General features: G+C 50.3%; 4 protein-coding genes, 1 long non-coding RNA gene, 3 other non-coding genes and 1 pseudogene across 11 annotated transcripts; 4 read left to right on the top strand and 5 right to left on the bottom strand.

Annotated features, from left to right (window-relative positions):
• Nucleotides 1-1,520: 1,520 nt before the first annotated feature.
• On the top strand, nucleotides 1,521-3,971 carry LOC128903495 (uncharacterized). The gene is made up of 5 exons (XR_008464101.1): nucleotides 1,521-1,649; nucleotides 2,667-2,702; nucleotides 2,828-2,866; nucleotides 3,277-3,345; nucleotides 3,839-3,971. It is a non-coding gene; the product is annotated as an uncharacterized LOC128903495 (long non-coding RNA).
• Nucleotides 3,972-33,284: 29,313 nt separating this feature from the next.
• LOC128903491 (major vault protein-like) lies at nucleotides 33,285-39,678 on the top strand. The gene is given in 10 exon segments (XM_054187505.1): nucleotides 33,285-33,467; nucleotides 34,102-34,297; nucleotides 34,998-35,121; nucleotides 35,196-35,327; nucleotides 36,250-36,345; nucleotides 37,028-37,174; nucleotides 37,177-37,259; nucleotides 37,992-38,117; nucleotides 38,576-38,753; nucleotides 39,599-39,678. Coding segments are annotated over 10 exon segments (1,269 nt in total). The 5' UTR covers nucleotides 33,285-33,348; the 3' UTR covers nucleotides 39,667-39,678.
• A 17-nt stretch (nucleotides 39,679-39,695) lies between these two features.
• On the top strand, nucleotides 39,696-40,029 carry LOC128903490 (major vault protein-like). The gene has a single exon (XM_054187503.1). It carries the CDS (start codon nucleotides 39,696-39,698, stop codon nucleotides 39,936-39,938), a length of 243 nt encoding a protein of 80 aa, XP_054043478.1. The 3' UTR covers nucleotides 39,939-40,029.
• A 14,648-nt stretch (nucleotides 40,030-54,677) lies between these two features.
• Nucleotides 54,678-54,762, bottom strand: LOC128903497 (small nucleolar RNA SNORD45). Its single transcript, XR_008464103.1, has one exon. It is a non-coding gene; the product is annotated as a small nucleolar RNA SNORD45 (small nucleolar RNA).
• Nucleotides 54,763-56,900: 2,138 nt separating this feature from the next.
• On the bottom strand, nucleotides 56,901-56,982 carry LOC128903498 (small nucleolar RNA SNORD45). The gene has a single exon (XR_008464104.1). It is a non-coding gene; the product is annotated as a small nucleolar RNA SNORD45 (small nucleolar RNA).
• Nucleotides 56,983-59,803: 2,821 nt separating this feature from the next.
• On the bottom strand, nucleotides 59,804-59,888 carry LOC128903496 (small nucleolar RNA SNORD45). The gene has a single exon (XR_008464102.1). It is a non-coding gene; the product is annotated as a small nucleolar RNA SNORD45 (small nucleolar RNA).
• Nucleotides 59,889-73,083: 13,195 nt separating this feature from the next.
• Nucleotides 73,084-89,242, bottom strand: LOC128903489 (medium-chain specific acyl-CoA dehydrogenase, mitochondrial-like). Of its 4 annotated transcripts, none has more exons than XR_008464098.1 (13): nucleotides 89,113-89,242; nucleotides 84,886-84,985; nucleotides 83,984-84,081; nucleotides 83,806-83,875; nucleotides 81,163-81,263; nucleotides 81,000-81,080; nucleotides 80,070-80,200; nucleotides 78,729-78,837; nucleotides 77,568-77,708; nucleotides 77,396-77,491; nucleotides 76,459-76,707; nucleotides 76,067-76,136; nucleotides 73,084-74,423 (listed from the first exon to the last, which is right to left on the bottom strand). XR_008464098.1 is itself a non-coding variant. In XM_054187501.1 (12 exons), the coding sequence occupies exons 1-12, from the start codon at nucleotides 89,134-89,136 to the stop codon at nucleotides 74,352-74,354; spliced, it is 1,272 nt and encodes a 423-aa protein (XP_054043476.1). In that variant the 5' UTR covers nucleotides 89,137-89,242; the 3' UTR covers nucleotides 73,084-74,351. The 4 variants fall into 4 exon arrangements, 2 of the variants coding, with proteins under 2 accessions (XP_054043476.1, XP_054043477.1); XR_008464099.1 differs by lacking the exon at nucleotides 73,084-74,423 and adding an exon at nucleotides 75,373-75,450; XM_054187501.1 differs by lacking the exon at nucleotides 76,067-76,136.
• A 9,777-nt stretch (nucleotides 89,243-99,019) lies between these two features.
• LOC128903455 (NACHT, LRR and PYD domains-containing protein 3-like) lies at nucleotides 99,020-106,626 on the bottom strand (annotated as a pseudogene).
• Nucleotides 106,627-121,212: 14,586 nt separating this feature from the next.
• On the top strand, nucleotides 121,213-122,286 carry LOC128903493 (olfactory receptor 5B21-like). The gene has a single exon (XM_054187507.1). It carries the CDS (start codon nucleotides 121,213-121,215, stop codon nucleotides 122,284-122,286), a length of 1,074 nt encoding a protein of 357 aa, XP_054043482.1.
• Nucleotides 122,287-124,098: the final 1,812 nt, after the last annotated feature.

The following is a 124,098-nucleotide window of genomic DNA, read 5'->3' as shown; positions in this document are numbered from 1 at the left end:
AGGGATGCAGTGCCCCTGGGGAGACAGCTCCATCACCCCGGCTGCTCTAAGGCTCACTCCTTCAGGACTCCCCTGCCACCAGGCTTTCCTGAAGGACGGCGACACTCCAGGTGTCAGGCTGCTCCCTCAGGACTGTCCCTGCCTCCGGGCTTCAGCCTGTCCCCAGGGGAGCCAGGGAACCCCAGGCGTGCGGGGTACCCCAGGACTGCTCCTCCCTACTCTCCCTCCTCTTTGGATCTCCTCGCTGCCAGGGCTGGAGGGAGCCCAGCCATCCAGGCTGCTTGAACCCACACCAGACTCCCCCAACTTGGGCACTCTTGTGAAGCATCAATCTTACTCAACAGGCCCATTGTGCCACGGGCCCTGGGCAAACAGGGCTTATCAGAGATGCTGCGGGAACAAACATCCCTCCTCCTGACAGCAGAGCTCTTTCCCCACAATTACTTCTGGGTGGCTGCCTGCGGACAAGCAACCATTTCATTGTGTCCCTCTGAATGGCCACATCCTGCGCAGGGGCAGCACTGGCCTCGGCCAAGGATGAAGGCATTGGAGGGACGCTCCGTGGGGACAAGGGCCTTTGGTGGGTTGTGGCCAAGTGCTCCCAGTGGCCAAGTAGCCAGGAACTCCCAGAATGAGCCAGAGCCTTCTTGGGGACGGTGTCACTGGGACCCACCATCCAGGGGAAGCTCTGCAGAGTAGGACCCCTGTTGTCTGGAGGGCACGGTGGACACAGGGAGGGGCATGGTGAGGGCCAGGACAAGGGATATTCCCCTCTGTTTTCTGCTCTGGGGAGGACGTGGCTGGGAACTGGACCAGATTATAATGTGCAGTGCAAGGGAAATGGGGTGGGCTGGAGCAGGGAACTGCGACAACTGCAGCACTTCCCCAAAGCCCAGCCCACATCTCCCGGTGCCCAACATGCAGCAGTGCTCCCCATTGCCTTCAGTGACTGAAGATCCCAGTCATCTGGCTGTCCTCATTGCCCATGCCGTGAGTTTCCCTCCTACCTCCCAGTGTTCCCCAATCCTGCAGTCCAGGGTGCCCCAAGAAGAGGGATCTGTCCCAGCCCCCCGTTTACTCAAGGGGAGAGACCCCTAGCTTGAGGCTGGCGCCATCTCTGGGGGAGTCCCGGAGGGAAAAACGGGCCTGGGAGCTGAGTGGCACTGGGGGATGGCAGTGCTGGGAGGCGAGGGGCACTGGGAGATGGGGGGATGTGGCTTTGGGGGGCTGTTGGAGGATGGCTTTTCCTTGGAGCAGTGGGTCATCATCGCAGCGTGTCCAGCTGTCAGGGGTGCACTGCCCGCCCCCTCGCCACCTGCAGATGCCTGGGCACTTCCCCATGCAGCTGCCCCATGCAGGAAGCTGGACTGATGCCAGGGAAGGTGGCTGGGCCAGTGCCAGAGGCGGGGGGTGACTCTGTGCCAGGGCTGGGCTTGTTGCCAGGGCTGGTGTCTCTGCCAGACCTGGCTTTGCTCTGGGGGCTCTCGGGGTGGGGAGGGACAAGGAGGAGTCCTGGGAGGAATAAATTGGCGCCTCACCTTCTCACGCTTCACCCAGCACTTACCACACCGCAGAGGAAGATGAAGGTCGCAGTCCTCAGCGTGGCCCTGCTCTTCACCATCCTGCTGTGCACCCCGGAGGATGCTCAGGTGAGTCCCCAGCGCCATGGGGAGGGCCTCAAGGCTGAGGATGGGGCTTAGCAACAGGGCACCCGCTCTCCTGCAGATTGAAATCGTAGTGGTGAGCACAAAATCCCTTGAATTGGCCTCTCCCTTTCCCAAGCAAGGAGCTCCTCCAGGCTCCCAGGCACCTCCAGCCCTGGGCAATGCAGCTTTCTCCCTCCCACAACTCTGTCTCTTCCCTCCACTTCCCCCACCATTAAGCTTCTGCTGCCCAGAGCCCGAGTTCCTCAGTGAGCGGTCAGACCTGTCGCCTCCCTGGGAGGGTCCACCACAAACTCCTCTGAGGGCGCCCACCCATTTCTTGTCTTGGTGCCCCCACAGCTCTCCCTTTCTGGCCTCCCCAGCCCATCCTTTTGGTCCCCTCAGACTTCACCTCCCCGGGATCTCCTCCGTGTCCTTTCTAGCGTCCCCAAATGACCTTCCATTGATTGTTCCCAACGCCTGCCTTTCACTCTTTCCCTTCAGTCCTTTGCCTTTCACCCTCTCCACTGCAGTACTGTCCCCAGATCACCTTCCTTGAACCCCCACTCCCAAACACTCTCCCAGTCCCCTTGGTTTGGTCCTCTGCAGTCCTCTTCCTTCTGCACCCACCAACCACCTCGCTTGAAGTCCCTCTATCCCCTCCACTTGAATTCCTTTACCTCAACTTGCATCCCGCACAGTGCTGTCCATTCAACACCCCCTGCCCACTCCCTTGGGGTCCCCTCATTCACCCCAGTGCCCCGTCTTTGGGTTCTCCCCACCCCCATCCTCTCTGGAGGCCCTGAATTCCCCACGCTACCCTCGTCTCCATCCCCACCCCTGCTCCCTGCATGAACAGGTATCCCAGGTGAAACTTTGAGGCATGGAGCGGCGAGGGGCAGGAAGGATTTTCCCCCTCACACCAGGGGGAAGCCATGGGCCTGGGGGGACTGGGGACACCTGTGTCACACCCACAGCCCCAGCAAGCCCAATCCAGACCACCCCTTTGCTCTCCTTTCCTAGGCACTCCTAGAAGGAAGTGGACTTAGTGACGTGGATGTAAGTACTTGGGTGGAGTTGGAGGGCCTCCAGACTGGGGAACAGGTGGGCACTTTGGTCCTCCCGTCCCTTGCTGGGACCGGGAACACCCCAGCCACCAGTGAGGTCTCATGTTCTCTTTGCAGGAGGCACTAGTCAGAGGTCTGCTATCAAAGAGGGCTGCGGTGGGTACCACGAGTTCTGCTGTCCCCAGTCCCTCCCCTCCATGGCCACCACACTCCAGCGCATCCCAGACTGCCCCAGTACACCCCAATGCACCCCACTGCAACCCCAGAGAACACCCCCGCACCCCACTCTTTTCCCAGGCAGGCTCCCCTCCCCGGGGCCCCCATGCCATTCCCATCCAGCCCGTTACAACCCAGTACACCCCACGATGCCCCACTACACAGCCATGCACCCAGCTGGGCCCCTTCCCCAGGACCCCCGCTGCTTCCTGTGCACCACCACACAAGCTCGTGTACCCCATTTCTCCCCAGAGGCACCTTCCCCAAGGACCCCCTTGCTTTCCCCTCTACTGCTTCCCAGTACAGCCCACTGCAGCCACACCTTTCTCTAACCCTTGATTTCTCCCCAGCCCCCTCTGCCTGACGTAGATGCGGACCTTTTGCGCAAGAGACGTGTGGCCGCATCCCTTCATGCCTAGGTGAGCGGCATCAGGGAGTCTCCAGCCCCACAAAGGATGCTGGGCCCTGGGGGATCCCTGAGCCCACTGGGATGGCCAGACTTTGGGTGTGGGAGAGGGAAAGAGAGGGCACTGTACATGATCCATGGCCCAGGGGGAGCTGGATGCAGCTCCCCCCATGCCTTTCCCTGCACCCAGTGGGGCTCTATGGACCCAGAGGGTCACCATGCAGGCCAGGCAGAGCCTCTGGTGCCCTACAGACCCCAAGGGACCACAGTGAGGGCTGGGCAGGCATCTGGGAGATTTAGGGGCTTCTCAGGCTTATGGCACACTGGGCAAGGCCCTCTGGGTGCCATATGGATCTTGGGAGAGCCAAATCCAGTCCTTCCTATATATGGATGGCTCCAGTTCCCTGCTCCTTCCCCATGCCTCTGCAAAGAGTCACCGTTGCAGACAAGGCCACTCTCATGTCTTGGCCAACACTGGGGGGCTTATTGTGGGCTTTGTCTTTCAGACCTGGAACTGATGGTGACACCCATGTCCTGTCCCCCTCCAGCAGCATGAGGAGATGATCATCGCTGGATGACCCCACCTGATCCCCTGGAAGCCCTGGCCCATTTCCCTCTAATCATCAATAAACCTCATCAGCAAAGCTACGCTCTGTGTGTGTGTCTCTGTCCGTGTCCCCTCTGGTCTGCCAGTGCCCAGGCACCTGGGTCCTCTCTGGCTGTAGCTCAAGGATGAGCAGAGGGAGGGAGGGAGCACGGACACCTGGGGTGTCTCTGTAAAGGCGATCCCCTTCCCACCCACCATGTGCTCCCAGATAAGGGGTGCCATTTGGATAAGGAGGTGAAGTCTCTGTGCTCAAAGAGAAATTAAGGCTGGCTTTGCTCTCTCTTGGGCCAGCCAGGGGGTTGAAGACTTGTCTGGCTATCACAAGATAATGGAGCTGTCTTGTGGAGACAGGACAGCCCTGCTTTTCTTCAGCAAAGACAGTAAATTCAAGATAACAGAGACTCTGTGTAGTTCTTCCTTTACTCGAGAGGCTACCGTGCCGGACAATTGAGCTTTGCCTCATTACCTGTGAAATGCATATTAAACTTGCCACCCTTGTATATGCTAACAAAGATTTTAGAGATCATGCTAAACCTATAGGACTGCAGCACTGTTCTCTCCACCCAAATCCTACTACATGTCACCTAGGGGAGGGAGACCTTGTAATTTTGGGGATAAAAAGACAGACAAAATGGCTGTTAAACTGCGATAGAAGAAACTCGATACCTGACAGACCAGTTGAGGGGTGTTGTATGAAAAGGGGCAAAGTGGTTTTGGCAGAAGATAAACCTCCTTGCGTTCTAACACCTCATCTTCTTCCTCATCCTCAGTATTAGACCAAAAATCTCCAGTCTGGGTTCCAGAATTTGGACAACACATTAACTTACGTATTTGTTGGACCTGGGTCGAGGGCTGCATTTTATCTAAGAGCCCAGTCACCCTTTCTTATAACATTTTAACTTGGAGATTTTCACCTTTAAGTTGGAGATTTTCACTCCCAAGCTTATCAACTTGAGTTCTTAATTTTTCTCCTGTCTCCTTTTGAAAAGCTAATGGTGACTTTAGCACCTCATTCTCTGATTTCAGTGTTGCACATTCAACAGCTGAAATCAGATTAGGAGCAGGGGTTTCCCTAGGTTCTTGTTGTGCACAGGATAAACAGATGCCTAACACAGCACAAATCACACCCGTGCCTTTTTCCACTCTGAGCTTTTGTGAAGCCCGACACTCTTCAATACGTTCCACCACTTTTTCTTCATCCTTCCAAAATTTTTGGGCCCACTCCTTCCCAGGCTGGGAAGGGGCACAATCATATTTTTGCAGCAGTTTATCCATGGCAATCCTGCCAACTACGCCAAATTCTGTTGCGTGAAAAGGGGCAATCGTAACAGAAATCGTAACAGAAAAAGGGCAAATCATAACAGAATTATGATTTGGATACACTAATTGTGGACTGCACCTTCAGTCTAGTCGTGCTCATGAACTTAAACGCCAACACTGCACTCCTGACTGCCACGGTTCCGAGTATCGCTGAAATTGTGACAATGATACAAGGAGCTGCCCATCCTTGAATGGCTGCCTTGGATGTTAAAGACATGTTTTTTTATGATTCCCCTCTTTGAGTGGGACAAAGAACGGTTTGCATTCACATGGAAAGGAGTCCAATATACCTTTAACCGACTTCCACAAGGACACAAACATTCCCCCACTATTGCTCATACTGCTTTAGCTAAAGTGCTACCAGAGGTTCCTGTTTCACAGGGATGAACGGTATACCAATACCCTAATAGGAGGAGAGAACCAAGAAAGTATAAAAGACATGATGGAAAACATCCGAAAAACATTACTGGATTTGGGATTGGAAATTCCAGACTCAAAGTGTCAGGCACCTGAACAGGAAGTTAAATTCCTGGGGGTCTGGTGGATTAAGGGAGCTGCTTCTGTCCCTCAGGATACCCTGGAAAAAACAGAGCATGGACAGAATCCATCCAGCGTGAAAGAGTTACAGCAAGTTCTGGGAACTTCAAGTTATTGGCGTAAACACATCCCTGTCTTTTCCATCATTGCTTGCCCCCTTTATTGTTTGCTCAAAAAGGGTAAATCCTGGGAGTGGACTAAACAACATACTAATGCTCTGGAATTGCTAATAAAGGAGCTAAGGTTATTCCAACAGCTTGATCCTATACATCCAACTGACCCTGTCCATGTAGAATGGGTGTTCAGTGAACATGGTTCTCATTGTAACTTATGTCAGAAGAGACCAGCAGGACCAGAGAGACCATCAGAATTTAGCCCTCGCTCCTTTATTGACACTGAGAGCAGATATTCAGACCTTGAGAAGGGTTTACTGTCCCTGGTGCGAGCGTTGCAATGAGCAGAGCAGATAAGGAGAGAACAGAGTGTGATCATTCGGGGACCTTTCTGCCTCCTAGATGTGGTCCATAAAGGGACAGCACCACCAGCTGGCATTGCCCAGAGACCTACAGTTTGAAAGTGGTATGCTTATTTAGAAGGCATTAATGAAATCATGCCAATCTCTGAAGGCAGTGTTAAAGTATCCAAGCTCCAGAAGGATATAGATGGTGCCCTATTGTTCCAATCCCCCCCAAACAGGCCATCTCCGATCCAAGAAGCACCTCCTCTGAAGGAAGGCAGTGGTCTTACAGGAGTGTGGTTTACTAATGCATCATCTCACTGTGAGAATAATAAGTGGAAATACAAGGCCGTAGCACTGGAAGTAGCAACGGGAGAAAGAGCAATTGAAACGGGAGAAGGTAGTGCACAAGTAGGGGAACTCAGAGCTGTCCTAATAGCGGCACAACTGGGTTCTGCTTACATTTACACTGACTCATATGCTGTTTTTAAAGGAGCTACTGAATGGATAGGTCAGCCAATGATTGGCAGGTGAACAGAGTCCCAATTTGGGAGACAGACATTTGGAAGCAACTGTTAGAAATAGGAGGACAGAGAGCATTGCACATTGGTTGGGTAAAAGGCCATGATCGGTCAAACTCGATCACTGCTCAGTTCAACCAACCGGTAGATAGCCTCACGCGGCTGCAGCAAATTGACATTGTAGATGATGGTCGGGAATGGGAACGCTTACTCGAATGGTTACATGTCAAGCGTGGCCAGACAGGCCGTGCTGACCTATATCAGGAAGGACTAGCGCGGGGGTGGCCTGTATCAGCTAAGCTGTGCAAACAAGTAGTGACTGCCTGTTCACAATATCGCCTACGACTCAATAAAGATCATTCAAGTAAGGCGCCTCCCTTACACATGCGGGACAAGAAAACATTGTGGCATTCATGGCAAATTGATTATATTGGGCCCTTGAGATCATCAGATGAGAAAAGACACGTCCTAGTAGGAGTAGAGATTATCTCCAGTCTCACTATGGCCACCAGCTTCAAATCAGCTACCGGGGACAACACAGTGAAAGGCCTAAAAGGGTGGTTCAGCACGCTTCCCCTTCCTGAGGAAATCCAAAGTGATAACGGTTCACACTTTACTGCTACGGTGGTACAAGATTGGGCCAAAGAAGAAGGGATTTGGTGGGTATTTCACATTCCCTACTATCCCCAGACTAATGGCATTGTTGAATGCACCAATGGATTGGTTAAGCGTTTTGCAAAAACTCATGAACCTGGTTGGCATTTGTGATTGGATGATGCCATCTATCAATTAAATAACAGATGGAGTGGAGATGGCTGTCCTAAAATGAAAGCTTTCTGTGTATCTGCCAATATCCTGCTCCTGGCAGGATATCCTGCTCCTATTAATCCTGCTCTAGCAGGGGAGTTGGACTAGATGATCTCTAGAGGTGCCTTCCAACTCTGAAGATTCCGTGATTCCGTGATTCCGTAATATCATCACTCCAAAAGTTCCCAATGAACCGGGAAAATACCCAGGAAGATTTCACCCTGGGCAACCTGTGCTGGTGAAAATCCCTCAAATGGGGACGGTACCAATGGTGCTAGCTACTCCCAAAAATCCCCATGCATGGGAAGCCAAAGGCTGTTCAGGGAAGATACACCGGATCAGTACCCGGTGGATCTCGCCCTCTTTCTAACCCTGTCGGTCAAATAAGACCAAGCAGATTTTCTTTTCCTTTGTGTCTTACAGGAACCTTGGATGAAGTGTACATGGACAGACAGATTTGCCTACGCTAACATTGAGTGTCTCCAGGGTATCCTGACATTGATCCTGGCAATAATATTACCCTTATTATGTATGGCTATATGGAGGTCTAAATTATGAAATGATGAATTGGCAGATGGAATTGATGCTGTTCAGTTTTACCTTTTTATTCCCTGTTGTTTGTAGTCAAAGAGACCCACAGTGGCCATGGTCTCAAGCTTTTGTTAAACACAGTGCGATGGCAGGAACAAGAAACACCTTCAACATTGGCCCTTATGTTATTAAACACACAGGTCAACAACAGATACTGTTTAACCCAACATATTCTCTCAAACGAGTAGAATTGTCAATGCAGATTAATATCTCTGCGATCAAGCCCACCTGCCCACCATTCCTGAGTACATCTTATGCAGGACGGTCAGCATGGTTACGCAGACGAATTTTTGCTACCTCACAACGACTGAAGAGAGATGTGACTGGTATCTTAGCAACAGGCCTGGGAGTCTTAAATAGTATAGATGCTGAGATACTTGCCAACAAAGTAGTCACCACCACTAGTGATCCAGACAAATTAAGACATCCCCTACAGTCCTCTCTATCAGCATTGGGAAACCACCAATGGCTTTTATCGAATATATTGCCTCAGTGGGAAGAAACGGGTGAAAAGGACCATCAGCTGATCATAGATGCATTTGGTACAACCCAAAACAATGTTTCCTTGGCTCTTAGTTGTATCCAAGTGCAATTGTCGATGCAATCTATGACAGCCACAATCAGGGAAGGTGAAGAAGGCAACTTGCCCACCGAAATTCGAAAAGTAATATGGGATAACGCAATTGAGTTTGAGAGAAAATTTCAGTCCTGGTGGTATCTGGTTAATTTCACCTATGATCCCATCGAGAGCAAGGCCACAGCTTTTGTCTTAACAATACACAATGCTTTGGTATACACCATATACCCAATCATCGTGCTGGGGTTGAATCACCATGGAGCTATACTCTATCCAATAGAGCATAGAGTGTGGGCACAACAAAATGAGACTAAATGGCAAACTGTTGATGTTGAAGCATGCATTTCATGAGACCAACAAGGATTCATTTGTGAGAGTAACGCCCTCAACGCGCAAGACATTTGTCTTGATACCAACCAGAATGTTTGTCACTTTGAGATACATCCCAATGAAACCCCAGAAACTGCGCTTGTATAGATTGGGAAAGGGTGCGTTTGCATGAGGTCTCCCTGTACTTTTGTATTCGTAGATGACATAGTAGTAGATGTAAGTAATCACTCAAATCTTTGTGTTTGTAACTTTACTAACATCATTGGATGTGACTTCAAATATTCAGCTCCTGTTACGTCTTTACAATTGCTACAATCTAATTACACATTGATCCGAGATTTGTTGCCTACTCCTGTCGGAATGAATCTCTCACTGGTGAAGAAGCTGCTACAACACGATGAATTGAAGCGACTGTTGAAAGAGGCCCAAGAAAATGGACAAAGAACTCTGATTACTGTCCATCATGATGTTGAAGAAATACACCGAGTACTGGAAAGAGTCAAGAGAGACACGGGGGACACGAATGGTGGGACACCCTCTTTGGATGGTCGCCAACAGCTACAGGACTTTTTAACAAGATGCTCCATCCTGTGGTTGTTTTACTAGTACTCACTGTGTTGTGCTTTGCTTTGACAGCTGTTTTCTATGTTAGACTTTGGATTATGATGAAAAGCTTAACTCGCTTGATCACCCCACAAAATGTATTTGCACTTGATATCCCTCACCATAAGAGGACATGTGATATTCCCTATTCAGTATTGAGTATCGTGGAGCTTCAGTGACTGTAGTCATGGGGTGGATTATGTGGAATAATTACTAAATTGGCCAAGAATACAAAAGTACAGCATTGTTCACACATTAAGGAAAGTCATAAAATCAAGAGGTTTCTGAGGTAGAATACAGCTGCAGCTGGCATGAAGAATGCAACATCTGCAATTCTCTGTAGAGGGTTGTTTGCGAAACTACACAAGGGATGGAACGGAATGCGATTGTTCCGTGGCCTTCCCTTGTGACAAATAGCATATATGGGAATGTGATGGTACCACGGAACAGATAAGCTGCCTACTTGCTTACTACAAAACAGAAAAGCGGCCCTACTCGCTGCCCGAGCCAACATTTTGTCAAATGTTGATTAAATGCTGTCCTTTGTGCGAACTTTGCTCATTACAATGTACCAAAACACACCTCTGTCCCAGAGGCTACCACCCCCAAGGCACGACCACTCCTCCTTGAGCACACCAATCATAATAAAAGTATTTATGACTAAAGTCACTCAAACTCCACTTTGAAGATAAAAAAATAATATAAAAATAGCCTGAGAGAGGGAGGACATCAGGGAAGACACCATCGCAAACAAGTCAGGAGAACTCCATCACTGACTTCTGGGATCAGTCGACGGGCTGAGCCTCTCTTCCCCCCCATAGGGACGCCTTTGGGTAAGACTTAGATCATACCGAGTGTTTCCTCGGGGAACTTAGAAATCTCTCTAGAGACTCTCTTTCCTACATTTATAGCCAGGCTGTATCTTTATAACCTTGTGCGTGTTTTGTATATGTAACAATACTTTCATTTGCATGTGCTTTGCAGACGATGTATTTATCACCGTCAATCCTAAGAACCTATATATCTGTTGTTTAAGTAAACTGCACTGTTTAAGCAGCTAGTCATTTTGGTTTCTCACTGAACGCAACCAAAGGCTCGAGAGTGGCCATGATACTTCATGAGCATGACTTCATGAGCATGAAGGTGCAGTCCACTATTAGTGTGTCCAAATCGTAATAGTTTAATACATATTAAACACGATTGGACTGATAGTGCTGAATTGGGCATCGCTCAGAATTTAAACCTAGTCGCACCTAGCCTCTCACCTCGGTGAGGAGTGTTAGAACGCAAGGGGGTTTATTTTCTGCCAAAACCGCTTTGCCCCTTTTCACGCAACAGAGGCTGCGTTCTCTCCCTCCACCCAGGCAGGGGCACCTTTCTGGGTAAGTGCTTCACCTTTCATCCTCTGGTGAATGCTACTCCCAGGCTGTTGTTTTATCATTATTTTTGCCAGCAATATTAACCTCAATTAATTAGCGCTATTGTACTTAGTGAATTTCTCAATGGCAATCTCAAATCTGTTTCTCTCACTCTCAATAAACTAACTAATTTTGATGATTTGTGAATCTGACTTAGTTAAAATCCTTTGCTGGCACTCTGATAGAAAATCAGTGAAAGTCCTGGGACTCTGACAGATGAATATCGAAACTACAGTCCTTTTAAAGCAACATAAGGGCAGATCAGGGCAAACTGGATTGTCCCACCATGAGGCTGGGAGAGGCGAAGGGCAGATGGTGCCACCTCTTGGGACACCCGGTTCTTTGGAGGCACAGTGGCAAATAGGTTCTTACGGAGGCTCTAGTGAGCAGCATCCCTCAAATAGTACCATTTCGTGTCGGGGCAGGAGAGGAGCACGGGCAAACAGCCCGCACCCCTGTGGTCTTCTCCCTGCTCTGGCACAGGGGAGTGTGGTTCCCTGCCCCACAGACACAGCACTCCTGGGTTCACAGGCGATCTCAGAGCCCCATGCTGGGCCCGTGTGCCTCCCTGGACCCCCTGGCCCATACATTTCTCTGGGGCACCCAACACAGGCCAGGAAAGCAGGCTGGGGCCACTGCAGAGAATTCCCCCAGGGGAAGTGTGGCCCAGCTCCATCAGCAAGGGAGAGGGAGAATGTGATTCCCTGGTGCTAAGCCTCTCTGGGTCTTCTCTGGTGTCTAAGAGTGAAGTTCAGCACCAGCTGCAGTTGGCACCTCCACAGAAAGCCAAAGGCGGCGCTGGTCCTTCTAGCCCAGAGGCCTGCTCTGAGGAGTGCTGGGGCTTTGGGTGGCTGGAAGTGGCCAACAGGGCCAGACCTTCTTAGGGCAGAAGGAGGACTGGGGAAAGACAGGGGCACATGATGGAAATGCTGTCATGGAATTGTTACGTCCTCCCCCTGGGATAGGGCTCCGTGGGAGCTGGGCTGTACCTCAGACCTTGTCTCTGGGCTGTGCTTCTCCTGCCTCTCCAAAGTCCTGACGCTGCTCATGGCTGAGCTCACAACATCTCGTGGGAAGTCCACACCAGTCTGCAAAGCTGATTGTTGTCCACAGGGAAGGGAAGGGAAGATTCCACAGGGCTTGTTCAGGCCCTATGCTCTTGGAGGTGCTGCTGCTGGAGATTCAGAGCCGTCGGTGCTGGGACTCTTGCCCTTGTGCCCAAGCCGGTGGCATGTCCCCAGTGCTGCTGATCAGCCATGCCTGGCTCAGCAATCGGACCGCGGCCCCAGCAAGCATGCACCTTGGGGAAAAGTGTCTTGGTGTCGACACGCTGTGAGAGGCAGGAGAGTCTCTTGCATTTGAAGAGAGAGACAAACATTGGAGGAGGCCTTTCTTCTTCAGCCAGTCACATCCCATCTTGAAACAGTTTCGCAGGGGCCAGTCCTATTCTTGGGTGGGAGGAGAGCACGGCAGGGCCATGACTCCAGACACTGCTGCTCTCCATCCCACGAGGGTGGCCAGGAAAACCCTGCTTGCCGGGTGCTGGTGGGAACAGGAGGATGGGAAATGCTGCGGAGGGGAGCCTCCCTCCTGCCTTGCCAGCAGCCACTGTAGAAACAGCTTCTTGTGCCTCTTCCTCCTCCTTCCCACATGGACCCTTTGCCACACTCTCAGCCTGACCCTTCCTTCTTTGGGGCACAGAGTATAGTTGGAGGTCAGTGAGGGGTGGTATTCCCCAGAGGTCAGCACTGGGTCCAGTCCTCTTCAATATCTTCATCAAAGACCCGGATGAAGGGACAGAGGGCACCCTCAGCAAGTTTGCTGATGACACAAAGCTGGGGGGGGGTGGCTGACACACCAGAAGGCTTTGCCGCCATCCAGAGAGATCTGGACAGGCTGGAGAGTTGGGCAAAGAGAAACCTTATGAAATTCAACCAGGGCAAGTGTAGGGTGCTGCACCTGGGAAGGAATAACCCCATGCACCAGGACAGGTTGGGGGCTGACCTGCTGGAGAGCAGCTCTGTGGAAAGAGACCTGGGACTCCCAGTAGACAACAGGATGACCATGAGCCAGCAACGTGCCCTTGTGGTCAAGAAGGCCAATGGCATCCTGGGGTGCATCAAGAAGAGTGTGGCCAGCAGGTGGAGGGAGGTCATCCTCCCTCTCTACTCTGCCCTGGGGAGGCCGCATCTGGAGCACTGTGTCCAGTTCTGGGCTCCCCAGCTCAAGAAGGACAGGGAACTGCTGGAGAGGGGACAGCAAAGGGCTACCAAGATGCTGAGGGGACTGGAACATCTCTCTCATGAAGAAAGGCTGAGGGATTTGGGTCTCTTCAGTCTGGAAAAAAGACGGCTGAGGGGGGATCTTATCAACGCTTATAAATACTGAAAGGGTGGGTGTTAGGAGGATGGGGCCAGGCTCCTTTCAGTGGTGCCCAGCAACAGGACAAGAGGTAATGGACACAAACTTGAGCATAGGAAATTGCGTCTCAACATGAGGAGGAACTTCTTGACTTTGAGGGTGGCAGAGCCCTGGCACAGGCTGCCCAGGGAGGTGGTGGAGTGTCTGTCTCTGGAGACATTCCAAACCCGCCTGGACGCGTTCCTGTGCAACCTGCTCTAGGTGACCCTGCTCTGGCAGGGGGGTAGGACTAGTTGATCTCCAGAGGTCCCTTCCAAGCCCTACAATTCTCTGATTCTGTGATCTACCAACTCCCTCAGAACTCAGGGGCGCATCTCATCAGGGCTCGTGGATTTGTGTGTGTCAGGTTTGCCTAAATGATCTCTAACCTGATCCTCCTTGACCAAGGGAAAGTTTTCCTTTCTCTAGAGTTCTTCTCTTACCTCCAGGGTCTGGGGTTCCTGAGGGCCGGCCTTAGCAGTATAGACTGAAGCAAAGAAGGCTTTCAGTGACTCCGCCTTCTCTGCATCCTCCATCACCAGAGCACCCAGCTCATTCAGCAGCTGGCCCACGTTTTCCCTGGTCTTCCTTTTACTACTGATGTACTTGAAGAAGCCCTTCTTATTGTCCTTGACATCTCTTGCCAGCTTTAATTCCAAATGGACCTTAACCTTCCTCATTGCATCCCTGTATACGGACAATGTTCCTATATTTCTCCCAAGCGTCCAGTCCCTTTTTCCACATTCTGTAAACTTCCTTCTTCCATCTGCATTTTTCCAGAAGATCCTTGCTTATCTGTGCAGGTTTCCTGCCTCCTTTGCCATATTTCTTGCTGCCAGGGATGCACTAATCTTGAGCTTGGACGAAGTGATGCTTAAATATTAACCGCTTCCTTCTAGAGCCTTAGCCCATGGGATTCCCCAAGTCGTTCTTTGAAGAGGCCAAAGTCAGCCCTCCTGAAGCTCAGGGCTGTAATTCAACTTTTTGTCCTGCTTCTTCCACACGGGATCCTGAACTCCACCGTCTCATGGTCACTGCAGCCGAGGCTACTCCCAACCTTCACGCCCCCAACCAGACCTTCTTTGTTTGCCAGCACAAGCTCCAGCAGCACACTTTTCCTCATTGGTTCCTCCACCACCTGTGGCAAAAAGTTATCACCAGTGCTCTGCAGAAACCTCCTGGACTCTGTGTGCTGGGCTGTGTTGCCTTTCCAGAAAATGTCAGGGTAGTTGAAGTCCCCCATGAAAACCAGGGCCTGTGATCATGAGGCTATTTCCAGCTGTCTGTAGAAGGCCTTGTTGACTTCCTCTTCTTGGTCTGGTAAACACCCAAAACAGTGTTTCCCATATTAGCCTGCCCCTTAATTCTTACCCATAAGCTCTCACCTTGTTCTTCATCCACCCCTAAGCAGAGCTCGATACATTCCAGTTGCTCTCTCACATAGATATAGCAACTCCACCACCTCACCCTGCTGGCCTTTCTTTCCTAAAACGTACATAGCCTTTCATGACAGCATTCCAGTCATGTGAGCTATCCCACCATGTCTCTAATTGCAGTAAGATCATGGCCCTGCGACCGCACACAGATCTCTGGATCTTCCTGCTTATTCCCCATGCTGCAAGCGTGGGTGTACAGGCATTTCGGAGAGGTAATCGAGCATGTGTGTTTCCCTGGAGGGGAGCAAGAGGATCCATCACAGCCATACACACCCTTGAGGTGGCTGGCTTTCTGGATCTCATCTTGGGAGCCAACTAAGGAATACTTGTCACTGCTCTGGTTGGTCTGGACTATTGCCCAGTTGGATAAGTTGGCATGAGCATTGCCACCCCCCCCAAGTCATAGAATCATAGAACCATAGAATCATAGAATTGTTTGGGTTGGAAGGGACTTTAAAGATCATCTTGTTCCAAGAGTCCTTCAGTTTAAAGCCTGCCTCATCAAGTTGGCCAGCCTGCTGCCAAAGATTCCCTTGCCACAGGTGTATCCCATCCCTCTCTAACAGGTCATATTCATCAAAGAATGTCCCATTGTCATGAAAGCCAAAACTCTCACAACAGCACCAGCCACGTAGCCAGGAGTTGATATGCATTATCCATCCGTTTCTGGCTGCTCCCTTTCCTCTAACTGGTAAAATGGAGGAAAAGATAACTTGGGCACCATTTTTTTTTCACTTGCATGCCCAGGGCTTTATAGTCTTCTTTAGTTCTGCCCTAGTTTTCTTAAACCTGGGACCCAACCCGGTAGAAGAAGCCCATTCTATGACCAGTAGGGTAGCCTGTGGTGCTGGGGGAATAAATGCATTGGATTACGGTGACCCTTCTATGATTCCCTTCCATTCCCTAAGCGAACTCTCCACTGTCATCACTAAAGCTGCCTGCGTACAAGCTATGCACAAACATGGAGAGTCGGGTGATAACCCGATATCCGGTACTGTAGTTCATACTGTGTTAAAGCCACTAATTATGAGAGCCCCAGCAGTTCTCCAACCCTATTTAATTGCAAAACAGGATGAGATTAAAAGAGACACAGAGCACAAAGAGGAATTAGGTTGTGATGGTCCCCAGAGACAACACCCTACCTTGGCAGAATTAATGCACACTATTGTAAACCATGGCCATGAAATGGGGTGAGACGATCTGTCGACCGAGAAATCAGACCCACGACCCTGAGCGGAAAACCACTGAGCGTGACCCCTAACACAAACGCTTCCACAAGGATTGGCTGTCAGGCTGTCAGGAATATAAAAACAAAGACCCTCAAGTAGTCTCAAGAAAGAAGAAATGATTTAGGGAGAAAAGCATTAGCACTAGGTATTCCAAAGGTGCCAATACAGGGACAACTGACAGGTATAATACAAAGCTTAATGCAAGCACTTCAAAAATTGAGTGGAAATGAGAAAACTAAATGGACCTCTAATGTCCCACCACTGACACAGACTCCACAGGGAAGCCAAAACCCTTTTATGCCTTTTAGGAGGGAATTGCAGACCTTGAGGTAAAAGAACTAATAGCACCAGTACAGCAATTGGGCCTGTCCATCCAGCAAATGGAAGCAACAATGGCTAAATGAAGGAGGCCCTTCCATTTTAATTCCAGTTGGCCCTCAAGAACAACAGATAAAATTTCTAATGGATACAGGAGCACAAATTTCAGTACTAACACACCAGGATACCAAGAAGCTGGGTGTGCGACCTGGGCAGCAGAGAGTTAAAGTCATAGAAGTAAACGGAGCAAGTGTTATTTGCTAAACCACAAGTGTTAATGTACAGCTCCCAGGCAAGAAGTGCATGTGGTCTACTCGGTTTGCAATTAAAAAGCACAATGAAAATACTTGGGTTTTCATGTTTTGTCAGGATGAAACTGTCACTTTCCAGATGGCAGCCTGTGGTTCTTTGGTACAAGTACCAACCCCAACCTTGGTAGAAATTGGGAGGCTATGGTGTGTGTGTTCCGTGCAGCCCGTGCATTCCCTGGTCCAAAAATTAACAATGTACCACAGTAATTAATTTCTGCTGTGGCACAAAGCAGAATTTCTGAAGGAATAACAGATTTGGAAAAAAGGCACACTGTTTCCAGAACCCACTCCCCGTACAATTCACCTATCTAGCCAGCCTGAAAGCCGGACGGGAGATGGAATATGATAATTGATTATCAACCCCTAAATGCCAACACAGCTCCGCTAATGGCTGCAGCACTTAATATTGCAACTTAAACCGCTATACTACAAGCAGCTGCACATTCAGGGATGGCAATGCTAGATGTCAGAAATATGGTCTTCGTGGTCCTCTTGTAGCAGAAGGATAAAGAGAAACTTGCTTTTACTTGGGAAGGTATGCAATGTACACAGAATCAGAGAATCACAGAATGATAGGGGGTGGAAGGGACCTCTGGAGATCACCCCGTCCAACCCCCTGCCAGAGCAGGGTCACCCAGAGCAGGCTGCACAGGAACGCGTCCAGGCGGGGTTGGAATGTCTCCAGAGACAGACACTCCACCACCTCCCTGGGCAGCCTGTGCCAGGGCTCTGCCACCCTCAAAGTCAAGAAGTTCCTCCTCATGTTGAGACGCAATTTCCTATGCTCAAGTTTGTGCCCATTGCCTCTTGTCCTGTTACTGGGCACCACTGAAAGGAGCCTGGCCCCATCCTCCTAACACCCACCCTTTCAGTATTTATAAGCGTTGATAAGATCCCCCCTCAGCCGTCTTTTTTCCAGACTGAAGAGACCCAAATCCTTCAGTCTTTCTGCATAAGAGAGATGTTCCAGTCCCCTCAGCATCTTGGTAGCCCTTTGCTGTCCCCTCTCCAGCAGTTCCCTGTCCTTCTTGAGCTGGGGAGCCCAGAACTGGACACAGTGCTCCAGATGCAGCCTCCCCAGGGCAGAGTAGAGGGGGAAGATGACCTCCCTCCACCTGCTGGCCACACTCTTCTTGATGCACCCCAGGATGCCATTGGCCTTCTTGGCCACAAGGTCCCATTGCTGGCTCATGGTCATCCTGTTGTCTACTGGGAGTCCCAGGTCTCTTTCCACAGAGCTGCTCTCCAGCAGGTCAGCCCCCAACCTGTCCTGGTGCATGGGGTTATTCCTTCCCAGGTGCAGCACCCTACACTTGCCCTGGTTGAATTTCATAAGGTTCCTCTCTGCCCAACTCTCCAGCCTGTCCAGGTCTCTCTGGATGGTGGCACAGCCTTCCGGGGTGTCAGCCACCCCTCCCAGCTTTGTGTCATCTGCAAACTTGCTGAGGGTGTACCCTATCCCTTCATCCAGGTCATTGATGGGTATGTTGAACAGGACTGGACCCAGTCCAGACTGGGACTCTAACAGACTCCCACAGGGGTATAAATATTCACACACAATTGCTCATGATGCACTTGATGAACTTTTACAGACAGTCTCACTTCCTCAGGATGTGAACTGTACCAATATATAGAAGATATTCTAATTGGAGGCACTTCCCTTGAAAAGGTGTGGGGAGTGGCAGCAGCAGTGCAGCAAGCACTATATAAAGCAGAAGTTGAGATTCCACCTGAAAAATGTCAGGGACCAAGTAGAGAAGTAAAATCTTTAGGTACTTAGTGGATTGCAGGTAGTGCAGCAATTCCACTGGACACCCTAAGCAAAATAAAACAATGGCAGTGGGGTTGGAACTAGATGATCTTTATGGTCTCTTCCAACCCGAACCATTCTATGATTCTATGATAATGGCAGATGCCCCATTCTGGGAAAGAATTACAGCAGCTTATGGGTACTTTAAGTACTGGAGGAAACATGTACCTGGATTTTTTATCATTACTCGCCCACTGTACTCACTCTTACGAAAGGGAAAACCATGGAAATGGAAACCAGAACACGAAGAGGTGGGCAAAATTCTAATACAGGAATTAAAGACACATCAGTCACTGGGGCCGGCACACCTCTGTGGCTCTATTATAGCAGAATGGGGTTTTGCAGAACATGGTACTTGTTGCAGTCTATTCCAAACCAGACCAAAAAGGCTAAAAAGTCCTTTAACCTTTAACTCAACCACATTTAAACAGACAGGACAGATATATTGTGAGTGGCAAAAGGACTTTTTTCTTCAGTCCGAGCAGTTGGACCACTAAGGGGTCACCCCTCCAGAAAAACCCTGCTGAGACTTGTGTTGCTTTTCCTTTCCAGGAACAATAGCAGCACACCTCCCTGGAGGCTGGGTTAACCAACGGAGGATCACTTATCCTCCTCACAGGAGTAATTACAGAATCATAAGATCATAGAATGGTTCGGGTTCGAAGGGACCTTAAAGATCATCCAGTGCCACCCCCTGCCCTGGGCAGGGACACTTCCCACCAGCCCAGGCTGCTCCAAGCCCCATCCAGACTGGCCTTGAACCCCTCCAGGGATGGGGCAGCCACAGCTTCTCTGGGCAACCTGGGCCAGGGGCTCACCACTGTCAGTATAAAGAATGTATTCCTAGTATCTAATGTAAATCTCCCCTCTTTCAGTTTAAAACCGTTACCCCTCGTCCTATCACTCCATTCCTGGATAAAGAGTCCCTCCCCATCCTTCCTGTAGGCACCCTTTAGGGACTGGAAGGCCGCTATAAGACCTCCCCAGAGCCTTCTCTTCTCCAGGCTGAACAACCCCAACTCTCTCAGACTGTCTTCATAGCAGAGGGGCTCCAGCCCTCTGATCATCTTCATGGCCCTCCTCTGGCCCCGTTCCAACAGCTCCATGTCCTTCTTGTGCTGAGGACTCCAGAGCTGGACGCAGTGCTCCTGGTGGGGTCTCACCAGAGAGGAGCAGAGGGGCAGAATCCCCTGTCTTGCTCTGCTGGCCACGCGCCATTTGATGCAGCCCAGGATGCGGGGGCTTTCTGGGCTGCCAGCACACTTTGCTGGCTCATGTTGAGCTTCTCATCCACCAGCATGCCCAAGTCCTTCTCCTCAAGGCTGCTCTCAAGCCGATTATCGTCACCATGAGCCAAATATGGTCCAGATGTTGACAAACCTGACCCACAGGTTGGAGACCTTCACTTCTTTTATTTATGCTAATCAATACCGTACCTTTATTACATTCTGCATCCTACAAGTTTCTCAGTTGGGTGCAACCTACTGTAACAACAATTATAAGGGAAGGCAATGAGAGCACCTTGCTCACTGAGTTTCGGAAGGTCATTTGAGATGATGCGATTCAGTTCAAAAGGGATTTCCAATCTTGGTGGCATCTAATTAATTTGACTTATGACCCCACTGACGGTAAAGCCACAACTTTTGTTTTGACAATACGCAATGCTTCGGAATACACCGTGTACCCATTCATTGCACCAGGATTAAATCACAGCGGAACCATGCTCTATCCGTTAGAGCACACAGTATGGGCCCAACAAAATGGGAACAAATGGCAAACTATAGATGATGCATGTGTTGTATGGGAACAACGGGGATTTACTTGTGAAAGTAATACCATCAAGGCCCAAGACACTGGTCGTGACACTGAACAAAATGTTTGTCATTTTGAAATACATCCTGATGAAAGCCCTGTGTACGTTGGAAGTGGATGTGCTCGTACGAGAACCCTTTGTGATGCTGTATTTATAGACAGCACCACCCTAGAGACATACAATAACTCAAATATTTGTATTTGTAATATTACCAAAGTTATGGGATGCAACTTTAACTATTCAGCTCCTGTCACATCTCATGAATTGCTACAATCTAACGATACATCGTTTCAAGATTTATTGCCTACCCCCATTGGAAAGAATCTCACACTGGTAAGAAAACTGTTGCAACATGGTGACCTGAGTCAATTCCTAAAATGAATTTGGAACAACAAAGAACCCTGATTACCGCCCATCATGATGCAGAGAGGACACACCGTGCCCTAGAAAGAGTGAGGAAAGACGGAGGATGTCACTGGCGGGAAACTCTTCTTGGATGGTCACCAACAGCAACGGGAATTTTGAATTTGGTGCTGCATCCAGTTGTAGTTTTGTTAGTTTCAACCTTGTTACGTTTACTGCTTATAACCATTCTGCATATCAAAGTTTGGTGAAAGAAGAAACAAATTATGTCAATCCAACATGTAAAATGTATACAATCCACTGATTCCGTAGGTGAAATGGCATATAAGTAGCGTCACTTGTGATGCTTACACCAAACAACTTATCAAATAATACCCTTCCCACTGATCTGCAACATGCCACACGTTCATGACACAGAAGCAAGAGGTAACCGCACTGCCGCTCTAGGATTTGGCAAAGCGGATTGACTGTAGTCTGCTGTGACCGAAAATTTTAGGATCCTGCACAACTTTGAGGTCGCAGGAATTTAAGACTTATTAACACAGGATTAAGTGGTATGATTTTTAACAATACTTCATCAATTGTCAAAGTGATTTAACAAAATTTGCTATGATCGACACAGTAATTTAGTTAAAGATTTGAAAACAGCAGGTTCACATGGGACTTACAACACTTTACTAAATCAAATCACACACACGCAAACAGAGATAGAGGTTAACCTGTACAATTAAGATGTTTCTCATTTTGCAAAAAGTAGTAAATTATTGGTAACAAACGATCTTTAAAACCTTGAGAAATCCAATAATAGAGAATTACTCTCTTTTCCTTTGTCGGCGTTTTTCAGCAGACCATCTCTGAAATCCTCATGAAATCTCCTCTTTGAAATCCTCATGAAATCTGCTCTTTGAAATCCTCATGAAATCTGCTCTTTGAAATCCTTGCGAAATCTACCCTGAGAGGCATCCCAGCACAGGGGGAGACATGGGGTCACAGCCTGCTGCAATCCCAGAGAGCTCAGAGGGTCTCACTTAGAATCGCTATTTATAGCATCCCAAGATGATTGACTTTGGTCAGAATTTTTCCATTTTTGGCCACAAGTTTTGTCAGGTAATTCTGGTACCTTCCAGACTGGGCTACGATCCAGGCAACAGGAGTTCCAGGTATGGTTAGGGAGTGCCTAATCGTCCTACCTCACCGTACTTGTAACTAGGACAAGAACGTACACGGTTGTCCCGGCGGTGGCAGGGACACGGGATGGGAAAGAGGGGCTGCAGGTGAGTACACCCCCCCCAGCACATATGGCTGGGGGGATACAGACCCTCACCCCCCCCAGGCACAGGGGCTGTGACCCACGGTCCTGCTCCAGGGGCCAGCGCGGAGCCCCTCACTCACCCTGTGAAGGGGAAACCCAAATTGGCCCAGCAATGGCACCTGGTGACCGAGGAGTGACCTGGCAGGGAGGGCAGGCGGGGGCTGATCTGGCAGGAGCCGGGACAGAGCGAGCCCAGGGGGCTGCACTCGGCGTGCTCACGGGACGGTGCTGGCCCCGGCGTGGGGAAAGAACCGGCTCCTGCCCCACCGCAGCAAACCCCTGCAGAAGCCCTCGTGGAGGTGGGACTCTGCCCCACGCGTGGCCCATTGTGTCTCTCTGCTGCAGCACAAACACGTGCTCAGTTCACCTCAAAGGGTGCAAGAAAAAATCCCGGCAGCGGTCAACCCCCCGGCAGCTGGGTTTGGGGACACACACCATTTCCGCCCCGCTGCTTGGAGGCCCAGACCGCCATGGACCCTGGTCTGACTCCTGTTGTGGCCCCAAATCCATTCATGCCAGTACCTCTCGGCAACAGCTGGCGCTTAATCCTGGCAACAGGCACACACCCCCTGAACACACACACACCCCCCTGAACAGAGACACACACCCCCACACACACACCCTGAACACACCCCGGAACTCCTCCTCCATGCCGGACTCTACGGTTTGGCATCCTGATGGGTTGCCACGACAGCCCTTGGCCTTGCCAGCCCATCAGTCAGTGCCACCGCCGTGCTGTGGCCTCCTGGCTGCCTCCCTTATCGCTTGTTGGTCGGGTCAGCATCTCTGCGCTTTCCTGTTTATGACTTCCTCCTCCTCTTACCACGTCCTTTTGCACTGAAAGAGGCTCAGACACCCTGAGAGGAGCAGACGCTCTCTCCTTGCCCGTGCCCCTGCACGCTCCACCAGGGAGGACAAAGAGGAGAGCGACAGGAGGGTCTCTGCGGGGACCTCCCCTGCACTGCAGGATGCCAGGTACAGCTAGAGACCACCCCTGGAGGAGCGCTGGACCCAAGACAAACCCCCCCACAGCGGGAGTGGATGGACATCGGTGGCTCCCAGCACAGAAGGAAGGCTCCTTCCACTCGGGCAGAGCTGCAGGAACCTGGAAAGTGCAGCCCCTGGAGAGAGGTGAGGAGGAGCCAGGCCCATGGGGACACATCAGCTGAGCCAGAACAGCCCATGGCACGGGACAGGCGGAGGGCGACTGTGCTGCAGAAGCAGCTTTGCAGAAAAGGACCTGGGGTCCCTGCGAGCGAGGGCCTGAACTGGATTCCTCAGTCCGCCCGGGACAGGCAAGAGCATCCTGGGCTGCAGGAGCCGCAGGGTCAGGGAAGGGCCTCTTCAGCCTCCCTGAGACCACACCTGGGCACCGTCCCTGTGACGGTCTCCGGAGCGAGGGCAGCGGGAGTCAGTGAAAGGACTCAGTGGCCGCAGTTGTTCTCCAGGGGCATCAGCGCCGGACACAGGCTGGCAGGCAGGAGGCACGCTGCTCAGGGAGCGTCCTGGGGACAAGCTGTTCCCAGCCCAGGCAGAGGGGAGGTGGCCTCTCCCTGCACGCCCCCGCCACGCTGGCCATGCCACGAGCCCACCTCACCACCAGACCTCAGCCCGCTCCTGGGGGGCTTTGCGCTGCCCTCCGAGGCTGCTGGAGCTGCCCCTGGCTCGGGGGCGCCAGGAGGATTCAGCATCCCCATAGCTCCAGCGGTGCTGGGAGCCGGGGCAGGAGCTGGGACATGGGGGTGACATGGCGGGAGAAGCTGGGACATGGGGGCAAGCAGCGCAGAGGTCCCAGCTTGCCCCCAGCCCACCAGCTCACACACACGCTGGCCAGATCCCAAGCTGCGAGGGTCGAAGAGCTGCCCCAGCTGCACCTAAGGGGGAGTCATGCAGGAGCGACTCGCAGCCAAGAAGAGTAAAGGGAAGGATAAAGGAGAATCAAGGGAAGAATCAATAATAATAAAAGGAAAAAGGGAAGGATAAATGGAGAAAGCAGATGGGCAAGAAAAGCAAAGTGAGCCAGCGAAGTGGCACCGGAAACCCAGACACTGCTCACCCCAGACTGAAGGTTTCATTGTCCCTTTGCTGGCACCAGAAAGCTGCTCCCTGTCCTCAGCCACTCATCCGCACTGGAAGGTCTCCCGGGCTGTAACTGGGAAATCTTCCAGATGCCGGGGGGTCCGTTTCTGGTGGTTCCTGGGGAGATGGACCCTGTTGGGTGAGACCGAGAGTTGCCGGATTTGCAAAGACTGACCGAAGGCAGGATTCCTTGTCTGCAGTAGGAATCCCATTTCACCAGCAGGTGGTTCTGAGGCACCCTATAACAAAATGCCTGTGCTTGTACGCTCACGCTCCTGTGTTTTATTTCCATCAAATAAGGCTCTGAATTTATGAATATCCCGACCTGCGCGTGCATCTTGTTGGGAACTTGGCCCTTAGCCTGCACGTTGCAAGCCCAAATGTGTGCACACCATTGGAACTGATTTCCCCAAACCACTTCCCTTTTTGCACTTTTTTACTCCTTCCTTGACAGAAGAGATTTTTCTTCCTTCTTTTTTTTTTTTTTTTTTCTTTTGTGTTGGTCTGAGCTTATCCAGGGTTGGCCAGATGGCTGGATACGTCTCTCAAGAAATATTTATGTGGCAGGCAAAGTGACAATTGCCCCGCTAGGTCTGTGGGTTCGGGGTATTTGCCTTAACTCTTCACCCTCTGGTGTCTTTAAGACCCGCCCCACACTGCCCTGGGGGCATCTGCCAGCGGGTCTTAAAGAAGCTTCTTCATCCTAGGTTTCCCGCAGCAGTCTCAGGCAACACTGCCCCCCAAAAATACCTATTGATTCAAGTGGTACAGCAGCAAGGACAGCTGAAGCTGGGTGCCCCTCGAGGGGGACCCAGAACAAGGAAATTCCTGGGCAATTACACCCTCCCAATCTGTGCTCCTGCCCTTCATGGGCTCTTCAGGCCCCTTGCATGGGCCCCTTGGTCCAATGGTAATTTATGGTCTGGGGTCTTCTTATTCCTCACTGGATTCTCCCTCTGTCGCCAGGAGGGCCCTGACATGTTCCATTCTGGTCGGTTTGCAGCCTCTGCTGACAGCAGCAGCTTCCTTATCTCCCGGGCTGTACCGGTCTCTGGGCCTTCCTTCACGGAACTAAGCAGAAGTTCAAAACAAGTTCAACTTATCTCGGTGAAAGTTCGCAGCCTGCGGCCCAAAGGCAACGTCAGCTACTTCTGCCACCTGAGCTCTCTGTGAGCAGGACACCAACGCAGCCCAACACCAAGTGACGAAGCCATTCCTCTTATTTAAAACAGCACCACCGATATTCCGTACTCCTCTACGACGGGCTGTCCCAGTGCTGGCTCGGCGGCTGTTTTTGGCGCCTGGGCTGACCGCAGTAACTCCGTGGTGCGGACTCCCCTGCCCCGCACCAGCAGGATCTGCACCAGCAGCGCCGTGTCGGGCTGAGGGCAGCCCCAGCTCCTCCGCAGGCGCTGTGGGGCACATTGACCCGGCTCATTCTGCTGCCCCAAAGCCGGGAGACAGGCCCTGCAGCACAAGTGGGAGCTTGTGAGGGAGGGCGGTCACCGTGAGGACCAGAAAAGCATCCAACCCTCTGGCTCTGTGGGGCTCAGAAGCAACTGAGCCCAGAAAGAAAGGAAATCTGGAACTAGTTCTTACCAAAAAAAAATCCTTTAAAACTCCTTTGAAGTCGGTCTGTTGGAGCAAGAAAATTCCTGATTGTGTGTGTGTGCATCAAGGCAGCATGGGAAGTGCGCAAGGCCAAAGAGCCCAGGCCGCCTCACCAACAGGGTGTTACTAAACACCTCAAGTGGGTGATTAAACAAGGGAAAAGACCCCGCAGGATCTGCTCTAAAGGAGCAGATCCCACCTCTGCGGGCTGGGAGGCTTCTGCCAGTCACTGCCAAGGGGTGAAATCGAAAGGCAGTAAAAAGGCAGCTGGTGCCCTTTGGGCTGTGCCTCACTGGGTCTGCCAACAGAGGAAGGTGGGGAGGGAAAGAAGGGGAAAAAAGAAACCCAGAGGCTAAAGGAGGAGGAAATCCCCAAATTAGGAGAACAAACCACCACTTCAGTCAGACGAGAGGAGATCTGGGGGACCACAGGCAGAGCCTCAGTTTACAAACTGACAAATTGCGCAACTGGTGTAGTGGGAAAGTACGAGATTCAGAAACAGACGATTTTAGAAAGAGCTAATGGCAGAGCAACTGTCGTGGTTTAGGCTGGACTGGCCTACGACGAGATGCCAGATGCCCTCCCCCACCTCAAAGCAGAACAGCAACACAAAGCCACCAAGATAAGTCAGGGTCGAGGGAGTGCAATCGTTGCAGATATAAAAACTTAACTTGCTTGAAGGGTTAACAGCTGCTGTGCAGGCAGAGGAAATTCCTGATGTTTTCCTAAACCTTGAACCTTCTCACACAAGAAGTTGTTCCGAAACTTGCAAAGCCACACCACCACTGTTTCCTTTCCATCTTTAATGGGAGGGACTCCACGCCGTTGACCCAACAGTAACCTGAGTGGTCAAAAGGGCAGTGGAGACAGGAGCGGCAAGTGTTCAGAACAGTTAAGGGCACCTCTTGGTGGGAGCCCCATGAGGCTGATGCCATCGCAGACCAGTTAGGTCCCTTAAATAGAAGTGCTGTGACGGACTGGTGCGCTTGAGCGGCCTGGGGCACTTGAGCATGAAGCGCACACCCACGCTTCAACTGAGAACACTGAACCCAGCTGGCTCACGCAAGTCCCTCTGATACAGACCTGCAGACGTTTGGGGAAGATTTAAGAATTGTAGCCAACCCAGACAACAAACTTCAACAGGAGACTGCAAGAGGTTTAACCCTGTTTTTCCTGGGGAAGAGTTTTAACGCTCTGTTTAGGGAACTCAAAGGCCAAATGAAAATCCTGAACCTTACGTAGCCAGAAAGAAGATTTTAGGCATCTGCTCTGGTAAAGTTCCTCTCTGTGCTGCGACATCTAATAGAAATGAATTTGTGGCTTCTGTTCACGGAGGATTGAGTTCCTCGAAGTTAGGCTCAGGACTTTTTGACACCCCCCCCAGAGCAGCCGGGAGGAATTTCCCACCAGTTTGCACAGAGTGGCTGCACTGCTGCGGGACGCTGGGACCAGTGGCAGACCAGATCAGTTGCAAGGGAGAAACTCCTCTGAACCCATTCAGACTATAATTTATTATGATCGTGGCCCTCCCTCCACTTCAGTACGAGGGCGGGAAACCTCACAAACCCCGCATTTTGATATTCCTTCAAGGAATAAATCTGAGGTCTCGTCAGAGGAAACCACTCCTTCATCAAAACCATGTTGTCAAAGAAACCGAGGCCATGAAAGAGCGCAACTCAACTCAGCCTCTACTCAGAATCCTTATCCAAAATCTCCTTTCACACAACTCTGAAACCAACTCTGGAAGGAACTGAGTGATCTTGAAGAAGATATGATAATCTTATCATAATCAGGCTGATATCCAGGGTTTCTACTCTGCTGCTCTCCTTTTGTGCTCCACTGAACTCCACTATTTCATGTTTCCTACAATCAAGGCAGACACTGAATGCCTTTGCCCCTGTTCTCCTGGTTATGAGATTCCCGTTCTTGCCATTGGGATCCACATTTTTCCCCAAAACCCCAGCACCAAAACCACCCATGAGAGCAGAGGGTCACCTCATGTCATGCAGCCAGGACCATCCCCAAGAAGCAAGGCCCAGACTCAGACTTTCTCTGCCCTGGCAGGTCTCAACCAGCTCTTCCCTCCTCTCCCAAGAGGCCCCCAGGGCAAGGACACTTGTCCTGGCAGAGCCCTTACACCGGAGGAGAGATGCCCTGGATGCAGGGACCAGCACCAAACCCCCAGCTCCTGAGCTGTAATCTTCAAGCCCCTCCAGTGTTTCCATCATGCCAAGGAATGAGCTGCACCAGTGATTGGTGTAATTCAACCGAACGCAGCTCAGTGCGTGCCGTCCTGGCTGGCAGTCACCTGTGCCTCTCCTTCCAGCCCCTCACTCGGCTCTTCTCCCCACAGCTAAGGGGCAAGAAGAAAGATGTAAAGTGCAGGGCATGGGGAGAAAGGTGGAGATATACTGCGGACTACTTCAGGCCACACATTTTCGGATGTGCCTCCAGCAGCCCTTCCATGCTTGCCGTGATGGGACATAGGCCCGTGTCCAGACAGGGTCCCATGGCAGCCTGAGACCGAGTCTGGCGGGACCAGTCTGCCATGTCCCCATCCTCTCAGTTGCTCTTTTCTCCTCCTCATTTGTGCAAAGGAAGTTTTAACTTCCACAGTCACAGTCCTCATCTGATGCCTGGTGGCACTCAAGGACCCCCTGAGCAGTTGGCGTTTCCTCACGCAGCTTCTCAGCAGTCTTTTCTTTCCCAGCTGGGGGTAGAAATGAGTGACCAATGCAAGCGGTTGGGTTTCAGTACTTCACTGAACCTGCACGGCAATTCGACATATTTTAGCCCTGCTTCCAAGCTCCCTGAACATGCACCACTAGGGCAGCCAGTGCCTAAAGATGCTGTGCTGCCACCAGCCCCTTCCGTCTGGTGTGGCCTCAGGTACCGCTGGCAGGGATGCTGGAGAACCAGCAGAGCCACTTCAGCACAGCCCTCAGCCTCACAAAGGCATCACAAAGGAGGGGAGGGACTGTCCTCAAGCTCGACTCCCTTCCGAGCAACTCCTCCCGCCGAAGAGCCATTCGCAGTGCACGTGGAATTTGGGAACACCAACTGCAGCTGGGAGCGTTGGACCACCCTGAGACTTTCTTACCACCAAGAGTCACTGGGGACTTCCCATCAGAGGGAAGCAGCGTCACATCTTGTGTCTCGCAGCCTTGGCTCCAGTCCCCTGCCGAGGAGGACAAGAGGAGAAGGAGGCACACACCCCTGCCTGCCATCAGCTCTTCCACTACCTATCTTGCCCAGGCACCATCTTTTCCCCGCTCCTCTTCCCAGGTGGACTTCACAGGTCCTACAGGCCTCCCAAATGGCTTTCCAGCTGCCATCTCAAACTTGCACACAGAAAGAGGGAAAAAAACACCAGTCTGAAGGAATGGCACCGCATTTCCTTTGCACCTTGTGTTAACTGGGGACACGAGGACACTTCGGAGTTACTGTGAACATCCATCCTTTCCCAAAGCAGAAGCAGCAGAATGTGCCAGATCCTGGAGGGCTGCATTAGGAAGCTGAGGGAAGACCTCCAGTGCTGGGAGGGGCAAAAGCTTCCTCGTCAGCCTGTCTTTCCTCTGAGAAAGCTGATTCTAATCCAAAGCCTCCATATTGCCATTGGAGATCATCTTCCATCTCCTCATCTCCTCCTCCATCTCTCCTACATTAAAACGTAGTCATTCTCCTGTCATGATATCACTCTGGTTTGTCACCACATGCACTGGTGGCGCAGGCTGTGAGGAGGGATGGTTCTGAGCAAGTAGTCACGCGTAATTAAACTGTGAACTTAAAATGTTTCGGGCCCAAAAGGGAAGAACCCACCACCAAGATGTAGCTCTGGGGATACCTGGTGCTAACCCACATGCAGAGGAGGAATTTGGGGATCATCAGAGGTCACAGAATCACTCAACCATCAGGGTGGGAAGGGACCTTGGGTGGTCTCCAGCCCAACCGTGTGCACACATGAGGATCAACACAGAAGCCACCCCAAGTGTCTCAGGGCTTTGTCCAAGAGAGTCCTAAAACCCTTGAAGAACAGAGTCCATAACCTCTCCAGAGCCGTTCAAATGCTTCATAATCCTTACTGACTTCTGTCCTTCACATCCTGTCTGACCTGCGCTTGTTTCAGCTGATGACCATCACCTCTTTTCTCCACAAATCTCGTAAAGACTGCTATCTTTTCAGCCCAGCGGAAAGTGAACATGTGGCATCAACACTGGGTTAGGGTCCCATCGGTATGAAAAGCACGTGGCTGTACTCATGCTACAGGAAGGACACGTAGTGTGGGGAGAGCGTCTGTGCGCTGCGGTCACACGTGTGGGCGTGTTACGTGTACGTGTGTTTGTATGTGCCCTGGGCATCCTGGTGGACACCAAAGCTGACCACGAGCTGGCAGCATGCCCTGGTGGCAAAGGATGGCCTGGGCTGTGTCAGGAGTGTTGGTTGGGGGAGGTGGTCCTTCCCCTCAGCACTGGTGAGGCCCCACCTGGAGTGCTGTGTCCAGTGCTGGGCTCCCCAGTACAAGACGGACACACCAAGGAAAGCTCGCAAAGATGGTGAAGGGACTGGAGCATCTCTTCTACAAGGAAAGGCTGAGAGAGCTGGGACTGCTCAGCCTGGAGAAGAGAAGGCTCCGGGGGATGTTATCAATGTATATAAATACCTGACGGTTGGGTGCAGAGAGGACAGTGACAGGACCGGAGGCAACGGGCACAAACTAGAGGTTCCCTCTGAACATCAGGAAGCACTTTCACTGTAAGCACCAGCACAGGTTGCCCAGGGAAGCTGAGGAGTCCCTATCCATGGAGATGATCAAAAGCCACCTAGACATGGTGCCGGGTAACCAGCTCTAGGTGGCCCTGCTTGAGCAGGAGGTGGGACCACATGATCTTAAGAAATCCTTTCCAACCTAAACGATCCTGTGCCTCACGTCCAATTTACCCAGGTGACTGAGGGACCCAGCCACCCACGCTCCACCTCCAACATGAACCCCTCGGTTTCTGAAGGACCCAGGTGTCCAGCTGCCCCCTGCCCTCCAAACCCTCTCAGCTTGTGTCTGGGGGACCTAGGAGTCCAGGGAACCCATCCCTGCAAGCCCCTCTGCCCACATCTGGAGGACCCAGGCCTCCAAGGGTCCCAGTTGCATGGGGGTGCCCTGCTTCCCCGTGTCCCAGGGACACAGATGTTCAGGCAGGAACAGGAGAAGGTTGGTGCCACCAGTGACAGGCAGCCTTGGGCCTGGGAGGGGGCGGGAGGTGACAGCAGTGTCCCTAGGGTGCTGGGCAGGTTAGCCTGTAGAGAGGAGGGTGGCATCTTTTACCTGGAAACACCCTGAACACTGGGACATCCCCCTTCTTGGGGGTGGTGGGGTGGGGATCTGTCACCTGGAGGACACGCCAGGGGCCCCTGCTACCCCCCACACCTATCGGACCCTGCCCAGGCTCCAGGGTGGCACTGGTGGCAGTGTAACATGGGGGGTGAGGTGCTGTGTCAGAGAGGAGCTCTAAAATACCCCCCTGGGTCCCCATCTCATCCCGCACTGTCCCGCCACATTCTCCCCTGATCCTGGGTCCCACCATCCTCATCCCATATCCCCATGTCACGCCCCCTCCGTCCTTCACCAGTTTCTATGTCCCCCCAGCCAATCTTCATGTCACTTCCCTTGTGCCCAGGGCACCCGACATCCCCTCACCCCTCCCCACCATCACCCCCAGTGTCCCCCAGCACTCTTCCCTAACCCCCCCCCCCAGCATTCCCAGTGCCCCATCTCCCCCAGACCCCAAATCACGCGCCCATGCCCACATCTCCTGCTCTGTCCCACATCACCCCGGGGCCACTCACATCCCCATACCACCACCTTCACCTTGTCCCCTCCTGGTTCCCACATGCCCACCACAGCTCTCCATGTCCCCTCCCTTGTCCCAGGGGCTCCCCACCTCCCCTTACCCGTCGCCTAATGTCCCCCACCGTTCCCCCTGGTCCCATCCCCTTAATCATCCCCACTGTGTCCCCTTCCCCAAGCCCCCCAGGAGACGCGGCAGCGGGGGGCGCACCGAGGCGCACAACAGACACATGAAGCCGCGGCCAGGGGCGATGGCGGTGGCCCCGGGTGCTGCAGGCTGTGCCACCGAGGCGCTGGGCAGGACCTGCGGGCGAGAGGGGTGCCGGGAGTAGAGATCACCCGGGGGGGCCGGGAACACACCCCCTGGGTGTCCCGCACCCCCGCTTGGATTCATCCGGGGGGACTTGTGTCCCCTTTTTCCCAAGGCCTGTCCCCCCAGAGCTCACCCCCTTCATCCCCCCATTCCCTCAGACCCCCCTCCCCAGGCCTGTCCCCCCCCAACCCTCCTCCCGTCCCCTCAAACCCCCCTCCCCGGGCCTGTCCCCCCCAACACTCCTCCCGGTGCCCTCAGACCCTCCTCCCCGGGCCTCTCCCCCGCGGGGGCGGGAGGGAACCGGCGCACGCCTACTGCGGGCGGGCAAGCTGGAGGCGCCGGTTGCCGTGCAACGGGGCCGGGCCCGGGTCGGTGGATTCGGGCCTGCGCCCGGCGGGTCCCCGCTGGAGCCGGGACTGGGACCGGCACCGAGGTCGGGGCCGGGGCCGGGGCCGGGAGCGGCGCTGACCCCTCTGTCCCCGCCCGCCCCCGCCGCACCCTGTGGCCGCGCCCGCTTCGCCCGGCCCCGCTGGGAAAATCCCGGCGCCGAGCAGGGGCGAACCGTGCCCCCGGGAGGGGTGAATGCAGCCCGGGCGGGGGCAAATACAGCCCTGGGGGGTGGGGGGGGAAAGGTTGTGTCCTGGGTGGGGTAGATCCTCCCGGGGAGGGTAGATCTTGCCCGGGGACGCCGTGTGGGCTGTGAATCCGGGCCTGTGGGGCGAGCCCCGATGGGCCGGGCGGGGCTGGGCGCGGGCGAAGGCTTTTCCGTGCTCTCCTCGCCGGCGGGGAGGTGTCCTGCCCCGCGGCGAGGTCTCCTTCCCCCCCGCCCCGCCTCCATTTCCCCCCAGCCTCATGGCGAGCTTGCCTGCCCCACAGCAAGCTTCCCCACCCCACGGCAGGGACCCTGGGCATCCCACCCTGCGGGGGGGCTCCTCTGCCGCATGGCGAAGTCTCATCCGCATGGCAAGCTTTTCCCACCCCGTGCCAAAGCCTCCTGCCCTACCGTGAGCCCTATGGTGAGGTCTCCTGCCCTGCCCGAGCGTCCCCATCTGCCCTGCAGCAGCCTCATCTGCCCCACGGCAAGCTTCTCCATCTTGTGGCGAGGTCTTCCACCCCACCGTGAGCCCCACAGCAAGGTCTTCTGCCCCACAGCGACCTGGTCGGCCCCACAGAAAGCTTTTCCACCCTGTGGCGAGGTCTCCCATCCCACCATAAGCCCCATGGTGATGTCTTCTGTCCTTTGTCCTCCCCCGCCTGATGAGCTCATCCACCCCACGGCAACTTCCGTCAGCCCCACGGCACACTTTTCCACCCTGTGGCAAAGTCTGTGAGCCACAACAAGCTGTTTTGTCCCACAGCAAACTCATCTACACCCCGGGAAGGTTTCCTGCCCCACAGTGAAGTCTGCTGCCCCATGGAGGACCCTGTGATCCGCATACCCCTCTACCACTATGTCCATGTGCTGGACCTCGACAGCAATGTCACCTGTGTGGAGGCTGGGCCCCACACCTACATCAGGCAGGATCACGAGAGGTGGGTGCTATGGGGCAGGGGGGCACCTATGAGTTGGGGGGGTCCGGTTCCCACCTCTGGCAGGATCACAAAGAGTGGATGCTATGGGCCAGGTGGGGATCTGTGGGATGATGGGTCCTACCCCTGTGTCTGGTAGGACTACAAGATGTGGGTGCTACGGGGCAGGGGGTGGATTTCCATGGCTGTGGGGCAGTCTAGACTTATAGGTGTGTGGGGTCTCTGTAGGGCTGTGGGGGATGTTTGGGGGGCTCTGTAGGGTCATGAGGGGCTTGAGGGGATCCGTAGGACTGTTGGCGCCCTTTAGGGCTGTGGGGGATGCTGGGGGGCTCTTTAGGACTATGGGGACTCTATGGTCCCTGGGGAGCATTGGGGTTGTATAGGGCTGTGGGCAGTGTTTGGGGGCTCCGTAGGGCCATAGCCATAGGGCCATAGCCCCAACCCTATAGGCTCTATAGGGTCATGGGGAATCCATCATGCTGTAGAGGGCCATAGGGGGGCTCTGGGGCTCTATAGGACTTGGGGACTTGGGCTCTATAGAGCTTTATAGGGCTTTGGGGGATCGAGGGGCTGGTGGACTCTGTAGGGCCCTGGGGGCTCTATAGGGCTGAGGGGACCAACGGGGGGCTGCCAGCAGGGTGGTGTTCGTGCCCAGGCGCATGGTGATGGTGCTCCCCTGGCACTACTGCGTGGTGCTCAACCCCATGGTGCGGGGCCCCACTGGGGCCGTGGTGATCAATGGAGCGGGACAGGCCTGTCTGTGGCACGCCGACCTCGATATCCACCTGGCCCAGGAGCCCTTCCCCCTATACTCTGGCGAGGAGATCAAACAGGTACCTGTAGCCCCTATAGCAGCCCCAGGGCTCCCCACAGCTTCTGTAGCCCCTCCATGGTCCCCTATAGGCTCCATAACCTTGCTGTAACTCACCGCCGTAGCCTTCCATGGCCCCCCATAGCCCGTGTAGCTCCTCTGATCTGTCTGTTGTCTTTCAGAGCTCCTATAGCCCATATACCTCCTGATGCCCTCCCCATAGCTCCTATAGTTTCCTCATTGCCCCCCCATTGCTCCTGTAACCTCCCCCCATGGCCCCCTATAGCCCCCAGCATCTCATCCCTCTCCCTGCTGTGAACCCATGTACCTCTCCCCAGGTTGTCCCTGGAGTGTTCTCTGTTTCTCCATCCCCAGGCTGTCCCCCACATCCCCTGCAGCGAAAAACCTGTCTCCCAGTCCCCAGGGTTTCACCCCCCGTGTCCCCCACTGTCACCCCTGTGCCCCCTTACCCTCGCAACCCTGTCATGACCCCCATGTCCCCACATCCCCCATGGTGACCCCCCAGATGCATCCCCACGTCCCCTGCTGTGACTCCCCTGTGGCCCCCATGTCTCCTACCGTGCCGCCTGTGTCCTCAGAGTGTCCCCAGGGCATCTTCCAAAGTGCCCCATGCACCTTTGTCCCCATGTCTGCCATACCTCTGCTGTGACACCTGTGTCCCCAGGGGATTCTCCCTCAACCCCGTGTCTGTGTGTCCCCAGGACATCACCCCACTGCAGATGGTGCTGGCTGACACTGCCCTGCGCCTGCGGGCCCTGCTTGACTTCACGGACGAGGACGGGAAGAAGTTCTTGGCAGGAGACGAGTGGCTCTTCGAGGGTCACAGTGAGCACAGGGGGGATATTCCCTTTTGGGGACACCTGGGGGACCCATGGGCTGATGGTGCCACCTTCCCACAGACACCTACATCTCCTGCAAGGAGGTAGAGGTGGCCGAGACTCTGCAGGCCACTGTCATTGGGCACAACCAGGCCATCCGCCTGCGAGCACGCAAGGAGTGCCTCGACCGCAACGGCACCCGCCACATCACAGGTAGCACCTGGTGACAGCCCGGTGGCCTCCTGGGTTCAGCCCTTGCTCAGTGGCCTTGGTGTCAGCTGGCATGATATCACCCTGTACCATTGGTGCTACCCCTGGGCACCCATGGCACCCCTCTGTTGCCTGAAGGCACCCCTGGCGTACCCTGGGACACCCCCACCCCATACCCCTGGGACCCTTTTCTCACCCTCCAACACCTCTCGTACCCCTCTGTCACCCTCCAGCACCCACGGGAGCTCGACATCATCTAGCAGCACCCCTGGGGCTTCCAGCACCCCCATCCCATCTCCTGGGACCCCCAGCACCCCCTTCCTACCCCACAGCATTCCCAGGAGCCCTGTCCCATCCCTCAGTGCTCCTGGGATCCCCAACATTCCCAACCCACCCCCCATAAACCTGCTCCCACCCCACAGCATCCCTGGGATTCCTAGTGCCCCCATCCCACCCCCCCATAAGCCTCCATCCCACCCCACAGCACCCCCAGGATCCCTATGGGACCCCCCCCCACATCCCTGGGATCCCCAGCTCACCCATCTCATCCCCCACAAATGCCATCCGGCCCTGCAGTGCCCCTGGGACCCCATCTTATCCCCCAGCACCCACAGGACTCTCAGAACCGCCAGAACCTCCAGGTCCCAGCACCCTTAGCATCCTCCCATCCCACCCTTTGGACCCCCCAGCACCCTCAGGGCTGCCATCCCACCTGTAGGACCCCTTGCCCCCAGCGCCCCTAAGGACACTTGAGATCCATAGGACCCTCAGCACCCCTAGGACCTCCGTGGCACCCCGTGCTGCCTGTTCCCCAGCACCCTCATGACCCACATCCCACCCCAGCACCCCTGGGATTCCTGGTCCCCTGCCTCCCCAAGCCCCCCAGTGTCCTCAGCTCCCCCAGCACCCATCACCCTGCTCCCAGGTGAGGAGTGGCTGGTGAAGCAGGTGGGTGCCTACCTGCCCGGTGTCTACGAGGAGGTAGTGGATGTTGTGGACGCCTACATCCTCACCCGACAAGGTACCGGGCATCCTAACCCTCGCCTCCTTGGTGCCCACGGGTGATGAGGCCCCTCTGGGCTGGGTTTGGGGGTCCTGTGCACCCATGGGTGACAGGAGCCCTCCAGGATGGGTGAAGGGTCCCATCACCCCCTGATCCACCATGACCCTGACCCCTTGCACCCATGGGTGACAAGGACCCTCCAGTGGGACCTGGGGATCCCTCCAAGCCACTGTGTTCCTGCGGCCCCTGTGCCCATGAGTGATGAGGATTCTCCAGGAGGTCCCATCCCCTTCACCCATGGTGTCCCTGTTCCTCCTGCCTCAGTGGATGATGAAAAGCCTCCAGCCTCCCGGCAGCCCGCCATGACCCCTTTGCTGCTGCACCCATGGGTGATGAAGACCCCCTGGGATAGGTTTGGGGGTCCTGTGCCCCCTCCACCCGCCGGGGGATAAGAATGCCCAGGATGGGCATATGAGTTCTGCTGCGCTCATGGGTGACAAGGACCCTCCAGGGGGTTGTGCTCTCTCCACCCACCCCATCCCTGTCCCCCTGCATGCACAGGCGATGAGGTCCCTCAGGATTAGGTTTGGGGGTCCCATCACCCCGTCTCCCTGCACCTCTGGGTGACGAGGCCAGTTGGGGCCACCTTTGGGTGTCCCATCACCCACCATCTCCCCCTGTGTTCCCTCCCTGCAGAAAGCCCTGCACCTGCGGGCAACGCGGACCTTTGAGGATGAAGAAGGTCGGGTGCGGCGCACGGGGGAGGAGTGGCTGGTGACCCAGGCGGAGAGCAAGGCCTACATCCCAGAGGTGTTCGAGGAGGTGGTGGCAGAGGTGGCGGTGACAACGCTGGGCCCCGGCAGTACTGCGTGGTGCTCAACCCTGTGGGGCCCAATGGGCAGCCCCAGCTGGGCCAGCAGCTTGTTGTCAAGGTGGGCACACAAGGGTGGCCCCTGGGGACCTGCAGCTGGTCCCAAGGGACCTAATGTAGGGTCCCATAGGTATCAAAGGTCGTCCCGAGGGGCTTAAGATATACGATGTACCACTACTGTGTCACCGGGGAACCCTAAGGTGCCCCGAGGTACCCAAATGTGGCTCCCAGGACCTGAGAGTGGCTCTAAGGGACACCTGGTGGCTCTGATGGAACCTTCTCTATGCCTAGGTGTCCTCAAAAGTCTCAAAGGTGGCTCCAAGGGACTCCAATGTACCCCTGAGGTGTCCCTAAAAGTTCTTAGGGCATCCCTGAGGGATCCTAACGTACCGTTGAGGGCCCCAGTGACCACAGGTGGCCCTGACGTACCCAAATGCATCCCCAAAGGTCGCAAAGGTGGTCTTAAGGTACCCTAAAACACCTATGTGAGCCCTGATGTCTTGCTGAGGGACCCTAAGCTTCCATAGGAACCCATGGGTGGACACCGGGAACCAGAAGAAGCTGGCCCTGACATACCCCCAAAGGTCTTGAAGGTGGCCCACAGGGACCCTAAGACATCCCTGAGGGACTGTAATGCTCTCATGTCCCTGCCCTGTGTCCTGCCATGACCTGATGTCCTTCTCCCCTGTGCCACCGTGTGCCTGTGCTCTTACTTCATGTTCCACTGTGTCCCCATGTCCCCACAGGTTTGCCACATCTCTGTCCTGCCTGTGACATGTCCCGGTGTCCCCAGGGGGAGAAGTCCTTCTTTCTGCAGCCGGGCGAACGGCTCCAGGCTGGCATCCAGGATGTCTACGTGCTCTCTGAGGACGAGGGGCTGCTGCTCCAAGCGCTGCAGACCATCAAGGACACCAATGAGGTGGCCCAGGGGACACCTGGGGTTTCAGGATCCCCTGGGAGAAACTAGGGGGGGAGGCCCAGTGAGCCTGGGATGACTGGGGCAACCAGAAGTGGTTGGGGGACAATGGGGATGACGGGAGGGGGATGGGACCCAGGAGTGATTTGGGGTCATTGGGGACAGTTAGGGCACCTGGGGACAGTTAGGGTACATGAAGGACTCCTGGAGGATTATGGAGGCCCCAGAGGACACCTGTGGGGACTCCTGTCCTCATCCCTGTGTCCCCAAGCCAGGTGGGTAGCAGAGGGCCACGGGGGGAGTCCCTCCCACACAGGGAGGGTGTCCCTGTCACCATGTCTTCAGGCCAGCCGGTGGCAGAGGGCCATGGGGGAATGTCTATGTCCCCGTGTCCCCATCCAGGGGGTGGCGGGGTCTCTGCATCCCCAGGCTGGTCACTGATGCTATCCCTGCGTTCTTAGGAGGGGAAGGAGGTGACACGGCAGGCAGGTGACTGCTGGCTGGCCTGGGGGCCCCTCGAGTACGTGCCACCGGCTGAGGTGACCGTGCTGGAGCGCCGCCGGGCCGTGGCCCTTGCTGACAACAAGGGCATCTACGTGCGCGACATCCGCACTGGCAAGGTGCCCGCTCTGGCTCCCTGTAGGTCCCCTGCAGCTCCTCGTAGCCCCCGATAGCCCCCCCTGGCCTTTGTGGCTTCCTGTAGCTCCTTTACAGACACCTTGGCGGCTCCCTGTAGCGCTGTTCCTGCTCCCTGCAGCTCCCCTGCGGTTCCCTAGAGCTCCCCAGACGCTCTCTATAGACCCCCTATAGCACCTCGTAGACCCCCATCATCCTCCATAGCCCCCCTACAGCTCCTCCACAGCCCCCCATAGACCCCGGGAGCTCCCCCCTAACCCCTAGAGCTGCCGAATCCCACTGTAGCCCCTTGTAGCTTCCCGTAAGCCACATAGCTCCCCATGGTGCCCCATAAGTCCCCATAACCCCTACAGCCCACCATAACCATGCAACCCCCCTTAGCCCCCCATACCCTTCCCCATGCCCCCAGTTCCCATGCCAGTATTCCACATCCCTGCCAGTGCTCCCCATACCCCGTCCCAGTGCTCCCAGACCACTCCCAGTGCTCTCAGTAACTGTATACCCCATCCCGATATCCACTCGCTGCCTCCCACCACTCCCAGTATTCCATGTATGCCATCCCAGTGCCCCCAAACACAGTCCCAGTCTCCCAGCCTCCTTCTCAGTGCCCCCAGATGCACCCCCCCACTTCATCCCAGTCTTCCCAGTACCCCATATACCTGCTCCCAGTGCCTCCAAACCCCATCCCAATGTGCCCCCAGTACCCCCCCACCACATCCCAGTGCTCCTGGTATCCCTTACACCCTCTCCCAGTGCCTCCGCACACCCTCCATAACCCCTCCCAGTATCCCCCACACCCCTTCCCGGTACTCCTGAACCCCATCCAAGTGCTCCTGTTGCCCCCCAAGCCACCCAGACATCCCCTTCCAGTGCCCCCAAGCCCTGCAGCGGCTGTCAGAGCCTGGCAGCACCCTGAGGTGGCTCTGGCTGCGGGTGCGGGTGGTGATGGGCCAGACCTACATGCTGACGGAGTCCGAGGAGCTGTGGGAGAAGGAGCTGCCCCCTGGGGTGGAGGCGCTGCTGGCCGCAGCCCATGGAGACATCCGCGGCACGGACATTGGGGTCCAGTCTTCCTCCAGCCCGGATGCTGGGGTCCCCCAACGTGACTGCACCCGCACCATCACCTACCAGGTGCCCCACAATGCTGCCATGCAGGTCTACGACTACCGGGAGCGGCGGGCACAGTGAGCACCTGTGGTTCTGGGTGCGGGGGAGGAGGGATGTTGGCAGGGCATGGAGGATGTAGTGGATGTACGGGGGGCGTGGGAGGAGGACGTGGGGATGGAGGGGACACCGAGGAGGGTGCTGGGCACCCAGGTGCAGGTGATGTTGCTGTGACCCCTGTGCCATGGTGTGTCCTTGGCGTGTGACCAGTGTCTTTGGCATGTCTGTGGCCGGCTGATGCTGGGCCCAGCACGGGCGGTGCTGAGCCCCAGGGAGCAGCTGACGGTGTGGGGACTGGTGCGTCCTTGGCATGTGACCCATGTCCTTCACGTGTTTTTGGCATGTTGCAGAGTGGTGCTGGGTATAGAGTTGGTCGTGTAGGGCCCTGGAAAGCAAGTGACGGTGCAGGGACTCTTGTGTCATGGTATATCCTTGGCTTCAGTACAAGTCACACTGGGGATCCCAGGCTCCAGAGACCAGGGGGAGAGTCTGGAGCAAAGAAGATGTACCCTTGGTACATCTACACCTAAACAAATGTATAGGTCCATGAGCCCTAATGGGATGTAACTACAAGTGCTGAAGGAGCTGGCTGATGTCATTAAGAGGACACTCGATAATCTTTGATCAATCATGGCAACTGGGACAAGTGTCCAAAGATGGACACTTGCCCATGACGGGTGTGGGGGCTGCCACAGAGGCGTCAGGCCGGATCCGGGAGCCCACGTGAGCCTCTGGCTCCTCTCCCACGTGGTTTCCCTTGCTCCGCTCTCCCCAGTCCTTGCTCTGCTCTCCCCAGTCGCCGCCCCACGGAGCCCCCACGACCCCATGGGCTGGCTGCGGGTGCTGCGCTTGTTAGGAAGGGGTTCAACAAGCAGGTGGGACGGACAGCGCTGGTGACACCTAGGGCACGGCGTGACCAACCAGCAGGCGTGGTGGGCCCTTTTGGTCCATTTTTCCACTACTTGTTCTTCCCCAAATCCTCTGGATTCTTCCTTTGGATCCTCTGCGAAACATCTTGCGTGATGCCAAGACGTTTATCCCCAGCATCCCTCGAGGTGTCCCATGGGTGTGCTGGCCCTAACTCACCATGACAGGTTTCTACCTGCACCGTGGGGCTGAGGCCCTTCCCAGGACAGGAGCCTGGGTGGGCTGCACCTTCCTTTGGGTTCCTGCTGCTGTGCCCTTGCCTCTGCCCTCCTCTGGGCTTGTGAAGATGCGTGGGCCCATGAGTCCTGTGGTGGGACACAAAGATGCCGTGGGGTAGTTTTTGGGGAAGGGAAGGGTCCTCCACCTGCCGTTCTCCATTGAGGGTGTGCAGAGGTTTTATCACACCAGCTGACACCCCCCCGGAACTTCCAGGTGTAACTTCCAGCCTCTCTCCTCCCAGGTACACCTCCCACCAGACCAGGCTGCTCCAAGCCCCGTCCAACCTGGCCTTGAACCCCTCCAGGGATGGGGCGGCCACAGCTTCTCTGGGCAACCTGGGCCAGGGGCTCACCGCCCTCACAGCAAAGAATTTCTGCCTGAGATCTCATCTAAATCTCCCCTCTTTCAGTTTAAAACCCTTCCCCCTCGTCCCATGGCTCCCCTCTCTGATCCAGAGTCCCTCCCCAGCTTTCCTGGAGCCCCTTTAGGGACAGGAAGAGGCTGGAAGGTCTCCCCAGAGCCTTCTCTTCACCAGACTGAACCCCCCCAGCTCTCTCAGCCTGTCCTCGCAGCAGAGGGGCTCCAGCCCTCCCAGCATCTCCAGGGCCTCATCTGGCCCCGCTCCAACAGCTCCATGTCCTTCTGATGCTGGTGTCCTGCAGTGGGGTCTCCCCCGAGCGGAGCAGAAGGGCAGAATCCCCCCCCTCGCCCTGCTGCCCACGCTGCTCTGGATGCAGCCCAGGATGCGGGGGGCTTCCCAAGATACCAGCGCACGGTGCCAGCACATGGCCAGCTTTTCACCCCCCAGCACCCCCAAGCCCTTCTCCTCAGGGCTGCTCTCCATCTCTCCCTCCCCAGCCTGTGCTGAGACTGTAGCTTGCCCTGACCCGGGTGCAGGACAGGACCCTGCACTTGGCCTGGTTGAGCCTCGTGAGGTTCACACTGACTTCTTGAGCGTGTCCAGGTCCCTCTGAACGGCATCCCGCCCCTCTGGCAAATCACCAGTGCCATTCAGCCTGGTATCACCTGCCACAAGACGACGTGTGGCGTCCTCCAGGCAGCCAGCCCTGACCTGCAAGAGATGCAGGTGGGCATGGCTGCATCGCGCTTGGGGTCGGCATGTGCGTCACCAGGGTTGTCTACAGCACCTAGGTGTAAGCTGGACTATCGGTCAGTCTCCTCGGTGCCCATGATTGCATATGCCCGTCTATCTAAATAGATGCAATAACTATTCAAATAGGTAAAGAATCAGCAGACCATAAAGGGCACTCTGAGGCAGAGCTCTGAAGAGACATTGTGAGTCCTTCAAGAGGCCAGGACAATACGAATATGGCAGCCTGGGACAGGCAAGGCTGCCACAGCTTCACAGCCTCAATGTCCATCCAGCAGTGAGGCTTAGACGTGTTGTATGGGGTTCACCTGGGGAGGTCTGGATGGGGGGCGCTGCAGGGGTGGCCCCAGACAGAAGAGACCAGGGGCTGCCCACACATCAGGTGGAGCCGGTTCCAGATGGCTCCAAAACAAACCCCCCACCAGGACCCACAGCCAGGCACAGAGCCAGGAGACCCAGGAATCCCGGCTACCCCATTGCCCCCGAGCCACATGGGACACCCCCCCATGCAGGCTCTTGCTGCAGCCACCAGCCCTGCCCAGCCATCTCCCAAGAGGTTTCAGAGCTCCTGGGGCTTGGCTCAGGGCTAACGAGCCCTATGCCAACAGCCATGAAATAGCTCCTGAAGACCTTCACAGTGAAGACGCTCCCATCAAGAGCAAGAACACACTCCTGCAAGCACAAGAATGTCCCCTTTAAAGGTAAGGGAAGTAGGAGGAGCAAGACACCCCCTTGGCTTAACTGTGAGCTTCTGAGTCTGCTCAAAACCAAAAGAGAAGCGTTCCAGAGATGCAAAAGTGGACAAATGCCCATTGAGAACTACAAGGGCGTTGCCAGGGCGTGCAGAGATGCAGTTAGAAAAGCAAAAAGCTCAGCTCAAATTGAAAGTGGCCAGAGATGTCAAAAACTACAAGAAAGGGTTCTTCGGGTACACGAACAACAAGCTGAAATGGAAGGAAAATATTGTCCCGCTGTTAAACAGCAGAGGTGAATTAGTCACCAACACTGGAAAGGCAGAGGTTCTCAGCACTTTCACCTTGGTGTGAACTTGGGCCTTGGGAACAACAATTCGGGTTGATGCAAACCCAAACCCACTGCCAGTGAAGGAAGAGTTGGTGGGTGAACTGTTACAGGAGCTTGACCCCTGCCAATGGATGGGCCCTGACAACATCCATCCAAGGGTATGAAGAGAGCTGGCTGATGTCGCTGTGAGGCCGCTCTCCATAATCCTTGAGAAGTTGTGGAGACTGGGGGACATCCCAGAAGACTGGATGAAGGCTAATGTCTTCTACAGGAAGGGCTTAAAGGAGGATCCAGGAAGTTATAGACCATCAGTCTTACTTCAGTCCCTCAGAAAGTTATGGAATGAATGCTCCTGGGGGTGACCACAAGTCAAATGAAGCACGTGATTGGGAAAAGCCACCACAGATTCACCAAGGGCAAATCGTGCTTGACAAACCCGATCACCTTCCACAACAAAGTGACCTGCTCGGTTGATGTGGCGTGAGCGGTGGACATTGTCTGCCTGGATTTCTCCAAGGCTTTCAACACGGTTCCCTGCAGCCTCCTCCCAGAGAAACTGATGCGTTACGGTGGTGGTCAATAGTTCCTTCTCGAACTGGCAATCTGTCACAAGTGAGGTCCCCCAGGGATCGATACTGGGGCCAACGCTGTTTAATATCTTCATAAGTGAGCTGGAAGATGGGATCAGGTGTACCCTGATGAAGTTTGCTGATGATACCAGAGTGGGGAAGTGGCCACTTGGGAAGGGAGAGCCACCCAGCAGGAAGCCCTGGATTGGCCGAGAAGAGTGGGTTAACAAGAACCTTATGAAGTTCAACACGGACAAGTGTAAGGTCTTGCACCAGGGAAAACATAATCCAGGAGTGCAGCACAGGCTGGGATCTACCTGGCTGGCGAGAAGCTCTGTGGACAGGGACTCGGGGGTCCTGGTCCCACTCTACTCATCACTTGTCAGACCTCACCTGGAACACTGTGTTCAGTTTTGGTCCCCGCTATACAAAACGGATGTGGACAGGCTGGAGAGGGTCCAGAGAAGGGCCACCAAGATAATCCAAGGACTGGGAAGCCTGGCATGTGAAGAAAGGCTGAGAGAACCGGGTTTGTTCAGCTTTGAGAAAAGGAGGCTCAGGGGAGACCTTACCACCATGTTCCAGTATTTAAAGGATCGCCACAGAGAAGATGGAGGCTCCCTTTTTACAAGGAGTCACGTGGAAAAGACAAGGGGTAACGGGTACAAGTTACTCCTGGGGAGATTCCAACTGGACGCAAGAGGAAAATTTTTCACTGTGAGAACAATCATTCACTGGAATAATCTCCCCAGGGAAGCGGGGGATTCCCCATCATTGGATGCCTCTAAGATTCAGATGGACCATCTTGTCTAGACCGTGCTTTTGCCAAGAAAGGTTGGACCAGATGATCCTTGAAGTGCCTTCCAACCTGGGATTGTATGACTCTGCGATAATTCTGTGATTCTGTGAAGACACGGGTTCAGTGGGACCCTTCCCAGCAAGGCCAGCAGCAACTGGGGGCACTTCTGGAGAGGTGAAACCACCATCTAGGAGGAATGGCGATGAGCAAAGTCCCACAAGGCTTGGTGCCGCCATGTGCCCTCGAGTCCTCCTTCACACAACCCTGCTGCTCCTCTGCACCACCCTGGGCGGTGGTCAGTGTGCGAATGGGATCAAGGAGGGTAAACCAAACTGGCATCCAAGAGGTTCACCGGCCCCTCAGCACCATGACACACACCCGCCTTCAGGCCACAAGCCCCAAAACCTCCAGCTGCTGGAGGCAGGGAGAGGCCAGCAGAAGGAAGAACAGTCCTTCTGTGCTTTCCTTGAAGTATTTTAAATTCGGTATGGTAATTTTATCCTGAAGACGGTTTTTCTGTTCGTGCCACACAGGAAAAAAAAAATGCCGTGACCAAGCACCGTTCTTCCAAATGCGATGATCTGGATGTGCCGTCTCTAACACAGATCCATGGAAGGGTGACCCAAGGATGTCCCACGCAATGCAGCAGGTGTGAACGAGCACACAGACGCACACACATGAGCGTACATACACACGCACACACTAATGAAATCGAAGGAGACAGCTGCTGTGGTTTTGTTTCGTTGTTGAGCTGTGTAAAGGCTTGAGAAGCCGGCCCTGCGGCTCTCAGTGTCGCAGCCGCTCCGATCTCCAGTTCCTGGAGCAGTCGCAAAGAAAACAGGATCACAAATGGCTGTAGGAAATGAGAAGCTTCATGCTACATAAATTTTGCAACAAATTCATTAAATTCAGTAGCAAGTGGAGAGACAATTTGTAGTCTTATCGGGAATAAATGTTTTTTAAAGTTTAACTGGTTAGAGAACTAACGATAAGTACCTTAAAGATCACAAAAGACTGAACTGAAAATGCCAAGTCAGACCGTGAAAAGACCAACTTTGAATCCTGTCCAATTGTGTCTGATAGAGTGCTCCTCTAAAGACCCCCGTGCTCGGCACCTCTGAAGATGCCAACACAAAAACGCACAGAACTTGGGTCAAAAAACCTGTGAGTGTTACATCATGATACGTGTGGTATGATGCGTCACGGGCATCAAAAGAGACCCTGACGAGAAAAGTTGTGCATGCATATGACTTGGGCTCTTCAGTCACCGCAGAAACCAAGACATTCACAAATCTGATACAGTGTTGGACAATTTGGGAAAAAAAAAAGAAAAAAAAATCTGAATTCTAGCTGTATGAATATTTTATGAATACAAAATACGTAACAGGAGATTGCAACGCCAAAACATCTACGCGTAAAACAGCATCTTCCCTTACAGATGCATCTTTGGTTGGCAGGCATCCTCAGTGGTACGCGCGTTTTGATTATATTTCAGTATCTCACTGCATCATGGTAAAAAATAAGATGCTTAATAAATTAATGGATGCTAAGCTGGACTATTTACTGCAAGAACTGCCAGTTTTACCCAAATAAGAGGGGTATGGCTCCTGCAATCGGATCCCCTGGGGGAGAGCGGCATTTTCCCTGTACTCCTGCTCTCTGGGACATGGGCAGCAGAATGTGGGGAGTTCCACGTGCAGTGCCAGCATTGCCTACACAACAACGCCTGTCCCCAAAATACGGTTCTGAGGGGCTGGGGGAATCAATCTTTCAGAAGAGACACATTAAATTGTAGATCACTAACTGGGGGGGGAAAAATAAGTGCTTTTTTATTCAGAAAGCAATACGTAAAAATACGCCTCAGAAAAGTTCATTTTTCGTACTAGGAGTAGAGATAACCAAGCAATAAACTTCACCACCATTCTGTAAAAGCTCCCTGAAGTAGCCCCAGTACGAAATTAAATAGAAAATAAGTCTGCTTTGAAAACCAGCTTGTATCCAGGCGGTTAATGCAAACATCGTGTTGCAAATCAAACCAGTTTATTGACCCCAGCAGGGAACTGAGGTAGTGCAATCAAAAAGGTTTAGGCAAAGAAAATAATAAGGTTTTATTTAAAGACAAGTGAAGGACGCCTCCATTCTTTTTGAGGGGGTGGAAGGAAAAAAGAGATGTAGAGATGCCGCTGCTCAGCCCAAGCACCGCTTACAGCAGGACTCTAGAAGCCCGGCCCCAGCGGAGAGGGCAGGAGGATGAAAAAAGAGGGGAAAAAAGACCCAGAAAGAGAAGGCAACGCTGCTGCTCTTCAGAACACCAGTGGAGCATTTACACGTGGCTTGTGCCACATTTTTTTCTTCACCTGACACGGCAGGCAGGGACTATTTTAGCCAGGACGTCACACACTGTCTCCCTCTCCCTCCTTGTGAGTGTAGATACCAGAAGCTCCCAGTAAAACCCACGGTGCTTGTTAAGATCTAGACGTTGTCTGAAATAAATCTGTGCATTTGGTTTACATGGCAAGGTTTTGGTGGCAGGTAGGGGGTGGGGGGCGCAGGGGTGGCTTCTGTGAGAAGACACCAGAAGCCTCTCCCGTGTCCTACAGAGACAGTTCCAGCCAGCTCCAAGGGGGACCCGCTGCTGGCCAAGGCTGAGCCCATCAGCGAGCTGGTGGCACCTCCATGGTAATGTATTTAAGAAGGGGTAAAAACTGCTGCCCAGGAGCTGGGAGGAGTGAGAATGTGTGAGAGAAACAACTAAAAAGGCACCAAGGTCCGTGAAGAATGAGAAGGAGGAGGTCACAGAGCAGAGGTTCCCCTGCAGCCCATGGCGAAGACCACGGAGAGGCAGGTTGTCACCCTGCAGCCCATGGAGGTTGTGGTGGAGAGCAGAAATCCACCTGCAGGCCATGGAGGTCCGTGGTGGAGCAGATATCCACCTGCAGCCCATGGAGGATCCCACGCCAGAGCAGGTAGATGCGCTCCAAGAGGGCTGTGACCCCATGGGAAGCCCACGCTGGAGCAGGCTCCTGGCAGGACTGGTGGACCCATGGAGAGGGAGGAGTCCACCATGGAGCAGGTTTGATGGCAGGACTTGTGACCCCATGGGGGGAGCCACGCTGGAGCAGTCTGTTCCTGAAGGACTGCACCCCATGGAAAAGACCCACGCTGGAGCAGGTCATGAAGACCTGCAGCCCATGGGAAGGTCTCACACTGGAGAAGGTCATGGAGGACGGTCTCCCATGGGAGGGACCCCTCGCTGGAGCAGGGAAAGAGTGTGAGGAGGAAGGAGCAGCAGAAAGAACGTGTGACGCACTGACCGCAACCCCCATTCCCCATTGAGGAGGAGGTGGAGAAATGGGGAGTGAAGTTGAGCCTGGGAAGAAGGGAAGGGGAAGAAGAGGGGAAGGTGTTTTAAGACTTGCTCTTATTTCTCACTATCCTACTGCTACAATTAATTAGCAATAAATTAAATTAGTTCCCCCTGCCTTCCCCACCCATGGAGTCTGTTTTGCCCACGTCGGTAACTGCCAGTGCTCTGTCTGACCTCTCGATGTTGAGGGCAGCTGGCAGCCAGCAAAGGTCAGCCCACCACAATGTGCTTCTACCCACGCTTTAGAGTGCGCTGCTCCGTGTATTAGCACGTATTACCACCACTAAAACTCTTTCAATTAAGAAACAAAACATTTCAACCAGACGTTTTGGCTCTTGAACTTAGCAGCCCTGCATTAAAAGCCACCCCAAGCTGCCGCCAGCCTTTACCAGGACACAGCACCTTGTGGGCAGCGGTGGGTTGACACCTCCTTGGCTTCGCCACACAAGCCCTACAGAGATGACAACGGGTAGCAGCTCCTCAGCAGAGCCCTGAGCAGTGCTGCTCCCTCCCAGCCCCCACGGAGGAACCGACTCTCGGGTCAGACAGACCCGGCTTTAAAAATTCCAGCATCGGGAACTTCAGTGTCACCGCGGAGCACGGGATGGGAGACAGCAGTGCTGGTCCCCTGCCGAGTCCCACACCGACACTCCCAGCTGCAGTCAGGCTCCTGAAGCTGGCAGTAGACCTTCTCCGCTTCTCAAACACAACCGAAGACTGAGAACAGCAGATTAATTACTGCAAGGTTTCTACATATGAAAGCTCAGAAATACCAAGAAATACATTTAACAAAATAGTAGAGGCAGGCAATAGCAATGTGTTCTGCACCACAATGACACAAGTGTTTTAACACACGGTGGGAAAACAGTGGGAGATCGGCGCGGAGGAGTGTTAACATGCTCGAGTGACTTGCAGCTGAGGTGTCGAAAAACCCCATACCTCACACTGATGATCATTTAGCCTTGTGTGCTCACCAAGTAGAACATCTGTGCTTGGGTACCATCGGCCTGCGAAGGACTCTGAGGCACCTCATCGAACCTGCCTGAGGTTCCTGCCCTGCTGCGGGAAAGATCAAAGCACAGTGGAAAACTGGGCCTGCTTCTGTCCCTGAAATACAGGGGAGAACAGCAGATTCCATCACTCTCTAACAAGGACCGAGCACCACAGTGCCTGTGTTCCAGCTCGCGTGCCTCCGCCTGGGGGCTGCTTCCAAGATCCCCCAGTTCGCAAGGCATCAGGATTATATTTACTCTTCGCATTTCATCCCTGGTTTTGTAGTTGTTCCTGCGCCCTGCCTGTGGCGGCTGACACACACACACGTTGGGCAACTATTTCTCAGTTCATTTAAAAAAAAAAAAAAAAAGTGATTTTGTTCACTTAAGGTGTGACGACCCTTTACAAATTCAGTATTCTTTAAAGATCTGATGTAAAAAAATGCATGAATATTCTTAAGTTTTCTGTTCGTAGACATACTTACTCTCCTTTAACCTGTAAATCTTATACAGAGGCCTTTAAAAAAATCACAGCTGACTTAGGAAATGAAGTTAACCAGACCTGCTCCAGAGAAAACCTCCAGTAATATTAATGGGATTTCAACCTACCATGGTCTACATTGTCATGTAGCGTTACCCACATATTAATTCCCACAGTCTCTCCTTCTATACCAGAGGCTCAGAAGAGGATTTTTTATTCCTACACATGGAAAAAAATCTGGCAAATTCTTACGCACTGTGAGGAGCAGCACTTGCAAAGGTAACTTGGAGTTACAAAAAAAAAAAAATAAAAATTAAAGTTTCTGTTTAAAGTCTAGGGAACACCTGGCCAGTGCTCTCATTCCATGCACACAAAGCCTACTGTAAATTTTTTTATTTAAGCCTTGATTTAGATGAGATATTAGGAAGAAATTCTTTGCTGTGAGGGTGGTGAGCTCCTGGCCCAGGTTGCCCAGAGAAGCTGTGGCTGCCCCATCCCTGGAGGGGTTCAAGGCCAGGTTGGACGGGGCTTGGAGCAACCTGGTCTGGTGGGAGGTGTCCCCGCCCAGGGCAGGGGGTGGGAGTAGATGTATAGAGATTATTAGCAACTCCTTCCCCTTTGCAGTTATCTTTTACCTTATATTTCATCTGGAATACCACCCAGTCTCAAAAAACAACGTGCAAGATGTAAAGTAAGAGGCAATTTTAAGACTCCTGAAGACAAAGAGGACTCCAACCTTCAGAAAGCAAGTGTTTTCCATGGCTAGTTTTATTCTTAATTGCCAACATGTTATTAGATGTTGTCTTAAATGCCATGACAGCAGAATTTTAACCCAGCAAATTTAGGATCAACACTATATAACAAGCCACTCTCCTATAGACACTTTCTCTGGAGTGCTAAACATTAGCTAGTTTCACTACATACACACACACTCAAGTATGCTTTATTCAAAATATCAGGGAAATCTTGTCTGAGGGACTTCAATCAATGAAGACATTTATCTACACTTATTGAAACCATAATTTTTGTTTTCGCTGGTTTCACACCATCAGAAGAAACAGCTTGTGTCTCAGCGTGTAAAAGCCATGTCAAGCATGAATGGGAAGAATACGCAAGTGTGTGGCATTAACGCAGAGCTTAGGTAGGGCTTTTTTCAGATTCTTTTGAAGTACACTCTAATCCATCATCAAAGCACCTTTGTATAAAGACAGATGATGGTTAATACAGTTGGTATCACAGGGATACAAAAATTAAGCCAATCACACTCTTGCTTTGACTTGAATATTCAGAAAAACATCCAAAGCCCCACATTTGGATACAGATTAGAAAGGTTTCTAAACCTCGTATACAACGAAACAACACGTTACGCTCAGATGATTAGAACAAGCCTGTTCTACACAATTTACAAAGTGACAAAGCCCAGGCCAAAGTTTTGCTCTACTACAGTAACATAAACACATTTAAAAAGAGAATACGGTAATGGTTTCGGAGATGACCTTCTAGCAGTCAAACCACGGCAAGAGGGCAGACACCTTTTCTCTCTGTGAGACAGCTCACGCTGTGCCTTTGTTCTTGCAAGGCATCTTCTGGCATACGAAAAACAGGACTGACAGCCTTCATTTGTTCTTCTGAAAAGAGATGGTCCAGCAATTCCCAACAGGTTGTGAAATGGAACCACCTGGGAAAAGAAAGTTTGGTTCATCTCCAAAAAGCCGTCCAGCTGTCATTTGTACAGGATGGAGCTTTTGTCAGCAAGAGAAACACAAACCTCCATGGCTGAAGATGCTGCTGCAACTGAATAAACTTTTGTCTTGCCTGTCAACACCCATCAGAGCAATTTCTGTGGCATTTACAGCCCTATGATATACTCAGAGACACCTGTAGATCATTTGCTGTAAGACAGCTTCCAACTCTGCCTTCAGCAGGAAGCACTGATGTGTCCCCAATCACACCTGATGGCATCAGCAGCAGAAGCAAAGATAACCAAGGCTGAAAAGGTAAATTTGATCACCTCCAAGTGCCTCTTCCCCAAATTTCCCGTTTTCTCTTCAGCAACAGCATAATGTTCTTTGATGGTCTCTGACTAGAGCTTTCCTGGAAACCCCCGAGGGGAGCAGCAGCCTACTGTGCTATAGAACTGGAAGGAAAAAAATACAAGGAACGAAAAAAACAACCCCAAAGAGGCAGCAGTTATCTGGCATCCCAGTGTTCCTTCACCACATGAACCTTCCCCAGAAGCAACTGTCACCACACAACTGCACGAGGCTACTGAAAGGCTCACGAGCTGAGCATCCCGTCAGTGGGGTTCATCAGTCATTCTACAAAATCCTCTCCAAAATCCCCCACGGGGTCAGGTTGCAGGGTGCATCCTGCGTGTGCAAGTGGAACTGCTGGATCTCATCGCAAAGGCTGTAAATCGCAGCAAGCCGAGGGGAATTACCGTGTTACAACCAGACAGGAGCCCCCACCATTCATCACAGAGGGTTAAAACTACACTGGCACAGCAAGTCCTGCCCCACAGGGGTCTGGCAAACACAGGTACGGTGTGTATGTTTACTTGTTCCTTCCCAGAACCAATATGTAGCTATAGAGGAGAAGTATAAAAACATAATAATTAAAGTCAGTACACTTCCGGAACAAGAAGACAAGCTTCCCTGGTACAGATGGGATGCTCAGAGAGGGGTATGTTCCCCACTGGCAAGTGGGCAAATGAAGTTACTAATTGCAGACTCAGGCTCTGGTGAGCTGTATGTGTTTTCAGGGAAGCATGAATGCCGAGAAGATGCATCTACAGCCGCATCACGTCCCCCTCCTCTCTGCAATTCTTGTTTAAAAGCAAATACAAAAGGAAAAACCTGCTAATAGGCACAACTACTACACTAGGTTCCAAGCTACTTAAAAGACAGAAATCTTAACAGTCGAATGGTTCAAAACCTGAAATACAGCCACAATTGTCAAGTCAAAAGACTATGATCTAAAACTAATCTAAAAAAAAAAAAATAAAACAAGCAAAAACCTAACAGGATCTGTTAGGAATGGGTTAGTGCAGGAAGAAAGGGAAGACCTGTAAGCACCGATGTTTCTATGGCTGCGCCCACTTCCACAATAGATATGACAAGTAAAAATAGCACAAAACGCCTGCTAAATATAATATGCAAAAGCCCCCAAAGGTGCCTGCATTAGGTATGGAAGAACTCAGCCAACTTGGTCTTCCAGCAAGACAGAAATAGCTCAAGTTTAATGCCAAGACCAGAAAAGCATCAGGACTTCAGATGTTAAGCTTTTCTTAGGGCATTCTGAAGAGAAAATGTTTGTTGGGTTTGGGGTTTTTTTTTATGAGTCCTCAGAAATTTAAAAAAAAAAAACCCACCCACAATTTTTTAACTCCCCCCAAACCCTTCCGAAGTGACAGTGCAGAACAGACACCCCCTGCCCCACCAGCGCGAGGAATGTATCAGCTTACAAAGGAAGAGAAAACTGCATCAGTTGTTTACACTCACGTGGAGAAAGGACAAGACATGGACAGCCGTAATAAAACCAGCTACAATTTCCCCCCAACCTTTGACAAATAAACCGCCAAGTGTTATATAGGAGTGCCACTGAGATCTCATAACACTTTTATCTGGCCAGCGCCCTTGAAAGATGTGATCTTAATCCGCCACTTTACTTGGACCATCTCAATGACTTCCATTTCCTTTTCATCATGTCACCCCCAAATCTTCTTCCTCCTTCATCGAGACAAATGGCAGTGAGAGGATTTCTGCACTGGGTGGGCTGGCATGGAGCCGACCCTGGGGCATAGGGATTCTTAACAGCAATTTCTGACTCATTTAGATCAGGCAAAAGCACCAAGAGCTGAAGACTAATTAACCCACCATGGTCTCTAGTAGCTTACAAATTGTTGGGTTTTTTTTTTAAAAATAATATTTTTTACAGAGATCTTTTAAGTGGCCTCATGAGAAGCCATTTTCATGGTTTGTGTTTTGGGAACCAGAATTATACAAGGAACAGCACCTGACTCCAGTGTGGGATGTTGCACTTATTATCCGGATCCAAAATTACAGAAGTAAGCTTGTACTGAAAAAATAAGTATATTTAGCAGAGTAAATGCAGGAAGATCTAGAAGCAGTCCTGCACACATGATGCAAAACAAGCACACATCTCACCTTTTAGTTTCAAATTAGTTTTATTTTTCCACTGGATTAATGTTGCTTTTGTATGGAAGTTCCAGTTACACAATGCAATTATAGAATGGTAATGTTTAACTAATATATTACATTAGTAGAAAGTTTGGAAAAAAGATCCTAAGAGATAAGCAGAGCACTACTCTCTTCTTCAAAAATCCCCACAGCAGTACTAAACTGCTTCCTGGAGGCTGGATACAGCCTTAAGACGATTCTGCATCCAGCCTGTGGTTTGATCCTGTCCATTCCTCTGACCCTAAGGTTTACGGAGGAGGGCAAGCTGAAGGCCAAATGGGCTCTCTGGCAGAAACAGGTTAACCCCAATTGTTAACATTCACGGAATCTTCAGAGTTGGAAGGGACCTCTAGAGATCATCTAGTCCAACTCCCCTGCTAGAGCACGATTGCCTAAAGCACATCCCTCAGGGCTGCATCCAGGCGGGTCTTGAAAATCTCCAGAGAAGGGGACTCCACAACCTCCCTGGGCAGCCTGTTCCAGTGTTCTGTCACCCTCACTGTAAAGAAGTTTTTCCATGTATTTGAACGGAACTTCCTATGTTCCTATGTTCTAGATTCCTATGTTCTGATTCCTGGCAATCCCACATAGATCAACCACCAGACTCATTTACAACATGTCACATAATACCTAGGCATCGACAAACCCCTCCATCTTCTCTGGGAGACAACCTTTGTGGTGCTTCTGGCCACATTTCAGGCAGTCACTAAGAAAACACAAATTGCAAGAAACCACAGTATTGACCAAAGGCTGCTCACAATCCCCTGATAAGAAAACACCCTCCAAAAACCCAAGCAAAACCCAAAACCCAAAGCAACCGCCAACAGGGATGTGCATATCCAAGAACACTGCAAGAACATGTAATATTCCTACATTTTTGAACTCCTGTGCAGGCAAAGCAGTTGTCATTTACAGTATTCTAAGAGGTATGTGAACATGCCCAACAAATGTAACCCTTCCAGGAAACACCAACTGCGAACACAAAAAGGAATGTACAACCCCAACAGAAAATACAGTATCATCATTGCTTTTTTTCCCCCCTAAAAATCAAATCTGAAAAGCTGACTAGAGTTGCCTGTGTCTCAGAGTAATTCTAGAGCTAAAGTGGTGATGGACATCAACTTTAGATCAGATAATACATGCCAACACTCATCACTGACCCAGGCAGGACACACCTCCTTCTGCTCTACCCAAGGGTTTCCAACACAACACACTTTCTTCCTAAAACAAGACGCTACCTGCTTTATTTGTAACACCATCAATATATTTCTTTCTTCTTGAGATGGGACAAGAGATACATTACACAGGCCATCAAGCCACTGGTTGGAAGCACTGGAGCCTTTCCGGTATTGTTTTTCACCATGGTTTGCATGAGAAAGAAAACTGAAGACAGACTAGATGGAGACAGCTTTGGTGAAAACAATAAAGCTCAGACTTAGTCCTTTTCTTCGTTTGGTTTCGTTGTTCATGGTTTTTTTCCCCCCAGGGGAAGAGCACACCAAATAAATCAAGTGCACAAAAGCCTGGTATAATTCTTAAGTTACAGGAAAAAAGCGGATTTGAGGAAGACAACCTAAGAGCTGACTACCACAACACTTTTGTATAGTACTAAAGCATAAATACACAACACAATTTATAGGTACTGCATAAACAAATTGTTTATATAAACACCTGTAGCTAACAAGTATTTCAGGAAGACCACTACAAAATTCATGAAGAATGCAGACAAAATTGCCAGTAAAGCAACACTGAAAGCACAGCGTTCCCAAATCTGACAATGTTTTTTAGATGAATCTTAAAGTTTTGCACATTGCATGATTCCTTTTTTCCAATAAGGTCCTGACAGAGTTTTGGCCATCGGTGTCCAACAGCACCCAGTTCATTATTCTGCAATCATCAGGATCGTTAACCAAAAGCGGTCATTTCTACAGTTACCCCATTACATTTACCTGGGCATGACGAGGGTCGACACAGGAGGAGCGCCATGACCTGTGCTGTCACTTCCTGCACCACGTTTGTGCTGACAGGATTGGATGAAGGCCAGAATTCCATCCGTCTCCCTTCCCTGAAGCTGTCCCAGGAGATCCATTGCCGCCTGCCCCCAGGAAACACAGCTCCTCCTCAAATACCACCACACACTGTGCCCCTGAGCAGGGCATGGCTTCAGCTCTGAATCAGAGAAGCACAGCAGTGAAACAGAGACAAGGAAAGCCCTTCCTTAACATTTACGAAGTTCGCGGTGCCTCCAACATTTTCCAACACGTCAACAGCTCAGATGTGCTGAGCACTCACACACGACCTGCAGCACGCACACAAACATACACACACACGTGCATGCAGACACCCGCGCTACCGCATTTCCTTCCTCCCCTCTGGTTGCTCCCACCGTCGGAGGGGGCACGAGGAAGGGAATACTCATACACTGATCTCTCTCTCTCCTGTTGTCTACCTACACACTGTCCCGGTTTGAACTGGGAAAGAGTTAATTTTCTTTGCAGTGATTGCTGTGAAAGGAATGTCAAGAATGCATGTTGCTTTAATTGGTGGTAGGCAGATGTTTATGTACTTTTCAAGGACACTTTTCAGCTTCCCACAGAAGCTGAGAAGCAGCACAGACAGCACAATGGAATATTCCCTTCCATAGACATCGTGCTCGTATCCAGATGGGGGCTGCCCGTGCTCGTATCCAGATGGGGGCTGCCCGGGGGCTGTAACCCACAATCACTGCTCAGGAAGGGACCAATTCACCAGGTGGCGAGTACATCATTATCCTTAGTGCTACTTCCTTTTCTGTTTTTGTTCTATTGAACTCTCCTTGTCTCAACACACAAGCCGTTTTTTCCCTTTTCCTTTCCCCTCCTTTTCTCCCTGCCCTTCTGCAGGAAGAGGGCGGGGCTGTGTGGTCCTGGCTGCTGGATAGGATTAAACCACCACAACTACCCACAAGCATTCTTTCTTGAGTCAGTACTTAAAACCTGCATGTTTTCAGCACAGCAACAACAACCATAAGCAAGAGTGCCTCCAGTTCTTCTGGGACACCAAGAACAACTGCAGCTTTCTCTCCCCCAGACATAAGCAGCTATCCACACTTCCCGCCTCCCGGAACTGCAATCCAGTTGTTGTGGTTACATCTGGTACCCCACACCTTCAAAGCCAACACTAGTGGCAGCGGTTTTCAACTCCAGCAAGCACAGAGCAGCGCTGCGGCCACACTCAGAGCTTTCTCCTACCAAAAGAGCCAGGAGGAAATACAGCTGCAGTCTCCTGGCAGGTAAAGGAGCACCAAGAAGCTTGCTCCCCAGGTCTCAGAGTCATTCTAGATCCAACCGATCATCCTCAGCTGTCTGCTCAGGTAATACATGCCAACAGCCATCACAGACCCAGGGGAACGAACACAGCAGCTCCCATTTGTGTGTCACAGGGGACAGCAGGGCAAGAGAGGAGCAGCTGGGGACCCACACCCAGCCCCCAACTCCCAACAAGGGCCTGAGGCTTATTCCTCTAGAGAAAAGCATGGCTGGGCTGAAACAAGTCAATACTCATGTAGTCACCTTTCCTTCTCCCTCACAAAGCTACACAGGGCACGTGCTTCCCCAAAGCAACACGCTCGGGGCAGCAGGCTGTCTTATCAGGTCCTTTCGCAGCATTGTCTTGCAGCGCAGAGGGAGAACCTTGTAGCTATTTCTCCTAAAACATAAGAGAGCAGGGAATGAAATACATACTATTTAATAACAATAAAAAGACATTTAGATCAGCATTGAAAATAAGGGACAAAAAGCTAAACTCCAGGTTTTACACTGAACACAAAAACTAAATAAACAGTTTCCCTGCACCATTTCCTTTTCCAGCCCCCAGAGAGCTTCCTCAAGAACTGACACATACACACAAGTGACCTGAGGGTTTAGGGCACATAAAAGCAAACAATTCCATTCAGCTGGGGATACAGTCAGACACACATCCCCCACATTCCCCACAACTCAACGAGCATAAGCTGCTAACAGCTATGCCATCTTAGCCTCCACTGGCTAACTGCAGAGCTGGGGACTCCCAGGGAAACTCTGGGGCACAACTCTTGGCCCACCTGAAATGGCCACAGCTCCCTCAGACGCCCGGGCACAAGTGGAAACCATCCCTGGTTTTAGAGCAAGACTGACTCCAGTTGCAAGTTTTCTTCGGCATCCTCACACCTGGAAGCTAAACCCAAAACACCACACACGCAGACGAACCACTGCTCAGCACACCCGCACCAACGGAGCTCTCGTGACACACACTGGCAGCAATTAATTTTCAAGTCAGCATTTCGACTTCAACCCAGAGACGAACTTTGAACCAATGCAATTTTGGGGTAAAACTGATGCAAGGCCTTTCTCCTTAAGAAATCCACAAACTGAAAGCAACAAAACACACACTCTTCTCTGCGGTATCAGGTATCACCCTCCTTCAGTTGAGCTTTTATCGCTTTTCAGAAACAACACAAAGCCACTGTGCGCTCGGCACATCAGTTTCAGTGCACTAACAAAAAGGGTGCTGCGAATAATGAGCCATTTCAACACTCAGCATCAAAACAGCCAGCTTTAGTGCCGCAAACATCCACTGTCAGAGTCTTGACTGATGAATTCTGCTAGAACAGTAACATGAGGGAAATACAGTAGATTTGGAAGAAACCCTATCCCCACGGAAAGACCGAGTTGCTAAATATTCATGCTACAGCTGATAAACACTGCCTGTGGTCACACAGAAGTTCGTCATGGGCACAAACTAAATTACCAGCAACCACACTTGACGAGCACAGAAAGTTCTTCTCTTTCTCATTCCCATACAGCAAGACCAGTGTCCTTCACAGCCAACAGTCACAACTGATGGCCATTAATAACCAAACACAAAACATTCCCTAGGGACTGGCATAACTGGTACATCAGCCAGCACTCGCAAGTGCCCAAAGGATTCCTTCCTTAGGAGCAGGACGATTTATTTTTCATGCAAGAGACATGAAGTTTAGAATCTTTCAGAAAGGAATGAGAGACCCAACTCTGTCCTTTGCAAAAGAACAAGCGTTCACAGATAATATGTAAGCAAAGAGACCACCCAAGCAAACTTCAGTTCATAGTCTTACACACCTCAGCCTCGTCACTGTGTTTTAAACATCTAAATGTAACCCATTTGTGGTCAGCAAGCAACTCACCTTCTTTGGTTAACTTCTTTATAGATTCAACAATTTCATTTACATCACGGAGACATCAGAAAGGAACTTGGGGGAAAAAAAAAACACTGCAAAAAATCACAGAGGGGCAAGGGTTTTAACATTTAGTTATTTAAAAAAGGAAAATCAAACCCCTAGATTTGTACAAGACTTCATTAAATGGATTGTGAATACTCTTTGGTAAGATCTGTTAAAGTAAAACTTGTTCAACTGCAGTTCATCTATTGCTGCCTAAAAACTTCACAAAAACAAAACCCCACGAACAATGTGGTCAGACACAAACCGCACAGGAAATATACTCTGGAGGAAAAAGAAAGGTCTGAGCAGGGAATACAAAGATTTCTGAGCTAGCACTGACTGGAGCCAGTACATCCCTGTGACAAAACGTCCTGTGAATACAACAGCGCTGCTCCTCAGCCCCAGCTGCCTTTGTGTCTTTACACATTACACAAGTTGGGAGCAAAGACAGTAATTAAGAATTTATGATACAAAGCATAATAGAAGGAACAGATGAAACTAAGGAAGACTCCTGGGGCTACCCTCAACAACTTTAGCTTTCCATGCCTGGAGAGAGCTGGAATCTTCTAATCGCCAGCTAGCTAAAATTTATGTCTTACAGAACTGCAAAATGCAACATACAGCCCCAACAGAAAACACAATATCATCATTGCTTTTTCTCTTTAAAAAGCAACTCCAAACAGCTGACTGCTCATTCTGACCAAAGGAAGATGGGACAGCACCCTTTAAGCATCCTGCAGGTAGCACGAAATGGTGCAACTCAACAACACGCTCGCTAAAACAGGCAGGTTGAGCTTACCCCCAAATCTCTCCCTCAGCATCTGCTGGCACTGCTCAGCTCCGGCTACCTGAGCTGCTCTCAGGTCACACAGAAGCATCTCTGAGTGACAGCCAGAGCCACACCTTGCTAACACATCCAGGAGAGAGAACTCAAACTTGTGCCCCCTTCTCCTTACAGAGATTTTACATAAAACTGGAGTTGTCTGGGTCTCAGAGTAATTCTAGAGCTAAAGTGGTGATGGACGTCAACTTTAGATCAGATAATACATGCCAACACTCATCACTGACCCAGGCAGGACACCTCCTTCTGCTCTGCCCAAGGGTTTCCAACACAACACACTTTCTTCCTAAAACAGGACGCTACCTGCTTTATTTGTAACACCATCAATATATTTCTTTCTTCTTGAGATGGGACAAGAGATACATTACACAGGCCATCAAGCCACTGGCTGGAAGCATTAGAGCCTTTCGGGTATTGTTTTTCACCATGATGGTGAGAAATTTAGCTTACAATGGAAATAGCTACAGTAAACAAATAAGACTGAGATTAAGTCTTTTTTTTGTGGGGAACAGGACATACTAAATAAATAGTCACTGAACAGACCAGTGTAATTGTCAGGAAAAAAGAACCCCTAACTCTCAACAAGTTGAGTGAGGTTTGTTACTCTTCATAATAGCACAGCTGCGCTGAGATCAGTCGGTATTTACTTACCTGCCTGCCTCTGTCAGGCCACCCGTTGATAAGTCTCGGTCCAATGTGGGGCTCAGGAGAAGTTGGTGATGATCCCAAGAGTGAGGCTGAAACACAAACGAGGTCAAATGCCGCCAATCAGCGCTGACCGCGGGCACATCCCCGCCTGGCCGGACCCTCCCCGGGGAGAGCTCGCGCTGGAAACCCCCCCGAGGAGCCGAGGCGAACCACCAGCTCGCCGCCGGCAGGCCCTACCAGTGGGAGACCGCCCCCCCCTCCACATAGACGCCTATTCCCCCCACCTCCGGGGCCGACCCCCCGCGTTTACGGAGGCCCTACCACCGCCACCCCGGGAGCTGTGTCCCCCCTCCTTACGGACGCCCCCCTTCTTCACCTCCGGGACCGTCTACCCCGCCTCACGGAGGCTCCCCCCCGCCACCACCCTGAGAACCGTACCTCCCCCCCCGCCAAGGCCGTTCCTTCCCCCATTATGGACAATCCCTCCCCCCCCCGCTGAATAGTCCCCCTTCCTTTTACGGACGCCCTCCCCCAAAGACACCCCCCCCCACCTTACGGGCTCCCCCTCCGGAGCCACCCCCCCACCCCCGGCTACCCCGCTACCCACCCCCCCATCCCTCCGAGGCCGTGCCCCTCTTACGGGCTCCCCTACTCCTCACCCCGGCGGACGCCCCTCGCCGCCAGGCCCGGCCCGGGCGGGCCCATCGCACCGCTGGACCTAGAGCCACCAGGGCCTGGAGCCCCCACCAGTCCCAGGCTCGTCCGCACCACGCGGTGCACAACATCCACCTCTGCCGCCCGCGCCGAAAAGAGTGTCCCGTCCCGGGGCGGGGCTATGGGTACCTGCCCGGCAGGACCCCGTCATAGCTGTCCGCGCCGTTCGCCTGACTGGCGCCGGCCGGCTGAGGCGGCGCCGCGGGCGGGCGGGAGCAGGCGTTCCGGGGGGACGCCCCGCGGCCTGTGGGGGAGCCGGTGGCGGAGCTCAGCCCCGGGAGCTTCCCCTGGGAAACAGACCCTTTTCGTGCCTCATTAAAGGCGATTACTCTGATTGCGCTGTTAATTACCAACGTGGGGCACCGGCAGCCATGATCCTTGCCGGGCGGCAACGCCATTTTGAGACTGTTATAGTTGAATTTAAAATAAATCAAGTCCGAAATAGATTCAATAAATATTTATTGAGGTAGGAAAGCAAAAGCGGCGCTGGGCGGCCGGGGAGTCGCAGCTCCACCAAAGGCTCGCAAATTCAAGCAAGCTGAGCAGCTCTTTTTATCTTCACGGAGGTCGGGTTTCGACATCTTCGGTACGCCCCTCCGTAGCTTCTTGCTTGAGGTAGTTTAGATAAAATGTTGGTCACAGAATCAGCTCAAAACAATACATTCTGATAACATTGTGGTTAAGCTTTTTGTCAAACAGGAGTTCCCATGTTGGTGTAGCAAGATAACATTGTGTACATGTCTCTTCTGGTAAAACAGGGAGTTCTCAAGACTGCCACAATGGGTTCGTTCCTCTTGCTTAACTTGTTCGATCAGCAAATCACCTTTAGTTACTTATTACAATCCCCCCTTCTTTTATTTATAAGTGATTTGCTGATCAAACCTAGACAATACCTCACAAGCTGCATCTAATTCAGGATTTTCGTTCGGTATAAGTTTCATTTCCAGTTCTGATTGCTTCATCACCATTAGCTGCACTTTTTCTAACCTGCTTTCAACAAAGGTTACAAATTTGTTAATGACACAGGGTCCAAAAGTCAGAGCCAATAGCAACATCATGAGGGGTCCCGCCAAAGTAGAAATTAAGGTACTCAGCCATGGTGACTGATTAAACCAAGATTCATACCAGGAGGACTGAGCCTCTCGCTCTTGTTTTCTTTTCTCTAATCCCTCTCTCAGTTTAGCTAACGAATCTCTTACTACCCCTGTATGGTCAGCATAAAAGCAACATTCTTCACCTAGGGCAGCACATAATCCTCCGTTTTGCAAGAACAAAAGGTCCAATCCTCTTCGATTCTGTAAAACTACTTCTGACAATGAGGTCAATGACTTCTCTAAATAGGAAATAGATTTTTCTATTCGGGCCAAATCTTCGTCTACTGCAGCTCTTAGAGATGTTAGACTCTGCTGTTGTTGCACCAAGGAGGTTATGCCAGTGGCGGTCCCAGCGACCCCTAAACCAAGTAGAGTAGCTATAGTAATTGTAGATATTGGCTCTCGTTTGTTGATTTTATGTCCTAAATTGCTCCAATGTAAATACATAATTTCTTCCCCATGTAAGAGGATTCTAGGTACCACAGTAACCTGTACACAAAATTCTGAGATACTTTTCTTGAGAACAGCAGTGGACAAACACGGTGTTAATCCGGTTATGGAGCAGACCCACCATGCCCCAGGACTGGGCAGAACCCATTTAGTATTAGATGTAAAGTTTTGAGTCTGGTTGGTACATAGAGTTCTTCTCTCGTTCGTTACCTTCCCTATACACCAACCACTCCCTCTGACCTGTTGGAGAGTAATCCCCGCCTTCCGTTCCTTCCAATTACATCTGGAGGGATTGTCCTCGGTAGAGGTATTAAAAGGAGATGACACAGCTATCCCCTCATAAAAAGGGGGCTTTATGTCATAACATAACCAACAGGAAATGGTAAAATTTGGATTTGTTGTATTTAAAGCTTGATAGGCTGCCTGCATTACAGCCCATAAGGGTTCATTGTCTTTGGGTATTTTCTCCACTTTATTTGTAGAGGTTAGGTATGTCCCTGGGGTGACTGAGGCTGTGGAGTTTCCTACCTTTGGCTTCTTCTTTTTCCCTTTTTGCTTTGTGATGACTCGATTGGGCCCTACTGCTTGTGGCATTTTAACTTCCCGTTTTTGAATGAATATTAGTCCTCCTCTATCAGTTCCAGATTCCCAATATCGCATTCCCCAGGTTCGTCCCAATAACCATCCGTGGTCATTAGGCTGCAGGATTTCTAGTATAACATGCTTACAGTTGCCAAGGTGGGGGCCCTCTATGTGTCCATCCCAGCTAGGAGCTGGCGGGTTGCATCCTCTGGGTCTCCATGTTATAGTTAAAAATCTATCTTTAATGGCTACGTCCCAGTTTGAAGCTATGGTTTCACATCCCCAATATGCACAGTAATAGTGATTAGGGAAATTGCAATAGCTTTTCCCTGGATTCGAACTGGGGCAGAGATAAAAAGGTTTTATTGCTCTTTCTCGTCGGCCAGGTGGGTCTAGTTCATAAAAGACTAAATCTTCCAATTTAACTTAGAATTCTGGGGGTCCGGCTGTCACATTATACCGAACTTCCATTGAATCTTCCCATCGACCTAAGGTCCAATTGAAGGGTTGATGTTCATTTTCTAAAGTCATGGTAATCAATACCATTAATAGGATACCAGCTTTCATTTCCCCACTGTTTAGTACCTCTCTGCCTTCCTCGTCTACTCCTTTGCAGAGAGCAACGGGATATCAAGATCTTCTCGGCAGCAGCAGATAGTCTTCAGGGGAATTTTGCTGTTATTCTGTCAATAATTTCCAACGTCTAAAGAGTTAGTTATCTCTCAAATATATTTCCACCTATGTGGTTGTTGTGCCCGTTTCCAGGTGAATCTTATAGCACACTGTCTTAAAACTCTATACCAGTCTCTTTCATATACTTCCCAAAGTTCAGGTACTGACAGTTCCCACCCACAAAATAATTTACGAATTTCCACTGGATCCTCTGGTCCCCTGGCACGTATCAAATCATTGCGACATTTCATACAGTAGGGTTGTCTCTTAAATGAAACACAGGACCAATCTCTATTACAATTTAGACATCTGCAAACAACCCAACATAAATGTCCGGAAGTAGGGTGTTTTAAGCAGGGTATTCCCCAGAGATCTATTCCGGGTGATTCGGGTATCTCCGTCTCTGTTTCGCAACAAAATGGAAAAACCTGGGGAGTTCCTGTTAGTTTGTATAATCCACCCCCCCCCGTTTGGTCCGGTATCCTTTCTTCACTCCAAGGTGCAAAATATACCTTTCATAGAGTATTTCCTGGTGGTATTTGGAACCATCGATATAAACTATCTCTTACTTCCCTTCTGGAGTGGTTCATTTACCGGTCTCGCTTTTCCTTATCTTTACTCGAAGATCTCCTGGTTCCGACGTCACAGTCCACTTCTCTGGGAAGATAGGTCCCTTAATCCTACTAGCGTGAGTCCATCCTTTTTCTGCTGTCCGTACAGCCGTATCTGTGGTAAGTAAAACAACAAAGGGTCCTTCCCAACGGGGTGTTAGGGAGGTTTCTTTCCAGGTTTTGATTAGTACCTGGTCTCCGGGCTGGATTCGATGTATGGAAATGTCCAAGGGAGGTCTTTGTACTACCAAGCCCTTCTTTCTTAGTTCCTGTCTTCTTTTTGTAAGTTCTAAAATATATTCTGTTAAAAGTTTATCCTCAACTTTTGGGTGTTCCACTAATAACCCAAAGTCATAAGGCATTCCATACAACATTTCAAAGGGGGATATACCAGTATCTGTTCTTGGCTGAGTTCTAATGTAAAGCAAAGCCAATGGTAAACATTTAACCCAATTCATTTTTGTTTCCACCATAAGTTTGGTTAGGTGTTTCTTTATCTCCCCATTCATTCTTTCTACTTTCCCAGAACTCTGTGGGTGCCAGGGAGTATGGTATTCCCATTTTGTACCAAACAATTCAGTTGTCTCTTTAATTACTTTGGATGTGAAATGTGGACCTCGGTCTGAGTCAATTACCACAACAGTCCCATATCTTGGAATAATTTCTTCCAAAAGAATCTTAATAACTGTCTTTGCAGTAGCTCTTACCACTGGAAAGGCTTCTACAAAGTGCGTAAGGTGATCAACGAAGACCAATAAATACTGATATCTCCCCACCTTTGGCAATTCAGTAAAATCCACCTGTATTTTCTCAAAGGGTCTTTTAGCCAATTCACGACCTCCTTGAACCTTTTCCCTAAGTTGTCGTTTGTTCACTTTGTGACAGGTTAAACATCCCTCTAAAATCCTCTTAGCTAGACCGTATATTCCGACACAGGCATAGTTTGTCTCAAACTGATCCACTAAAGCTTGAATTCCCCAATGAGTTTTATGGTGTAATTTATTCAGTATTCCCCGAGCTAATCCTTTTGGAAGAATTTCCCTGCCGTTTGGTAGCAGCCATTTATCACCATCTCTTTTTGCTCCAATTTGTGTTAGCTTCTCCAATTCTTGGAGAGTGAAAGTTTTATCTAATTTTAGCCTTTCAGGTTCCTCTCTCAAGGTCTGAACCATTAATAATGCAGCCCGTTTTGCCTCCGCGTTGGCTAGATTGTTTCCTCTTACAGTATGGGTTAGTCCCTTCTGATGTCCTTTTACATGGACTATGGCTATCTTTAGTGGACCTCTTAATGCCTTTAAAACTTCTAAGATTAGCTTTTCATGGACTAATCCTTTTCCCTGGGTGTTAATTAAGCCTCTCTCTTCCCAAATTTTTCCAAAAGTATGTACCACCCCAAAGGTATACTTTGAATCTGTATAAATAGTTCCAACTTTATTTTCTAAGAGCTTTAATGCCCTTAGCATAGCATATAACTCACACGCTTGTGCGGACCAGGCTTTACTTAATGGTCCTGATTCTTTTGTCTTAAAAGTATACCCATCCACAATAGCATAACCTGATTTCCGTTGTCCTTCAACCACTCGTGAGGAGCCGTCCACAAATAATTTTTCTCCTTCGTCTAATTCATTGTCTTCTAAGTCCTCCCTTATTTTAGTCTGCAAATTTATTAGTTGGAGGCAGTCATGTGTCAAATCTTCTTTAGGTTCTCCGTATAAAAATTGGGCAGGATTCTGAATAGAAGTGGTTTCCATTTCTAGTCGAGGGGAGTTAATTAAAATTCCCTCATATTTTAGCAGTCGACTATCTGTAAGCCACTTATCAGCCCGTTGTTGCAATACTCCTCGAATGTTATGGGGGGTGTATACTTTTAGTTCACCTCCCAAGGTGACTTTTCCAACCTCTTCCACTACTAATGCAGTGGCCACTATTGCTTGCAAGCAGGTGGGCCACCCGCGGCTTACAGGATCCAGTATTTTAGAATAATATCCTACAGGCTTTCTCTGCCCTGCCCATCCTTGGGTCAGAACCCCATAAGCTGTCCTGTTATCTACATTGATAAAGAGTTGAAAGGGTTTACGGATATCGCGTAAACTGAGGACAGGTGCTTCTACCAGATCTCTTTTTATATTTTCCCAACGATTCTCATCTTCAGGGGACCATTTTACCAACCCGTTTTTAGTTAATTTTTCGTACAAGAATTTTACTTTACTGCTGTAATTTTCTATCCACTGTCGACAATACCCTAATAATCCCAATAACTGTCTTATCTGTCTTTTATTAGTGGGCGCTGTTAGAGACAAAATTCCTTTTACTCTTTCGGGATCTAATTTCTTGTGTCCCTTTATGAGCCAATGCCCCAAATATTTTACCTCTTCTTCAGTAAACTGTAATTTGGACTTAGAAACCTTTAATCCCTTGAGGCCTAAAAAGTTCAATAATTTGATGCTCTCATTTCTGACTTCTTCTTGAGTTCTTCCAGCGATCAATAAATCATCCACGTATTGTATTAGAATTAGTCCCTGACTTAATTCATAAGATTCCAGTAACTGTTCCAGAGCTTGTCCAAACAAGTTCGGAGACTCTGTAAATCCCTGGGGCAAAACGGTCCACCGTAATTGTTGTTTTCTATGGGTCTTGGGGTTCTCCCACTCGAAAGCAAAATAGTCCCTACATTTTCCTTCTAAGGGACAAGCCCAAAAAGCATCTTTTAAATCTATAACACTATACCATTTATAATCTGGACTTAACTGATTAAGTATAGTGTGTGGGTTAGCCACCACAGGGAACCGGGTAATGGTTCGTTCATTTACGGCTCTCAGATCTTGTACTAAACGATAGGACCCATCCGGCTTCTTTACAGGCAATATGGGAGTATTGTGGGGAGACATACAGGGTTCCAAAAGCCCTTGGGCCAAAAGTCTCTCAATTACTGGCTGCAACCTTTCTCTCCCCTCACTAGAGACGGGATACTGTTTTATCCTAATTGGCTGGTCTGGGTCTTTTATGGAGACCGTGATCGGTTTGATATTTAATTTTCCCACCGACCCTGGGCTATACCAAGTTTCTGGATTAATCTTGGCTTCATCTTCTGCAGTTAATAAGCATAATCTTACTTTTAATTTCTCTTGCTCTACTTCCAAATTGATTCCTAATTCCACCATCAGGTCTCGTCCCAAGAGGTTATACTCAGCTTCTGGGACCAATAAAAATGTTCCCACTCCATATTTATTTGGGGCTTCTATTGTTACATTCCTTATCAGGGGCACCTTAAAAGGTTCCCCCTTTGCACCAACTACTTGGAGTTTATCCTTTGATTCAACACATCCAGATGGTAACTTTTGGACTGTTGATCTTTCGGCACCCGAGTCCACAAGGAACTTGAACACTTCGTGCTGAGGACCCAATTTCAATTTTATCAAGGGCTCGGTAACCTTAGGGATCCCCAGCAAATAGAGCCCCTGACCCCCCTAATCTTCCTTAAAAATCTCCTCATCCTGCCTTCTTTTCCGACAATTTCTCTGTAGATGTCCCTTCTTGCGACAATAAAAACATTCTATGTCCTGCGAACTAAATCTTCTTCTCGGTTCTACTGGGCCCTTCCGGGGACTTTCTCCTCTCCTGCCCTGATTTTGTCCTTCCCTTACAGCTGCCATCAGGATTCTGGCTTGTTTCTTCTGATTTTCTTCCTCCCTTCTCACATACACCTTCTGAGCTTCTCGTAATAATTCATCTAACCCCCTTCCCTGCCAGTCTTCTACTTTCTCTAACTTTCTCCTTATATCTGTCCAAGATTTAGCTACAAATTGAGTTTTCAGCAGGGCTTGACCCACTTGGCTATCGGGGTCTAACCCGGAATATAGCTGTAAACTTTTTCTCAATCTTTCCAGCCATTCACTGGGGGTTTCATCTTTCTTTTGTTGTTCATTAAAGGCCTTATTAATATTTTGCCCTCTGGGTACAGAATCTCTAATCCCCTGAATTATTATATCCCGGAGATCAATCATGTTATTTCTATGTGCGGGGTCTTGATTGTCCCAATTGGGCCGCTGTAAGGGCCATTTTACATCTCCGGCGGGACCATGCTGATGCCTCTGATCCCAATGCCTCATGCCTGCCGTTCTGATCATTCCTCGTTCTTTGTTTGTGAACAAGATCTTTAAAATAGATTCCATCTCGTCCCAAGTATAAATGTTAGGCCCGAGGAATTGATCAAAACGTTCTGCTACCCCTAATGGGTCCTCTAACAAGTGTCCCATTTCTTTCTTAAATTCCCTCACATCCCCGGAGCTGAGGGGTACAGATACAAATCCAACTCCGGGTTGTGGTCCCCCCATAGCAGTCTCCCTTAAGGGATACAACAAGTTTTCCTCCCTCCTTTCTCTAGTTTGACTTCTAGTTATTCTTCGATTAGAAGGAGGAGCCTCTTCCCCAGGTTCTGTGGGGGCTTTTGGAGGGAGATCTTGCTCAGGACCTTGCGGAGGGGGGGACATAGGGTGGGGGAGACGCTGGAGGTTCGTCTACATCCCACCTTTTCTTTTTATCATTTTTCTTTTCTTTTAATGGAAACAAATTAGCGGCCTGAGCCGTGCCCAGGATCCATAAAAAGGCGTATTCACTCTCCTCCTTATTAAATAGTCGTTTGTTGTTAACATATATGTTTAATTGTTGGCATATCCAATCCTCTAAGGATCCATGAATTGGCCAATATAAATCTTTTCTTATCTGTTTTCTTCCCCATACCTCCATACAATAATAGACCAATTTCTCCTTGGATTTCCCTTTTCGAGAAGGGGAACTATCCCAATATCTAATCATTAGGCCTAACGGGCTATCTTGGGGTATATCGGGGAGCCCACCCCCACCCCGTATCTCCTGCATGGAACCAGAAGTCCTACTTTTCTTCTGTCCCATCTTCCGAAAGTGCCTTCTTTCACTCAAAATTCACTCACTTCCCTCCGTTCGTGGCCCACGCCCTCGCGGACAATGGGAACCGCACTATTAGGAGGTCCACACTCACTTCGTCCGGTGGGCTACTAAGCCCAGTGGACGTCTCAGTCACTCGCACCCGGGTACCCAATCCCCGACCGAACGGAACCGCAATATACTTACTCACTCCCGAGTCTTCGTCCGGCTCTTCGTGCACAAAAATTACGGGGAACTGCAGTATCTCCTTTCTCTTTTCTTTTTGCTTTCCTATCTCAGTTCGGAAAATCCAGGTGAGCTAAGTCGGAATCTCCTCCGGGACCATCCGAAGACGGGGTGCCCTCCCAGAGTTGAATTCCGAGTCGGCTGTCTGGATCCGAGTCACGGCACCAAATTTGTTATAGTTGAATTTAAAATAAATCAAGTCCGAAATAGATTCAATAAATATTTATTGAGGTAGGAAAGCAAAAGCAGCGCTGGGCGGCCGGGGAGTTGCAGCTCCACCAAAGGCTCGCAAATTCAAGCAAGCTGAGCAGCTCTTTTTATCTTCACGGAGGTCGGGTTTCGACATCTTCGGTACGCCCCTCCGTAGCTTCTTGCTTGAGGTAGTTTAGATAAAATGTTGGTCACAGAATCAGCTCAAAACAATACATTCTGATAACATTGTGGTTAAGCTTTTTGTCAAACAGGAGTTCCCATGTTGGTGTAGCAAGATAACATTGTGGACATGTCTCTTCTGGTAAAACAGGGAGTTCTCAAGACTGCCACAATGGGTTCGTTCCTCTTGCTTAACTTGTTCGATCAGCAAATCACCTTTAGTTACTTATTACAAGACTATACAAGAAGTCTATAAATATATAATATTTATGTATATATATATATGTATGTGTAATATATAGTCTATATATCTGTAATGCTGGCTGGCATAGAGCAGTTGAAAATGAGGTCTCTTGTTTTGTTTTGTTCGGGGTGGGTGTTTTTTTGGGGGGGTCTGGGTTATGGGTGTGAGGGGTTATGGAGTGGTGGTGGGGTTTTTTTTTGGGGGGGGGGGGGGTGGGGTGGTGTGTGTTATTTTTTTTTTTAATTAGAGCAAATACTTGTCCAGCCTGTCACAGTGTTGATCTTCCCGCAGGTAAAGGAGGTGGCAGGTTACAGCCATTAAGCGCTTGGCCTTCAGTACGTCTGCAGAGGACACGGAGTTGTGCGGGCATGTGGATGGAGGGCAGGAAGGCTCCACAGAAGGATCGGGCCAGGCTGGACGGATGGGCCCACGCCAATGGTGTGAGGGCCAACACAGCCAAGCACCGGGTCCTGCACTTGGGTGACACCGACCCCATGAATGCCTCAGGCCGGGGGCAGAGTGGCTGGAGAGCTGCCCGGCAGAAAAGGACCTGGGGGTGTTGGTCGACAGCTGGCTGAGTATGAGCCAGCAGCGTGGCCAGGTGGCCAAGAAGGCCAGCAGCATCCTGGCCTGTGTCAGCAATAGTGTGGCCAGCAGGACTGGGGCAGTGATGGTCCCCTTGTACTAGGCACTGGTGAGGCCCCACCTCGAGGGCTGTGTCCAGTTTTGGCCCCTCACGACTAGAGAGACATTGAGGTGCTGAAGCGTGTCCAGAGAAGGGCAACGGAGCTGGTGAGGGATCTGGAGCACAAGTCTGGTGAGGAGTGGCTGAGGGAGCTGGGGGTGTTCAGCCTGGAGAAAAGGAGGCTGAGGGGAGACCTCGCTCTCTACAGCTCCCTGAAAGGAGGGGGTAGCCAGGGGGGTCGGTCTCTTCTCCCAAGGAACAGGCCATGGGACAAGAGGAAACGGCCTCAAGTTGCACCAGGGGAGGTTTAGGTTGGATATTAGGAAAATTTTCTTCACCAGAAGTGTTATCAAGCATTGGAACAGGCTGCCCAGGGCAGTGGTGGAGTCGCCATCCCTGGAGGGATTTAAAATCTGGGCAGACATGGTGGTGAGGGACATGGGTTAGTGGTGGTTTTGGCAGTGTTGGGTTAATGGTTGGACTCAATGATCTTAAAGGTCCCTTTGAACCGAGACAGTGCTATGATTCTGTGGTTCAGTAAGGCAAGCGGAACACAAGCTGTGACAGGATGTCTACTGCCCAGAGTGGGGGTGACAGGGACCATGGTGGAGCAAGGGCGTTTTCGTGAGCAGCTGCAGAGGAAATCACAGAGGGGTTCAGGTGGGGAGGCACCTCTGGAGGCCACCTACTCCAGCAGACCACGTCCAGGTGGGCTCTGACTGTCTCCAAGGATGGAGACTCCACAGCCCATCTGGGCAACCTGTGCCAGGTTTTGACCCACCCTGGCAGTAAAAAAAAAAAAAAAAAAAAAAAAAAGCATGTTTCCTTGTGTTCCTAGTGGGATTTTGCATGTTTTAATTCATGCCTGTTGCCTCTTGCGCTGTGAGTGGGCTCCCTCCGCTTCCTTCCATCCCCTCAGGTGTTGATGTGCATTGACAGGATCCCCCCGAGCCTCCATGGCCCGAACCGTCCCAGATCTCAGCCTCGTGCTCCAGACCCTCCGCCGTCACCACGGACTCTCTCCAGTACATCCAGGCCTTGGACACGGGGATCCCAGCGCCGGACACTGCACTCACCAGCAGCCAGCCATTTCCAGGAGGTCTGGGGAAGGTGCGTTCTGCCAGCGCTGAAAGAAGGGCCATCCATGGTAAAAAATCTCAGAAAAATTCCTCCTTCCCAGCTGTTCTTGCTGCAGATGTCGTTAAATACATTGTCCTGGTTTGAGGGACACAGGTCTAATTTCTCTTCTAACGCTTGGGAAAACTGCACTTTTACAAGACTCTAGTGTCTGAATTTTGAAAATATTTACTTTAGAGCCAGCTCTGGTGGGCAGGTTTCAAGGTCTCAGTGTTTTCGAGCTCACTAGGTGCGGGGATGAGGAGGAGTGAGACCCGGGCACTTGACCCAAGCTGCCAACAGGGTTATTTCATGCCGTGAACGTCACGTTCAATAAAAATTAGGAAATTTGCTGAGGAGTTCTCTTTTCCTTGATGGCTGCGATCCTGAGAACTCCTCGCCCCGGTGCCGGAGCCCAGAGCCCTTCCCTTCCTCCCAAAGCCGCAGCGCTGGCAGTGTCCAACATTTGCTGTCCCCTGCGGGGAGTGCACGGCTTCCTGATGATGGAACAGGCTGGGTACAAACCTTGTGTGTTTTATGTTGGTATCAGGATCAATACTGTTCTTTAGTGTCAGTTATCTAGTCTTAGCCTATTAAATCTGTTTATATTTCAGCCCTCGGGTTTCCTTGTTCTTTCCCCAGTTCTCCTTCCTGGGTGGGGAGGGGTCACCGTGTGACAGAATAATTGTCTAAATATATTGTCTAAATTGTGGGTTTCTCAAACTATAATACACATGTACTAATGGAAAGGAATAATAGGTTTAAATATACTGGATTTGAAATAAACGCGATGCCTGAGGAAAAGCTACGCACTTCCACTTGCCTCACCCTGACAGAGCACTGCCTTGCTCAGGAAGCAAGGTGGTGAGAGGGGCCGCGCTCCGGGAAGCCAGTATTCTCTTACTGGGCAGCATCTAAATCCTTGAGGAGAGAGGGCGGCAGCGCAGGGCTTCGGGGCGCTGAGCTGGGAGGGCTGTGGTGGAGAGCAGCAGGGCCGGAACGCGCCTCGGACACTGTACAACTCACCTGAAATACAATTTAAACGATGGGGCAAGCAAAGTGAATAAAAGCAACCGCACCTCTCTGCTTAAAAGTAGTTGTGTTTTTTTTTTTTTATTAGAATGCAGTGGTGCCTGTTGAAAACAACATTTTGATCATCTAATTTTACAGTGGAAAAGCACTGTGTTGCGAGGTTCTCATTTCTTGCCGCTTATTGTATCTGGGGTAATACCCGAGCTTAGAACAGTGCCGTTATAACTGAACATAAGGCAGTTTCCTACAGGTTCTCCCACATGGGACCAGTTAAAATGAAAACACACTTAAAATTGAACGATCATACTTCTTTTTTCCTACGTTGATAAAAACACATACCTGAATTTCTCAAGAGCTGTCCTTAACGTTCATCCACGAAGAAGAAATCTTGCTTAAGGCACAAGCAAACGGATGTTTTCTTCATAAACGCTACAGCCTTCTTGGAGGCACAGAGATAAATGCGTTAAAGGACAATTTCTGTCTGCTGGATTCAGAGGACTGAGATGGCTGAGTCACAGAAAAGCAGCCCTATTATACTGTATGTTTTGAAAACAAAAACTAGTTTCTGGATGCAGGTAAAAATACAGATAATCTGCAAGTAGTAATAACACCACTGTTTGAGAAAAATAACACCAATCTGTGTTGTAATTTATGAGACTGTACGTTTCTGAAAGGTCCATAAGTCAGTATATAGTCACTTCCAATTTTTTTAAAAGACGCAAGTTGCTAAAGGCCACAAACCCCCACTGTAAGCATATTTATTTTAGCAAGTGGTGACGTAGAGACCGTGTGCTGCAGCATGGCATTCCCGAGGAAGCAGAACTGCTTTTTTAGATTTCCCTGAGATTTATTAATTTGAAATCCACCCAAACTCCAGGGCTAAAGGAGGGGGAGCAAAACTGTATCATTATAAACAATACAGAAACACCTAAAATCCAATTCCTTCACAGACCAAAAAAAGAGAAATTAAAAAAAAAATCTGAATTTTGTGCACTTTTTTGATCGTATAAATTTTCCAGGGAAGGTGTTTACCTCTTCTCCCACCAAAAGCCAAAGATCTGAGTGAAAGAGAGTGAGTGGGGAAAGACGACCACCAATCACTTTGGAATTCAGAAACGTTTAGAAAACACCAAGTTTGCTAGTCAGGAGGCACGAAGTGAGGGAAGGGGCGGGGAGTACAGAAGTGCTGCTTAATTGCATACGCAACAGAAAGATTTCGAAGGAAAAGGCGTTTTTCCAGGCCTTTCTAATTGGACTGCACAAAAGTCTTCTTCCATGAGAACACAGGACTACAGCGGCGCCAGCCGTGCTTGAAACACATCTTTAAGCCTTGTATTTGCCAACGTGTTCACGAGCAATGATCATCCTTTGGATCTGAGCAGTTCCCTCATAAATCTGCAAAGTGGAATTAAAGTAACGATAGCTGATCATTTTTTAAGAAAATATTTTAACGGGTCTTCCTACGCTTGTAAGCCTTTGTAGCACTAATCCGATGTCGATTAGTGTGTGCAGAAAGACAGAGAAAACCGAAAAAAAATCCAGCGTGGCTTGAGTAATGACAGTGGGCTAATCCCAGAGGAGACATGGAGAGACAGTCATGCTCTCACACGCCCCCATCAAAGCTCAGGAAGGCTCTCAGGAAATTAACAGACACAGTGGGTGAAGAACAATGGGGAAAATGTCTTATCCGGGGAAGAAAATACCTAATTTAGGCTTTACAAAGGGGTTTGGTTCGTAAGGCGATGGGAGTAGCTGCAAGAATCCCTGCCAATTAAAGACGGGAAGTTTTCTGAATTGGAGAAGTTAAGTCACGAGGGCCTGTCCCAGCAGCCTGGATCTGCGGCCAGACAGACGCCCAGAGCACAGCCTGGACGTGTAAGAGTGTTACCAGTAAGCGCTGCAGCACAACTGTGTCACCCTGAGAAATACCAAATATACGGCAGAAAAGAACAGGCGGAAAACAAAGTTTCTTTACAGGAAACATACGGCCAAAAGCATTTACCGTCTGGAACTGGGCAGAAATATAGTGATGCGCAATCAAGAGACACGGATGAAATAATTGTAAAGACAAAAGCCTTTCCTGTATTCTTTTGGGAATGAAGGGGAGCAGAAAAACACCAAAAAAAAAAAGTAATACTAAATCTGATTAATTTGAACAATCAAAACCAAAAAAGTCTATCTAGCCAGGCATTCATGACAGATCAGTGTAATGGAAACTCTAAGTAACTGGGATCCTGTAAAATGAGTTTCAGCTTTCAAATAAAACTTCTAACCCTCCCACCCTCTTTCTCTAGAAACATATGGAACCCCCCAGGAAAAAAAGCCCGATCATAACAAAGTTCAGTTGCTCATTCATTTCCTCGCTTGCAGGAGCACAATTAGGGCTAAGAACCTTTTGATTCCAAAACAGCAGTTTTCTATCCTAGAACAGAAAAATTCGTGGCCAGTGAGAATACTTTTCATTTTAAAGTCAGCTGTAAGAGAAACTTCAACCACCCAGAATCTCACGGATGGCAGCGGTTACAACCAACATTACAGAGCACAGGCCACATGCATTTCTTGATATCGTCTATTTTTATATGTTTTATCCGGTCACTAGTAATGTCAGAAAGAGGTGAAAAGATACAAAATTACCGGGTTTCCTGAACATAATTAAATCGCGTTTGCTGAATAAAGCACTGTAGCTTAGTATTTGCTAAGAGCAGAATTACGACATCGAATAATTTCCTGGTAATAAAACTGCAGAAAAAGATTTGGGGATTATGGGTGACTACGGGCTAAACATCAGTAAATATGAACACATTTTGCTGTTGAGTTTTGTTGTTTGTTTTGTTTTTTTTTTAAAAAAAAAGGCGCAGCGCTCCGGGCTGTGTCACACCTCTGCTAATACGTGCAAGATAATTAATCCATGACACACAGCGCTGGTGATATCTTCACTGAAGTAATCTGCCTGGCTTATGACACCAGAGTTTCAGACAGAAGTGTTAAAGCACAGCAAGAAGCGATGACGAGAACGTACATAAACCACCTGCACTTACAGAACCCTCCAGCACGCATTGCTGTTTTCATCAGTGTTCTCTGCAGTGTTGTTTCCTAAGGGTCCAAAAGCTTTGGAACAAAGAGTGCAAGAATTTGAATCGAGTGCAAGAATTCTCGAGTCCGAGAATTCCCAAGAGTTACCACATCAGAAAAACAAACCCACACCACAAACTTTATTTAGCTTGCATGGGTCAAGTTATTGATCTAACGCAAAGAGTTTTGCATGAAAGAATTTGCCTGACTTGAACGCCCTTTCTTTAAATGGATTATTGCTCTCATCCATGAAACTTTTTTTATATACGTATATCATGATTGCAAGTAAGCAGCCATTAGTTTGTTTTATATAACATGGATGCATTACTATAAAGATGACGTTCTCTTGTTTACTTACCTGGTAGATTTTAGCATCTCTCATTAGTTTTTCTACAGGATATTCGGTATTAAATCCATTCCCTCCAAAAATCTGCACTGCGTCTGTAGCCACTTGGTTGGCGACGTCTCCAGCGAAGGCCTTTGCAATGGAGGCGTAGTAGGTGTTCCTGCGACCAGCGTCCACCTCCCAGGCAGCTCGCTGGTAAGCCATGCGAGCCAGCTCCACCTTCATGGCCATTTCAGCAAGCATGAAAGACACTGCTTGGTGCTGCGGGTGATGGAATGCACTGGGTTAACACCGCCCGCTGAAAATTCCACGGCATCCGAGAAGAATACAGTCTTCTCAATTTCTTAGTTTGCAAATTTAACACGCTGGGGAGATTCGACTTGAGGAGTTGTACCAAATTTGGATCAGGCTCTCATAACTGTATGTTGAATTAGACTTTTAATTCTAAAATTCATGTAGTCACAGAGATCAAGTACTGAATTATGAAGTTGTGCTTTACTTTTTATGAGATCTGTATTTAGTTTGATGTTTATTGGTATTTCTTTCGGCCTGGTAAGCAGCGTGACCAGCGATGTATTCTATTAGTCTTAATACCGTTGAGTCTTGTTTCACGTACCTCAAGGAGGTTTTTTCCTTCCCTGAACTTCCCTGTGCATTAGCGTTGAAGAACTTAAGTATGGCCTGACAGTCCACGAGTTTCAGGGTTTGGGGCAGAGTTTGCTTTGTGATTTTACTATTGTCATTAATAAATTATTGAAGAATCCCAGGAGTTACTGCAAAGCTACATTTACTTAGATAGCACTGACCTATGCACTTGAAAACAAGCAATGGCAGAGATAATAAATCACACATACTAAATATCAAGGAATGACCTTGAAAATTCACTAGTAGTGCATCTGGTATGAAAACAGAGCTTTTCGATATATTCATTTTCATATATTTAACTTACTTCAACAATTGGTTTCCCAAAGGTTTTTCTCTCCAAAGCATATTTAGTAGCTTCATCGAGCGCTCTTTTTGCCAACCCAACAGCACCAGCTGCTACCTGAATTAAACACAGTACAGAGTGAAAATCAGAAATTCCTATCATATTTATGAAGTAACTTATTTCTGATACTTACAGGTGGTCTGGTCTTATCAAAAGCTCCCATTGCGATCTTGAAGCCAGCTCCTTCAGCTATTAACACGTTTTCTTTTGGCACTCTTACGTCTTCAAAGACAATACCCCTTGTATCAGAGCAGCGCTGACCCATGTTCATTTCCTGAAAAGGGAAGTTTACAGACGGGCAACTAAATTACATTCTTCCAAGGTACAACACGTTTTCATTCCTTAGTTTCCTCAAAGCATAAAGAAAGCTCCCCCCTCCCCCCCCCCCGTCAAACACTACATTTTTATCTAAAAATCACCACATACACACCAAATACTAGTTCTGCATTTACTGATCCGCATGCCCTTTATTTCTCAAAGCTGGGCAGTTTACTTTCTTCGTTTGTGAAATTAATTCTGTAGCTGTAATCACTCGTTTGTGTTTTTCTAGTTCAATTATATCCTTTTGAGATGAGAGAGGAAAAAGTAAAGAACCTAAAACGCAGGCAGTAGTAAAATGCAGCTGTACTACAAACACACAAATAAATAAATGAGATGTTCAAGGTTTCCGACTCCTTTCCTAATGTTCAATGTCCAATTTTCCCTGCTACCAAAAATAGTACTTTCTTCTTTCTTTCTCCTTCTTTTCTTTCTTCCTTCCTTCCTTCTTTCCTTCCTTCCTTCCTTTCTTTCTTTTCTTTCCTTTCTTTCTTTCTTTCTTTCCTTTCTTTCCTTTCTTTCTTTCTTTCTTTCCTTTCTTTCCTTTCTTTCTTTCTTTCCCCCCTCAAACAAGAACTCGCCCAGTGTCTCAGAGGCCCGTTCCCTGAGCAGGAGAAGCTAACATTAAAGCACGCCATGTTTACGGTTAGTTGTCCACCTTGCTGCTTACACTTTCAAGGCTTGCTACTTCACTTTAATTGGCACTTGTCAATTAAGTGGGTGGCAAAGATTCTTTTGCAGCTCTGCAAAGTCATCTTACTTTAGACCACTCTGAGTAATTCCTTATCTGAACTAATATAATTACTAAGTACATCTCATGAATAGTTTCTGTGTGCTGTGGAAATGGAAAGATCATTGAGCACATGAAAACGTTCGGTGGCTTAACAGGCTTTTTTCTTTGATGGCAATTTGATGCATTACGGATTTGGAAGTGAATAGTAATTCCTGGCTTGTCAAATCAGAGATCGCTGCTCACCTTTCTTCCAATTTGGATTCCAGGGGTATTTGCTTCCACAATGAATCCAGTAAAGGCTTTGCTTGCAGGAGCTTTTGGGTCTGGATCGGTACGAGCTAGCAAAAAATACCTAGTGGAAAACAAAGAAGAAGGGAGTCAGTTTATCCTCACAATTAACAAGCAGATACTTTTTTAGCTCGTATGTTAAATATTTTTAGGTGCGTTTGTACCATATAATACATCTATCAGTAAGTTAACAACCCTTCTTTCTTGGACCTTCCAAAAATAAAGCGAAAGGGAGCGAGGGAGAGGAAGTGGCAGTGCACCTCTTACCACAAAAGTCAAGATTTAAAAAAATTACTTCAGATCAACGTGCAAAGGTTCTGCACCTTTTCCATGTAATCCAAGTCTTAATAATACGATCAGCTTCACAAATAGTACTAAAGAAACGCATTCACAGCACAGATGTGAAAATTGTTATTTAGGAAATACAGTATTGCATACAGAATGTTATGTTATCCTCTTGATTTCAAACATCATAATTTTATTCTTCTCAGTATAAGCTTTAAGTAAGTTTTTTTCTGTTAGAAGTTAAACAGTTGTAAATCACATTTATGGTGTTCAGTAAGATGAAAAGATAGCTGGTAGATTCTCTTTGATGGTTCTGCCTTAAACCAGGAAATAAATAACGAGAAAATTCAGCTTTATCCATAAATGTATAAAGTTTTTCCTCTTGAATTCGAAAGAATATATGTGTTGGGGATGAGCACGATCTTATGTGAGACATGATGAAAGAGGTCGATATTGTAAAGCACGATCCATAGGCACCACAGCAAAATCTGGATTCTTTGACACTTGGAAAATATCTTTCCTTAAGAAAATGAAAGACAAACTCCCGGACTGTGGTGTTGCCTATCTTCACTAAAAGTGAGAGATGTTTCCAGTAGAATCAGAAGCAACTGGTCCGGGTCAGCACACTCACAAAGCAAGGTCGCTGGTAACATGAGCCTCTCGAGCACTTTGCGAGTTAACTCATACTGCTGCTGCCCTTCCCTGAAGAGAAAGCGGAATTGATTTTGTTTGATAGCAGCAAAATTTGAGAGGCATTTTTGAAGGGAGTCTTGTCATCGCTCAGTTTCCTTTTTAGGCACTGCACAGCACTTGGGACTGCTTTCTCATACCTTGTCCTGACAAAGTGGTCGCTGATTAAAGCGCAGTGCGATGAAACATAACGAACGTTCGGATTTATAGCAGATCTTTAAAGAAACACCAGCATCTACCTTGGGTTGTGGGGGGGGAATGACACATGTCAGTATAGAACAGAATAACAGAAAGTGGAAGGTGAGTCAAAAGTCAACGCACCAGTTTGCTTTCCCACCATTTGTGATCCACATCTTCTGGCCATTAATAACGTATTCATCTCCTTTCTTCTCAGCCTTTGTTTTTATCCCAGCCACATCAGAGCCTGCTCCGGGCTCTGTTACACAGTAAGCCTAAAAGAAAACAAAACACAAAATCTGGAGGAATAAAAATTCTCATTTTAAGCAACCACAAATTATTGCAGAATTACATGCACCAAACTGACCTGCAAAGGTTTTAAATTAACTGCACGGAGAACACCAAAATATGACAGCAAACAACCCCAACAGCTGTCTGAGCAAGAATCCAAACACGCTAAGGTTAATTTTCCTTATAAATCCATAATAATACTTAAAATTGTCTTTTACTTTAATGATATACAGGACCATTCTGTACTTTTTAACAAGTCATCACTTCCTCATGCTTCGCAAACTCTGATAGAAAAGCTAAGGATCTCTAAAATCTGAAAATAAGAACACAGGGTAACATTCTATGGTTACTGTGCGCTCCATTTTATGAGGCTTAGTTGTTCAGATTTTAACCCATTGCACGTGAATCTTTACTCCTTCCCGTGTAACAAGTACTGCTTAGGTAATATTTAAGGTTCGTAACTGCAGTTTAACGCCCATCTGAGTTGAGTGTGCTCATATAAGCCTTGCATTTTTCTTAAACTCCTTCACCTTCTCTTGAAAGGGAAATGAAAGGTATTAATTTTCAGTAAGTGACTTAGGATAGTTTTCCAGGTAACATCTTCCATTTGCTTATTGAATACATCTAGTTCAATATTCCTTGTCTTTCAGTAAACACCACTGTTAATTTACAAACTAAAACAGGCTAAGTTGTGAGTAGGTATCAGTATTTTAAACAAACAAACCAACCAACCTGATTAATATGATTTAGGAACATTCCACAGTGTTCCTAAGCTATACTTACACACATCATTGGCTCCTCTGTCATTCTTCCTAAGTATTTCTTCTGCTGCTGCTCATTTCCCGCAATGATTACTGGCATTTGCTGCAAGAAAATGGACCATTAATTCACCTTTTCAAAGGGCACTGCTTCTAGTTTAGAGGAGGTAAGAAAAGACAGAACTCACCCCGAGGGAGTTCGCCTCGATGGCCGTTTGGACGCCCGTACATCCATAGGCTAACTCTTCCGTAATAAGGCAGGCTTCAAAACTGCCGAGGCCAAGGCCACCTACAGTTGAAATATTTGACTAAAATTAGTTAAAAGTGGAACTTGGGCCCCTGGCTCAGGCTGCCCAGAGAAGCTGTGGCTGCCCCATCCCTGGAGGGGTTCAAGGCCAGGTTGGACGGGGCTTGGAGCAGCCTGGTCTGGTGGGAGGTGTCCCTGCCCAGGGCAGGGGGTGGCACTGGATGGTCTTTAAGGTCCCTTCCGACCCAAACCATTCTCAACCCACCCCAACCCACTGATACCATTATGGTATCAGTGATTTACAAAATTTACTTATCAAAAACACATTCCCCCACGTCCATTTAATTGAGCACGGTGTTCGATTAGGCCTTCCCATCCAAGCTTTCTAAATGAAGTTTCGTCAGATTAGTTAACAGGTGACTTTGGAAGGACAGCTCGCCGTGCCAGGCTGCTTGCCTTCTTGCTGTGGGCCACGTTGCACTGAACGGCAAGAATGTACCACTGGAATCTTTTGACTACTTTACATCTGAGAATTTTTTTAAGAGTTCTTATGAAGCAGAGAAAGGGCCACAGGGGCTACCACAGCGCTTAGAAATAAAAACCCAAAGCATCTGTATTGGTCAGAAAACCAACCCAGTGGTCTGTTTCTGACACAAGCCAACACTTTGGGAAGTGCATAAAAATACAGTAACACTACAGCAATACTCCCTCAAAATATTTTCCCCAGCCTTCAGGTGACTTCCTCAGCCAAAAGGATCTTCGGTGTCTTTGTCAGCTAACCCCTGATAGACACTTCTGTGAATTTGCCCGGTCTCTTTTTGAACCTGTGTACAATTTTAGCATCGGTATCATCCAGGGGTAATGAGTTTCCCAAATTAACCCTGCATTGAGCGTAAAACCATCTCCTTTCGTTTATCCTGAGCCTGCTGCCTTCGTTTGCTGCCTTCTGGTTGTGTGAAGGGGACAACGAGCCATGGATCCCTCTTCACGCACTCCATGACACTGGCGTTTCAGGTGTTTCTCACACAGAAGCTGTTCTCTGTCTTTTATCATCTTTGTCATCCGTTTAGGAACCTTCTCCACTCCCACAACACCCTTTTGGGGTGGAAGGATCAACACATTAAAGAGGCAAGAGCAGTCTGGATTCAAGCAGCAGCAGAATTATGGCTTCTGCTTTTTTTTTGTCATTCCCTCCTTAATTTCTGACCTTACAGTTACGGTTTTGACCACTTCTGGGCATCATGCTGACATCTTCAACAAACTATATATTATAACCCCAAAAATATCTTCTTTTTTTTTGGTTTTTTTTTTTTAGAGGTAGTAACTTGTTCAGAAGACACTGTTTTATTTAGGAAGTTTGGATTGCTTCTTTCCTTCCTTGTGTGCATCATTTTTCCTATTTTGAATTTCCATCTGCCGTTTTAACAGTCACCTGGTTTCACAACCTTCTCTACAGCTCTTTGCACCAGCCTCACCTTTCCTATACTGAATAATTTAGGATCATCAGTAAACTCTGTGGCCTCACTATTGATGTCCTTTTCCAGATTATTTCTAGATATTCCAAATAGCACAAGCACCAACAAGACCATGCCGCTGATTTTTCTGCTGTGAAACCTGATGATTTTTCAAATTCATTTTGGAAGTTCCAGCATTTTTATACCAAGCAGGCAGCTCCTGTTCACACACTTATTAGCTACTTCAGAGAACCCTAATTATTTTTTGTGCCATGACTTCCTTTTACAAAAACCCTTCGTTTGTGTATGTCCACTCTAGCTGTGCTTCACCTTATGTGTTCGTTATTTACATGGCGTATCAGGCTCATTGGTATTTTCCCAGCTCTCCCTCGGGAGAGCCTGTAAATGGTGTCCAATTTGTCACTTTTAAGTTTTAATTTAATAACGGAGCGATTACACATTGCAATAATCCAGCTATTTCAGCCGTGAGTTTCCCTAGAATTTGTGATGGAGTAAATGTCATCATCACAATTGCTCCTTTCGTCTCTTTGTGCCTTAGCCTCATTAATTACATTTTTGATACAAGTTATACACTCTGATGAGTCTTCAAAAAAAAAATAGGGTCTGCTATGGACATTTCCACAAATTCTTTTTCACACAATACAGATGCAATAAAGAAAATCTAAAAATTTTAACATTTTTTACCCTGGTCAGTCACATACCCAAGCACTGCCAAAGCACAGCTGTACCTCATGGCACCGAAACTGGAAAACTGTCCTTCTGGAAAAAACTCTTAAATTGCTGCAGCCTGCGTCAGAGACTAGATCAAAATACGACTTTCCAATTTCTCTGCCTCCGCAGCTGAGGCGGTGCACCAGGGGAACATCAGTCAGTTGTAATTGTGGTAGAAAAACTGGTTGTAAGTTACTAAATCGTGATCTGTCTAATTTGTTGCCGGATTACATCCACCCCTAATAACATTTGTATGTGTCAACCCGCCTACTGATTAAATTTACAGTGCTCAAGCATGCAACTCTTCATTTTATACAGAACGCATAATTACACATATAAAAATCCTCCAAGGCCTTTTCTTTGTTTCATTTTACAGATTAAAAAGAATGTTTACTTACCACAGCTTTCTGGTATGTGTGAATTTATAAGACCGAGTTCCCAGGCCCGTTTTATGAGCCGAAGAGGATACTGAAATAGAGAGGGAATGTCACTGCCTGATTCATCGCAGTTGATGTTTTAAATTTTACACAGGTTAAGATAAAAATCTATTTTTCCTCTACTCTATGGTAAATTTACCTCTCCAGTTTTGTCATACTGTGCAGCAACAGGAATAATTTCCTCCAAAGCAAATTTACGAGCAGTAGCTTGGAACTCTTTCTGTTCATCAGTAAGTTCTATTAAAAAAAGAAAAGTAAAAAATAAAGTCACAAATTCTGTACTCTCTGCCAGTTGTCAGACTGTGAGAAAAGAAAAAAAAACACGACAAGTCTCAGGTCCTTCCAGGACAATTCAAACTGTGAGGACCCACCGTCCTGGGCCTCTCCAGAAACCAGAGAAGCTCAGCTTCCTCCTTCGTCTGGAGAAAACCTCCACTCATCTCTAACGAACATGTACAGTGCACTTAGTTACTTCTGACGCAATTATTCACAAAATACTGAAAATGCAGAAGGACGTACCATGTACCATAAAATGCAGTACCAACAGAAATGAGAAGCTGGCTGTGCTAATTGAATGAAGGAGACGGAGGCAGATAAATGTTCCTTATTTGACAATTCTGGCTACCCAGTTCCAAACATCTACCTGCTGACCCACTAAATTCACTTTTACATACATAATACACCAAGATGAGGATGAATTCTTTACAATCAAGTTCAACTAAGGCTACATACAGTTATTTTAATGTTTTAAAAGCCAGCATGAGATAATTATGCAAAGCTAAGGCAACTTTGGCAATGAAAAAAGCTCAAGACAGATGTTAGTTTAAAAAGGAAGAAAATCTCATAAATATCACACGCATACCTGGAGAAAAACATAATTTTGGTTTGCGAACACTTTTAAAAAAAAGAATAGAAATCTATTCAGAATAAACACCTTCATTGTAAATTCATACCAAACGGCAATACAGTTGTTTTGGTTTTTTCCTAACACTGCAATTTGTCCTTAAGCATTGTATTTCTTGTAAAAACTGCAGTACTTACCAAAGCTAAAGCCAGCTCCAGGTTTGCTTATGTGTACGTTTTGAGCAGGTTTACTAGAACGTGCTCTCCATCCGTGGCCTGCAATGGTTCGGAGCATCTGCTAAAGAGAAAGAAAAGATGAGGTGTAAGATCTTTGCAGCTCAAGTCTCCTAAAGCCACTAGCCCGGCTGCAGCACAACTGCAGAACGAAGCATGAAGAACACGGGCAATGACAAGTATCAACACAGCGAAAAAGAAGTATTTTCAGAAAATACCGAAAACATCTATAAAGCTAAAAGGTGAAGAAATGCAGGAAGACCACTGCTAGGCGTAGAAGCTCTGAATACTGAAGAGGTAAGTGAGTGTATTAATGGTTCAGGATTGTATTTTCCAGTAGGCAATGTATTACTCATCTGGAGTTTTCCCAAGCCACAGCCATTACAAAACGGTACGTTGCTTTCTCACCTAAGTTTTACCTTCTTGCCTCAGCTTTCTTACCTAACTGTTACCACCACTACATAAAAAAAACCAAACCAATCAAACAATACCCACAAACACCTAGAGAGACCTCAGTCCTCCCAACTTTTCATACCTTATTTTACCTGGAAACAGACAAGAAGATAAGGTTGAGGAAAAGCCAGGTAATTGTAATAACTTTTTTTTTTTAATTAAGGATGACCCAGTCCCATATAACTTTGTCACCAAAAAGTTTTGTCTAAACTAGCAAAAGTCCTAAATTGAATATAATGCTAAAGGTGACACCCTACAAGAAAGAAGCTGCCAAATTCATGCTAGAAAACCCAAGTCGATCATGGTTTTCGTACCTGAGTGGTGGGCAACACTGACGGTTACTCTGAAAACACCCAACACTGCCCCCAACAAATAGAAATACGGATTGGAGAGGGGGGTTCATACCTGGAGGTGGCACAAAGGGGTGACAAAGGACCACAGTTCACAACATGTAGGGATTTGGGCAACGACCTGCCCGCTCTGCCAACCTCCCTGTCGTTGGGTGGATTCAGCGACAAGTCCCCAGTGGCCAATGTCGCCGGTGGCCATGCTCAAAGCCAACTCCTCGCGCATTACACCAGCTCTGCCACCCTTGGAAATGCGGCCGCGGCGCGATGGTTGGTGGGGGCTGAACTCCAACCACTGATGCCCAAAGCATCACCCTTGGTCTGTGAGGGACCGGCTGCCGTCAGGTGGAGCTGCCTTCTCTGACCTCCAGCATCACTGTGACACTTTGGGAAGCATCTGCGTCCCACCGGGGGACATGGCAAGGCTGTCCGAGGGAAGGAATCTTAGAATCATAGCATTGTCTAGGTTGGAAGGGTCCTTTAAGATCATTGAGTCCAACCATTAACCCAACACTGCCAAAACCACCACTAACCCATGTCCCTCACCACCACGTCTGCCCAGATTTTAAATCCCTCCAGGGATGGCAACTCCACCACTGCCCTGGGCAGCCTGTTCCAATGCTTGATAATCCTTTCAGTGGAGAAATTTTCCCCAATATCCATCCTAAACCTCCCCTGGTGCAACTTGAGGCCGTTTCCTCTTGTCCCATGGCCTGTTCCTTGGGAGAAGAGACCGACCCCCCTGGCTACCCCCTCCTTTCAGGGAGCTGTAGAGAGCGAGAAGGTCTCCCCTCAGCCTCCTTTTCTCCAGGCTGAACACCCCCAGCTCCCTCAGCCACTCCTCACCAGACTTGTGCTCCAGATCCCTCACCAGCTCCGTTGCCCTTCTCTGGACACGCTCCAGCACCTCAATGTCTCTCTAGTCGTGAGGGGCCAAAACTGGACACAGCCCTCGAGGTGGGGCCTCACCAGTGCCTAGTACAAGGGGACCATCACTGCCCCAGTCCTGCTGGCCACACTATTGCTGACACAGGCCAGGATGCTGCTGGCCTTCTTGGCCACCTGGCCACGCTGCTGGCTCATACTCAGCCAGCTGTCGACCAACACCCCCAGGTCCTTTTCTGCCGGGCAGCTCTCCAGCCACTCTGCCCCCGGCCTGAGGCATTCATGGGGTCGATGTGACCCAAGTGCAGGACCCAGCGCTTGGCCGCGTTGAAGGACACAGCTGCTGCCCAAGGGAAGGACATGGCTGCCTGAGGGAAGGATGGACACGGTTGCCCAAGGGAAGGACGCAACTGCCCAAGGGAAGGATGGACATGGTTGCCCGGGGGAAGGATGGACACAGTTTCCCAAGGGAAGGACACAGCTGCGTGAGGGAAGGAGGGACACGGCTGTCTGAGGGAATCACAGAATTGTAGGGGCTGGAAGGGCCCTCTGGAGATCAACTAGTCCTACCCCCCTGCTAGAGTAGGGTCACCTTAGAGCAGGTCGCACAGGAATGCGTCCAGGCGGGTTTGGAATGTCTCCAGAGACGGAGACTCCACCACCTCCCTGGGCAGCCTGTGCCAGGGCTCTGCCATCCTCAAAGTCAAGAAGTTCCTCCTCATGTTTAGGTGGAACTTCCTATGCTTAAGTTTGTGCCTGTCCCCGGGCACCACTGAAAAGAGCCTGGCCCCATCCTCCTGACACCCACCCTTTAAGTATTTATAAGCGTTGATAAGATCCCCCCTCAGCCGTCTTTTTTCCAGACTGAAGAGACCCAAATCCCTCAGCCTTTCTTCATAAGAGAGGTGTTCCAGTACCCTCAGCATCTTGGTAGCCCTTTGCTGTCCCCTCTCCAGCAGTTCCCTGTCCTTCTTGAGCTGGGGAGCCCAGAACTGGACACAGTGCTCCAGATGCGGCCTCACCAAGGCAGAGTAAAGGGGGAGGATGACCTCCCTCCACCTGCTGGCCACACTCTTCTTGATGCACCCCAGGATGCCATTGGTCTTTTTGGCCACAAGGTCCCATTGCCGGCTCATGGTCATCCTGTTGTCCACTGGGAGTCCCAGGTCTCTTTCCACAGAGCTGCTCTCCAGCAGGTCAGCCCCAACCTGTCCTGGTGCATGGGGTTATTCCTCCCCAGGTGCAGCACCCTATGCTTGCCCTGGTTGAATTTCATAAGGTTCCTCTCTGCCGAACTCTCCAGCCTGTCCAGGTCTCTCTGGATGGCGGCACAGCCTTCCGGTGTGTCAGCCGCCACCCCCCCCAGCTTTGTGTCATTGGCAAACTTGCTGAGTCTGTCCCTTCATCCAGGTCATTGATGAATGTATTGAACTGACCCCTGGGGAACACCACTCGTCACTGACCTCCAACTGGACTCTGCGCCCCTAATCACAACCCTCTGAGCTCTGTCTTTCAACCAGTTTTCAATCCACCCCAGTGTCCAGTCACCTAACCCACACTTTCTAAGCTTCCCTGTGAGGATGCTGTGGGAGACCATGTTGAAAGAGGGAAGGAGGGACACGGCTGTCTGAGGGAAGGATGGACACGGTTGCCCAAGGGAAGGACACGGCTGTCTGAAGGAAGGAGGGACATGGCTGTCTGAGGGATGGAGGGACACGGTTGCCCGAGGGAAGGACATGTCTGCCCGAGGGAAGAAAATAGCTGCTTGAGAGAAGGATGGACACAGCTGCTGCCCGGGGAAAGGAGGGACATGGCTGTCTGAGGGAAGGATGGACGCGTCTGCCAGAGGGAAGGAGGGACACGGCTACCCGGGGGACGGAGGGAGAGACACGGCTGCCTGAAGGAAGGAAGGAGGGACATGGCTGCCTGAAGGAAGGAAGAACGGACACGGCTGTCTGAGGGAAGGAGGGACGGACACGGCTGTCTGAGGGGAGCAAACGGCTGCCCGGGGAAAGGAGGGACATGGCTGTCTGAGGGGAGCAAACGGCTGCCCCGGGGAAGGAGAGACGGACGCGGCTGTCTGGGGGAAGGAGGGACGGCTGCCCAGCCGCCCCGTCCCAGCGCCCTTCACCCTTCCCCCAGTTCAGGAGCCGGGCGGGGAGCCGGGGGCGGGCGGGCGCGCAGCGGGGGCTGCCCGAGCCGTGAGCCGCCCCGCTGCCCGGGGCGGGGAGGTCACCCACAACTTCTTACGGCAGGAACGCTCTTAATTCCTAGGGGGAGGGTTAGTACTTCAGCAAACAGCTTTCACGGACGGCGTATCAAAGCATGCCACCGGCGGCGCAGCCGAGTACGCCTCGGAGGCCGTGAGGGGAGGCAGGGTGCCCGCGAGGCCGATGGCGGACTGGGAGCCCGCGGGGCCGATGGGGCTGGCAGCGCCCGCCCGGCTCCCCCCCCGGCTCTTCACCCTCCAGCGTTCCCCGTTCCCCCCCTCCCTCGGGCCGCTCACCCGGCTGGCTGCAAACGCCGACATCTTGGGGAGGGCTCGCGGCAGTGCCGGGCCGCGGAGGCGGGGCCGAGGGGGGCCGGGCCTGCCCGCCCCGGCCCGGGCGGGTCCGGACCCCGCGGGCCCGAGGGGCCTTTGCGCCCTCCATTTCCCCGCCCGCAGCCGGTCACGCTGGTAACATCTTTATTTTTATTTTTTTTTGTTTTAAAACGTGAGGTTTCATGGCGGTCTGAGGCACCGCCGGGAGGTGTGCGGGGGGGGGGAGACGGGGCTGTAAAACGCTCCCGGCTCCGGCTGCACCCAAAATCATCAATCTTGCAAATTATCTGTCCTTTTTTTTTTTTTTGTATTATTAAAATTAAGTGGATTAAAGCGGTGTTACTTCAAGCTTTATTAAAATAACGCTTTGGAGAGAAATTTGATTTCTCTATGAGCAACCTCCTTTGGTACGAGATTTTTAACCGAATTACTGAGACGTGAAGCCCCTTTCTCTGAAAGCTGGGTTTTGGGGCAGCGTTTTAATTTTGCATGACGGTTCCAGGTAAGGTGTGCCAAGTATTTTTAGTTGCGTTGTTGCCTGGGTGTGTTGGGTTCTGGGTTGCTGGGTTTGTTGCCGACGGCTGTAACTGTTGATTTTGTACCTACCGCAGCAGAAAGGCGTTAGGAGGAAGCTGGCCATGTAAGAGTTATTTTTTGGCACACTTATCCGGAGATTAAAAAGAAGCTGATGGTAATCTCGTACAGGCTTTGTACTGACGTGACTCCGGGCATTTACTGACTGTAGTAAGTACTGATATTTCACTCCATTACCAGTGGATTTTTTTTCTCCCTGTACTTTGAGAGCAGTTGAGTAAAAGGGGATTTGTAACTTTGTTATTAAAATATTTCATGAAGATTTTCGTGTGTTCTTCTAGCTTTAAATGGAGTCTCAAGGGCACGGAATTGTGTGGCTTTGGGGCTTTTAAATATCATCTCTCAAGCCTGCGTTCTGTGTGGCATCTTACATGGTGGTTCTCCATAGGTCGTTCTTCTGACTATGGTGTGGTACTCCTGAGCAGACCACTTTTTATTCATGTATTATTTATCTCTTATTTGTATAGTTGCATACCTCATATCTCAGTATTCCTCAGTTCATTTAACATCACAACAGCCCTGTGATGTAGAGAAACATACTCATCCCATTTTACCAATAAAGGTTTTAACAGTTTTGTTTTTTTTTTTAATGAGCAGTGCAGCTTTTACTGTGAGTACGCTAACGAGGATTCCACCCACAACGCAATTCTAGAGACAGGTAGGCGGGTCAGTATCACAAAATCACAGAATGGTTTGGGTTGGAAGGGACCTTAAAGATCACCCAGTGCCACCCCCTGCCCTGGGCAGGGACACCTCCCACCCGACCGGGTTGCTCCAAGCCCCGTCCAACCTGGCCTTGAACCCCTCCAGGGATGGGGCAGCCACAGCTTCTCCAGGCAACCTGGGCCAGGGGCTCACCGCCCTCAGAATGAATTTCTTCCTGAGATCTCATCTCAGTCTCCCCTCTTTCAGTGTAAAACCCTTCCCCCAAGTCCCATGGCGCCCCTCTCTGATCCAGAGTCCCTCCCCAGCTTTCCTGGAGCCCCTTTAGGGACTGGAAGGGGCTGGAAGGTCTCCCCGGAGCCTTCTCCAGGCTGAACCCCCCCAGCTCTCTCAGCTTGTCCTCGCAGCAGAGGGGCTCCAGCCCTCCCAGAATCTCCGTGGCCTCCTCTGGTCCCGCTCCAACAGCTCCATGTCCTTCTGCTGTTGGTGGCCCCAGAGCTGGAGGCAGCACTGCAGGAACACCTGTAAGATTGCCATACACTAAGGACCTTTACTAGTTGCTGGAAGGGATTTAGATACAGCCAGGATTGGAACTGTTATTTCTAAGCGTCTTCAAGCTTGGGATCCATAACCCTTTGGCAAGTAAAGAAGCTCCTTTAATTTGGGGTACAGAGGGCGAGAAGGTCCAGCCGCGGCAGGGGTTGAACTGGCTGGAGGCAGGAATGCCCGGGTGAGGTTTCCCTTGGTGGTGAGGGAAGGAGCAGCCTGGTCTTGCAGCCACCGTGGAGCACGAGCCAGCCCAGGGACCACCTGCGGGCAGCAGCGCTGGGCTGGGGATGGACCCCCGGCCCCATGCTCACAGGGTGGGTGCAGGGTCCCAGGGCCCACAAGGAATCGGCTCCTGCCCCCTCTCTGCAGACCCCTCACAGAACTGCTCGTGGTGGTAGGACTCTGCCCCAAGCGTTGCTCATTATTTTTTTTTTTTTTAATATATATTTAAGCCCAGATATGTTCAACTCACCTCAAGGGGTACATTAAAAAAATCCCCAACGCTGCTAAGTATTTGGGAAGAAAGGGATATCTGCCAGAGCCTGAACCGCTCGAACCTTGACTTCCCGAGTTGTTTAGTGAAGAAATGACACTAGACGTTTCTGTTAGGCACATCTAGTGTTTGTAGCCTTTCTTACAGAAGAAGGAAATAACAGCCTCTCTCTTTCCTTTTTATTTCTTGAACTCTTTTGTAAGAACTCTAATATTCCTTATTACTCTGCCATTTACTTTTACTGCAGTGTAAATGACAACCTCCGCAGTCCCGTGCATTGTTAGACTGGAATCCTCTTTTATACCAACCACCAGGATACCTCACGCTTGTTGCTGAGATGTATAAATTAGCAAGAAAACATAGTAAAAATATTACACCACAAAATATATTTCATTCCTTAAAGCTAGCAATTCTAATCTAGGCTGAAGTGTTATTTTTTTAGTAGTAGTTATAAATGTTTTACAGTTTGTTTGTTGTTGTTTTTTTTTTTTAAATTATTAGGAACAAACTGTATTCTGTCATTTGCTAGTGAACCATTATTCTAGAAATGGAACGCAATTTGAATGGTATGCAGGGACTGATGTAGTGCAATTTACTGAAGCTACTGCCATGAAAGAACATTTTAAAATATAATTAAAATATTTTCAGGTATGTTTTTAGCTTGTTCGATTCCTGAGTATCACAAACATTACTTCATTTCAAATTGTCAGTCTTTTATTTTTAATTACAAATCCATATCTCCTCCTAGCCTTGGAGGCTTTTAATTTGACTACTGCATGTAAACACATGGAATTTTTTTTTTTAATGTCATAAGAAGGTACGGGGTTACATTTCTATGACAATCTAACATGAACTATGAAGAAAAAGAAGGGTTGGATATACCATTTGGTTGCGTCTGGTAGTAATGTTGGCTTGTCTGGCTTTGTGAAGACAAGGACGGTCAGAGCAAGGCTCAGAACAAAGCTTCTGCCTCGTCCCCTGGAGGAAAGGTCCTGACCTTTTCCAAAATATGATGAAGTTTGGTGTAGGGCTTTTCAGGACTAACTGCGTTAAGGAACAAGGACTTAGGAAACCATCTAAGTTTGTATTTCACCTGCGTGAAACGTAGAGGAGTTAATTGTTAAAAGACATACAGTTTTAAACTAGAGCAGGGTGGGTTTAGATTAGATTAGACATTAGGAAGAAGTTCTTTACAATGAGGGTGATGAGACACCGGCCCAGGTTGCCCAGAGAGGTGGTAGATGCCCCATCCCTGGAGACATCCAAGGCCAGGCTTGATGAGGCTCTGAGCAACTTGATCTAGTTGAACATGTCCCTGCTGACTGCAGGGGGTTGGACTAGATGGCCTTTAGAGGTCCCTTCCAACCCAACACATTGTATGATTCTGTGATTCTGTGCTGCAAGGACCAAGTGCCGGCTGCTGGTGACACCCCTGTGTGTGTGAGTGGAATTTGGTGCCAGCTGCTGGTGGCAGACCAAGGGTGGAGTGTCCCTGAGCTGTGGTGTCAGCTACCGGAGCCAGTGGGCTCCCAGCGCAGGTACTGGAGCCAGTGGGCTCCCGGTGCAGCTGCGGGGGCAAATGGGAGTCTTTAATCTCCAGCCACTGCAGCAGGGCGGGTCTGTGTCCCCAAAACCAGACACTGGGCGGGTGTGGAATGAGTGAGGGGCTCTGCGCCGGCCCCTGGAGCGGGACCGTGGGTCACAGCCCTTGTGCCTGGGGGGCGTGAGGGTCTGTATCTCCCCAGCTGTGTGTGCTGGGGGCGGTTGTACTCACCTGGAGCCCCTCTTTCCCATCCCGTGTCCCCGCCACAGCTCCCCCGGCCATCGGAGCCCTCACGCAAGGGAGGGCACTTGCCTGTCCCCTTCCCTGCTCCCGCTGCTGCCGTCGGGGACAGATGTGACACACACGGGGGTGGCAGAGGCGGTGAAGGAGGAGGGATGTGCTCCTCTGCATTGACCCCCCCGCGGTGGCAGAGAGCCTGGAGGGGCTGCGCTCTGTGGTGCAGCCCTGTGCCAGGAGCAGTCCCCAGCTGAGACACAGCCCCCTCTTCCCCCATCCCAGCCTGCAGCCTCGCAGGAGCCATCTAATGCTGCTTTCCGAATGGCCTGCCCCCAGGATGTGCTGGTGCAGGGGGTCACACCTCCCCAGGTGCTGGACTTTGCACTTCAGGACTTTGCAAACATAAGAAAATACTTTCTTTCCTGTGAGCTACGCTAGCCGCCCAGAGGAGTTGTGGATTCTCAGTCCTTGTGTTACCAAAGACAGGCCTCTGCTTTGTTTCTAAAATGATCGTTTCTTACTAACCTTCTTATTGTGTGAGAAAGTAGCTAATTACTGACCTTCTTACTGTATACAAAAAAACAGTTATTCACTGAGCTGATGTTACAGATAGCGATAATGAGGAGACAGCCAGAAGTAGCTCATCACCAAGGGTGTGATCACAAGAAGTAGTTAATCACCTCAAGGTTCTTCTGTACATCAAGTATGTACGCCTGTACCAATTAGGATAGAGTTACAGCTACTTCAAAGAACATCCTTATTATCTTCAAGAAGTTGGCAAACTTACAGCAAACTTTTACTGTCCTGAGATGACTCAATGCCTTAAAAGGATAACGTGAGGAAGGGTCTCCTTACCCAAACGACCACCGAGACACTCATGCTTGCGCAGAAGTGTTTTGCTGACGTAGCAAAATTTGGTATGTGTGTACAAAAAGACTATTCAGTCATCCTAATGAATATGTAAGCCTAGGTGGGGTTATGTATTAGGTAGGCGGAATAATGAGAATATTTTGTGTATAAATAATGGGTGAATATCCCCGGTAAGGGGTGCTAGGTTTGTGGGTTTTTCCCCCTAGCACCCGACAGCGAATAAAGCAATATCTCCTCTCTGAACTACTTTTGGTTTCGAGGGCTTTCATTTCAGGTAGCACTTGGAGGTATTCAAAACCTGATGGGACGTGACCTAGGCAGCCTGCCCGAGCTGACGCGAGGGGTTTGGTTCCTTCCCAGCGCAGCTGTTCTGTGATTTGGTGCTTCTGTGAATCCTCCCCCTGGCTCCTTCGGGCACGCCTGGCTTCTCTACATGGTTACAGGTACAAACTGCTGCTTGTTCACGCCAAAGTCCCCGTGCGACACAAGCGATCCTTAATCCTGTCACTACACACACAGAAGAACAGCAAGGCAGGAGGAGGAAGTACCTGGACACGTATTTACAGGGATTTACTGGAGAAAAGAAGAGGACGTCTCTGCGGCTCAGGGAGTTCCTACTTTGCCACTGCGATGTTGTTTGTCGTGGACTGAAAACCAGACCCTGGAAGGATTTCCTGGGTGCCATCCCTAGGGATTGTCTGGAACTAGGAGAGCCCAGAGACTGCCACCAACTACAGGAAGGGAGGAAAATGGCACAACCTGAGGAGATCCCCGAGTCAGGCCCTTTATGCAAAAATCAGAAAAAATTCTCCTGGATAAAAGCATACATAAACAAAAGAGAGAGTAGCAACCTCCTTGGAAGCTGTCAAATCAGAACGATCAAAATCAAAAATTCCTGGGAACAGGCTAAACATCCATCCTCACATGCAAAGCTCTCAGAGACTTCAAGGAGGGCCTACTCAAACCCTCAGTGCTGTTCCCTACATCCCTACCCTCACTCCCTCTGCCCTCTGCTCCCCTCCCAACCTAACGGAGATCCAGGCAGGACCCGAAAAGCTGCAGTTATGCCTGAGCAGAGGCCAGCATCTCCCACCCTCCTTATGACGGCCAGCCAAGACTGCAGCGACATCCCAACCATACACATTGGTTACCCCCTTTTGGCTTTAAAGGAAATATCCATAAATGCAGGGAACATCCCCTCATTCCCAAATCACTTTTAACTTTTAGCCCGTCTCTGTGAGAGCATCATGAGGCCAGAGACCTTGCCTGCGGACCAGCCTGCTCAAGAAGTGCGACATTTATTCCACCTGGGCTTTTCCTCTTTCAGGGAGCCAAATTCTGCTGTGTTCTTTCATTTAACCCAGATCTGATCAACCTTTGGAGGGAAGCAGAGAAGAACAACTGTTAAATCTGCCCGATAGTGACCACTGCCTGACACCCCAGTGCACTGCAGGGACCAGCAAGACCTCTGCTTCACCCCATCCTGCTCCAAGTGCCTTCCAGAGCCCCCTCTTGCTGTCATCCCCATTCCCCAACTGCTGCTCCCCCTGCCCAGGAGCTGTCATGGGGAGGGGTGCGGGGAGCTTAAAAGGCTGAGCTGGTCTGAGGATTTCTGTTCCCCTGAAGACCCTTCACCAAGGCAATTCCTCTTTGTTCAAAGCGTGCAAACCACAATCAGCACGCCTTTCGTGCAGCAGGGTGCCCCTCTTAATTGATCCTCCAGCCAAAACAGCACAGCACAAGACCTTGTGGTCTTGGAAAAACTCCGTCAGCAGCCCCACGAATGAGCCTGTTCTGAACAGACCCTGGCCTTCCTTCAGAATAAGGACCTTCATAGCAGAACCCTTCTTTGACTGAGAAGAGACACAACCTCCCCATGCTCGCAATGCAAAGATCTCCCAGTGCTGGAGACGTGGAGTCTTTGCTCCGTGCTGGCTGGGGATAGGACAACCATCTAAATCCAACCTCAGATCTTACACCATGAAACAGCAATATAGTTCAACCTCTCAACAACCTTAAGAAAGAGGTAAATATCTGAATGGCAATTCTAGAAATGGGATACGACTCTCCAGGTAGGAGGCTAACATGGCCAGGAACTGACTGGATGCGGCTGGACCAAAGCAATAGCAAAATTAGAGCTACCAGTGGGCATTAAGTGAAAATCCATCCACTCCTCCACACAAGGTACACCTGGAAGCCACCCCAAGGGTGTAGGACCCAGGGCAAGGGAAGAAGATGCCTGGAGGAAGACTTTCACACACTCCTCTTGTCCCCGGGGCAGGCAGGCGGGGAGCATGGGATGAGCAGGGAGCCATTGCTGCAGGCTCATCTCCATGGCAGCCTCTCCCCATCCCTGCGGCCCAGCCCCAGCCCCATCGAGCGCTGCCTGTGGGGCAGCCAGGGAAATGCCCTGGGAAGCCCCAGGTCCCTCACCCCACGCTCTGCTGCTGCCAGGTGGAATCCTTCAGCCCCTCTCACAGCAGGAGCGCCCCAGCATCTCCCAGCTCATCGAAACCGATGTCCAGCTCCCACAGGCTCCGGTTGGTGCCCAGCGCCTGGGCCAGGTTCCTGCAGCCGGTGCCAGTGATCTGGCAGCACCGCAGCCTGCGGAGAGATGCCCCAAAGAGGAGCCAGGGGTGCCGTCAGCCCCCCCCGGGGTTGTATTCCCTGGGGGAATACAACGGGTCTCGTCACAGGTGGGATGACAGACGTGCACACACCTCACTAGGCCGTTGCCCAAAAGGAATGGCCACAAATCCCACCTATAACCCCAAAATGCACGTCCCTTGGCCAGTGAGGGACCAGCGCTGGAGACAACCCCTGCTCCCAGCGCAGCCCAAGAATATCCACATACAAGAAGAAGTGCCCATTGGACACAGCCATGAGGAGAGCTCCCCCCCCTTCCTGGGAAGTCGGCCCAGCTGGGCACCTCTGTGAAGTGCTGTTACACAGATCCACGCAGGACAGGGAAGAAACAAGAGGAACTGGAGGTCTGCGTGCAGTCTCAGGGCTTTAGTAGCTCATCGGGGTCACAGAGTCATACTGGGGTAGCTCAAAACGAGTGGATACAGGCTTTTTTTGGATGGACATGCTGGGAAAGAAGGGTGGGGGACTTGCCCTTTACATGAGAGAGCAGCAGATCACAGCCCTGGACTTCAGGGGAGCCGACCCTGGCCTCTTCAAAGACCTGCATGGAAGAATCTGATGAGAGACTGTCCTCCAGGGAAGAAGGGTCAAGGAGAGCTAGTTGACAATCAAGGATCCCCTCCTCCAGGCTCAACAACCAGACCATCCATCAAACACGAAAAGGAAGCATACAGGAGGTAGAAGCACAGGAAGGTGTCTTGGGAAGAATACAGAGATGCTGTCCGAGGGCAGGGATCAGGTTAGGAAAGCCAAAGCCCAACTGGAGTTGAATGTGGTGAGGGATGTGAAGGGCGACAAGAAAGGCTTCTCTAGGTACATCCCCAGCAGAATGAATAATACAGAAGATGTGGGCCTGCTGCTGAACGGGAGCAGGGGCCTGGTCACAAAGGACATGCAGAAGGCCAAAGTACTGAATGCCTTCTTCACCTCAGTCTTCACTGGTAAGACTGGCCTTCAGCAATTCCAGGTCCCTGAGAGCAATGGGAGAGTCCACGGTAAGGCAGGCTTATCCTTGGTGTTTAAACAAATGGGACACAGGTAAGTCCGTGGACCTGGTGGGATGCAGCCACGAGGGCCATGGGAGCTGACTGGTGTCACTGCGAGGTCACTCTTGATAATGTCTGGAAGGTCATGATGGTCAGGGCAGGTTCCTGAGGTCTGGAGAATGCAAATATTGCCCCTGTCTTCAAGAGAGACAAGAAAGAGGATCCAGGGAACCACTGATGTACTTTAAGAAGGTAGAATGCACTTTTAAAAAGGTAAAATATATTTTAGAAGGTAGAATCTCCCATTAAGTAAGTAAGAATAAAGAGCTGTAAAAAGGCCCTGTGAAACCAGACGCTTGGTATCAACAATAAATGCCTTCCTAATGTATATACCTTTGAAGAAGAACAGAAGGCTGATAATAAGGAACATCCCATCACAGGGGGTGCCGAAACCGTCTGAAAAGCAGACAGCTGCTGGATAAGGCATAAAGTCAACAAAAATTTGCAGTAACTGGGGGGAGAGGTAAATGTGGCAGTGGGAGATCGCGACCACCAACTCAAGTGGAGACTGGATTGGACCCCAAGGTGCTGGAGCATGCACATAGCAATGAAAGCACCTTGTTACTCCAAATGAAAGCGAGAGACTGTACTAACCAATAGAAATTGTTATGATAAGGTACTAACCAATTATTATAATTAAGGGCATGTATTTCTGTGTTTTGGACCATATAAATATTCGGAGGAGTTTGTAGGCCAGTGTGCTAGCTTTGTGGATCACCACCCAGCACTCATCTCTGCAGACATTAAATAAATAGCTCATACCTCTACTCTGTGCGTATATTGGCGTCGCACACCAGGTAAACGACCCCACTTTGGGACAATACTCTAGGCTGGTCAGTCACCTCCATCCCAGGAAAGGTGATGGAGCAAGTAATCCCGGGAACCAATTCTGATCACAGGAAGGACGGGAAGGTGACTGGAAGGACTGCATGGATTTGCAAAGGGCAAATCACGTCTGACCAACTTGACAGCTGTCTTTGCTAAAATGAGTGGCTTGGTGGATGAGGAGAGAGTACTGGATGTCATTTATCTGAACTTCAGAAGGGATTTTGACACTGTCTTCTGCAACACCCACTTAGACACACTAGTGGCTAGGAAAGGCTAGGAAAGCAGACATGAGATGGATTTAAAACATTTTAAACCGGCGGAACGGCTTGACTCAAGGTTTGTGGCACTGGGTCCACCTGGAGGCCAGTCACCAGTGGGATACCCCAGCGATCAACACTGGGGCTAATACTGTTCAACATCTTCATTAGACACCAGGACCGAGTGCACCCTCAGCAAGTTTGGAGGCGACACAAAAGTAGAGGAGTGGCTGACAGCCCAGGCCTTGGCTCGCAGGTACAACTGCACCGATGGGGTCTGTGCTGCCCACAGCAGAGCCTATGGGGAACAGAGACGGGCAGGTGGGCACCTCGTTCAGAGAACCTTTTCTTCTGGGTTGGGTTTTAAAGCTTCCCTGGGCAAAGGTATCCCAAGAGAGTGTCCCCACCAGCAGTGACTGTGACAGAGAAGCATGGCTGAGAGCACACAGCCCAGCAAGAGGAACTGCCTGGAAACACTGAGGCATGTGTTTGGAGATCGATAACTGTAGCCATGCCCAGGTAGCCAGGAGTCACACAGATCAGCCGACAGAGGACTGTGGTAGTAGTGGAAGGAAATGGCAGGGGCACTTTCTCTTTGAGCATTTCCATGAGTCTTTTCACTCCTGTCAGTGGCATGTTTTTGAGATACACCTGTGGATTGGCCCAGTTGTTGTGCTTCGTTTCACCCTGTGGAGCAGCCTCAGAGGGTGGGAACTGGGTGCCTCTGTGATGAGCTGGCCCCAGAAGTTCTACTCTGGGAGCACAACTAATGCGCTCCGGCTGTCTGTAGGCTTCCAGTCCATAGCACAAGCCCAAAGGTAAGCCGAAAGGAAAGCAACCCAAAACATCCCAAGAGTGAACATCAGGCCCTCTACATCAGCAGTTTTGTTCACAAAATCACAGAATGATGGGGCGTGGAAGGGACCTCTGGAGATCATCTAGTCCAAACCCCCTGCCAGAGCAGGGTCACCCAGAGCAGGCTGCACAGGAATGCGTCCAGGCGGGTTTGGAATGTCTTCAGAGACGGACACTCCACCACCTCTCTGGGCAGCCTGTGCCAGGGCTCTGCCACCTTCACAGGAAAGAAGTTCCTCCTCATGTTGAGATGGAACTTCCTATGCTCAAGTTTGTGCCTGTTACCTCTTGTCCTGTCCCTGGGCACCACTGAAAAGAGCCTGGCCCCATCCTCCTAACACCCATCCTTTAAGTATTTGTAAGTGTTGATAAGATCCCCTCTCAGCCATCTTTTTTCCAGACTGAAAAGACAGAAGTTCCTCAGCCTTTCTTCATAACAGAGATGTTCCAGTCCCTTCATCATCTTGGTAGCCCTTTGCTGTCCCCTCTCCAGCAGTTCCCTGTCCTTCTTGAACCGGGGAGCCCAGAACTGGACACAGCACTCCAGGTGCGGCCTCCCCAGGGCAGAGTAGAGAGGGAGGATGACCTCCCTCCACCTGCTGGCCACACTCTTCTTGATGCACCCCAGGATGCCATTGGTCTTTTTGGCCACAAGGTCCCATTGCTGGCTCATGGTCATCCTGTTGTCCACTGGGAGTCCCAGGTCTCTTTCCACAGAGCTGCTCTCCAGCAGGTCAGCCCCTAACATGATGCATGGGGTTATTCTGTAGGAATGTGTCTGAGAGAAAATGGCCATGTGAGCCAGCCTCCCTACTATGAGAGATTAGATTAAGAGCAAAACAGGTGGTAGAAGATGGAATTAGTACATGGGAAAAATGAGAACTGAGAAGGTAGAAAACATGTTGTGCTAATGACTAAGCAATTTACTATGTGAATTCTTGTAACCAATCTGATCTGTGAATGAACTTCATGGACAGCGCGTGGACGGTGTAACTAGCTAATCAGAAATAAGCAAGTAGCATGTACAGCTACAACACAGGGTATAAAAGATGATGATCTGTGCTTAATAAACGGCTTCTGTTGATTCACATTGGATCGTCTGGAGTCCAGTTATTTCTCCTCATTATTCCTCCCCAAACTCCCCATGTATCCAATGTCCCAGCTCTTCTCTTCTTGCAAATTTGGATGCAACCTTTCATCAGACCCATCTTCTCAATAATTCCTGCTGGTTCTTATCCCCAACCATCCTTCCCACTACTTTGGGCCCATCATGGTACAAGGCCTGTACTTGAGCCCTGAAATTTGTGATGGCAGCCCCAGGGCCAAGAAGGCTGTGGGGAAAAAGGACTGATGGGAGAGGGAGTGTTAACAGCATGTGAAAATCCCTAGGGAGCCCTGAGTCCCTCACTACAGCCTCTCCAGCCAGCAGGAGGGATGCTTCAGCCCCTCGCACAGCAACTGCCCCCCAGTGTCTCCCACAGACTCGGGCTGGCGCTGAGCACGGCAGCCAAGCTGGTGATCTGGCACCACTGCAGTCTGCAGGGGAGGGACACAGGAGCTGTGGGACTGTCACAGCCACCAGGAGACAAGCCATACCCACCCACCCACCAGCCTTCCCAGTTCAGTCCCACTAGTCCGCGACCCTGAGCTTCCCCAGTCACTGGGCTCTCCCCAAGGCTACAGACAAAACAAATTTAGAATTTCTGGGCACTTTGTTTTGTTCACAAAGTCCTCTCAGTGGGCACCCACTAAGATCCCACCAGGGAAGCAGTAATTGTGCCGCTCATTCCCATGGCTTGGCAGAGCACTCTAGAGCCACAGGAGATGCCCAAAATGGCTCAAACACCCAGGCAGAGGTGGCAGAGATGGCACAGGGCCTGCACAAGAGCCCCAACGCTCAACACAGCAGCCAATGTAGAGATGGGAGTAAAGGCAAGGACGGGGAGGGAGCCTTGTGGCCCAGCCCAGGATGACTTGCCCATGGCAGAAGAGGGACTTCTCACAAGGATGTGTCCTCTGCCCTCCTCTGGTGCCTGCTCACGTGGGACTGAACACCCCGGGCTCAGCAGACACCAGGTCTGGGGAAACAGGCACCTGGAAGGGCACCACTTTCACACACTCCTCTCATTCCCCGTGCAGGCAGGTGGGGAGCATGGGATGAGCAGGGAGCCAGCGCTGCAGGCTCACCTCCATGGCAGCCTCTCCCCATCCCTGCGTCCCAGCTCCAGTGCCATCCCAGACCCCATGAAGGGAAATGCCCAGGAAATGCCCCAGGGGGCCCTGGGTCCCTCACCCCATGATCTCCAGCCGGCAGGTGGGTTGCTTCAGCCCCTCTCACGGCAGCCGCACCCCAGCATCTCCAAAATAATTATCACCCAGGTGCAGCTCCCGCAGACATGGGCTGGTGCTGAGCATGGCAGCCAGGTCCCCGCAGCCGGCGCTGGTCAGCTGGCAATGTCGCAGGCTGCAAGGGAGATGCAGGAAAAGGAGCCACAAGACCATCACAGCCACCCGGAGAGATGTAACCACCCACGTGCCTCTCAAAGGGCCTATGCCCACACACCACGGCCAGAAACCCTGCCCACACTCATGGGATCCAGTGCTTGGCCAAGGGCTCGGCGCTGGAGCCACCGCCTGCTCCAAGCCCAGCCCTTGGCCTCCTCTGAACCCATTTCTTTCCAGAAGGGAACAAAGGGCTCTTCTCAGTGCTGCCTAATGGAAGGATAAGAAGCAACAGCCACGAGTCGCAACACAGGAAACTCATTAGACTTCAGATCTCTCTGTCCCCCGTCCCTCCACCATAAGTGTGGTCAAACAATGGAACAAGACCCCGGAGGGACTGTGGGATCCTCATCCTTGGAAACATTCCTAACCCAGTGGACAGGACCCTGAACAACTCATTATGGCAGCCCAGCTTTGAATGTGAAGAAGTCCTACATGACCTCTGGAGGACCCTCCTACCTAAAGTACTTTAGGATTCTGGATCTGGGCAAGACCCTGCTGGTTAACTGCCCTTCTGCAAATGGCTGGAGCTGTGGAGAGTCTGGAAAACAGGCCTATTCCTACAATCCTTCAGACCCTGCCTGCCTTCAGGACATACATGTAAGGATGCACTCCTTCAACCGAAAACGTGACAACACTAACTCCCCCTTTGCCAACCCAACCCTTACTGCTGGGCTTGCTCATTCATGGCAGGGTTGCAAAATCCCGCCATGCAAAGGCTGATGTAAAGACCTCCACTGGCCTCTCCAGGACATCCTTCTTCTGCCCAGCTGTTCTTTTCCTGCATGGAAGAGAGGGCAAGCAAGACCATTTTAGTTGTCCAGCCCACCTGCCTGTGTTTTGGGATCCATTTCCTCCCACATTAGCTCCATGCGACCACCCTAGCTTCAGCCATGTCCCCTGTCCCAGTACAACAGTGGGGACCTCAAGCTCAGCAGCACTTTCACCCACCCCATCATCGCGGAAGAGCTGCCTTCCCTCTTAGGTGTTATATCCTCTCTCAGCGCACCTCTCTGATGAGCACCATTTGGGAGACACCGCTTCCATCTCCACATCCCAGCTGGCAGAAGCAGCTGCCCAGCCCCAGCCCCACAGAGTGCTGCCCAGGGAAATACCCTGAGGAGCTCCGGGTCTCCCACCACAGTGTCTCCAGGCAGCAGGAGGGATGCTTCAGCCCCTCGCACAGCAGCCGCAGCCCAGTGTCTCCCATCTGCCTGTCTTGCACGTCCAGCTTCTTCAGGCTCCAGCTGGTGCTCAGTGCTGCAGCCAGGTCCCTGCACACGAGGCTGGTGAGCTGGCACTGCCACAGGCTGCAGGGAGACGCACCAAAGAGGGGACGGGGGTTATCAGAGCTGCTGGAACAGACACACCTCTCACAGGGAAAAACCACAGGGGTTGAGTCCAGCCTGGTATTGACAGCTGGTGCCATGAGCAATAGCCCCAGTACAAGGGCAAGAAGCTACCTCAGGAAGGCTGGCTATGGGATACAGCCCGTGAGGGGCTGTATCTGACCAGGTCTGTGGACACTCAGAGCCCCAGCTGGCCCAGAATCCAGGTGGGCATGCTGTTTGGGGGTACCCATTCACCAGCCCCACACACGATCGCTGCAACGTGGAGCAGGACAACAGACCTGTTTTCTCACACTGCGCTTGCATCTGACTTGTTTGTGCTGTTGAGGCATTCTTCACCACACATCCTCGGTGTTGGGGAGGGAACTCTGGGATCTCTCTTCCTGACACTGATGGGGAAACAGGTGCAGGGTAGTGCCTAATACTACCACACCTCCTCAAACTCCTCGCCAGTCCCACTGCTGACCTTAGAAGTGCACCTACAGTGCCGTGAAAGAAGACTGTGCTTTGATAGTGCCCAATGCCACAAGAAAGCCTCACCACAATGAGGAGGTTGCACCCCACAGAGGAGAGGGGATAGAGGCAAAAAACATGCTTTTACAGGGGTTATGGTTTTTCCAGTACCAAACTCCTGAAAAGCCTTCTGCAACATGAGACATCTCTTGCCCCGTCTCAGGAGTCCGGGCTCGTTTTCTGCTGTGCTGAGCATCTCTTCCAGCTCACTCAGGACTCGTGGGCACTTGCCTTGCCATACTGCTGAGAGGTGAACAGATCTCTCCTAGCTGGGTACCAGAGTCCTTTTCCCAATCAAGCATAGCACTCTTGTGAGCAGATCTCCACCACAGACTGCCAGCCTGCACGACGCCAACAGAGTCAAGTGCATCAAGGGAGAAGCCTGCAGCTTAACCCCTTCCAGACTCAAACAGGGTGGTCCAAGCTTTTTGCTCTGCTTCTCTGCTAGGTCCCTGTCTGAATCCAAGTCAAACCTTCCAGCCTTTCAGACCAAGGGCTACAGGGAAAGGGGTAGTGAAAAAAAAAAACAGGTTTGCATTTTCAGGAAGTGCAAATGAAAAGGCTTTTAAAAATATCTTTGCAGTGCCTCCCTCTACTAGGGCAATGTGGTGGAGATAAGCACCTGTATTTCCTGCAGAGGAAAAACCACTCTGGCTTGGTCCTTTCCTGGACCTAGAAGAGGCTTTGTAGAGACAGTGGATGGCTACACAGCTCCGCAGGTCCTTTATGGAGCTGCTCACATAAGCAGGTCTCAACTCCATCAGCATGGTCTCCACAACAGCCTTAGTCAATCTGGAATAAAATGAGGAAGGGGTCGGGGGAAGAGTTTTGTTAATAGGAACGTGAGAAGAGTCCCTTCGCTATAATAGCATTAGTTTGACGGGAAAGCAAACTACCATTTTTCTAGCATTTTTAGTTATTAAAAGGGGAGAGAAGACCAACTTAGTGGCTCAAGGAACTTTGTCACTGTGGTGGTCAAACAATACAATACTTACAAACAAGGTCTCTCTGGGGGTCCTGGAATAACCTCATTTTCATGGTCTACCCATGTAAGGAAGTACCATTCAAGATGAAGGGAGTCCAGTCCCTTCCAGTGTTTGACACAGAAGGAGAAAACCCTTTGATCAGGGTCAGGCTGATGTCTCTCAGAGCAATCCCCGTGAAAGGCTCCAATGCACGGCTCACAAATGTTTCGTCTTGACTCTCGAACAAACAGTGAAATATAATCAAGTCATAAATCACTCTATCAGAACCTGAAGCTACTCCTTGGCTTATCTGAATCCACCTCAGCAAATCTTCCTCAATTTGAGGTGAAGTTTCACATCCAGTTATTTCCTTCAGCTTCTTCTTTAGTTCCTTGTTGAACAGGCCAAACAGGAATCACACCACTATCAAACGTGTTTTACATTCACTCTCATTTTCAAGCACTACCTTTATTGTCTTCTCAGGAGTCCTTGAGTGTCCCCTTGCATCCCCATCATCCCCCAGTGCATAGAACAACACTGCAAAAAACTCTTGAAAACTCAGATGAATGAAGCTGTAGACAGTCACGCACTCCCAATCTTTTCTCAGAACACTCTCATTCATAAAAAGGGAGGAGAGAACTGGGTGATTTAAGACATGTTCCTCAATCTCCTTTTCCTCAAAGAGCATCTCCTGCTTCCAGATTCAATCAGCAGCCAGGCAGCAAAGTCTGCCCAGGAACTTCTTCAGATCCTGCTTCAGATCTTCTTTCCCACACTTGAGTAATCTGGAAAGGTAGGACACCTACAGCTCTGTGATTGTTGTAGGAGCCTGTGAAAGATCTTTCCCTTCATCAAGTTCTTGTTCAAGAACAGCACAGATGGTCCAACACACGACGGGTACAAGGCACATGGTAAAAACAATGTCATTTCTTTTGACAAAGCTAATGGCTTTCCTTGCTTTGTCTTCATCCATGAAGAACTTGTGGAAATATTCCTCCCTCTCAGCTTCCTAAAACCCCAGTATCTCTGCAAAACACTCTGTCTTTAAACACTGCTCCAGGCTTTGAAGAGCTGTTGGTCTTGTGGTGATGAGTAAGGAGGACTCTGAAAGGAGAGTCTTCTCCAATACGCTGCTCAGAATAATTTCCATGGGCTTCTTTTCCTCAGCACTTGAGCATAAATTACATTTTGGTTGTTCCAAGGAAAACCTCATTTCATCAAAGCCATCAACGATGAACAGAAGCTTCTGGGGATTAGCCAGGATGTCTCTAAGTGGTGCCTGTCAATCAGGACAGCAATCTGACATCAAGTCACCCAGACTCAGCATGTCCTCCTGCTAGGAAAGGTTGATCTCTACAGCTTATGTAGAAAGCATAGTCAAACTGCGCATAAAGGGCTCTGTTTGCCCAGTCTAACATGACCTTTCTTGATGTCACCGTCTTTCCAATCCCTGCAGCTCCCACTAGCACAAAGATCTGTGGTATTTGCCCTCTTTTATCAGGCTGAAAAAGAGTTTCCACAGTGATGGTAGGGTCAGCACCTTCCCTACTGGCCTCCTCATGTCTCATGTCAAGAACACAGGACCTTGTGGTCTTGTTCAGTTCTGTTCTGAGTCTTTGCAACCTTCATCAGCTTGGCATATCTGCTGCTTAGAGACATGTTCCCAGCCTGGCGAGTGTTCACCTCTCTAGAAGTGCAGAACTCTCTTGCTGCATGGTCTCTGTACTTCTGCCTGTAATCTACACCAATGAGAAACATGAGCACCACCTTCTAATAAAGGCAAACTTCGCATTAGCCTCTCAAAATTATTCCCACAACACATTCCCAGTATGCAGCACTTGTTCTACACGACAGTTTTAGATTTCCAAAGACCTTTACAATGGCTTGCACTGAGTAACCACCTGAGCAATTCTATCTACCTCTTATTTAGGGAAGGTGGGGGGAACCAGCTCCTCCTCACACGGCTCCATTAAGTTTAACCAAGTAGGGCAGAAGGAACCCAATGGAGGAAGAACACATTCGTGGGAAAGACTGGTGAGTATTTACTTGGAAAACAGTTGCTAAGCATGCTCCTCTTTCCGTAAAGCACCCTGGCTTCTCTACCAAAGCAGGAGAGGACTTACACCTTCGTTTCTCAAATGGAAGACACATGGTTAATGGTGTGTCCCCTGGCCCAAATCAGACTCGGAGAGCAGAGCTCCAGCCAACCTCCACTGCAATAAGCGGGTGATACTGTCGGTTGCTTAGAGAACACCCACTGAATCACCTCTCTTCTTCAAACTCTGACAGAAAAGGAGGATCTGACGTGTCCCTTGTATTCCCTACGTGCACAGATGGCTCTGCACCGTTATCTCCTGGCTGAGATAGCTGCGTGTAGCATAGTAGCTTCTGCTGAAATGTCACATACCGTCAGCTGATGTTCCGGGACTGGGAGCTGAAACTGCAAAATGAACATGAGTATTACCATAGCGGTGTGGCAGAGTCCCAGAGACAACACTCAGTGGCAGCGGATCCCTCATGAGCCTGCCCAAAATCCTAGCAGATAAGGCAGAGTTCTGCTACTGGTAGTGCCACACGAGCACTGTGAACGTTCCCTGTCCTCTGCAAATCAACCTGCCTTGACATTGGGAAGGAGCCCCCTCTCCTCCCGGGGAGCCCCAGGTCCCACAGGGGCTCAATTACCTGAGCTGCGGGCCACAACCCACCCCACCTCATCAAGAGGGCACATAGAGCCCCAGAGCAATCGTGGCAGCAGTCCCCAAAATGGGCAAGGGTGGCATTGGCAGGAGCGGGGCCCTGCAGCTTTCCCCCCAGCAAGGAGAGCACTGGCCTCCTCTCCTTCTCCCCTTGCCCTAGGACTTGAAATCTGCTCTCAGCCTTTTGAGGAGGAGGGAGCTTCATGCTTTTTCCAGGGAGCAGGCAGAGAAAAAGAAAGAAAAGCTGTCAGTAACCTCCTGCTTCCTCACCTTCTTCTTCCTTCTGCCTCAGGTGAGCTACCATGTCTCCCTTCCAGCACATGGACGGCCACCTTCATCCACTGCAACCTCTGATCCGCAGCACTTGTGCACGCCCTCAACTGCGTCATCAGTGTGGGGTGGGTCTCAAAACACCAGACGGTGAAGGGTTAAGGCAAATACCCCGAACCCACAGACCTAGCAGGGCAATTGTCACTTGCCTGGCACATAAATATTTCTTGAGAGACGTATGCAGCCATCTGTCCAACCCTGGATAAGCTCAGACCAACAAAAAAGAAAATAAAGAAAAAGAAGGAAGAAAAAACTCTTCTGTCAAGGAAGGAGTAAAAAAGTGCAAAAAGGGAAGTGGTTTGGGGAAATCAGTTCCAATGGTCTGTATCCCCCCAACCACATGTGCTGGGTGTGTGTGTGTGTATTCACTAGCAAACTTCAGGAGCAGGGGGGCCTCGGGTCCGGGCTGGGGTCTCAGGTGGGCAGGAGTCGGTGCTGGTAGCTGGGGGGACCCGTGGATGTTGGGTGCCCGTGGGACGGGGGTGCGAATGCTGCCTGTGCGGAGCAGCAGCACCGAGCTGGACCCATGGGGTAGGTCAGGGACCCATGGGGTGGGTTAGAGGGCTGGGGTCCAGGCAGGGGTCCCGGGTGGCAGAGGCGCCGTGCTGGTGCTCAGGGTCCCGAGCGTGCCCATGTGCCTGCAGGAGCGACCGTCTGCCGGTGCTGGCCCCGGAGGAGGAGGGGACATGGCTGCAGGTGCTGGTGTGTGATGGGGGTCCTGTGTGCGGGTGCTGCTGGCGGCAGTGTCTTGGCTGTGTCAGGCTGTGTGACCAGCCATGTCTGTGTCCTCTCTGTGTCCTGTGTCCGTGTGTGTCTCTGGGAGACATGCTCAGCTTCGCCGCTGGTTGAAGCAGCAAAGGGGAAAGCAGCAGCCCTGTCCCTCGTCCTGGGCAGAGACCCTGGGTCCCTTGGCACTGGGACGACCAGGCTACAGTGGCCAGGCAGGAGGCGGCCACTCCTGACATCCCTTAACAGTTTCACAGTTGGCAGGATCTGGTCCAGCTGTGAGCATTCCCGAGATTACTTCGTTACTTGTCTATAATGATTATGTGATGGGGGACTGATCCCTTGCTAATGTGCCCGCAATGATATACTTGTAACCAAACTGTTAGAAGGTTTCTCCCTTTGTAGAGCACTCTCAGCATCTTCCACAGAGGGACGACATCGGCACTGCGAGGAGCTGCAGGGGCTTCAGCCAGGCAGCTCCGTAGCACTCTCCTGCCCGACGGCCTGGAAGCTGCAGAGACTTGATTTTACACTGTTTGAGGGCTTGGGGACTTTTGCTCTTTTCTAGGCAACAGACAAGTCAAGCTGCTGAACTACAGCTTTTTAATGATGAAGGAAGAACAGTAATGTTTATTGAGAGCTTGCTCGCCATCATGTTATTGATAAATAGGTAGATAAACAGGGTACAAACAGGCGAATTTAACCTGCAGCCAGGCAATATGTAAAAGTATTGCTCAATATTTGCAGCGCGATTACCGGGATCTGGGGAGAAATCAAACACATAAGTTAAATGCTGTGAGTTTGTTTTATAGCCTCGGTGCTGTGATGGCCATGTCACAGTGAGCAGGAGGGCAGTTGTGCCTGTGTCCCCATGGTGTCACAGTGAGCAGGAGGGCACCAGTGGCTTGTGTCCCCGTGGTGTCGCAGCAGGCAGGAAGGCAGTGGTGGTTGTGTCCCTGTGGTGTCACAGCAGGCAGAAGGGCAGTGGTGGCTCTGTCCCTGTGGTGTCACAGCAGGCAGGAGGGCAGTGGTGGCTGTGTCCCCGTGGTGTCACAGTGGGCAGGAGGGCAGCGGTGGCTCTGCGCTGAGGGAGGGGTGGCCCCCGCATCCTGGGACTGGGGTCCCATGCTGGAGACTCACTTCATTCTGCTCCCCCTCAGAGCCAATGGAGCAGCACCCAGAGGAGATACCCCCGTGCTCATGGACAGGGTTTTGGGAGCGCTCACCATTGTCCGTGGCTGCACCCACCATGAAGATAAAGCCCTCAACGCCAAGGAGGAGGGTGAAAACTGAGCAAGCCCCCAACATGGGGGCATCACTGGATGTTGGGGTGCTCTGCATGCATCTGTGAGTAGTGGCAGAGGGAGCCAGGAGCCCCTTTGGCCACAGGGAAGGGTCTGTCCTCCCCTTACCCATGGGCCTGGGGTCGAGGTGAGTGGCTGCCTGGGAGCATGAGGGTGACAGGACAAAAGGGCCCAGGAGTGGAGAGGAGAAGGCAAGGGCAGGATGGGGAGGGGGCTTCTGGGGCCAAGAAAGGAGCTCTGATCTTTGGGTCAGTGGAGCACTGTTAGGAGCCAAGCAGAGCCCAAAGCTGAGCCTCTTTCACCCTTCCAGTTCTCTCCCCCATCCCACTGGGGAGGGAGTGAGTGTGTGGCTGCATGGTGCTTAGCTGCTTACCAGAGTTAAAGTATGACAGGCTCCAATTCAATTCCAGCCCCTCCTCAAGCTCTTACTCTCCTCTGGCCCATGCTCAGACACCAACTCGGCTATCGGCCCTGCTCAACCTTCAACTCAAATGCAGCCCCTGCTCAAGCTCTTACTCAGCTCCAGCCCATGCTCTGGCCCCTTCTTGGGCTTCGACATCTCTACTGGTTCATGATGCCACTCAACTGAAGTCCCTCCTTGGGCTCCCACAAGCTGCTGCCACTCCTTGCTGTGCACTCAGCTCTGTAGTCCTTGGGCTCCAACTCTGTGCCAGCCTCTGCTCTGGCTGCTACAACCTTCAGCCCCTATTTGGTCAGCCACTGGTCTTTGATCTGTCTCAGACAGTACTCATTCAAGATTGTTACCAGAGTTTAGGGGCTGGAGCAAAGCTGGTGAAATGTCCAGAGACAAGTGGATGCCACAACAGATGCCAGCTCTGAATGGCCATCAAAGCAGGAACTGGAGCTAAGGAGGTAATAGCTCCCCAAGGAAGATGCAGAGACAATTACCTGCTCTATCTCTTGTATTTAGAGCAGGTGCAGTAGTGCTGTGGATGCCTAAACAGGGGCCAGAGACAAGCTGGAGCCCCAGCAGGGGCGAGAGCTGAGTAGGGGCTTGAACAGGGTCTGGAGCTTAGTTGGAGACCAGTAGGTTCCAGATCCAAGTAGCCTACTTGGACAGATACTTGGCTCTTCATCCTACTGCAGGTGCTTCTCAAATCAAGACCCTGTTCAAGACATTGCACCCATTTTCAAAAAGGGCAAGAAGGAGCAGCCGTGGAATGACAGGCTGGTCAGCCTTATCTCAGCCCCTTGGAAGCTGATGGAGCAAAACCATTTGTTTGATTCCTTTGCCTACATCCAGCAGCTGTTAGCGTCCAAGATGCCCTGGGGTAGCTGAAGTATCAGTATGCTGCTTGGAAACCTGACCCAGCACCTATGGGAGCTCTTCTGAAGCATTAGCTGGTCACCAGTTAAAGTATTTCCAAACACCTCATTTGAGACAACTTCCTTCTCTCCATTAAAGCAAAGTCTAGACTAGTTGATTAGAGATGGATATCTGCACTGAGGTATCTGGTGTTTGAGGAGACCTGTCTCCTCCCTTTCTTCACCAAAAATGGAGTCCCATATCATTAAGCCAACGGGAGCGTGCAAATCTGGCCACACAAAAATGATGTTTCACTGAAGTTGGTCGCCCTGCTTCCCAGTATCAGGTAAAAGATACTGTGAAGAACCCAGCTGGCTGACTCACTCTTTAGTGAGTTGTGGAATGCACACTGCTGGGACGGGAGCGTTTTTAGGGCACAGGTCTCTGCAAGAAGCAAAATGCTCTTTTTTTTAATGATGCAGTCCTGACTATAACAGAAATGTTTTGAAAATGTCAAGAAAAATGAAAAAATCAAGAAGGATAAGGGGTTGGGGCTTTGAGCAACAGAGAAGAGCCAGGAACTGCTGGTGTATTTGGAACCAACAGGGAAACACCTGTGAAATGCCTCAAAGGAATTAGGGTGTGTTCCTCTAAAAAGGTGTCATCGTCAATAGGCCAGCAGAAGTGCCTCTGTAGGCACCCTGCACACAGCCTGGATAACATGCAGGAGAATCTGGAAGCCACCGTGCATCTAAAAAGCTACAATCTAATCAGTGAAACATGGTGGGATGAATCACACGACTGGAGCATTGCAAATTATTCAGAAGTGACAGTCAAGATAGGGTGGGTTGGGGGCATTACCCTCTTTGTAAAAAATGGATTGACTGCCCAGAGCTGCCAGAGAAAAGAACGAGGAACAGGTTGAGAGCTTCTGGGTAAAAACTAGGGACCAAGATAACAAAGGAAACCTCGTGGTTGGTGTTTACTACAGGTCCCCTGACTAGGAGAAACCAGTAGATGAAGCATTCTTCAACTACAGGAAGCATCACACTTGCAGGCTCTGATCCTGCTGGGGGACTCCACTCATCCTGACATCTGCTGGAAAAGCAGCACAGAAGATATAAGCAGTCTTGAAGAGAGTTGAAGATAATTTCTTGATCTAGATGACAGACAGTCCCATCAGAGCAGAAGCATTACCGGACCTGTTGCTTACCAACAAAGATGAACTAATTAGAGATGTCAAGACTGGTGGCAGCCTGGACTGCAGTGATCAAACCCTGGTGGAATTCACAGTCTTGAGGGATATGGGCTTGGTGAAGAGTAGAGTCAGGACCCTGAATTTTAAGACAGCAGATGGGACCCCCTGGGAAACTGCCCTCAGGGACAAAGGAAGTGAACGGCCGCTGGCAGCTCTTGAAGGACATTTTTCAGAGCACAAGAGCTCCCCCCGGTGCCCAGCCCGTGGCCAGCACTGCTTCTATCGTGCTCTGGGGTCTCCCAGGGTCTGGACTGGGAGAGGAACCAGGCAGGATTGACTATTCACCTAATACAGGCACTGAAGCCCAGAAGGAGAATGAAGCTGATCACATCTCAAAGAACAGACCTCACCTGCTCTGTGATCAATGGCCAGGTCTGGAAATGGCTGATATAAGGGCTTGGGTTTGGAAGGAGCGTCCGGGGCAGTCTCTTTGCCTGTTCAAACAACAAGAAGCTGGGCTGGATCTTTGAAGTCAGGGATCATGTTTGAGGACCCGTATGGGTATGACAATGCTCTACAGGGCCCCAGAACCTCCTCCACATGCTCCCTTCTCCTGTGGGGCTCCCAGATGCTGCCAGCCCTGCAAAGGGTTCAGGAGAGGACTTGTCCTCCCTGTGGCCTGGCTGAGGAACTTCGTCCCAGCAGTGTCATTGGTTATTTTACACCTCTATCTCCTATGGAAAAAGTGCTGGGAGCAACGGTGATTGGAAGGGTTGAGGTCATCCACTTCGGGCCTAAGCAGGCTGACCTGTGCAGCAGAGGAAAGATTAAAAAGTTCTCAGGGAGGTTTTAGAGTTAGTGCTGCTATCGCTAATAACAGTAATGGTGGAATGTACATCTTCTTCATTAGATAACCAAAGTTATCTAATTTTAGTCTTGTCAGCCATTCTTACCTTAAAAATAATAAATAAATAAATAAACGCTGTAACTTCAACATTTAGCTTCTTGCATGGGATTTTTAGAATAATGCCTTTTCTCTTGGTATTATTTGTTTGGTATCAAACAATGTCTACACCTGACAGCATTTCTCTCAGAATTGCCAGGTTTATTCTCTGAGTTGTTTGTTTTGGTTTTTTAAACATAAAAGGTGAAGCGACAGGTCCAGGTGGTGTAAAAACACAAGGGAGAGAGCCAGCCAAATCATCCTGGGGTGAGCAGGATGCCAACTGATACACAGGAGCCCAGGCCACAGCCATGTTGCTGCTGTGCTTCTACAGCCAAGAGCAGACGGTGCTCATCACGTAGGGGCCACGGCTGGGCAGCTGGGAGGGGAGACCCTTCAGTAGGTGTTAGATATTTGTAAGGGTTTGGGATTCAGCCTCCCTAACTATAAGGCCTGGACTAAGTCACTCAAAGTGAATAATTTACATTTACGTGGTTATTTCTCAAAGACACCATGTGTGGTTCACTGTTTCTTTATCTTGGCTAACAAGTTTTGTCACTTTTGCTCTTCTTATTCTCTGTGGCTTGTGAAGAGCCCACTCTGGTCCAGGGGAAAAGTATGTGGAGGAAGAAGCGGCGGAGAGGAACTGTTATGGACTGACTGAAACCCTCCATTCCCCATCCCACTGCGCTGCTCAGCAGGGAGGAAGTAGAGGAGTCAGGAATGAAGAGTGAGGTTGTGTCTTGGGAAAAGAAAGGGGTGGGGACAAGGTGTTTTAGTTTTCTCTTTGTTTCTCACCACCCAACTCTATTTCTGTGGGCAACAAATTAAATTAATTTTCACCAAGTCAATTCTATTTTGCCCATGATGATAACTGGCAAGTAATCTCCCTTTTAACTCCACCCATAAGATCTTTTCCATCTTATTTTCTTGTCCTGTTTGAGGAGGGATAGTGAGAGAGCAGCTAGGTTAGTGTCTGGCAGCTGGCCAGGGTCAACCAAATACAGGCTGCCACTGGCTGCACTAGAACATGATTCCTCTGCACAATTTTTGGTCTAGGACATTCTCAAGCAGATCTCACTCACCCTGAGATGTCTGCATGGCAAACTTTTCCACCTTACTTAGCCATGCCAGGCTCCTGTTCTGGCGGAAGGGTTCTTACAGGCAGCCGAACAGCCACATTTCTCTGTTTCCAGACGTGTCTTCTGGAATGTCATGTCTCTGTTCCTGGAGGGCTCAGGTTTTATTGGGGCAGATCTACCAGCCCCTGCGCCTTGGAGGTATTTCAGAGACTTCCAGTGAAAGCAGAAACGCACACTGAGGTCAAATTCCTGCCAGTCTCCAGCATCCGCACTGGCTACCTCCCCTTTGACTGTAGTGTCACTTCAAAAACCTGTTTCCCGCACCTACTTTTATTCACACCCCCTATATTTAGGAGGACCCCACATCGAAGCAGGTGGATGTGCCCTGAAGGAAGCTGCAGTCTGTGGAGAACCCATGCTGGAGTAGGCTCCTGGTAGGTCTTGTGGCCCCATGGGGGACCCACGCTGGAGCAGTTCATGAAGAACTGCAGCCTGTGGGAAGGACCCACATTGGAGAAAGTCATGAAGGACTGTCTCCCATGGGTGGGACCCCACGCTGGAGCAGGGGAAGAGTGTGAGGAGGAAGGAGCAGCAGAGATTGTGTTATAAAGGAAGGAGCAGCAGATGAAGTGTCATAAACTGATGGCAACCCCATTCCCCATCCCCCTGCACTGGGAAGGAGGTAGAGAAGTCAGGAGTGAAGTTGAGCGTGGGAAGAAGGGAGGGATAGGGGGAAAGTGTTTTTAGATTTGTTCTTATTTCTCGTTATCCTGCTCTGTTTAATTAGCAAGACATTAAATTAATTTCCCCAAGTCAAGTTTTTTCAGCCCATGAGGGTAATTGGTGAGTGATCTCCCTGTCCTTAACTTAACTGAGGAGCTTTTTGTCATATTTTCTCCTCCTGTCCTGTGGAGGAGGGAGAGCGATAGGGTGGCTTGGTGGGCACCTGGGGGCAAACCAGTCAGTCCACCACAATAGAAATGACAAATAGAGTTGTTTTCTTGTAAGAAAGCTCTATAATAGCTTGAATGACTCAAAGAGAGACACTCTCTTCTGTGGACAGTGTCTGCTCAGCGTGCTGCACGTGAGTTGGAGTCATGTTTGATACTGCACCACTCCAGGTTCCCAGCACCTGAAGGAATGTAAGATTATCTGTGTTCTCTTATTCTTCTGATAGCTCTGAGAAATAGGATTGTGAATGACACCTAACAGAGTCTGGGTGCCTTTGTTACTGGGATCACAATGAATCCTCACCTCCTGCTGGAAATGCTCAAGGCTAAGCCTGGCAGGGACCTGGACAACCAAATCTCTGTTCATGCTTACAACAGTGTGCTGGGACAGAGGATCTCCAGAGGCCCCATTCCAGCGGGAACTCATTTATGAGCCATTGTTTGTCTTGGTATTGTAGGAGGTTTGGAAGTCACTCGTTCAGGCCAAATCCTCAGTCCAAATCCAAGATGGGACGATGGGCGAACCCAAGAAAAGCAACTTGAGGTGCTGAGGATCATCTTTGCAAAGATAGTTACAGAAGAAGCACCTCTTCTCCTCAGCTTTGGTGGAAGGATCCCCATGGAGGTGTCAACCATGCTCGAGTGCCTTAGTGGGCTGGTTTTGGCTGGGATAGACTTAATTTTCTTGACAGTAGCTATTATGGGGCTATGTTTTGTATTTGTGCTGAAAACGGTGTTGATAATACAGGGATGTTTTCACTCATGTGTAAGCTGAGCACTGCTTACAGAGAGTCAAGGACTTTTCAGCTTCTTATACTGCCCTGCCAGCGAGGAGCCTGGGAGTGCACAAGAAGACAGGACAGGACACAGCTGGGACAGCTGACCAGCCTACCCCTACTGATCAAAGACATATTCCATGCCATGTGATGTCATGCTCAGCCTATAAAGCTGGGGTAAGGAGAAGGAAGCGGGGGTGTATGGAGTTAACGGCATTTGTCTTCCCAAGTAACCATTGCATGTGATGGAGCTCTGCTTTCTTGAAGATGTCTGAACACCTGCCTGCCAATGGGAAGTAGTGAATGAATTTCTCGGTTTGCTTTGCTTGCATGTGTGGCTTTTGTTTTACCTATTGAGCTATCTTTATCTCAATCCATAAGTTTTCTCATTTTCACTCTTTGGACTCTCTCCCCCATGCCACTGAGGTGCGTGTGAGCGAGCGGATGTGTAGTGCTTAGATGATGGCTGGGGTTAAACCACAAAGCTTTTGCTTTCCTTGCAAATCTGGCTGGTGGCCATGACTGTGGATGTGCTGCCTTCTGTGCTTACTGGGGCTGCTCAGAGCCACTGTTCCACCATCCTGCCCTCTTGGGCTGCTCTTCTCATCTGTTGGAACCATCAGGCTCCTTGGAAGTCATGGTGATGCATTCAGAGAGACAAGATGGACAGAGACTAAAATCTCTTGCTCACTGAGGGTGAACCTGTAATTCAAGGGAAAGTTGTTCTTCCCTCTAGACAGGGTATCTTCTCCTTGCAGTCCAGGGAGCAAGCATACAGGGAGCCACAAGTGGACATGTTTTCAAGAGTTTCCAGGAAAGTCTTGTGAGAGCCTTATATTACCTGGAGAATACAGAAGCACGGGTACACCTCTGACCATAAAGTTGAGTGAACTCAATCCCTCCTGTTCACAGAATCATAGAATGGTTCGGGTTAGAAGGGGCCTTAAAGATCATCTAGTTCCGCCCCCCTGCCCTGGGCAGGGACGCCTCCCACTAGACCAGGTTGCTCAGAGCCCCGTCCCACCTGGCCTTGAACACCTCCAGGGATGGGGCAGCCACAGCTTCTCTGGGCAACCTGGGCTAGGGGCTTACCACCCTCACAGCAAAGAATTTCTTCCTAATCTAAGTCTCCCTTCTTTCAGTTTAAAACTGTTACCCTTCGTCCTATCGCTCCATTCCCGGATAAAGAGTCCCTCCCCATCTTTCCTGTAGGCTTCATTTAGGTACTGGAAGGCTGTTCCTGCACTTCAGGCTCCTCTCTCCAGCCATGCCCAGGAGGCTGGAAGGTTGACATTTCCTCTAGGTTGGAAGGGCAACTGGTAGGATGCCTGGACATCTGTCCTCCTTCTGGTGAGTCAAATGAGGGGACAAGGTCTGGTGATGGACAGCACTGGACCAAGAAGTACAGACCAGTTGTGGTGATGGCTGCAGGGGTCAGCCGAGAGCCCAGTCAGTACTCAGTAGGTCAGTCATAATGGGACAGGTTTGAGGTGGGTTGTGAAAGGCAAGTCAGGAGGTTGGGATCAGGGCCAAGTCAGTGAGGAATGAGACCAGGTGGGACCGTACCTGCAAGAGGGAAAGGGCAAGGGGAAAACCTGAGCTGAAAAGCAAGTGTCTGAGTGTGGATTGGCCTCTCTATGGGACCTCTCTATGGGGCTGGCCCTGGGCCCACACAACCCACTGCCCCCAGGTGGGACAAAGGCATCTGCCTCAGGGCCCTTTGCAGTCTGGACTCTATGGGGCACCAGCTGAGTAAAGGAGGCCCTTTCAGGGATTTTTTTCATGCTTCTTCCTTAATGGAAAGTGTCCAACAGCTTGGGGTGAGAGGACCTCATTTCCCATGTTCAGTTATTCCCTGTGCTGAGAGGTTGAAAAAAGAAATCTCAGTTCCAGAAATATCCTTAAGTGAAAATATGTCATGCCATGTTTGGGGAGCAGAGGGGTCCAGCTTCTAAGGGATGGAGAACTGTGAACCCAGCACAGGAGCACAGCCACCAGGGCAGGGATCTACCTAGCAAGAGGACTGGGGCAGGCCTGGAGATGGCGGCCTGGGTCAACTGGGAGTCCAGATCATCAGATGGCTTTGTGGTGATGCGGCAGGATCAAGATCAAGACAGGAGCACAGATGAGCAAATCAGGATTAGATTCAATGAGGGTAATGAGGGTCAGAGAGAGGCCAGTACTCAACAGGCAGGTCCACAGGGACAAGGCAGGTCCCAGGTCCTGTTATTGCCCTTGGGGCCCTGACATCAGCAGGACTGGGAGCAGCTCTGTGGAAAGGCCCTTGGTGCTGTGGTGCACAGCAAGGTGGCTGTTAGCCATTTGTGTGCTCAAGCAGCGAGGAATGCACACAGCACTGAGGGCTGCATGAAGAGGAACATGGCCTGGAGGTGACGAGACATGATCCTTGTTCTCCAGTCAGCACCTCAGAGAACATAACATCCCTTCATCCTATCACGCTCCAGGCCCTTGTACCTCAGGGAGAGGTTCGGAGGCCCTCTTCCAACAGGGAACAGAGCCTGTCACCTGAGGAGGACTCAACCCATCCAACAGGGCAAGTCTCTGTGGCTGGAGAAAATGCTCCTGGCTCTGGCTCTGCCTCTTCCTCCCTACTGGCCACTGGAGCAAGCTGGAGGGACCAGCTCAGGCCACCAGGGCTGTATTAGTCTAAAAGTCAATGACAGCGCAGTCATCTGTGAGGAGAGGGGCTGAATACCATTTCTGGGATCCCATCATGTCTTGTGTTCCCGATAACCAAGTTCAGACATGCCCGTGCTCACTGCTCTGCCTCACTTTCCCTTTTTGAAAGAGCAGGTTTCAAGTCTACCCTAGAGGTTTTAGGGGAGCTCAGCCCTTTCTTGAGATGGGAATGCGGTTCCTACCAGCTCAGAGCTGTCATTCCACCAGGGAATCAATTATATTCTGTTTATTAAGAGTAATCCTTAGGGAGAGCTGAGACACAGAGAAAAAAAACATGTGGGAGACTGAACACTGCTCTAAACCCCAGGACACACTGGAGAACAGGAGCATTTGGGTGCTGCTGAAAAGTCACTGCAGGAGCTGCTGGGGGAAGACAGCAAGGGCAGAGACAGGGTTTTGACAGGGCTGAGACACTCTGGTTTGCAGAGAGCCCAGGGAAAGGAACAGCATGGTGGAGAAAAAGCAGAGAGTGAGACCCTGACCTCAGTCCTCATTTCCAGCCACTGTCAGCACAGAATTCACCCCTTCATGCTGAGGTAGGTGCTGAAGATGCTGAGGGTGGAAGGGTGGAATCATTCTATGATTCTATGATTCTTAGATTCTAAGTAAAGTCTGGGTGTTGTTGATGAAACTGCTGGATCTTTCAAAAGAAGAAACTTGTAAGGGGAGAACAGGGTCCTGTCCTTTCCTGTATGTCTTCCAACCCCAGCCCCCTCCTTCCCCCAGAGACCCTGAGTCCAGGCACCATGGACCAGAGAAGCTTGGGAGGAGCTGGTGGTGCTGGGTTACAGCTGGGCTGGGGTGTGTTTGACCATCCCTGGGCACTCACTGCCTTGGCTGGGATGGAAGACGTGTCTGGGCAGGGTGTTTTCAGCCAGACTGCCTGTGACCTTCATTTTGCCATGCAAATTGCTGCTTTGTTTCTGTTTTTTTTTTACTTTTTCTCTGATTGTATGATGATCATGTAGGTTTTGATCTACAGTGGTCATGTTTCTCACTTCTAGTCTGTGAGGAGGGCTGGAGACATTAGTGACTCTGTAGTGACTCTAGTAACCTCTCCTAATGGTGTCTGTCATCATCACCTGCAGAAGCAATTCATCCAGACCAGGAGATGGGATTTCAAGGGATCCCTCTTCCAGGGAGTGCTGAGCAGAAGGATGTTTCTCAGGCATGGACTTCCCCTGGCTGCACTCTCAGGCATGTTCTGTGCACTTTTACACACCCCCAACCCTGCTCTTGTGCCACCTCACCCCCAGGCACCCTGGGGACACCCTTGCCAGTGCCCAGCAATGCTGGGCAGTGAGCCCTGTGAGCACAGATGGCTGGCATGACCTCATGAGGTCCTGCTACTGGTCTGGGATGTGTAGGGAGGCAGCCCCAAAGCCCTCAGAAACCACCAACGAAGAGGGAAAGACATGACTGAAATGATCCTCCCTGTCCCTTTCCCTTCCTTCCTGCACAGTCTCTCCTGTTTCCCGATTCTCTCAGTTATGGTTTTCCTCCTGTTTAGTTTTTCAACTTCTGTACCAGTTTTTCCTCCATGGTTTGATACACAAAGTGATTTTAGGCATCCTCTCAGAGAGTCCCACAGCATCGACAGCCCCACCCTGCTGTTTCTCCAAGGCAGGAATTCCAGACTCAGTTTGCCAGTGGAAGTGATTGTTCTGGGTCAGTGTGGGAAGTAAGTGGCTTTGGGGGGACTCCTACATGAAGTGCTGGGACCATTTGCTTTGTGCAGCGTCCATCCTCTTCTTCGGAGGGAGAAGGGTCTCTGGTGTCGCATAGTTCACACAAAGGACTTTCAGAGTGAAAGGAGTGTGTTATATCCAATACCTTTCTCTCTCCTGAGAGCAGAAGGACCTCTGTCCTTGATACCTAAACTGGGTCTTCCTGAGAGCAAATTTGGGCACACGAAGGAAAGCTCTCTCAGAGAGACCAAGTGCACGTTTTGGTTTTGTTCTGTAGTGAGAAACATGCAGCTCTACAGGGCAGCTCAACTCCTTGGTATGAGGAGGTCTCTGGAAGAAACGGTTTCGCTGCTGTCTCTAGGCACAGAGTCCACAGAGTCAATGTGAAGAGATTTCTTTAAAAAAATCTTTTTAAAAGTAAAGACAGAAATACACATTCCTTCTTGGTGCTCCTCTTCTTGGGAAGTGCAGAAATAAAAGAGAAACACCACAGCATGGATGGAGGGCAATGGGTCAATGGGACATCACCAGTGGAGTTCCTGCTGCTGGGAATGAGTGATGATCCCTCTTTTCAGACACTGCCCTTCATCCTTTCACTTGTCATCTGCACTGTGACTGTCTTTGGGAACATCCTCATTGTTGTGCTGGTGATGGCAGATCAGCATCTGCGCACCCCCATGTACTTCTTCCTGGACAATCTGTCCTCCTTGGAGATCTGCTACAGCTCCACCATCTTGTCCCGGCTGCTGGCCGGCTTCCTGACTGGGGACAAGACCATCTCTGCTCATGGCTGTATGGCTCAGTTCTACTTTTTTTCCAGTTCTGCTGGTACTGAGTGTTACCTGCTGGCAGCCATGCCCTATGATCGGTACTTGGCCATCTGCCAGCCCTTACTCTATGCAAGCCACATGACCTGGAAGGTGAGTCTCCAGTTGGCAGCTGCGTCTTGGCTGGGGGGATTGCTGCTATTTGCAGTACTCATCTTCCTCTTATTTCAGTTGAAGTTCTACAGCCCCAAGGCAATTGACCACTTCTGTGATTTTACTCTGTTGATGGAGCTCTCCTGCAGTGACACCAACGTGCTTACAGGGGCCGCTTTAATCTTTGTCTTCTTGGATGCAGTATTCCCTTTTCTGTTCACACTGGCCTCCTATGTGTTTATCATAGCTGCCATCCTGAGGATCCTGTCCCATCAGGGCAGGCAAAAAGCCTTCTCCACCTGTTCCTCTCACCTTACTGTCGTCACTCTCTTCTATGGCACTCTTATCATTGTCTACATGCTGCCCAAGACAACTCCACCGAGGCAGCTCAACAAAGTATTCTCCTTTTTCTACACTGTCCTCACACCCCTGATTAACGCCCTCATCTCCAGTTTGAGGAACAGGGAGGTCAGGGAGGCCCTCTGGAAGGTGCTCAGGAAAGCAAAGGCCTGCACCCAGAACTCCTGGCGTGAGGGTGACAGTAGGAACAAACCACTTGCAAGTCTTTCACAAGGGCAAGTGCTGAATACTGGGCACACCTCCAGAAGTGTGTGCCACTGCGCCTACTTGAAACTAGCGCAGGGATGAAAGAGGAGAGTTCTCATAAATAAATACTCTTGTAGAGGACAGACTGTGAAAAATGCAATGGGTTGGCCTTTCCCTTCATGATAAATGGTTTGGTGACCTTATTTGTGTGAACTTCTTAAATGACAGTTCTCCTTTACTGAGAAAGTAGAAGACCAAATTTGGGCCGACATCCGAGTATCATCCAGACAAGCATGAGGGCATATCATTCCCTCCTCTGTTCCCTGAGGGGTCAACAAGCCCCTGCCCCAGCTGCACTCCTCTGGCTCCAGCTGTACCTTTGTTCTTTTCTCTTCACCTTTCTGGTAGGGAAATAGGGACAGCCTGATCCTAGCTTCTTCACCTTGAAGGATCAGGCTTTCCTTCTCAGCCATATTTCTCCACTGGAAAGCCCTGATTCAGCCTTCCTCCAGAGCCCAGGGACAGGAGTGGGCTTGGGGTCTGGATTCCCACAGATCTTGATTGCTTCAGTCCCCTTTGGGATGGGAGCCTTTGCCACCAGCACACACAGCTGACTCCTCTTCAGCTTCCTCACCAAGAGCCCTGTGGCCTCTTCTGCAAAGCTGTTCTCTGATCACTTGGCCCCTAGCTGACGCTTTGCACGGGGCTTTTGGGTTTACTGCACCCCAATGTGCAGGACTCTGCCCCTGCCTTGGCTGGATTTCAGGATGCTCCTGAAAGTCCCATTCTGCAGCATGTCATATAATAGAATCATATAATCATTTTGGTTGGAAGAGACCTTTAAGATCATCAAGTCCAACCACTAACCTAGCACTGCCAAGTTACCCCTAAACCATGTCCCTTAGCACTACATTTACATGTCTTTTAAATACTTCCAGGGATGGCGACTCAACCACTTCCCTGGGCAGCCTGTTCCAATGTTTGATAACCCTTTCAGTGAAGACATTTTTCCTTATATCCAGTCTAAACCTCCCCTGGTGCAACTTGAGACTGTTCCCTCTTGTCCTATCGCCTGTTACTGACCAACCCCCACCTCGCGACAACCTCCTTTCAGGTCGATGTAGAGAGCAGTAAGGTCTCTCCTCAGGCTCTTTTTCTCCAGGCTGAACAACCCAAGTTGGCTCAGATGCTTTTCAGAAGACTTGTGCTCTAGACCCCTCACCAGCTTCGTTGCCCTTCTTTGGATACGCTCCAGCACCTCAATGTCTTTCTTGTGGTGAGGCGCCCAAAACTGCACACAATATTTGAGGCGCGGCCTCACCAGTGCCGAGTCCAGGGGGACCATCACTGCCCTAGTCCTGCTGGCCACACTATTTCTAATACAAGTCAAGATGCAATTGGCCACCTTGGCCACCTGGACACACTGCTGGCTTATATTCATCCAACTGTCAACCAACACCCGCAGGTCCTTTTCCGCCGGGCAGCTCTCCAGCCACTCTGCCCCTGGCCTGAGGCGTTCATGGGGTTGGTGTGACCCAAGTGCAGGACCCGGCACTTGGCCTTGTTGAACCTCATACCATTGCCTGGGTCCATCGATCCAGGAAGGCTGTAGAGCCTTCCTACCTCAAGCAGATCAACATCCCTCCCAACTTGGTGTCGTCTGCAAACTTACTGAGGGTGCACTGAATCCCCTTGTCCAGACTGTTGATAACGATATTAAAGAGAACCGGCCCCAATACTGAGCCCTGGGGAACACCACTTATGACCAGCTGCCAACTGGATTTAACCCTGTTCACTACAACTCTGGGCCATCCAGTCAGTTTTTCATCCAGTGAAGTGTACTCACATCCAAGCCACGGTCAGCCAGTTTCTCCAGGAGAATGCTGTGGTAAATGGTGTCAAAGGCTTTACTAA

Source organism: Rissa tridactyla, unplaced genomic scaffold (assembly GCF_028500815.1).
Source record: "Rissa tridactyla isolate bRisTri1 unplaced genomic scaffold, bRisTri1.patW.cur.20221130 scaffold_37, whole genome shotgun sequence".
Taxonomy (NCBI): Eukaryota; Metazoa; Chordata; class Aves; order Charadriiformes; family Laridae; genus Rissa; species Rissa tridactyla.
Note: the sequence above shows the minus strand (reverse complement) of the source record. Positions and strands in the feature narration are given on the sequence as shown.

What these genes read in the sequence shown, in the direction of transcription:
- LOC128903490 (XM_054187503.1), top strand. Translation starts at nt 39,696, where the DNA reads ATGGGCCAGACCTACATGCTGACGGAGTCCGAGGAGCTGTGGGAGAAG.
- LOC128903489 (XM_054187501.1), bottom strand. Translation starts at nt 89,136, where the DNA reads ATGTCGGCGTTTGCAGCCAGCCGG. An exon ending in AATGGTGGGAAAGCAAACTG is followed by an intron (nt 78,838 to 80,069) that starts GTGCGTTGACTT and finishes GTTTTCCACTAG; the next exon opens with GTATTTTTTGCTAGCTCGTA. An exon ending in GAATCCAAATTGGAAGAAAG is followed by an intron (nt 77,709 to 78,728) that starts GTGAGCAGCGAT and finishes TTCCCTTTTCAG; the next exon opens with GAAATGAACATGGGTCAGCG.
- LOC128903493 (XM_054187507.1), top strand. Translation starts at nt 121,213, where the DNA reads ATGGATGGAGGGCAATGGGTCAATGGGACATCACCAGTGGAGTTCCTG.